This window comes from Balaenoptera musculus, chromosome 17 (genome assembly GCF_009873245.2).
Source record: "Balaenoptera musculus isolate JJ_BM4_2016_0621 chromosome 17, mBalMus1.pri.v3, whole genome shotgun sequence".
Taxonomy (NCBI): domain Eukaryota; kingdom Metazoa; phylum Chordata; class Mammalia; order Artiodactyla; family Balaenopteridae; genus Balaenoptera; species Balaenoptera musculus.
The window spans coordinates 38,861,278-39,005,456 of record NC_045801.1 but is presented as its reverse complement, the minus strand read 5'-3'; the positions used below and the strand labels follow the sequence as shown (position 1 = coordinate 39,005,456).

At 40.2% G+C, this 144,179-nt stretch overlaps 2 protein-coding genes across 5 annotated transcripts; both read left to right on the top strand.

Annotated features, from left to right (window-relative positions):
• Positions 1-61,376: 61,376 nt before the first annotated feature.
• On the top strand, positions 61,377-118,525 carry MTDH (metadherin). Of its 4 annotated transcripts, none has more exons than XM_036829904.1 (13): positions 61,377-62,109; positions 73,990-74,091; positions 87,981-88,065; positions 88,789-88,965; positions 90,364-90,429; positions 91,776-92,012; positions 94,992-95,081; positions 97,269-97,367; positions 103,290-103,414; positions 108,526-108,633; positions 110,832-110,972; positions 113,374-113,530; positions 114,178-118,525. In XM_036829904.1, the coding sequence occupies exons 1-13, from the start codon at positions 61,729-61,731 to the stop codon at positions 114,246-114,248; spliced, it is 1,839 nt and encodes a 612-aa protein (XP_036685799.1). In that variant the 5' UTR covers positions 61,377-61,728; the 3' UTR covers positions 114,249-118,525. The 4 variants fall into 4 exon arrangements, with proteins under 4 accessions (XP_036685799.1, XP_036685802.1, XP_036685800.1 ...); XM_036829908.1 differs by lacking the exon at positions 61,377-62,109 and adding an exon at positions 62,492-62,608 and having other exon boundaries at positions 114,178-117,294; XM_036829905.1 differs by lacking the exon at positions 94,992-95,081 and having other exon boundaries at positions 61,378-62,109; positions 114,178-117,294.
• Positions 118,526-123,333: 4,808 nt separating this feature from the next.
• LOC118883634 (activator of 90 kDa heat shock protein ATPase homolog 1-like) lies at positions 123,334-124,035 on the top strand. Its single transcript, XM_036830654.1, is given in 3 exon segments — positions 123,334-123,533; positions 123,535-123,771; positions 123,807-124,035. Coding segments are annotated over 3 exon segments (609 nt in total). The 5' UTR covers positions 123,334-123,390.
• Positions 124,036-144,179: the final 20,144 nt, after the last annotated feature.

Sequence of the window (144,179 nt, the reverse complement as noted above, 5' to 3'; positions counted from 1 at the left end):
ATAATAGTTCAATTCCCAATGTGCACCTTAGTTTTTTTGTGGTTGTTGTTTTTATTTTTATTTTTCAAGTAAAAATAAGAATCTCTACTGACTTTTCACTTGGCTATTCTGGTTTTAAAGGATGAGCTATATAGGCTATGTGTTTTTCTGTACCAACGTGGTGCTTATTAAATACTTCCGTACCATTAGTAACATTTGAGGTGTTTTACAAAAACAAAACCAGAAAAAGAAAGCAGGGGTGGGCAAGTTCCTGCCTGGTGCCTCAGGGCAGGTGAGGGGTTTGCACAAAGTAATGGAGAGGCCTTGACACCAACAGGAATCGGATGCTCTCCTAATTCAAGAGGTTTGATTAGGGCTTTTTCTGAATTAAGCTTGATTGGGTGATACTTTTAGAAACTTTAGAAACTTTAGGTTTCTCAACCTCAGCACTATTAACTTTCAGGACTGAAAACTTTTTCTTTTTTCTTTTCTTTTTTTTTTTTGGCATCCATTTGGCATCAAAATCTATTTGCTGGCAAAACCTGACCTGACATGGATGAGGCTCTGTACATTTTTTATCGATCCTGCTGAGTATGAATGGGCATATTTTTCTGCACAAATATTAATGTGTTAGGTCAAGGGGTATTTCCCCAGACTGTGCCGAGGGCTTTAAATTATATGTAACATGTGCACTGCTTTACTTTTCTAAAACCCACAGCAGCTGAAGGCCAAAACAGAGACAGAGCCAGGGGTTTTGAATAAGGGACTATGGTCAAGGGGTATTTCCCCAGACTGTGCCGAGGGCTTTAAATTATATATAACATGTGCACTGCTTTACTTTTCTAAAACCCACAGCAGCTGAAGGCCAAAACAGAGACAGAGCCAGGGGTTTTGAATAAGGGACTATGGACCTGGTCTGTGTAAATTAGGGAAAGAGCAACACAGGAGCTACACCCTCACCCCAGAAGGAGCCATTGGTTCTCAGCTGCACCTTGTACCCAGCCAGGCAAACTGTGAGCTTATCATATGAGATCACTGGGAAAAGACAGGTGTGTGAGATTGTATGTAGAGCGTGTAAACTTTGTCCCTGGCTCAGCAGAGGAGCCCCGTCCAAAGACCACCGGTCACTCTTTTCATCCATCACCCTGAGAGACAAGAAGCAAAATCTTTCCTCCAAAGGGCTCCTGGTCACAGATGTGGCCCAGTCTCCTTCTGTAGTCACCAGCTACAGAAGCCACTCAAAACAGTCCCTCCCCCCATCTCGTTATTAATATATTTGTTCATTTCTCAAATATTTGTTGAGTCTCTACTGTGTGCCAGACACTGAGCTTGCCATGGAAACTTTCCCCTTTTCTTTCTTTCCTTCTTTCTTTCTTTCATTTTTTGATATGTCAGTATTCTTTTTTGTTATTTCAGAAAATGGCAGAATAGAAGGAAATTTTAAGGTATGATCTGAACCAATGAATTATTCCGTGATTAACAGATGTGAGTTCTTTTTCCTTTATGTGATATATACGTGTAATTGTTACCAAGTGGTGTATGTCTTTAGACAGTATGTCCCAATTCTGTGGGTTAAGTGGTTTTGTGTTATGGTTAATGTAAAGGGAATTTGTCTTAGAAAAGCACTCATTCACAGTAACTATTTGCTGATGTTTGTCTCTCCTCACTAGACTATCTACTCTTTAAGAACTTCTTTGTGTTTGCTAACTGCAGGTGCTTAATAAATGTTTGAGGAGGGAATGAAAGAATGATCTTCTAACCTTCTGGCTGAGGATTCTCTGCCTTTACAATTGAGCTCGGTGACTGTTTCCTAGTCTATTTATTTGTTTATTTATTTATTTATTTATTTATTTATTTATTTTTGGCTGTGATGGGTCTTTGTTGCTGTGCGCAGGCTTTCTCTAGTTGCGGCGAGCGGGGGCTACTCTTTGTTGTGGTGCACGGACTTCTCATCACAATGGCTTCTCTTTGTTGCAGAGCACGGGCTCTAGGCGTGCGGGCTTCAGTAGTTGTGGCACATGGGCTTCAGTAGTTGTGGCTCACAGACTCTAGGGCGCAGACTCAGTAGTTATGGCACACGGGCTTAGTTGCTCCGCGGCATGTGGGATCTTACCAGACCAGGGTTCGAACCCGTGTCCCCTGCATTGGCAGGCGGATTCTTAACCACTGTGCCACCAGGGAAGTCCTGTTTCCTAGCCTCTTGAGACAGACGACAGAGATGCAGGTAAGTCTTACATATGTGCAGAACTTTACAGTTTTCCAAGTACTCTCGCATACATTGAAAATCATTTTTAGATTAAATTAATCCAGAAAATAAAACTTGACCACAGGAATGGTAGCAAGTTTTCCTTTTACACTGACTGCAGTTAGGAGAAGTTGTTTCCTTCCTTCCAATTGGTCCACTAAATTGGTCTTTAAATGCAGAATTTGAAAGTGTGAATTTCAGGGGCTTGGAGAAGCATCACTACCTTCTTCAACTGAAGAAAAACCAAGTCGAGAATTTAAACAGCATCAAAGGCAATCCAGGTTGAGACTTAGCAAAATTTTGTTGAACATAAAATATCTGAAACAGTGGAATGCTTTCCTAAAAGAGGTACAGAATCACCACAAAAATGGTGGTTCCAAAATTACTCTCGTCATACAGTTTTGTTTTAGTTTTCCTGTGGAAAAACCTGCAGGAAAATATTTGGCCACCAGAGGGTACTCTACCAAAATCCAAAGGCACTCCCTCAGGGAGTTCCCTATAAAACGCTCAGACATTGAAGACCTACCAAGGGCTAGTCTCAAAGCTTTCATGGTTGTTTTCCCAACCAGTTGTCCATAAACTGTACTCCATGGGAAAGCACTGTATCTTCAGCTCTAGCTTTCCGGATCACGACACCATTTCTTAGCGGCAAAGAGTCACATGGGATCAACACTGCCCCAAACTGGAGTTCTATGTCAGCTATAGCCCTTTTGCACTAGTGGGACCTGTCTTGTTGCATCTGCTCATGAATATAGAAATTTACATAAGGTTAATTTATGTTTTCCACTTCTCTTAAGTACACTGATGATGAATAAATCAGAACAATATGAGAACATATGAGGCTGTTGCATTTAATTTGGCAATTAATAATTAAGAGAACTATTTGTCATTTAGAAATACCACGATTAATCCTTTTAATTACCATCTGGATCTCTTTCTTGTAAATTATTCGATTTACTTAATCCTTGTTTACTTTCATTCAAAAGCCCTCAAATTTCACTAATTTGGCACACCAGATATTCAGCTAATCGCCTTAGTAGAAAACAAAACAAAATATAAAGGAACTTAGCACTGGAACCACTCTGTTGGTGGGAAAAGGATGGGTGTGGGAGAGACCTACCTTCCAATCCCCATTAGCCACCTGTGGGATCCTGGGCAAGTCACTTCCTGCCCCTAAACTTCATTCTCTTCCCTCATAAAATGAGAGAGGGCTAGACTGGAGCAGAGGATTTTACTTTTTCTTTTTAAGTGAACCTGTTCTTCTGTAATGGAAGGGGAAAGTCTATCAGTGTCCTGGCTCTAGGGAGATGGCAAATGGGTTCCATTTGGATTCACCCAAGTTCAGGGGGTTTTCCCTTCCACACCGTACCACTTCTCCAGGTCTCCAGAACCACGACCCCCATCAGTCATGGGAATGGGGCTCATGCATGTGGGACAGGTGTTCCCACTGGAGTTGTACACATGAAGTCAGAGTCATGGGGTCCAAATGTGCTCAGTTACCTGTTTCAGAAGCTAAACAGTAGATTAAGTGAGGGATTTATTTCTCTCATGTAACAGGGAAACTGAGTAGCAGGTGCCCAGCTCAAATGTAGCTGCTCAAGGACCAGGCTCCTTCTGCATCTCTCTTCTGCCATCCTCAGCAAGGGGTCACAAAGTGTCTATAGCCTCTCTGGGCATCGTGTCTCCGTGTCTGGCAGGAAAAGGAGGGAAAGGAGAGGGCAAAGAGCCCATGCCAGCTGAGTCTGTCCATTTTTATTAGGAAAGCAATAGCTTTCCTGGAAGCCTCATCCAGTGGAATATGGAAGGCTTCATTCACATCTCATTGGCCACAACTATCTGCATGACACTGAAGGAAGCCTGGGAATTTTTTGATGGGCACATTGCCCCCCGAACCAAATTGGAGATAGAGCAGCAAGGAAAAAGAGGTGCATGGAAATTGAATAGGCTGCTAGCCGCATATGCCACAGGGATGAGGAAGTATTGGGACATAGATGGAGGTCCTCGTGCTAGTCATTGGATGATACGCACATGTTTGTCTAAAAGGGAGTCCTCGCCAGACACCAAGAAATCCATTATCGAAGCTCCTCCTTATGGGGGACACAGTGCTCACTCCAGTGGAGACTTGGTTCCTTTGATACCTAACACAGGTGAGCCATTCATCCATGGCTTATGTGCCAGGGGAGCCTGGCAGTCACTAGATGCTGACTGACTCTGCACCTATCAGAGTCTGGCCCCTCACCCAGGGACCTCCCACTATTCACTACACCCCTCTTCCCCCTCTCCCAGCTCTGAGTCCTTCCTCAGGCAGGAGTCTTTGCCTTTCCTCATTTCCCAAATCTCTGTTCTACACACAGGAATCTGCCCTTTTGGAAGCCCAGGCTTTTGAAATTCACAACCAAAGAATGCTTTCCATTCTTTGTCCCTCCCTTTTCTCTGAATCATCTTCTCCTAAGGCGATGAACACAGAAAGTCAAGCTCACTGAATGGGTCAAGGACCCAGGGATATAAAGAAACACCAGAAACGAAAAACAACTTAGATTTTAAAATATTATCCCTCTGCTCTTCATGTGAAATCTTACCCAGAAATCCAAAATGTAAGAGAAATAAAAACTAACCAGTATGGTTAAGGGGTGGATGAGAGATGGGAGGAACCCAGGACCCTCCCCATGAGGCCTGAGAGAAGTCAGCCATGGAAAGTTTGAAAATTCACCAAATTGGAAAATCTCTATGGTCTCTTCCAGCCTGAAAGTTCTATGACTCAATGTTAAAGAGCAAACTTTTAGTCTGTTTTCCCAAAACTTGAAAATAGTCCCACATAATAAGTGTGACAGATGAAATAAAGGATGATTAATGCAGGCGTGTTCCTAGCCTTTCCTTAATCCTGACCTTACTCTTTGGCCTGTTGTGGGATTTTCAGCTTCCCCACACTCCGAGTAGGGTTTTGTGATAAGGAATCAGCATGGAAAAATGAGAAACAAGAAGAGACACTTGGTCAAAAAGCTAAGCATAGAAATAATATATGACCCAGCAATTGCACTCCTAGGTATAGACCCCAAAAAACAGAAAACAGATACTCAAACAAACCGTGTACATTCATGTTCATAGCAGCACTATTCACGATAGCTGAAGGTTAAAAACAACCTAAAATGTTCATCAACAGATGAATGGATAAATAGATTGCAGTACATACATACAATGGGATGTTATTCAGCTATCAAAAAGGATAAGTGTGGATACATGCTGGATGAACCTGGAAAACATTATGCCAGTAGAAAGAAACCAGACACAAAAGGCCACATATTTTAAGATTCCATTCATATGAAATGTCCAGAAGAGGTGAATCCATAGAGATAGAAAGCAGATTGGTGAGTGCCAGGACCTGGGTGAGGGGAGAGTGGGGCGTGGCCACCTCTTGGGTACCGGGTTTGGGGGAGGACGAAAATGTTTCAGAACCAGATAGAGGTAGTGGTTGCATAATATTGTGAATTTATTAAATACCACTGAATTCGCTTTAAAATGGTTAATTTCATGTTTTGTGAATTTCATCTCAATTTTTTTTTTCTTTAAATCAGTTGAAGAAAAAGAAAAGAAGAAGAGGTAGCTCCAGGAGGCATTTGCAGGGAGAGTGTTTGAAGGCAGCCGCTCAGGAAGGAACAGCTGTGACTATGAGGGTAGTGGGCAGTGGAATGCTGCTGGCGATTTTATGTCCCTTCCCCTGTCCCTGAAGCCCAGGTAAAGGACTCCAGCACTGTCACAGTCAAGAGCATAAGCTCCAGAACCAGACGGCTTGGTTTTAAATCCCAGCCCTGTTACTTATGAACTGTGACCTTGGGCGAATTACTTAGTCTCTCCATACCTCAGTTTCCTCATCTGTAACACAGAGATAATAATAATACCTAGTTCATAGGAGTTGTTAAAAAGGTAAATTAATTAATCTGTATATAGCACTTAGAAGAGTGTGGGCATCACAAGCCTTCAATGAACGTTAGCTCGTGTTCTTTGTCATTTTGGTCTCATGGATCTTCCTCTTTGACCAAACCATTCTAGAAATGAGTGTGTCAGTTGTGCTTTATAAATCTTATATCAATGTTTACCTATTCTATGATTTTTTAATGCAAACTTTGAGGCAATTATAAATAACATCACCTCCAAAAAAAGCTGTTTAGTTTCCTAAGGCTGATGTAACAAGGTACCACAATCTGGGTGGTTTAGGACAACAGAAATGTAGTCTTTCACAGTTCTGAAGGCTAGACGTCAGAAATCAAGGTGTCAGCAGGGTCACGTTCCCTCCAAAGCCTCTGGGAGCAGACACTTTCTGGCTTCTTTCAGCTTCTGGTAGCCCCAGGCATTCCTTGGCTCGTGGCTGCATAGTTCCAACCTCCGCCTCCATCTTCACATGTTGTCTTCCTATGTGCCTTTGTATCATCTTCCCTCTTTGCATGTCTGTGTCCAAATTTTTCTCTTCTTATAAGGACACCAGTCATGTTAGATTAGGGGCCCACGCTACTGCAGTACGACCTCATCTTAATTTAACTAATTACATCTGTAAAGAACCTATTTCCAAATAAGATCATTCTGAGGTCCTGGCGGTTAGAACTTCAGCATATGTCTTGGCGGTACACAAGTCAACCCATAATACTTCTCAATTGCTAGAGCTCTTCTAATATATTCATAAACTCCACTGCCACCCTTCTATGGTCCAGGCCACCTGCTGGAACAACCTTGAGGAAGCAAAAAGCCTTCCTTCTGCAGACACATCTCTCATGTGAGGCAGGCACTTTGTATACATACTGTAACAGTTGGTCACATTTGGTTCCTCAGCTTGTCTATGAGCTCCCTAAGGGTAGGGACTATATCATATTCAACTTTGAAGAGTAGAAAAGTACGAGAAGAGTACCTAGTACATACAATGGAGACTTCAACAGGAAGAAGGTAAAGGAAGAAAGTAAAACTCAGATGTCTACTAGCTCAGTAGCCCCACTTGTGAGTAATACCAGGCCCTCAGCTCTCCTTTTCTGTTTGTTCCACCTCTTATTTTTCTCACATGGGCCCCCATCTTTGCCTCCATCAAGGCTTTGCTCTGGACTGCCAATAGCCACTCTGACCAGGCTGGAGAAGACAGTTCCCTGAAACTCCTAAATGACATGAACTCCTTCTGACCACTACAACCAAATCTGTGATGGCCTTAGGGTCACAGTTCTCTCCTTTATAAGGCCAGGACATAGAGGATACAAGCCCTGATTACCTGCAGCTCAGCCTAGTGCCCATATAAATAATAGTAGCTAAGCTTTATTGAGCACTTACTATATTCTATTCTATTCTATTCTATTGTCCTCAAACAGATCAGCTCATTGACACCTTACAATAACCTAATGTGGTAGAAACTATTGTTATCCCTACTTTACGGATGAGGAAACTGAGACTTAGAAGTTAAATAACTAGGCCAAGGTCACAGCTAGTGGAAATGGGAACTAGGATTTGAATCCAGGCAACCTAACTACTGTGAAGACAAAAATATCCAAAACTGGGGGCTTCCCTGGTGGCGCAGTGGTTGAGAATCTGCCTGCCAATGCAGGGGACATGGGTTCGAGCCCTGGTCTGGGAGGATCCCACATGCCGCGGAGCAACTGGGCCCGTGAGCCACAATTACTGAGCCTGCGCGTCTGGAGCCTGTGCTCCGCAACAAGAGAGGCCGTGATAGTGAGAGGCCCGCGCACCGCAATGAAGAGTGGCCCCCGCTCGCCACAACTAGAGAAAGCCCTCGCACAGAAATGAAGACCCAACACAGACAAAAATAAATAAATAAATAAATAAATAAATAAAATTTAAAAAAAAAAAAAGATTCCTTAAAAAAAAAAAAAAAAAAAAATCCAAAAATGGGAAACAGACAAAGGATGGCTGCCCATCTTTTCAATGTCATGCTGGACCATTACAGAGCCACTCCAGAATTATCCTAGTCTCTAGGGGGTTTACCCTAATGACTCGCTCTTTACTATTGATTAGGATAGTCTACAACTTTGTAAGAGTAGATATTAACTTGTAGAAAGCTGAGGGTGATTCAAATGATTCTTGACCTATAGCAGGGCAAGTGAGTTTCTCTCTAGTGAAAAAGATAACTCCAGAGGTTACAGTTGTATTGTTCTCTAGGAGATTAGCTCGTTTTGCATCTAATATAGCAGTGTCATTCCAGCATTCTTTCTTTCAATGACTGTAAATACTTCTGTCCCAACTGTAATCCTTTGCACCAGGTTTACCATCCTGCTACTTCCCTCATTAATGAGTTAATTAAATGTGTGGCACATGTTCATTCTATATTTGTATGAAAGTTAGATTTTCAATGTTCTGGAAATTTTACTTGGCACACCAAAGCCCACATGCTTAACTACTATACTAGAATGAATGAATTAAATTGAATATATGTTGATTATGTTTAAGAAGGGAGGGAATTCCCTGGTGGCACAGTGGTTAAGAATCCGCCTGCCCTTGGGCTTCCCTGGTGGCGCAGTGGTTGAGAGTCTGCCTGCCAATGCAGGGGACACGGGTTCGAGCCCTGGTCTGGGAAGATCCCACATGCCACGGAGCAACTAGGCCCGTGAGCCACAATTACTGAGCCTGCGCATCTGGAGCTTGTGCTCCGCAACAAGAGAGGCCGCGATAGTGAGAGGCCGGCGCACTGCGATGAAGAGTGGTCCCCACTTGCCATAACTAGAGAAAGCCCTCGCACAGAAACGAAGACCCAACACAGCCATAAATAAATAAATGGATTATCACGTTTAAAAAAAAAAAAAAAAAAAAAAAAAAAGAATCCGCCTGCCCCATCATCAAAAAATCTACAAACAATAAATGCTGGAGAGGGTGTGGAGAAAAGGGAACCCTCTTGCACTGTTGGTGGGAATGTAAATTGATACAGCCACTATGGAGAACAGTATGGAAGTTCCTCAAAAAACTAAAATTAGAACTACCATACGACCCAGCAATCCCACTACTGGGCATATACCCTGAGAAAACCATAATTCAAAAAGTGTCATGTACCACAATGTTCATTGCAGCTCTATTTACAATAGCCAGGACATGGAAGCAACCTAGGTGTCCATTGACGGATGAATGGGTAAAGAAGATGTGGCACATATATACAATGAAATATTACTCTTTTATTACCATAAAAAGAAACAAAATTGAGTTATTTGTAGCAAGATGGATGGACCTAGAGTCTGTCATACAGAGTGAAGTAAGTCAGAAAGAGAAAAACAAATACCGTATGCTGACATATATATATGGAATCTAAAAAAAAAAAAAAAAAAAAAATGGTTCTGAAGAACCTAGGGCCAGGACAGGAATAAAGACACAGACATAGAGAATGGACTTGAGGACAAGGGGAGGGGGAAGGGGAAGCTGGGACGAAGTGAGAGAGTGGCATGGACATATATACACTACCAAATGTAAAATAGATAGCTAGTGGGAAGCAGCTACATAGCACAGGGAGATCAGCTTGGTGCTTTGTTTCCACCTAGAGAGGTGGGATATGGAGCGTGGGAGGGAGATGCAAGAGGGAGGAGATATGGGGATGTATGTATATGTATAGCTGATTCACTTTGTTATACAGCAGAAACTAACACACCATTGTAAAGCAATTACACTCCAATAAAGATGTTAAAAAAAAAGAATCCCCCTGCCAATGCAGGGGACACGGGTTTGATCCCTGGCCCTGGAAGATCCCACAAGCCACGGAGCAGCTAAGCCCTTGCACCACAACTACTGAAGCCCACACGCCTAGAGCCCGTGCTCTGCAACAAGAGAAGCCACCACAATGAGAAGCCTGCGCACCGCAACTAAGAGTAGCCCCCGCTAGCCGCAACTAGAGAAAGCCCGCGCGCAGCAACAGACCCAATGAAGACAAAAATTTTTTAATTTAAAACAAAAGATTCCATTTCTGGGAAAGCTAAAACTGTAATTAAGTCAAGTCTCAGTCTGATGATGTGGGGCTTAGCATAAGCAACTCCATTTTGGGCCTGTTGTCTTGTTTTTAACAGGTGTAACCTCCTGGGGATTCTTAAAAGGGAAAATAATTAACACCTTTACCAAGGGCCTGGCTCAGCAGAAACCAAATACCCCAATGCAAGGCCGCTAATAGAAGTTAATAAATGAAATAACTACAACACAGTGCATGATGTTGTTGCTTGGAATAGAAGATGCTTAATAAATATTGAATGAGTTGAAAAATTGATCCCTGATACAAAATCACTTCTGCAAAAAATAAAGCCAAGTTGAACAAATTCAGTCAAAGACATCTTTCAGAGCTATTAAAATTGTACCCTTTATTTGGGGAAAGATTATGACACACATACTTAGTTCCAACTCACTGCCAATAACTTGCTAATGGTGCTAATAGAGTTCTTAACTATATGGGAAAGACTATGAATGACCTATTCTCCACGTGTTCAGAAACATAGACATATGTTAACAATCCATTGTGCTTCTGTGTTTCTTCTGTGTCTCTTTTCTGGGATGGTTATGGGCATTTGTGGTTTCTATTTGTGGAAGGATACCACTGGCACACCAAGGGACGGGAGATTCCAGGCAGTATTAAGGGATGACCTTATAAAATGTTAGTAGGCTTCCAGAAACATGTCACTAGTTAAGCAACATACTTACCAATTCATTCAAGGCTCTCTTCTAAGTGGTAGGGACACGACAATAAACAAAATACACAAACTGTTTTGTCTTCTAGGAGTTTATATTCTAGTGGGGAGAAACAGACACGAAAAAAAAAAAAAGAAATGCACGTAGTAATAGTTGGTGACAAGTGCTGTGGAGAAAAGGAACACAGGGACAGCGAAGAGGGATTTCCAGGTGAGGGTTGGAGGAGGGGCTTGCAATTTAAGAATAGAATGGTCAAGGATGGCCTCGGTGAGTAAAGACTTTAAGGATGTGAGACAGCAAACAATATGATTCAGTTATACATATACACGTATCTATTCTTTTTCAAATTCTAGGCTCCATATAAAATAAAAAATTTTTAATACATTTACAAAAATAAAACTATTCACATTCCTTGTGAAAAAAAATATGAATTTGGGGAAAGGGAATTCTAGGAAGAGGAAATAGCAAGGGCTAAGTCCTCAGGCAGGAGCATTCCTGGTGTGTTTGAGGGACGGTAAGAAAGTCCCAGGGGGAAGCAGAGTGAGGGAGGGAAAATAGCGAAGAGAGGAGGGAATGGGGGGACAGATGGGGTAGGGTTTGGGGGAGAGGACTCTTACGATCCACTGATGTCTTACCAGGATCACCCTGGCTGCTGGACTGAGAATAGATTGGAGAGGTGTCAGGGCCAGAGCAGGAAGAGGAGTTCAGAGCTGTTGCCCCACTGAATGAATGGAAGCCACCCTTCCCAGCAGCCTTCCCCTGCAAAAGCCTGGCCACTTGAAAATGTGTCCAGCCTGCTCTTGCAATGTCATCTTGCAGTGATCAGATTTAATCCCTGCTCTGTAAGAAAATCCAAAAAAAGAGAAAAGAGAAAACGGGGCTGGACATGAGAGTTATAGTTTCCGAGGAAATAAGAAAAAATAAATAAAATTGCGATTTGCATCTTTGACATTTAGGGAAATTGAGCGGACTCAAGTCTCCTTAGGAAGAAAACAAGCTAATGTTAGTAAACTAAAAATAACAATGCAATACGGAGGGCTGGAATAATTAGCCTGGAAAAGGGGTTGCCCCAGTGATCTCATTACATTTCCTCAGATGACTTTCCCAAGCCGTGACAGGTGAGTAATAGGAAACCACTGGATGGTCAGGCACAATGGTCTAGTTTTAAAAACCTATAATTTAATGTTGAAATAAATGGCAGAGCCCCCAAACATCAAGAATAGATGATAGTTAAAGAAAATGACATGCACTAGTGTCCTATAAATAGCTGTCTTGAGATGTACTGTCACTCTGTCCTTCACTGCAAGTCAAGACCATGAGCTGCTGTATCCTTGGACACCTGCCAAATGCGTGTGGGTGGAGGTTCCTGCACATTTAAATTGTACAGCACCCATTCAGCTTAGATGCAGAAGGTTTGTAGAGTTTTTTCCTACACTGCACTTATGGAAACCAAGACCCACTGCTTGGAAGGTTAATGCTTTGCTGCAGGTCAGTGCTTTTTTCACCCTGCCTGCTGACTTGTGTGAACTGTAACAAAAACCAATTATTCTCCAAAATCAAAATCTTCAGATGCCTCAGGAGCAGTTTTAATTTAGTTTTAGAATTATGGGCTGGTTTTCTCCCTCACCTCTTGGTGTCAGATGTAGCCAAATTAAAAACATGGTCAAGTAATGGAAAGTTACTTAAAATCTTTCTCTCATGACTGTCTTCTCTTTACAACCATTATCATCATGTTCTGGCTGGTCACAGACACATTTCTTCTAAAATGGAATGCCCCTTGGCTCATTTTGAGCTGTATTTCTCACCCCCTTTATTGACCTCTATCCCTTTATCTCATTCCCTTGGAAGCCTGAACCTCAATTCTATAAATACATTAAAAATAAAAACTGATCCCATTTGGAACAAGGTCATATCACTGAATTTATTCTCAGAGCGCATCATGACAAATAATTCTTGTTTGCTCTATAATATGCTTAGAATCCAGGCATGACCAGGCTTCAACCTCTTGGCATCCATAGTGGTCAAAGGGGAGAACTCAAGCTGTACTATTCCTTCCCCATCCCAGCTGATCCCCACTTTGGCCCTGCCTGGGGCCCAGGATTGACTGTCTTGCTATCTCTCAGCAGGTGGGCTGGGTGCTACCCACTTAGCGGCTGCAGGCAGTCACCAAATAGGAGACTGTTCCCTGCCCATAACTCCATCTAACTCAGCATCTCAGAAACTAGCCTTTGCAGAAAGGTGGTCTCCAACCTCGACCAGCACTTCAGTGCATTGCCTAAGACTCCCTCTACATGTGTCTACTCATTAATTCAATTCATTTAATTTCACCGACTATGTGCAAGGCATTGGGCCAAACGTAGGAGAGTCAATGGTCTACAGACAGCCCCATCTTCTGTTCCTCACTCTAGCCTACACTGTTCTCCTGAAGCCCCACCCCAACACCTTCCTCATTCCTCTTAGCAGTGATCTAGCCAATTCTAGAGAAGGACTCCCTCAACTCCCTACACCATCTAGATATCTACACACCTATCAGCACCTTACCTATCTTTCCCTCCTTCCTTCCCACCTCAGTGGAAAATGTATGATCTGGGTTTCATCAGTTTCCATTTCCTTAGGGCACTGACTCCACCAACTTTCCTCTCCTCTACCTTCAATCTCATCCGGCTAGTGGTTCTTTTCCAACAATATTTTTACATGTTCAGGTCTATCTCAAATTAAAAATTCATAAATAAGTGATTTTTCCTCTATGTCCTTCTCTAGCATTCAAGCTATCTCTGTCTCTCCATAACCAAGATTTTAGAGGAATCCATACATTCAATCCCCACTTCATCATCTCGGCAACAACATTAATATGACCGGTTCCCAAATGTGAATCTACGTTCTGGGTTCCTCCATATATGAGCAAAGGTCTACTGGATATAGCACCAGTTAGATGGCCCAAGGCACCTCAAACTGCATATGCCTGGAAGTAAGCCCATCAGCTTCCCTAGACTGCAAGAGTTTGGATCCCACCTCCTCCACTTACTGGCAGAGTGACTTTGGGCAAGTTCTTGAACCATTTGTCTTTCAATTTCCCCCTTCATGAACATCAAGAACTGGGAAGGGTCTGAGATGTTGCCCTACTTGCAAACTAGCAAGTTAGCCTGCCATACTTTCATAGATGCTGGCAGAATACACGAAACTCCTGGGTCAGAAATGAATGACAGTCTATTACTGAAGACAACTGCAGTAGCCAGAGTATCAGCATGTATTACACTGGTTCCTTGAGCCCCGGTTCCCACAGGGAGATGCAAAAACCTGCACATGCAGTGTGATTACAGGAGAGGAACCCTGAGTTCAGGGAAACTGCTCTTTGCTCCAGAGGGAGACAGTATATCTCCCAAGGCTGCCTGCTACATGTTCAGTAAAATGTGGGGAATGTTATAGCAGCTAAATTACCAGGTTGTTGTATTAAATGTGTTTAAAAAAAAAAGAAAAGGGCTTCCCCGGTGGCGCAGTGGTTGAGAATCTGCCTGCTAATGCAGGGGACATGGGTTCGAGTCCTGGTCTGGGAGGATCCCACATGCCGCGGAGCGGCTGGGCCCGTGAGCCACAACTGCTGAGCCTGCGCGTCTGGAGCCTGTGCTCCGCAACGGGAGAGGCCGCGATGGTGAGAGGCCCGCGCACCGCGATGAAGAGTGGCCCCCACTTGCCGCAACTGGAGAAGGCCCTGGCACAGAAACGAAGACCCAACACAGCCATAAATAAATAAATAAATTAAAAAAAAAAAAAGAAAAGCCTTTAAGATAGTGTAGGTACATATAAGCCCTAATATTATTTCATAACCCTAGTCCCTAGGAGCTCACTGGTTGAGGGTGTATGTTATTTATCTCTGTGTAAGCCCGTGTCCAGCACAATGTGTCGTGTGTGTATACAGTAGTTGCATCATGTCTGCTACATAATTGGTTGTCAAATATCTGAAGCTCTTGAAATAGCACATGTACAATTTTACATTCCAGGCTATACCCAATGCTATGTTGGTAGAAACCTTAAATACTGACTCACCTTGGACTTCACAAGTGAATTACAATGTTAATTGTGGGAGCTGTCAAGTTAACATGAGTTGTGTGGAAAAAAAATCACCTAATATCCTGCTTTTTAGAAAAGATTTCATAATGTCTAAGGGTTTGTTTTAAATATATGTTCCATGGAAAGTATTATTATCCCTTTAAATAAGTTATAGATTAATAGGGGCAGTTTCAGACAAAAAATGCCTTTGCCCTTACAGTTCATTTGACCTATAGCACAGTAAGCTTCCGACGAATCCACAGCCAAAAGTCAGTGACTATTGTACTTTACATGAAACTTAAATAAAGATTTATGGAGTACATTCTTTGTGCCAAGTACTGTCCTAGGCAGTAGGGATATCCTAGGCAGTAGGGATATCCCAGGCAGAGGAAAAGGCCAATATCCTTCCTGCCCTGGAGGACTCACATTCAGAAGGGAAGAAATGCATCAAAAACCCAAATACAAAAACAATGGGGGAGTTGATTGGAACACCAACAAATAGCATCCCATTTCCCTGCCAATGTTCTAAAGCAACGAAGAAATTAAAGTATCCACGTGTGGAGACCAAAACATCACTTTTAAAACTGACAGGGACTTACCTGGTGGTCCAGTGGTTAAGACTCTGCGCTGCCTATGCAGGGGGCCCAGGTTCGATCCCTGGTCAGGGAGCTAGATCCCACATGCCACAACTGAAAAAAAAGATCCCGCATGCTGCAGCAAAGATCCCGCGTGCCACAGCTAAGACCCGGCACAGCCAAATAAATAAATTTTTTTTTTAATTTAAAAAAATAAGAAGCCGGAAAAAAAAAAAAAAAAAAAAATAAGAAAACTGATCAAGCTAATACAGAGAATCTGGCTCTAGATGTAGGAGCCCCAGTCCCCCTGGAGACTCATCCAGTCAAGTCACGGAGGACGCTGGATCACCCCAGGGAGTGCTCCCCACACCACTGGGCCTTTAAGGTTTACACGTGGCCGAAAACAAGTGGGAACAAATGTTCTCTGCTGGCAGGCAGATCCGCAAAGGGAAGGCAGCAGAAGGGTCTCTGCTACCCACTGTGTACTTCCTCCTCAAATTCGCTCCTCAGTCAACCCGCTTCCCATTGGTAGTAATTATTACAACCTATCCCCAACAGCACTTCCCTACCTCATTTTTTATCAGAATTCATTGTCACCATATGCTATATAGTGCACTTTTTTTATTTTGGTTATTGTCTATCCCTCCCCTCCTCTCTACTAGAATGTAAGCTCCACCAATGCAGGGGACACGGGTTCGATCCCTGGTCCAGCAAGATCCCACATGCTGCAGAGCAACTAAGCCCGTGCGCCACAACTACTGAGCCCACATGACACAACTACTGAAGCCCGCGCACCTAGAGCCCGTGCTCCGCAAGAAGAGAAGCCACCGCAATGAGAAGCCCGCGCACCACAACGAAGAGTAGCCCCCGCTCCACTCAACTAGAGAAAGCCCGCGTGCAGCAAAGAAGATCCAATGCAGCCAAAAATAAATAAATAAATAATTTTAAAATAAATAAATTAATTAAATGATGTATACAAAAAAAATTTTTTTTAAGTCTCAGATACTGCTAATAAAACTGTGGTTTGTGGCCTGTATTTGTAATTGAAGGAAATACTGAATTTCTGTTAGAGGCTAATGAGGAAAGAGAGGTAATAATGATCTCCCATTACAGACCATCTTGCTCCACCTGTTCCTTTTGCAGATGGGAAGTCTCAGATGGGGGAAATCTGAGAAGTCTAACATGAGCGGTCTAAGAAGTCTCACCTCCAGGGCCCTGACTCCCAGACATAAGGTCAGAGGAAACTCGATGGTCAGAGCAGGACCTTGAAGACTCGAATAAGTCATTTTACTTGTCTAGGAATGAATCAAATAAATGGGAATATAGCTATTTCCATATCCCTTAAGGACCACCTTCCCTGCCTTCAAAAAGCTCTCTGTATATTGATTCTACTATTGAGACCTAATACATATTTTTAATCTCTGTATTCGAGATTAAAATCTGTAAAATGAAACCAGTAACTACTTACCACACTGGGTTGTTATGAGGATCATATGCAAAAAAATACTTAAAGCTCCTACCACAGCACCTGGCATGTTGTTGAAGGTAAGTAAATAATACTTATTTGTAAATTAATAATACCTCATGGTACCTTACCCCTCAATTCTTTGCAATGCCCGCAGGTAATCTGGCAATTCAGCTGTGAGATTTAAATGTCTGGGATTCTGTAAAAAATGACTGATTAAATTTAGAGACCATGTTTTGTGTCTTTCCAGGCCTACTTTAACTTCCAGGCTGCTGTCACCCAGCCTGCATAGCTTCACTCCCTGTGCAAAGAGCGAGCTGCCACAAACTCTTGAAAGCATGCCTTTGGATTCTCTCCCGGCTTTCTTGTGCCTGGTGAGACAAAGAACACCTGAGCAGGTGGGAGTGGCTTCTCTGCCTTCAGCCAGGGTGCACACACTTGGTAGATGTTTTCTAACTTCCCGATTCTTCAGGCCTGAGCATAAGTGTCAGGCAAAGTAGACATAAGCTTATACCTCAAAATATTTAGTGGATTAAGGTGCAAATTCTGCTGAATTCACAGGAAAAAAAAAAAAAGTGACTACTCTTAACGAAGGCTGCCTGACAATAATTTTCTGTGAAGGGGGAGAACAGTAGATACTGGAAAGTATGGCTGATGAGGGGTTATGGGATACACGAAGGAGGCTGAAAGGGACCCCAGGATTCAGGTAATTGGTGGAGCATTTGGTGGGGGACTCTGGGGACGCAACACCTGGGTGGCAGCCACTAGATGGGGGGGTACCATGCCCCTTTCTTTTCACATTCTGCTCTTTCTGCCCTCGATGCCACATCTCTCTTGTCTTCTGTCCCTCCGCCTCCATCCTTTTCTCTACCCAGGACCACCACCCATAATTTGCAGGGCCCAGTACAAAATGAAAATGTGAGGTCCCTTTTTCAAAAATGATTAAAAATTTTCAAGATGGCCAAAGCAGAACTTAAAGTAAACCAAGCAGGGGTCCTTCTGCGTGCAGTAGGGGTTTGTGTCACAGAGCAGGTCACACACGCACACAGCCGGCCCTGCCCCCCCTTTCTCTGCTGGTGCCTCATTCCTCACCCATCTGCCTCTATCTTCAAGATGACACTCGTCCCCCCGAGCCCGCCACAAGCAGACATTAGGATCTTCGACTCCCACACCCTTCAGGCTGCAAAGGACCCCAGAGGCCAGCCCCTTCATTTTACACCCCAGGCAACCAAGGGGTTGGTTAAGGGGCAACCACGGGGACATATTGGTTGAACCTCCAGCCCCAGGCTCTCCCCACCAGCCCCAGGCTCTCCCCACTCAATTACCTGGCTGCCCACTTCTCTCTCATAGCAAGTTTTCTAACTACACTCATCTGGGAGCTCCTTTTGTCTCTCATGCCACCTGACTACTGAAAGCAGTAAGGGAAAAGAAGAGGGAGAGCAGAGCTAAGAATAGCCCGAAATAATCAGCAAATTAAAACATTGAAAATAAGGACTTCCCTGGCCGTCCAGTGGTTAAGACTTCACCTTCCAATGCAGGGGGTGCGGGTTCAATCCCTGGTCCGGGGAGCTAAGATCCCACGTGTCTCGCAGCCAAAAAACTAAAACATAAAACAGAAGCAGTATTGTAACAAATTCAGTAAAGACGTTAAAAATGGTCCACATCAAAAAAAAAATCTTTAAAAAAAAATATTGAAACTATTTCCCCTTAAGGTGGGATCAAGCATTCCATAGCCTGGGAGACTTAACCTCATAAAAATGGGGAGGAAAAAAGGAAAGAAAAAGACATGCTAATTTCAGCTCTTGCAAAACTTGCTTGGTCAACCAGTATTTGTCAAGCACTGTTGCAGGTGTTACTAATACAACAGTAAATAAGGCAAAGTTCCTGATCTTAAGAGCCCCAGGAGGCAGTCAGATCAGTAAGATATAACCCCTCCCCCAAAAATGAAATTAAAAAAAAAAACAGGTTATTAAATTGTGACACTTATAACACTAATTTTGTTTTTTAAAATATTAAAATAAAATTTACCTAAATGGCCCCTAGAAAGTGGTTTTTCTGGCTGATGAAATTACAGGTCATTTTATTTTTTCTTATAATTCAACGTAATTTTCATTCTTTATTATATTTATAATATGTATTACATTTATAAGACAAAAAATTAATGTTTATACCTTCTGACAATGTGTAGAATGTCTATGACTCTATTCCCTAAGGAAGTGATTTTAAATATGAATAAATTTAATCATTACAGTATTATTTATAATAATGAAAAATTGAGGACATTTTGCTCAAGATCGTCCCTGAAGAGTTCTTGAATGATCACACAATGTTGCTACTAACAATTTAGAGATGGTGCCACTAGGTGGCAACAGGCAGTCTGTGACATGTGAGTACAACTTCAAGGTTAGCTCGCAAAGCCTTCAGAACTCAATGCTGGTGGAATGCTCATGGAAATTTTCTCAAAATGAAATCACAGTGTTACCCCCCAAAAAGCATTTAACCTAGAAATCCCAACTTTAGGAATAAATTATTAAAATAATGGAATAAATGAAAAGAGATGTATATATATAATAGCAAAAAATGTGAAACCACCTAAATTGTCCATCAGTGGAGGACTGATACATTATGATGACTTATTAATGATGAAGTTCTGTATTGACAGGAAAGGATGTCCATTATATGTTATTTTTAAGTGAAAAGAAAGCAGATTATCCAATACTGATATGGAAGATAATTTGCTATAAGCATTAAAAGCCTGTAAAGTCAGATGGTCGGTGATCAAGTACCAACTATAAACTGTGTGACTTTGAGCAAGTTTCTTAACCTCTCTGGGCATCATTTACAAAATAGGAATGATATTACTACCTCACCAGGTTGTTGTGAGGATTAAATGCAATATTACAGGGAAAGCCCTGACAACAGCACTTAGCATCTACTAAGCTCTCAACAGGCCTTAGCTACCATTATTACATATAGGGTGATACCATTGTTTTTTTAAATATCCAATATATCTATATGTGGACACATGCATTTTCCGAAAGGATACATATCAAAATGTTACAATGATTATAATATTGGGGTGGTGAGATCACAGGTGATATTTTAATTAAAGCTCTTAGCAATTTGGGGGAAAAAATTCTGATGATGGCTCTGTATGCTCAAATGCATGGAGATCTGTAACTATAATCTTCCATACCACATTTCTAGGAAAAATAATTTTTCAATTTTTTATTTAATAACAAAAAAAATCACTGTTTTAAAATAAAGTCTACAGCGTATCTCTCTAATAATTTTCCTTTTTCCTTTCTTTTTAAATTTGATTCCACCTCTCACCTCACCAGAGCTTGTTTTGAATGTTTTTATTTTTATACCCACCCTTAATTCTAGCTTGTCAGGATCCTCCCCAGCCCAGGCTAGTCCAAGGCTGCAGTCAACACTGCTTTCTGCTCTCGCCTGGTTGTGCTGGTTTCCCACCCCTCCCCACCCCTGCCAGCCCTCCAGGTGGACTAAAAAGGGTTCCTTCCATTCAATCCCTACTTCCTCTTCCACTGGCCCCAAACCACTCCTTGTTAGAGAAAACTGAATTCCGCTGTTAGGTTCCCTCCGGTCACACTGTTTCTGTTTTGTGTGTGTGTGTGTGTGTGTGTGTGTGTGTGTGTGTGTGTGTGTGTGTTTTTAAACACCATTTCCCTTTTTGTTCCTTTTAGATAAAAAGAAGAGCTCCTCTCTTGTTCCGCCCACCCCTCAAACCCCCTTCCTTTTTCTTTGTCTGTTGCTCTGTATCCTTTGTCCCAGTGATGAAACATGCCTCCCCTTAGGTTTTCTCTTTACAACCTTGCCAGCGCCTTCAGAAACCAAGATTAAAGTGTCAAAATCCTGACATGCATGGGATTGTTTTGTTTAGAGAATTAACAGCAAATTACACTGCTTTCATTACCGTAATTCATGGCATTAGCTTTAACTGCACCCCCCTCAATTTCCAACATAAACTTGCTACTGGTTATGGAGTTATCTCAATTAGCTTTTTTATCTATGCCCTCATTCTCGATACTAAGAACAAATAAATGGCCTTCACATAGTAGCCCCTACACTTGCACCTTTGGAACTAGAAGGCAGTGACTTCGCAGCAAAACTGGAGTTGGCTCCCTCTGATGATTCAAAAGGGCCGAAGCACTGCTGACGTTGAGAATATGACGCAACAGATACTGATTCTGGCAGAAGGCAATTTTTGCATTGACTTTTAGTGATTAAAGAGATTAGAAGCAACTGTTACTACAATTTTTTTTTAAGTGAAGCAAGAAGCAGCTACCAAATTTAATTAATATAAATGTATATTGCAGATAAGATAATGGTACAACTTTGTAAGGACAAGATACAGTAAATGAAAATAACTTCTACTCACACAAAGAACTCACAACTTGACCCAACTTTTATAAATATGTTTAATAACAGTTGTTCATGTAAGTTCATTTATAAAAATCTTAGAATGTAAATCATTAATAATGTTAATAGGGCTTCCCTGGTGGCACAGTGGTTAAGAATCCACCTGCCAATGCAGGGGACACGGGTTCGAGCCCTGGTCTGGGAAGATCCCACATGCTGCGGAGCAACTAGGCCTGTGAGCCACAATTACTGAGCCTGCGTGTCTGGAGCCTGTACTCCGCAACAAGAGAGGCCGCGACAGTGAGAGGCCCGTGCACCGTGATGAAGAGTGGCCCCCGCTCGCCACAACTAGAGAAAGCCCTCGCACAGAAACGAAGACCCAACACAGCCAAAAATAAATAAATAAATAAATAAATTTTTTAAAAAATAATAATAATAATGTTAATAATAGTTTCTGATTTTATTCTAAATCAACCTTAGGAATTTAGATTGGTTTTAAAATAGTTTAAATTATTTTTATAGTATTTTATGTTTAACTCAAAGACTTCTCTCTTTAATCAAAAACAAAACTCACTCTGAGGATTTATTCATTCATCAAACATTAGCTCAGAACTGATGACTAGCATAGTGTGGGGAGCAAAGTGCAGGAGAGGTGAACTACAAACGCGGAAGACACAGTTTCCACTTTCAAGGAGTTTGTCATCTACTTAGAAAGCAAAACACACACATAAAGTAACTCATGGAAAATTTTGAAAGCAACATAATAATCAAGTGTAACAATATTTGGAGAGTATTTGTTTTTTAAGACCTTTCAACTTGAGGTGCCAGATAAAGCACAAGACCCCTAGTTAAAATTTTAATTCTGTAAATAACAAAGAATTTTTAGTATAAGCATGTCCCATGCTAAAAGGAAGAGGAAAAAAGTATTTGCTCTTTATCTGAAATTCAAGTTAACTGGGCATCCTGCATTATTATTTTCTAAATCTGACAACTCTAAATTTGAGGCATGTGGGATACAGAAAGGATCTTAATAGAGTGGATTGGGTCAGATAAGCTTCCTGGAGAACGTGAGTTTTAAGCCAACTGCTGATGAAAGCAGTGGATGGAAACGGAAGACATTCCAAATGTGGGACACGAGTGTCCATGGCACCGAAATCGAGATGAGCAAGTAACTCCTGGTTAGGATGGCAACCAAATTAGTTTAGCCAGAGGAAGATTTTCAAGAGGAACAAGAAAGCTGAAAACTGCTGATGTGAGTGATCACTCTTAACTTGATTTCTTTCTATGGAGTTTGCTTAAAGGACAATATTCCTACTTCCCAATCAATTAGACATTTTTAAACAATAATTTTTCTCTCTATAAGCCAAGACCACAGATTTCAGTGGCTTAGACACAGAATTTTTAAGCTGTAGAGATGTTTATCTCTACTGGTTATTTACGTTGGCATTACAATTTGAGTTTTGCTGTTATACATTTTAAAGATCAAAAATGTGTTTGAAATATATAATATATCCAGTTGAAATATATATATGTATTTGTTTGTTTACTTATGGATTTATTTTCCCAGTGGCTTCCAATGGTAGGGTCCTGATACCTGAGTCTTTGCTGGATGGGGGAGTCAGGAGCTTTGGAGTGGGGAGGGAGTGAGCCCTAAAGAGCTCTGCATAATAAAAAGAGCAAGTAGAGAGTGGGGAGCCTGGAGCTTGCAGAGTGCTCCTACTGGGGCAGAGGAAAGTACTGGGGAGAGGAGAAAAACCTCTGTCCTACTGCTTTCAAATCTATAGTTCCTATATCTAGCAGCCCTGTTTCTAGAAGTCTATCATAAGCTCTGGGATATATTAAGTGAAGAATAGTACGCTAGGCTTATAAGGAAACACAGTATAAAAAATATATTTGCTTATATTTTTTAAACATATATGATTATATTTTAAAACAACAAAAGGATAATCATAAAATAAAAATAATAATGCCTCCTTCCTATGAAGGAAGGAGGAAATGAGGTAGAGAAGAAACAAACACAAACTAGACTTCTTTAGATGCACTTTGTTTGGTAGATTTAACTTTGGGATCATGTAAATATTTAAATAATTGACACAAATTGAGAAAAAGCAATCCTTAACAAAAAATGAAAGGAAATAATGAACATAACTGTATATCCAGATGGTGGCATAACCACCAGAGAGGGACTATTCTAAATGACTTAAAAACACAGTAATTTGACTGACATCTCCTGTGGGATACACCCTAGGGATAGAAGGGACTGTTAAGAACAAAAACTAATACGAAAATCTTTAAAGTTTTAGAGTATGAACTGTCAGTGTCTGAGGCTGTTGTGTGTATAACCTGGGATAAAGCAAATAAGAGTAAATATGTGATGTTCAAATTCTCTCATACCCAGCCCTGGTCTGGGAAGATCCCACATTCCATGGAGCAACTAGGCCCGTGAGCCACAACTACTGAGCCTGCGCGTCTGGAGCCTGTGCTCCGCGACAAGAGAGGCCGCGATAGTGAGAGGCCCACGCACCGCGATGAAGGGTGGCCCCCACTTGCCGCAACTAGAGAAAGCCCTCGCACAGAAAGGAAGACCCAACACAGCCATAAATAAATAAATAAATAAATAAATAAATAAATAAATAAATAAAAATTTGAAAAAAAAATTAATTCTCTCATAGCCAGCATCATTGAGAACTGGGGATCTTAGCATGAACAGAAAATAAATAAATTAGATAGAAGAGATTAAGTAAAAATCCTGTAGTCATGAATTTAATATGAAGTATCAGTATGAACAAATTATTCATTTTATCTTTAAAACAAAAACTATATTTCCCAGCTCTGTCTGATGAGAAGTTCTAGAAACAAAGACCAAAAAAAGTAGAAATAAGCACCCTAGTGCCCCAGTTGTGAACTTGAAATACTATTTTCACTGAAAGAAATAAGGGCTCCTTAGAAAGGACTAATTCTAGGGGCAGAGAAATAAAGGATGAGCTTGCAACATCTTGTCAGACAACAGAGAAGTTGTCAAAGACTCTAGAGTCATGTCAGTGGGGCTCAGGCGTCAACTTGACCAAAGATGGAATCATTGAGCATCAATACAAAAAAATAATGGAAAAGGATTTAAATACAACAAATATGTTGACTTCATGAGTTGTAAAGATATTAAAGCAAAATAAAACATATTGGTCACTACTGGAGGATACTAGTGAACTGGCTTATTATTTTGAACATTGATAAAGACAGAGAATCAAGCATTTATCCTGACTTTCCTATGTAAACTGTACCACTGTGTAACCAAATAGTATTCCAGCTAAGAAAGGAAGAATGAATGACAGAATTAGAATACCACCATTCTGCAACTCCAAGTGAATTAATGGATCTAGGCACTAACTATCAATGTCATCCCAAAGAGACAACCAGACATCAGGTACCTCTGGTAAGAGGGACCATGTGATCTACAAAGTGGTCCTGCTGAAAACTCCAACCTGAATCTGACAAAGTCTCAAAATCTAATTACCACTGAGCTTCCCAGGCTGCACAGACAGTCGTGCAGGGACCCAGCTCCACCGTCCAGCAGGCTGGCACCAGCCCAAAGCCCCCTCAGCTCTGCAGATAGCCGTGCAGGGACACAGGCCTGCCCTCCAGCAGGTCAACACTAGCCCCAAGCCCTCCCAGGCCCACAAAGAGAGCTGCTCAGGACCCCACCCTGCCCACCAGCAGGCCAGGAGCAGTCCTGTGCCCCACCCTAGAACTGCGGCTGTGCTGCCAACCATGCAGGAAGACTACCCTGCCCACCGGTGGGCCTGCAGCCACCGCACAAGGCACAACCTCGCAGCCAACCAGGCTGGGGGCCAGCCCCACCGACCAGTGCACCCACAGTAGTTGGTCCCACCACAACAGAAGTGTGCATGCAGCTCACATAGAGGGCACCCCCAGAGCATATAGCTCTGGTGATCACAGGGGAACATGCTTCTGGGCCCCATAGGACTTCTCCTACATAAGGCCACATCTCCATGACTGGGAAACGTAACTTAAAGTAACACATAGAAATAAACACAGTGGGGGGGGCTTCCCTGGTGGCACAGTGGTTAAGAATCCGCCTGCCAATGCAGGGGACACGGGTTCGAGCCCTGATCCGGGAAGATCCCACATGCCACAGAGCAGCTAAGCCCGTGCACCACAACTACTGAGCCTGCGCTCTAGAGCCCACGAGCCACAACTACTGAAGCCTGCACACCTAGAGCCCATGCTCCACAACAAGAGAAGCCACCGCAACGAGAAGCCCGCGCAGCACAACAGAGAGTAACCCCCGCTCACCACAACTAGAGAAAGCCCGTGCACAGCTACGAAGACCCAACGCAGCCATAAATAAATACATAAATTTTATAAATAAATAAATAAGAACAATGAGAAGCCCTTGTGGTTTCCATCACATGAAGCGTTTTAGAAAAAAAAAAAGAGAGAGAAAGGAACACAGGGAATTGGGCAAAATGAGGAGACAGAGGAGTATGTTCCAAACAAAGAAACAAGACAAAGCCCCAGAAAAACTAAGTGAAGTGGAGAAAGAAAAGCAACCTGCCCCAATAAGACTTCAAGGTACTGATTCATAAAGATGTCACTGAACATGGGGGAACGAATGATGACACAGGAATGGATGAACACATGAAGACTTTCAACAAAGAGAAAATAAAAAGAAGAAACAGAGATGAAGAATACAATAACTGAAATTAAAAATAGCCTAGAAGGAATCAAAAGTAGATTATATGATACAGAGGAAAGGAGCAGCCCATCTGGAAGACAGAGTAGTAGAAATCATCCAAACTGAACAGAAAAAAGAAAAAACAATTTTAAAAAATGAGGATAGTTTAAGAGACCTCTGAGACAACATCAAGTGTACTAACATTCACATTACAGGGGACCCAGAAGGAAAAGAGAGAAAGAGGCAGAGAACTTATTTGAAGAAATAATAGTTGAAACTTCCCTAACCTGGGGAAGGAAACAGACATACACACCATGATCAAGTGTGATTTATTCCAAGAATGCAAGGATGGTTCAATACATATAAATCAATCAACAGGATACACCACATTAAGAAAATGAAGAATAAAGTTCATATGACCATCCCAATAGATACAGAAAAAGCTTTTGACAAAATTCAACATCTATTAATGATAAAAACACTCAACAAAGTGGGTAGAAAGGGAACATGACTCAACACAATAAAGACCATATATGAGAAACCTATAGTCAACATCATATTCAATGGTGAAAAGCTGAAAGCATTTCCTCTAAGATCAGGAACAAGACAAGGATGCCCACTCTCAACTATTCAATATAGTATCAGAAGTTCTAGCCACAGACATCAGACAAGAAAAAGAAATAAAAGGAGTTCAAACTGGAAAGGAAGAATTAAAACTGTCACTGTTTGCAGTTGACATGATACTATATATAGAAAATCCTAACAATCCCACCAAAAAACTATTAAAACTAATTAATGAATTCCGTAAAGGTGCAGGTTACAAAATCAATATACAGAAATCTGTTGCATTTCTATACACTAACAATGAACTCTCAGAAAAAGAAGTTAAGAAAACAATCCCATTTACAATTTCATCAAAAAGAATAAAATACCTAGGAATAAATCTAACCAAAAAGAAAAAGACTTGTACTCTGAAAACTATAAGACAGGGGAATTCCTTGGAAGTCCAGTGGTTAGGACTCCGCGCTTCCACCGCAGGGGACCCAGGTTTGATCCCACAAGCTGTGTGCTATAGCCAAAAAATTTAAAAATTAAATTAAATTAAATTAAATTTTTAAAAAACTATAAGACACTGATGAAAGAAATTGAAGATGAGACAAACAAATGGAAAGATCTACCATGATCATAGACTGGAAGAATTAATATTTTTAAAATGAAGAGACTTCCCTGGTGGTCCAGTGGTTAAGACTCCATGCTCCCAATGCAGGAGGCCCGGGTTCGACCCCTGGTCAGGGAACTAGATCCCACATGCCACAACTAAGAGCTTGCATGCCATGACTAAAAAAAAAAAAAAAAAAGATCCCACATGCCACAATGAAGATCCCGCATGCCACAACTAAGACCCGGTGCGGCCAAATAAATAAATAAAATAAATAAATATTTAAAAAATAAAAAAAAATAAAATGACCATACTACCCAAGTCAATCTACAGATTCAATGTAATCCTTATGAAACTACCAGAGGCATTTTTCACAGAAAACATATAATTCTAAAATTTGTACTAAAACATGAAAGACCCCAAATAGCCAAAGCAATCTTGAGAAAGAAGAACAAAGCTGGAGGTATCATGCTCCCCAATTTCAAACTAAACTACAAAGCTACAGTCATCAAAACAGTGTGGTGCTCGCACAAAAACAGACACATTGGTCAATGGATCAGAATAGAGAGCCCAGAAATAAACCCACACTTATCTGGTCAATTAATCTATGACAAAAGAGGCAAGAATATACAACAGGGAAAAGACAGCCCCTTCAATAATTCCTCTTGGAAAAACTCAACAGCTACATGCAAAAGAATCAAACTGGACTACTTTTTCAAACCATCTACAAAAATAGACTCAAAATGGATTAGGGACTTAAATGTAAGACCCAAACCATAAAACTCCTAGAAGACAACATAGGCAGTGCACTCTTCAACATCAGTCTTAGCAATATTTTTTTGGATATGTCTTCCCGGGCAAGGGAAACAACAAAAAATAAAATAAACAAATGACACTACATCAAACTTTTAGCTTTTTCACAGTGAAGGAAACTATCAACAAAACAAAAATGCAGCTGGAGTGACTTCCCTGGTGGCACAGTGGTTAAGAATCCTCCTGCCAATGCAGATGACATGGGTTCAATCCCTGGCCAGGGAAGATCCCACATGCCATGGAGCAACTAAGTCCTTGTGCCACAACTACTGAGCCTGCGCTCTAGAGTCCACGAGCCACAACTACTGAGCCCGCACGCCACAACTACTGAAGCCCACACACCTAGAGCCCATGCTCTGCAACAAGAGAAGCCACCACAATGAGAAGCCTGTGCACTACAACAAAGAGTAGCCCCCTCTCACTGCAACTAGAGAAAGCCTGTGCGCAGCAACGAAGACCCAACACAGCCAAAAATAAATTTTAAAATTAAAAAAAAAAAATGCAGGGACTTCCCTGGTGGTCCAGTGGCTAAGACTCCGTGCTCCTGATGCAGGGGTCCCGGGTTCGATCCCTGGTCAGGGAACTAGATCCCACATGCCGAAACGAAGACCCCACATGCCACAACTAAGATCTGGCACAGCCAAATAAATAAATAAATAAATTTTTTTTTTAATTCAGCTGGAGAAGATATTTGCATATGATATATCCAATAAGGGGTTATTACCCAAAATATACAAAGAACTCATACAACTCAACATCAAAAAAACAAACAACCTGATTTAAAAATAGGCAGAAGACCTGAATAGACATTTTTCCAAAGAGGACATGCAGATGGCCAATGGGCACATGAAAAGATGCTCAGCATCACTCATCATCGGGAAAATGCAAATCAAAACCACAATGAAATATCACCTCACACCTGTCAGAACAGCTATTATCAAAAAGACAACAAATAACAAGTGATGCCGAGGATGTGGAGAAAAGGGAACATTTGTGCACTGTTGTTGGGATTGTAAATTAGTTCAGTTACTATGGAAACCAGTATGGAGTTTCCTCAAAAATTAAAAATAAAACTGCCATGTGATCCAGTAAATTTACTTCTGGGTATTTACTCAAAAAAACCAAAACACATTCAAAAAGATTTATGCACTCAAATGTTTATTGCAATATTGTTTATAATAGCCAAGATATGGAAGCAACCAAAGTATCCATTAATAGATGAACAGATAAAGAAGATGTGGTATATATACACAATGCAATATTATTACTCAGTCATTAAAAAATGAAATCTTGCCCATTTGTGACAACATGGATGGATCTAGTGTGTATTATGCTAAGTGAAATAAGTCAGAGAATGACAAATACCATATGATCTCACTTATATGTGGAATCTAAAAAACAAAGATTTGCAGCAACATGGAAGGACCTAGAGATTATCATACTAAGCAAAATAAGTCAGAAAGAGAAAGACAAATATCATAACACTTATGTAAGAAATCTAAAATATAATATGAATGATCTTATTTACAAGGCAGAAACAGACTCATAGACATAGAAAACTAACTTATGATTACCAAAGGGGAAAGGGGGGAGGGATAAATTAGGAGTTTCAGATTAGCAGATACAAACTACTATATATAAAATAGATAAACAACAAGGTCCCACTGTATAGCACAGGGAACTATATTCGATATCCTGCAATAAACCATAATGGAAAAGAATATGAATATATATATTCATATGTATGTATGTGTGTGTATATATATATATATATATATATATATATATATATATATACATACATATGAAACTGAATCACTTTGCCATACACCAGAAACTAACACAACATTGTAAATCAACTATACTTCAATAAGAATTTTTTTTTAATAAACTGTTATTTTACAAAAAATAAAATAAAATTTAAAAATTTTAAATTAAAAACAAAGAAAATTGGGACTTCCCTGGTGGTCCAGTGGTTAAGAATCCTGCTTCCAATGCAGGGGATGTGGGTTCGATCCCTGGTCAGGGAACTAGGATCCCACATGCTGCAGGGCAACTAAGCCCACACACCATAACTACTGAGCACGCAGGCCACAACTAGAGAGAAGCCTGCCGGCGCAACGAGGAGCCTGAGCACCACAATGGAAGATCCCGCATGCTGCAACTAAGACCTGATGCAGCCAAAAAAATAAAATTAAATAAATAAACAAATATTAAAAAAACAAAGAAAATAGATACAGAGGACAAACAGGTGGTTGCCAGAGGGGAGGAGGTAGGGGTGGGGTGAAATAGGTAAAGGGGATTACAAGGCACAAACTCCCAGTTATACACTAAATAAGCCATGGGGATATAATATACAGCATGAGGAATATGGCCAATATTATTGTAATAACATTGTGTGAGGACAGATGGTTACTAGACGTATCGCGGTGATCATTTCATAATGTATGCCAATGTCAAATCACTATGTAGTGCACCTGGAACTAACACAATAAGGTACATCAACTATATTTCAATTCAAAAAAAAGAAAAAAGAAAAAAAAGGTTTAACAACCAGTTCACAAGAACCATAGGAGACAAAGGAACATGCTACACACTAGGTGTTAGCAATTAGCAAAATTCAGACGACCAGTTTCTTCAACAGTTAAACTGCAAGGGGAAAAGCAAAGAGAGGATAAGAAAACCATGGATTAAAAAGACTTAGGAGCAATATCAACACTAACAATGTGTAGACCTTAATTGGATCCAGATACAAACAAATAAACTGATTTTTTTTTAATTATTATTTTTTATTTATTTATTTATTTATTTATTTATTGGCTGTGTTGGGTCTTCGTTTCTGTGCGAGGGCTTCCTCTAGCTGCAGCAAGCGGGGGCCACTCTCCATCACGGTGCGCGGGCCTCTCACTATCGTGGCCACTCTTGTTGCGGAGCACAGGCTCCAGACGCGCAGGCTCAGTAGTTGTGGCTCACGGGCCTAGTTGTTCTGCGGCACGTGGGATCTTCCCAGACCAGGGCTCAAACCCGTGTCCCCTGCATTAGCGGGCAGATTCTCAACCACTGTGCCACCAGGGAAGCCCTAAACTGATATTTTTTAAATTGAGTTCAAATTAATAACTTGAACCGTGGATTGATAGTTGATGACATTAAATTTATTAATTTTATTAATTTAATGGAATTTATTAAAATTTTATAAATTTAATTAATTTTAACCAATATTAATAATGTTATTATGGTTTTATTTTAAATAGAAAATAGATTTTCTATTTATCAATTTTTCCACTGAAGAGAAAGTGTCAATATTTTGTATGCAATCAGAGGAATAATAGATGTCAAATTGCTAAAGGAAAAGAACTACAGCTGCAGATCAAGCCCATCATCACTTTATGAGGTTACTGATACTATTTAAAGACATGAGGCTTCTCTTTATCTTTTAGAAACATATACTAAAATATTTAGGGGTAAAAAGATGAAACCTGAGATCTGCTTCAAATGAATACTGGGGAAAGGAATGGGAAATAAGATGAAATCAGATTGGCCACGAAATAATCATCACTGAAACTAGGAAATGAGTACATGAGGGTACACTGTACTTTTCTCTCCACTTTTATACGTTTCAATTATTCTTTAATAAAAAATATTTCTAAACTTTATACTGCCCACTACTAAATAGCCACAATTTATTGAACACTTAACGTGAATTTTTTTTTTTTTTTTTTTTTTTTTTTTTTTAATTTTTTTTGGTTGGAGAGAACATGGTTTAATTAAAGGCAAGGCTGATTTCAGCAGCTGCAGGTCTTGCACAGACAGACCAAAACAAAAAACAAAAACAAAAAAATAAACACAAAAGAAAGTTTACTACACAAAACCAGTTTCTGATGAAGATTCTCCTCTCCCTCCTCATTACTCCACACTGAGGATGATAAGGCGAGGAACCCCGCCCCAAGAGTCAGAAAACATTCCAAACACCAAATTCTCATGCAGAAATGGGGCTGTAGATGGGACGCTTAACGTGAATTTTTAAATTTTATGTTGACAACAACTCTGTGAGTACTATTACCATCATCTCTATTTTAGCGATAAGGAAACTGAGGCTTAGAGAGGGTAATTAACATATTGAGGGTCCCACAGCCAGAATACAGATTGAATTCACCCTATTAACCACCATCCTATAGTGGGTTTTCTAAAGACTGTATAATGCTGCTGAGTTGTGTGTCTGGGTTTGCATGAAATGAGAACAGAAGTAGTCCTTGGGGACAGTAAGCATCTGGGTTTCAGTCATTTAAAAAAATTTAAAATCTCCAAAATACATAACAAAAATAATTGGGAAAACAATAGCATGTCCAAGCCATGTCAAGGAAAATGTATCACTACTTCTATTCTCAATAAAAAGCCTATTTAGGCCAACACATTATCCCCCCAAAAGTATTACTGAGCCTTTCAGGGAGTGAAAAAACAGGCATAATAGTTGTAGACAGGCAAAAGGACATATAGTCCTTAAGGGAATATGAATTTGAATAGAAGAATGTGAACAATGGAGAACAGTCTGCTTCTTAGATCCCCTGATGTATAAAGTTTGGTCCATTTCCAATAGCAATCAGAAGATGCTGGCAGTGGCCCAGCTGGCCCGCCTGTGAGACCATCTGGAAGAAAGATAAGTGTCGGCCACACACTGATCAGGCTGACACCAGCGCTGGATTGTTTGTCCATTTTTATAGTACTTGTGGAACTACTAGTAAGGTTAAAGAGGAGTAACATCAACTCCAAATCACCCACGACCTCAAAGGAATTAAAGTGTCTCCTCGAGATATTAAGAAAGGCTTTTCAGAAACAAGAGTAAATCAAGCTTAGAATAACTTATTACCAAGCTTTTAAAAATTGGTCTGGAGCTTATCCCTGGTCTAATTTAGGGCCAATATTATCTTTTCCCCTGAATGTAACTTGGGAAAGCTATCTTTATGATCCTGCTTGTATTTAACGACCCAGACATTAAGTCTCTGACATAAATATATAGGTTTGAGGTTGAAAACTGTTATCGCTCCTAAACATTCTGTTTGGGGAGGAAATAGCTTTTTATACAGTAAGAAACCAGCCTAATTCTTTACTTTTTCTAAGAAACAAAGTTACAGTAATCACAAGGATTCCTCAGACACCAGAGATAAAATATTTGATCATAAAAAGGTGATTATTTATTTATTTATTCATTTTATTGGAGTATAATTGCTTTACAATGGTGTGTTAGTTTCTGCTGTATAACAAAGTGAATCAGCTATACATATACATATATCCCCATATCCCCTCCCTCCTGCATCTCCCTCCCACCCTCCCTATCCCACCCCTCTAGGTGGTCACAAAGTATCGAGCTGATTTCCCTGTGCTGTGCAGCTGCTTCCCACTAGCTATCTATTTTACATTTGGTAGTGTATATATGGCAATGCCACTCTCTCACTTCGTCCCAGCTTCCCCTTCCCCCCAACCCCGTGTCCTCAAGTCTGTTCTCTACATCTACATCTTTATTCCTGCCCTGCCACTAGGTTCATCAGTACCGTTTTTTTTTTTTTTTAGATTCCATATATGTGCATTAGCATACGGTATTTGTTTTTCTCTTTCTGATTTACTTCACTCTGTATGACAGACTCTAGGTCCATCCACCTCGTTACAAATAACTCAGTTTCGTTCCAAAAAGGTGATTTTTAAATCTTGTTAGATTCATGGAGAAAGTGTGTGCGGTATAGATTTTCAATAGCCCTTTCCCCATTGTGAAAGATAAACAACCAGGGTTGTTTTATCATGGTTTTACTGAATTTCAAGTCTGTCACATGGTAATAAAAGGTAAAAAATTAAAAGAGTAAACTCAGAATCAATCACTGTTTAATTCAAACACTCTTTGTAAAAAATAAAAACCTTAGGGAATTCCCTGTCAGTCCAGTGGTTAGGACTCGGTGCTTTCACTGCTGAGGGCACAGGTTCAATCCCTGGTCAGGGAACTAAGGTCCCATAAGCGCCGCATGGCACTTATGGGATCTTAGTTCCAAAAAATAAAAAATAAAAAGTAAATAGTAATAAAATTAAAAACTTAGAGGGAAAACACCCCACACAGATGCTCTAATAGTACGCAAAGGGGTTAAAAATTTTTTTAAATGAAAACTGAGAAAACATACAGTAGCATAAATGTAGGTAAATTAGAACATCTAAAATTGCTGTAGTAGATCTTCTATTTTATCAATGTTTTCCACTAAAGAGAATGTGTCAATATTTTGTACGCAACCAGAGGAATAATAGACATTGAATTGTTAAAAGAACTATAACAGCAAATCAACTCCACCATCACTCTGTGGGATTACTGATCATGTAAGTGCTGTCATCCTTATTTTCAATTTTTAAAAGCACTTATGTATCACTCACATAACTTTCTTCCCTACTATAGGAAATGTAGATTATGTACATTTCCTATAGCAATGTAGATTTATATTATATTGATTCATTCACCTAAAAAATATAGCAGTAAACTTGACAAACCAAAATATTATATGGCAAGCATTGTGCTAGGCACTGGGAATACAACTGTGAATAAGACAGATGACCTCTGCCTACATGAAGCTTTGGGAGAGACAAGTTACTAAACAGACAATCAGACCATAATCTGATATTAGGAACTAATGTAATGACAATTCTGATAACTCCTAAAAAGGAAAGTATAGGGTGCTATGAGAGAATATAAAAGTGGACCCTAAATTTGGGTATTTATTTTACCAGAAAACTCACTGAGATATTTAGTATTGATAGAATATCCATGTTGTCTCCCAAATTTTCCACCCGACCTTGCAATTAGACAGGATCATGTGATTGCTTCTGGCCAATGGGCTGAGAGGAGAAATGTGTCACTTCTAGGAGGAAGCATATAAGAGACAGCGCCGCCTTCCAGCTCTTTCCTCCCCTGCCATGCTGGTCATGGAGGTCATGAGATGCAGTTCCACAAGAGAGGAGCAGCCTGGAGTGGCAGATCACGACAAGGAGGACAGTACCCTGGAAAGTCACCAATTTCATCAAGCTTTCTGTGAGAAAGAGATTAACTTCATTGTGCTAAGCCACTGAGATTTTGAGGTTCATTCATTACTACAACATGCCTATTCTTCCTCGGCCATATCCTCACAGAAATTATGCTTAAAAAACAATCAACAGGACTTCCCTGGTGGCTCAGTGGTTAAGAATCCGCCTGCCAATGCAGGGGACACGGCTTCGAGCCCTGGTCCGGGAAGATCCCACATGCCGTGGAGCAACTAAGCCCATGCGCCACAGCTACTGAGCCTGCACTCTAGAGCCTGCGAGCCACAACTACTGAAGCCCGCGTGCCTAGGGCCCGTGCTCCGCAACAAGAGAAGCCACAGCAGTGAGAAGCCCGCGCACCACAATGAAGAGTAGCCCCTGCTCACCGCAACTAGAGAAAGCCCATGCACAGCAACGATGACCCAACACAGCCAAAAATAAAATAAATAAAATTCAAAAAAAAAATCAACAAAACAATAAATCAGGCCCTGATTTGTAGCACTTGCAGATTTGTGGTCTAACTTTCCATGAGAGCACCACGCCCAATTTCAAGCTACCAGTGTGACATCCTGGTACACAGAGAACAGAGTTGAGTTGGAAAGAGATGTGCAGTAGTAGCACACTGTTAATCTAATTCTTCACCATAGAGACCTAACGGACATAAATAAGCTCAGGAGCATAAATAATAGTATAATGTAGTAAAATAACTAGGGAGCAGGACTTCCCTGGCACTCCAGTGGTTAAAACTTCACCTTCCAATGCAGGGGGTGTGGGTTGGATCCCTGGTCGGGGAACTAAGATCACACATGCCTCTGGGCTAAAAAACCAACCATAAATCAGAAACAATATTGTAATAAATTCAATAAAGACTTAAAAAAATGGTCCACATCCTCTGACAAGTACAGGTTTCTGGTAACTGACTGTACTGCTGAACTGAATGAATAAACATTTTCAGAACTCTAATGGAAAACTGATGAATTCATAAAAGTGCTAACAAAAGATCAAGATAAAAAAAATTAATTACATGGGACTGAGTGAACTGATGAGGATGATTATAATTTTTGTGACTTTCTGTTTGAATAAAAAAAAAAATCCCACAAGTACTCAGAGGCAAAAATATACAAATCAATTTTCACTGCAAAGCAAAGGACCTGTTACAGTGGAGGATTACTGGACTGAATGTCAATATTATGACATAGTATGAGTGTGTTTCATGTTTGGTAATTGCAATCATTGTTGCTTTTGTTGTGGTCATCCATTTACAATGGTTGGTGTCAGTTTATTTATCTCTTGTAAAAATAAAATACAGTGTGTGTGTGGAAAAAAAAAAAAAAAAGGTCCACATCAAAGAAATAAATAAATAAAGGAATGAGGCACTCTGTGCTCTGGGACAAACTTGCAGAACAGGCCTTCAGGTAGCTATATTTTCAATATTTTCAGAAGATTTAAAAAAAAAAAAACCTAGGGAGCAAGGAACTTTGAATATTTATTATCTTTGTTTTAATATAATTTAATTATACATGAGTATAATTAAGTTTTTAATAATAGCTGTGTTTAACAAATATCTCACAAAATTCTGAAATCTATATCTTTTCGTATTCTTTTCCATTATGGCTTATTACAGTTTGCTGAAGTCCCTTTAGCAGCAGAAAAATCCTTTTATTCAGAAGTTGAAGTTAAAAGACTAAAAGTGTGTTTAAACAACACAGTGACAGAAATGGTACACAGTAGGGATAGGCATGCAGTCTATCAATAAACATTAAGAACGACATACGAGATAATTTCCCAGTTGACAACCTGAAGAAAACATGAAGGCTACTGAAAGGGAGAAGAAAGTTACCCTCAAAAAGCTAAAGTTGACCGTCTTCACCAGCTTACTTGGACAAACAGATGTTAATGGGGTACCTTGGTCTCTACTGCTGTTCATGTTAACATCATGGCTTGAGAACACAACAACGTCTGTATAACCTGGGGCTTTTTTAAACATAATCTATCATAACAAAGGAGCCGCAGAAGATCCGTGAAGCACTAAAAAGGTTACTTGCAGTAGTTTTGACAAATTCCCACCTCACTAAAAATTGATGTGCACAGCTTTTTATTACTTTTTCTCACATTACATTACAATTATTTGTGTACGTGTTTGCTTCACAAGAAAAGGGATTCTGTTTTATTTATGTTCCTATATGTGACACATAAGAAATACCAGCACTCAAAAAGAGGATCAAGGAATAAGTGGGGAAATGTACATTGCATACTTCTGTTTGAGATCCTCAGACCCTCACTCCAGCTTGACTCCTTTCTCTCTGTAGCTCCAAGGATCATTCATTCTCCCATTCCCCTGTTCACAGGAATCTATCTCACCTGGCAAACAACTCAGGACAAATGTACAAGAGGCTTCCCTGCCCTCAATTATTCAATGCTTTGATGTCTGCTATTCACCAGTTTCACTGTTTCCCAATCACAGATTTTTTAAAACAGCTATATTGCATCCAGCCATGTGCTGGTAAATGCCTAACAACCAGCTCTTAGGGCAGGGAAGTTGAGGAAAAACCCGATTTGTAGCATTTACCAATTTCTGTGGTATAAATACACTCACCGTGGCTGATTTCAAGCTACCAATGTGACTTCACTGAACACAGATTTGAGAAGAGATGTGCATAATATGCTCTCACTACCAACTTCAGCTCACCACTGATTTACATCTCATCAGTTGGCTGTGGTTAACAGTATGACCTTGGAGTTGGACAGAGCTGAAGTCTAGACCCAGCTCTACCACTGGGTGACTTTGGACACTTATTTAACCTCTCTAAGCTTCCAATTCTTTATCCATAAACTGGAGATAACAGCAGCAGCTACTTTATAGTTCTTGAGTGTTAAAAATGAGATAATGCATATAAAACACTTACCACAGTGACTAGCACTTAGTAGGTGCTTAAGAAATATTAGCTACTATCATCATCTTTATTAATCTCCTACCCTTGAAGGGTCACCATTCAGTGTTTTCACAGATCATCAGGACACCACCTTTGCCATCTGCACAGCCTGCCAGTTGTCACAGGCAAGTCCACCCTATCTGACTTACTGTACAAATATTTGCCTAAGTATCAGTATATCAAAATTCTGCTCTATTTTTGTTATTCAGCTTCAAACTAGTAGGAGATAGGTCTGGAATATTATGAATGGAACTGATTTACTACTGTAACAGAAAGAGAGAGATGGAGCCTGTGCTTTTTGAGTACCTACCTTGGCCCATAAGTCACTGTGCTGGGGATTTTGTTTGTTCCCTCATTTAATCCTCACAAAAACCAGGAGATATTAAATCTCAGTCTCATTTCAATGGATAAGAAGACTTAGACTCAAAGGGATTAGGTAATTTGCCCGAGGTCACATGGCCACTGATACAGAGTCAGGATTCTTCTGGTGGATGCCGAAGCCACTCTTTGCCCTGGACCATGGTATTAACTTCTTCAAGAACACTCAAGTAGTGAGATGACAGGCTAAAGCACCAGCTGCCACAACTAGCAAGTAGCAAATGGATTAGACAAATAAGAGCACATTTAGCCTGCATGTAACAGAAACTCAATTACAGTGTCTTAAAGAAGGACTCTTCTTCTTAAAGAAGTCCAAAAGGACGTAGACCAGGCCTCATGCATTGACTCAAGGAGATCATCAAGGCTTCCATCTCCTTTAGCTTCCTGCTCAGTCTTTAGCATGTGGCTTTCTTCTTCATGGTCATACAAGGGCTACCCCATCCCCAGGTATTACGTCTACCTTTTGGAAAGGAAGAAGTAAAAAGACACAAATTTTCTAGTGTGTTCTTTTTTTATAAGGGAAATACTCACTTTCCCAGAACCCTCACCCATGCACTTCTGCTTACATCTCATTGGCCAGAATTAGGTCATGAGGCCACCCCTAGTTGCAAAGGATCCAGGGAATTTTTTCTTTTTAACTGGACACACTAAGGATCTAACACAAGTGAGTTTCTGTACAAAGGGAAAAGGAGAGACTGAATACCAGGGAAAGAGAAAAGACAGCTTGATCTCTAGTGGTCCTCAGAGCAGCCTGCAGTTTTTCAGGGTTGATAGGAGAAAGAACAGTAAGCACAGAATCTTTGAGATCATTGGTCTAGTCCCATTTCCTTGCCTAATGAAGGAGTTACTTCTACAGCTTCTCTACACACATGGTCATCCAGCTTTCTGCTGAATTCACACAACATAGTGATGTTTGGATGCTTGATATTACCTGCAAGAGAATAGCACTTTAGGTCTAGCAATAAATTGACTACAGGAATTATGGTCAACAGTCCAACTAGACCAGCAAAAGGAGAGTATTACAATCTAGATGAGAGAGTTCAGGGGCCAGTGAGTTCTAATCATGCAGCAAAAAGATTTCCAACTTCCTAAACCAGCTGATGAAAAGTTGAAAAAAATTAAGGAGGGATGAAAACTGAAAGATGCCTAGGGAACACATGATGAAAGACACAGACTTACCCCCATTGACACAGCAGACAAATCTACTGTGACAGGAAGCTCAGCCTGTTAACCTGTGGCTTCGGTAGAATTATCCTGGTACGTAGCACCCAAGTCCTGGCCTGATTATTTAACTCATTATTATCTAACTCAGTGGTTCTCAAAGTGTGGTCCAGGGGTGTCTGAGACACTTTCAGGGGGATTTAAGGTCAAAACTATCTTTATAATAAAACTAATAAGTTCTTGCCTTTGTCTCTCTCATTCTCTTACTAGTATACAGTTAAGTATTCCAGAGGCTACATGACCTGTGATATCACTGCAGAAGCAGATAGGAGAATCCAATTTTCTTTAATTAAGGCAGACATTTAAAATATTTATAAAAATGTAAAACAATGCCACCTTTCTAATTTTTTAAAGAATTTTTTATGCTTTGAAAAAATAGTTTTCCCCATAAAAATGTATTATTTACATTAACATGTAATGGGATTATTACTGTTATTTTTTAGGGAATCAGTAACATTTAAAAATTTTTCTCACGTTTAATTTCTATGATAGTGAATATTGATAGTTATAACCACATAAATAAAATCTCTTTGGGGTTCTCAATAAATTTTAAGAGTATAAAAAGGTCCTGACACCGAAAAGTTTGAGAATCACTGGATCTAATTTATAATCCAGTTGGGGTGTTTTGAGAACCAGTAACCCCAGCCCAAATGAGATGGTAAATATGCTCACTGCGTAAGTGATTTGATAATACTATGAAGGGACTGAAATAAGAAGAATGATGTGAAGTAACCAAACCATTATTAATTCTTTTGTGTTAAGTTTAGGAATAAGTTTTTAAACATCAAGAAAATCTTGGTGTATTTGCCATTTAAGGTGTTTGAAATGTTTAAGAGAATCCGACATATTACAGAAACTGACATATTAGCCCTATGAGTTACTGAAATTTTCCATCTTTCTTTTTTTTTTAAGATTTATTTATTATTTACTTATTTATTTATTTTTGGCTGCATCAGGTCTTAGTTGCAGCATGCGGGATCTTCGTCGTGGTGTGCGGGCTTCTATCTAGCTGTGGCGTGCGGGGTTTTCTCTTCTCTAGTTGTGGCGCCCAGGCTCCAGGGCACGCGGGCTCTAGTTGAGGCATGCAACGAGCTCAGCAGTTGTGGTACGCAGGCTTCGCTGCCCCGGGGCATGTGAGATCTTAGTTCCCTGACCAGGGATCGAACCCGCGTCCTCTCGGCTGTAAGGCGGATTCTTTACCACTGGGCCACCAAAGAAGTCCCTCCATCTGTCTTTTTTTACTTATTTTAGAAAGCATAACAGAATTTGTTTACATTTATAAACAGTATTTAAACACTTACGATATACTACATTTAGAAATCTGTGCTTAGTCTGTTCAAGCTACTATAACAAAAATACCACAGACTGGGTAGCTTATAAACAACAGACATTTATTTCTCACAGTTCTGGAGGTCAGGAAGTCCAAGATCAAGGTGCCAGCAAATTAGGTGTCTGGTGAGAGACTACTTCCTGGTTTGTAAATGGCCAACTTTTTGCTGAGTCCTCACAGATGGAAGGGGTAAGGGGACTCTTGGGCCCCCTTTACAAGGGCACTAATCCCATTCATGAGGGCTCTGCCTTCATGACCTAATCACCTCCTAAAAGCCCACCTCCTAATACCATCACCTTGGTGGTTAGGATTTCAACATATGAATATTGTCGGGGGAAGGGGGCAACAAATTTTCAGGCCATAGCATGTATATTAATTTAATGTATTTACAAGATTTACGAGAGTTGCTTAAATGCTTAGAAAGATTTTGTTTGCTTCAAACCTCACAAGTGAAATGCCCTGCATTTGTACTATTCGAGATATTCAGATATACAATAGTTTATCAATTCCAAGATGCACTTTTTTTCTCATTTTAACAAATATGCAACCTGAGTGTGACTTACAATCAGTGTGATAAGATAGCACTGGCAGTATTTTTCCTTTCATGATACTACATGAAATAATGGTCCATCTCACAATCGATGGTATCATAGATTCGATGGTATTAAACTTGTAATAGTAATTTGAAATGTCTCAGGAAGCTCAATAAACTAGTTTTATTTAGGGGAATTTAATCTGTTGAATTTGTAATTTAGTGGAACATCGATTTAAAAAGCAAGCAAAAGCGATTTTTCCTAACTTTTATAAAAATTCACAAGATTTATTAACAAAATAACAAATTGGATTTAGAAGCTTAAGAAAAATGAATTTTCCCAATTTATAATAAATTGGACATTATTTAAACACAAGCAAATGTGGATAGTACTTTCCATGCACGATAGCACTCAGGTATAAACTGAAAGGATGTCATAGATGGCACACAGAATGAGGGAAAAATTTCCGTTGAGATTTCTTCTCAGCATCCAGACAGTTGAAAAATATATCATTCCATATATATGCCTGAAGCATTGTAAGCAATTTACCTTTCTCAGTGCTGAACTTTTAAGTTAGTCAATAGGTGAAGTGTGGTCAGCTTTACACAAATTCATGAACTTTTCTTCCATAACAAAATTGTTAAGCACAAGAAGCCCATCTGCACTGGATAATTTGTCATGGTGCTTTCAGAGATGGTGCTTTTATCCTAAGAGACCTGTCATTGTAAGCACTGCTGAGACAGAGGAAATTCATCTCATCAGAGGAAATGCTCTGACTATAATGGTATTATTGCAAAAGCAGTAAGTGTGCAAGTGAGAACACATTGCGTTTAAAACCCTCAACTTGCTCATGGTTAATGTTACCTGCCATTCAAGTGATCAAGCTTGATTCCTTCTCTGTTCCCATATCCAATCAATCAGGAAGCAAACTTTGGTTCTTCCTTTGATATAGAATGGAGCCTTTCACATGGTATGAGCCTTTGGTTCTTCTTTTCACATGTTATGACTGTATGATAATGGCAATGAGAATGGGGTGGGGCTCATACTTACCCCCTCCTGCCGCACTCCCTACCCCCCAATGCCAATTCTCACTGCCGCTATTATACAGTCCAGCCTTCCCTCTTTCCCATGAAATATCTTCTAAATATGGAAATATTTAGAAGTTCAAAACTCTATGAGAGGCAGGCATCTCTCTCTTGATTACTGCAGGATTTAATTTAAATAAAAGGTTAGTTTTGCTTTTCAAAGGTAGTGTCTTTTGTCTTCAGCAGATTGCTGAAGAACTACTACAGTACCTGTATATGGAAATTCTAACTTATGAATCCTGCAGTTCTTCTTTAGTGCCTAATCTATGGTCGCCTGCTGGAGTACCAGTCCTTCCAACGTCCATCAGATGCCCCTCCTAAAGCCATCAGAGTAGACCCTGGGGCTGTCCACACAGTTTTTCTTAGAATGACCAACTCAGCCTCTAAGGCCAGCTCCAGAAGCTCCCAAGGGGGCCTTCACAGCCAATCAGCTGTTTCTTCTGGCTGTTTCAATCTGTACACTATTTAAAGGGCTGAAAGTTAAAACCGAGCCAAAGAAATAGCTAGGAGGTGACAGCAGCTAAGCCCACGTGGCTTTAAATAGAGTGAGACACCACATAAGGAGTTTTCTCCCTGGAGTGTTTCCTACACGGTGATCACTCCCTGTGTAGCCCTCATGATTGCACTGGAGTCAAAGGCTTGGTTGAGGTGCAGATAAGAAAAAAGTGGGGCAGTAGTGCTTCCATTTGCCAGGAGACAGATTTCTGTCATTATAGAGTAGGGAAAATACCATTTTGTGATGCCAACATGTTTTACAAAACAAATGAGAAGAATGTATCTATTGGTCAATTATTATTTTATCTTACTCTAGGAATTACTGAACTTCAGATAAATGATTCTTCACTACAGGAAATTTTAGCTCCTAAAGACTCCTCCAACAGCAGGGCCAGGCAGGCCCCTAAATGTGTGAAATAAGAAGGTGGAAAATAAGGGTTGACTGGTAAGTTTGCCCCCACCTAAAGATATTCAAATTTTAAAATATTTAAAAACACTGAACCATCCTTTACAAAGCCAAAATACAGCTGCAGGCGATTCTGGCACGCATATGCCGGCTTGTCATGCTGGCTCTCAGGTTAAGCAAAGAGATTATAAAAGTCATCAAAGGTTTGGAAACGCTTTTTTAACTACGAGGTTAAATTTTAGATAGCATGACTCTCTGCTGTGAAAGATGAGATGATACACTCCTGTGTTTTCTCCTACCTACACTTTCCCTCATTCCATTTTTCAATGCTTATGAAATTTTACTTTGCCAGGTTATTAACCATCACGTTGTGTTCTGTAACAGTGGTACTCCTAGTTATTCAGTCTTTGTTCTTTTTAAAAATGGATCCAGTGCTCATTTCTGGTTCTTTTACCATTTTAAATTCTTTTTTAAAAAATATTTATTTATTTGGCTGCATCGGGTCTTAGTTGCGGCACGCTGGCTCTTACTTGCGGCTCAAGGGCTTTTCTCTAGTTGTGGTGCAGGGGCTCCAGAGCACGCAGGCTCTGTAGTTGTGGCACGCGGGCTCTCTATTTGTGGCGCATGGTCTCTAGAGCACACAGGCTTAGTTGTCCCGCAGCAGGTGGGATCTTAGTTCCCTGACCAGGGATCGAACCCATGTCCCCCTGCATTGGAAGGCGGATTCTTAACCACTGGACCACCAGGGAAGTTCCCCCAATTTTAAATTCTTGATCTTCATTCATTTCTTTGGCTGAATTTCAATGTCAAGTGGTTTTTTTGTTTGTTTGTTTGAGGACTCACAGGTTTTATATCTCTTACACACTAGATTCTAAACACTATTTTCCCTGTGCTTTTTCATATTTGAGAAAACCTACTTGTTGACTTTATATCCAGTTTTTCGGCTGGGTCACACTTTCTTTTCCTCAGAAGTTTATAAATATTGTGCCATTGCATTCTGCCCTTGGATATTGCTGAGACGTCTAAGGCAAGCCTAATTTTCATTATAGGTGACTTTTACTTTGTCTTCCTGAACAGCTAAAAATTTCTTTTCTTATCCTTGAATGTCAATAACTTAACCAAAGTATGTCTTGATGTTTATGATGCTGTACCAATTTCTTCTAGCATACAATGTGCCCTCATATCTAAGGAGTCAGTTTGTTAATTTCAGAGAAAGCTTATTTCTTAAGTATCTAGCTACTTTTCCTATTCCATTTGTTGTCTATATTGGATGGTCTCCGTCCTCCATATTGTCTTTTACATATTTTAATCTTGGTCTTTTTTCTCTGCATTCACTGATTATTGCAAGCATTTCCTCCATGTCACTAATTTTATTTTCACCCACTGTCCATCCTGTTCCTTGCTCTTCCTAAATTATATATTAACTGTATTATGGTGCTCTGTAGGGTCTCAGTTTCCTTAGCACAGAAATTTCCATATTCATTTCATTCTGTTTTTTTATTATCTCATTTGGGGGACTTAGTTTTATAAAATAATAGTATTATAAAGTTATTCTCAGGACTTCCCTGGTGGCTCAGTGGTTAAGAATCCGCCTGCCAATGCAGGGGACATGGGTTTGAGCCCTGGTCCGGCAAGATCCCACATGCCACGGAGCAACTAAGCCTGTGCACCACAACTACTGAGCCTGTGCTCTAGAGCCCGCGAGCCACAACTACTGAGGCTGCGTGCCACAACTACTGAAACCTGCGTGCCTAGAGCCTGTGCTCCACAGCAAGAGAAGCCACTGCAATGAGAAGCCCGCACACCGCAAGGAAGAGTAGCCCCCACTCGCCGCAACTAGAGAAAGCCCGCGGGCAGCAATGAAGACCCAACACAGTCAAAAATAAATAAAATAGTATTATAAAGTTATTCTATACCTTAAAGCACTCCCAAGAAATCTTTTTTTTTTGTTTGGAGAGGGTATAGTTTTCTTATTTAAAAACCCATTCTCCCCCTTAAAATGTCTGTCTTTTTTATACCATGTTCTGTTCTTTTTCTTTTCATTCTTTTCTTCCTTCTGTTTCCTGCTCTAATGAGTTTGCTTACTTGCCATTCCACTTCTTTTCATTTTTCATTAGATGGCTCTGTCCTGATTAGGATCAGTCAGTCTGCCCCATTTGGAGATAATTTAATGTACTGGAGTTGCTCTCAATCCACTTATCTCTAGCCTGAGGTCATGGTGGGTAATATGTGAGGGGAGACCCACACTGGGTCAGGAGGAGCCTCTGATTTCTCCTGTGAAGTCCAGTTAAACATCCTGTACCAGTGCCCACCCCACCCAGCTATGGGTGTATTTCTCTCATTCATCCAGCTCCCCACAGGGACCTGGAAGTTCAGATGCCATGGAGGCCCTTCCTGCCTCTGTCAAGATCCCAAAGGGGTAAGTAGGGTTGGCTACACTTGAGGCATTTTCCTTTACCTTTCCCAGGGTTACCTACTCACTCCCTCAGACTGCTTATGTCCATTTGGAAGGCATTAATAAAAATTATCAGACTTCTCAATACTACTCCTGTGGAGTGGGTGTGAAGAAAAGAGCTACCCCAAAACCTCTCACACTGTCCTTAGCCATCACTTCTTGAAGCTTATGATGTAAAATTATTCTCCTTTGTTTGGATGCCATTCATAAATTGTTGCCTTTTTTTTTTCTTTCACTATTTCTGTTCATTTCATTAGATTTGGAGAAAGGGTGTTTAATCTGGATTTATCTTGCCATTGTATTCAGAAGTCAATTTACCCTATTTTCAAATCTTATAAACTTATAATAATGAACAGAAAATATCTAGAGAGATATTGCTGATGCATAATTTGTTAAAAAGTAAAAATTCTTGGTCAGACTGTTTATTGCTCTTGGGTAATTAAACATTCCTTAAAACTGCTAGTGTATGATAGTTAAGAGGCGTACACTGCAGTCCCCAAGTTCTGGAGTCCCACAGGCCTGTGTTCAAAATCTCGACTCTACCACTCACTAGCTGTAGGACACTGAACAAGTTATGTAAAGCCTGTAAGGTTTCAGTTTCTTTATCCATAAAAAGGGGATGATAATAATACCTACTTCATAAATTGCAAGGATTAAATGAAACAATGCACATTAAGTGCTTATCACAGTGTCTGACACTGAACCATCTACTTTCTAAGTTCTGTGTGGGGCTTCTCCTTCCTATAATGCAGAACATACAATAGGAATCTTTAGAATTGAAAGGAGCCCTAAAGGTTTATCCAAACCTCTAATATTACAAAAAATGAGTTAAGATCACGAGAAACTACATCAGAAATAATATTATACCTATTCCCAAATACCCTGATTAGGCTCTTGGTCAATAGATATGAACGCCTTGAAGGTGTATTTCTCATTGTAAATTATTAACCAGGTAACCAATCCATTAAAAACACAACAAAATCATTTCAGCAACACCTGTGACAACAACCTAGGAACTCTGAATCTAGGTCCAGTGAACTTTCCATTGACTGGCAGCTTTGCTTACATTATTAAAGGAACCATCTCTAATCCCATGAAGGTTTATAAAAGTATTTATACATAAATAAATGTAGGGTTTTTTAACTTGTTTAGTTTGGATAAAGAGACATATCATTGAAGATCTATACTGTTCATAGGTCTCTCATAGAGATACACTAAGCTCATCAAAGGCTTGCTCTTGGCCATACCCACACTATAATATAAAAGTTTTATCCAAATTCATAATTATCACAATATATCTTTTTAAAGATTATGGTATCAAAACTGCAGTGGGGCTTCCCTGGTGGCGCAGTGGTTGAGAATCTGCCTGCTAATGCAGGGGACACGGGTTCGAGCCCTGGTCTGGGAAGATCCCACATGCCACGGAGCAGCTGGGCCCGTGAGCCACAACTACTGAGCATGCGCATCTGGAGCCTGTGCCCCGCAATGGGAGGGGCCGCGATAGTGAAAGGCCCGCGCACCGCGATGAAGAGCGGTCCCCGCACCGCGATGAACAGTGGTCCCCACTTGCCGCAACTAGAGAAAGCCCTCGCACGAACCGAAGACCCAGCACAGCCAAAAATAAATAAATAAATAAATAAAGTAGCTATAAAATTAAAAAAAAAAAAAAAAAAAAAACTGCAGTGACATAACTAGTTAAAAGAAATTATGGATCCTTAGAGGAAAACTATTTAATATATTAAACCACCATGATTCAGGCTACCATAATAATGTACGTTATTTCCAGCCCAGACATTCTAAGCCTAGAAGAAGTCAGAGCAGGAGCAGCCTTGGAGAATATGTTTCACTGGATGAAACTTGTGTGCCATTCCTACTTTTCTTTTCTTTTTTTTTTTTTTAAGGAATTCCTTTATTTTTGTTATTTATTTACTTATTTATTTTTGGCTGTGTTGGGTCTTCATTTCTGTGCGAGGGCTTTCTCTAGTTGCGGCAAGCGGGGGCCACTCTTCATCGCGGTGCGCGGGCCTCTCACTATCGCGGCCTCTCTTGTTGCGGAGCACAGGCTCCAGACGCGCAGGCTCAGTAGTTGTGGCTCACGGGCCTAGTTGCTCCACGGCATGTGGGATCTTCCCAGACCAGGGCTCGAACCCGTGTCCCCTGCATTGGCAGGCAGACTCTCAACCACTGCGCCACCAGGGAAGCCCCATTCCTACTTTTCTGATGCACAGCCACCAGGAACTCACCTTTATACAACGCAGCACCCAGGCCCTGCCCTCCTTAGCTTAATGCCCTCAAAACAGCCAGTGGTCATCAGACTGTATCGTTGCCGACGTACTTAGTCAAACTTCTCTTACTCCCAGTGTGCAACCAGTTAATGAGATAAACAGGTCAGTTATAACTGGTTATGAGCTGAAGACCAGAGGTACAACATCCCACTTCCTTGCCCTCCCAGAAGACATAAGAGACTGTGGCTTTCACAGACAACATCTTCACCTCTACGGCTTAACCTAAAGGAATGCCTTCAGTGGTAGAAAATTCATGCCACGGGAGCCAGAAGGAAGTTATGGCATCTCAAACTTTCAGAGGTCCCCAAGGGCTGTCATAGACTACTAAGTGAAATACGTCCAGGTAAGACTTGGAGGAATCCTCAAAGAAGCCCAAGCATATGGCTACTTAGTCCTGGTCTGGTATCAAACCTCTCAAGCCATCATGACTCTGGTGTTTCAGGAGATGGCCAACACTGGTCATTCCCCCACCACCTGCTGAGCTTCTGATGCTCTCAAATGGAACCAGAGCAGGGAAGCATCATGTGACTCTTCTCCCTACTGAGGTGGGACCCCTGACCTTTCTAATCATCTTTTTCTCTGGTCTACTTGGGAAGTAGCCCCATGCTTTCCTGGCATTTCACTTGCTCTCAGGCTGCTCTCTTCTCCCTCTTCCCGGACAGGCTCACAGAACCACAGCAGAGCACTGGCCAGGAGACCAGAGAACGCCGCTTGCCTCCAGAGCAGCTCTGGTTAAGGTGGACACTGACGACGCCTGACGACAGTCTTCCCTGTGCACAAAGTCAAGGCATTTTCTAAGGTTCAACAGAGAAGCTCCAGCTAGTGAAACCCACCACACTATACTCTTAACTGAAACTTGGCTACTCAAAGCATTTGCCATACTCAGTAACACTGATTCAACCATAATATTTCAGAACAAAGGACAGCCAGAAATTTCCATACACATAGGTTGTTCATTGTTTTCATACAAAGTGTGTTACTCTAAATAAATTCAAAGTCCAAAGCTTTGAAAGTCAAACAATAGACTTGCAAGTTGGAAGGAGCTCTTCCATTGCTGAGACCCACAAGATACATAAAATAGCTAATTAAACTTCATCTTCTAGACTCGGTTTTTGACATATTGTCTACATTTTGCTTATGATATATAATTTTGTTTTTCTTTTTTCCTTCACAGTTGAACCCACAGTCAACCAGCTTAGTCCAATGAGTGCTCATTTGACCGAAGTGTCACAACTTTTGGCGTGCCGTATCCATCTTCTCACGTTCCCTTAAGAAGTAAAACCCTGAGTTTTAGCTTGTAAAACTTGTAGCTAAGTTTGCCATATGACTAAGTTCTGCCAACAGAATATGAGCGAAGTGACATACACGGTTCTGGTTGCGCCCCTTAAATGGAAGATGTGTCTTTTTATCCTACTCCTTCTCCCATCTTAGTGCCTAAAAGTTTAGACGTGTTGACAAGCCATTGAGGACCAAGCAGATAAGCTAATATTTTAGGGCCACTGGTAGAACTGCGGATGGAAGGAGCCAACATATCAATATTATGTGAGAATTAATCAGACTTAAATTCTATATTGTTTCTACTATTGTTTAAACCCCTGTAAGTCTTTGTTAAAGCAGCTCATCCTGTATCCTAATTGAAACACTTTACAATTTCACTTGTATTACATTTAGAACTTATGCTTTTGGTTACTAATTGCTCTTTCATTTTCTCTAGCTGTTGCAGAGCATTTCAATCAAGGAGCAACAAAACATTCAAAGAACTATACACATTTCTGTACAAAGAGGGAGGGTGACTTTGCTAAAATTGGTAGATGTTAACATCATGTGATAGTTCAAAATGGTCATTTTATCAGCCAATTATAAAATCCAAATTCAGGGAACAAACCCTATTCTCAAGGTTATGCACAGTGCTGTCTACTCGCAAAGAACCATTAACATAGTTGGGGAAAGTGCACCTAAATATTGAACTTCGTTCTTGTTGGAACAACTAGGGCACAAACTAGAAGAAAGCATTCCAGTCATTCAAGATAAATGATTTCCTGTTGCTAAATCCTCTTAGGAGATACAAACAAATTACTCTAAATCTATATTTAACAACCTTTTCAGTTTCGGTTTTAAAGTTAGCTAAAAATAGTTTGTTCAGAAGAGATAATGGACATGTTCAAAAAGTTTCTGATATAAACTGAGATTGTTGTAACTACAAGCAATTTCAGAAAGTAGATTGCTATGAGACACAAATTTGCACTCATAAATAATTCAGTTAGAGAACTAAGCGAGAAAGTAAGTTTCGAGAATTATAAAGATAAGGAAGCAGTCAGAAAAAGAGAAATAATTTTGAAATAACGAGCACTAGTGCTAGAAGTTTTATTTCACTGTGATGCCCAATAAGACCATAATTTCTGTTTCTACTATGGCTACCACAAATAAAAGACAGTGAAGATAGAAGTAGTATTATTAGAAGAGGAGAAGAAATGTGTGTTTCTAGTCTTCTAATTCTTTTTTGGGCTACCAAAATTGGGTGAGAGAGGTAAGTCAGAAAATAGAAGCCCTAAATGTTGATGGATGAGAAAGAAATCACAGAGTTCAAAGAAGCCGTAAGGAATATCTGGAAGAAACTACGAGGACTTTCAGTTTTACAAACTATGAATAAGTCTTAAGAGGTATTTCAGTGCAAAATGAGGATTCATGGTAATAAATTAACTTCTCTCAACTTCTCTTTTTCCACTAATGGAACAGTGATCATCATGTCATGCAAAAACAGAATGCCAGTCATCCATGATTCTTCCCTCCCCTTTATCTCACCTTCTTACTGTCACTCACTGTCTCACTTTCACTTCATTTCCACTGGGTTTCGGCACTTGGTCCCTCACACCCCAGACCACTGCAACAACCTCCATTTCACCCTACTCTCCAATCACCACATTTGTTAATTCATCAGTTGATCAAATATTAATAATAATAGGCAGTGCAGTAAGTGTTAAGGATACCACAGTACACAAGTAAGATGCCCTTCCTGCCCTCATGGAGCTTATGTTCTAGCCAGGGATACCAGCAAATCAATTTTATGGTATTCTTGCCCTTAAAGACTCTACCCCAGTGGTCCCCAACCTTTTTGGCACTTGGGACCGGTTTCATAGAAGACAATTTTTCCATGGTCGGGGGGGCGGGAGGGTAGGGATGATGGTTCAGGCGGTAACGTGAGCGATGGGGAGCGGCAGATGAAGCTTCGCTCACTTGCCCGCTGCTCACCTCCTGCTGTGTGGTCCAGTTCCTAACAGGCCGTGGACCGTTATCAGCCCATGGCCCAGGGGTTGGGGACCCCTGCTCTATAGAACAATCCCAGGTCTTATCCTGTGTTACAGACCGAATTGTGTCCCCTCTAAAACTCCTACATTGAAGCCCTAACCCCCAATGTGACTGCATTTGGAGATACTGCCTTTAAGGAGGTAATTGGGGTTAAGTGAGGTCATAAGGGTGGAGCCCTAATCCAATAGGACTAGTGTCCTTATAAGAAGAGGAAGAGACACCAAAGATTTCTCTCTCCCCCTGCACACACACAGATGAAAGGCCATGTGAACACACAGTGAGAAGGAAGCTGTCTACCAGACAAGTAGACAGGAGAAACCAACCCTGAGGGCACCCTGATCTTAGACTTTCAGTCACAAGATCTATGAGAAAATAAATTTCTGTTGTTTAAGCCATCCAGTCTGTGGTCTTCTGTTATATAGCAGCCCAAGCTGACTAAGAAATCCTATTACTCTTATTCTCACCAGACAGGCACTGTTCTCTAATACTAGCCCTCAGCTCCAGGGAAGCAAAATTCTCCAAAGACACACATCTTCTTTTCTGTTTTAAACCTTTAACCATGTTACTCCTCATCATCAATATTCCTGACTGTTTTAATAAAGAACGCCATTATTTCTTAAAGCATAAATATAGGCAAAGTTTGTTGATCTCTCTCTTAGATCCTTGTACCTATGATTGAAGCCTGTTTGGAACAGGAGGCCATAACTAAAGCACTAATGGGGGTTTTCTTACTCTAATTGCAGACAAAGTCCACACACGGAACTAAACACCTCTTAAGAATAGGAATCATAAATATAAACTAACTGCTTGCTTGTTACATTAACATCTGTCCAGCACTTTCACATATATAGATTTCATCTGATGCCCACAGAAGAGTAGGAAGCTGACAATTATCTTGACCAAAAACTAGACACAGCTATGAAATACTATTTTAAAGTAATTAGGTATTCCATATTACAGTTTTTTTGTTTTTATTTTTTCAGGAAAAAATGTGTTCTAACTTATTTATCTGAAAAAGATACATTGTTTATCAAAAATGTCCTTTTTTGGTAAAGGAGGTAGATTTGTACTGAAGCAAGCAAAGCTCTCACATGTATTCACAAAATGGCTCATCAGGAATATGGGTCACAACACAGACAAAAGGAATTTGTCCAAGTAGTAACCATACTTTACATATTGCAGTTCACTTGCACCATATTCTGAGCAAAAACAAAAGCAAACAAACAAAAACACATTGAGTTCAAGTAATTCATCAAATTTAGGATTTCTTAGATGAAGCAAGGCCACATGGGAGTAATAAACTTATTAACTGCCAAGTTTACCTTTTCGATTACAATATCAGTTCTTTGGTCAGCTTTTGAGTATCTGAGGTTACTAATTTACTTAAACACTTTGGTCTTTCCCAGAAAGGACACCTGTGTCTTTCCCTTCTGCTCAGTCACCAGAATAGCTACTCATTTTTACAAACATTAGGTCTCAAATGAGGTTTCAGGTATTATTTTTTTTCTCTTGTCCTGCAGAGGTAACTTACCACCTTCTAAAGAAGTTTTCCTTTTAGTAATAAAGCTTTCACAAGTTCAGAAAAACATCTTAAAATTTAACTGAAACCTTAGAAGCTGTTTCTTTGATTTTTGAGACTGTTTATATGAATGCTGCAGTCACCCTGTAGATAAAGTTTCAACAAAGCAAACAAAAACAAAACAAAACCTTTATCTTATTCTGATTAAAAGGATAGTATATATTCATACAAAATATTCAAACAATTCAGGAGAGTATACAGAAAAAAGTTTAAAAACACCCTGAAATCCTACTTCCCATATGTGGCTACTGTAAACTGCTGTAAAGATTTGGGCGAATATCTTTCCAGATGCCTCTCTATCCATGTATACCCACATACATATCCTAAAATTTTAATTATCTAATACTCAACATGTTATTCTGTAACCTGATGTTTTTCACTTAGCAGTGTGGCTTTCCATGTCAATGAATAATTGATATACATAGATATATGTCATACTCTTTAATGGCTTCATAATATTCCTGTCCTTGTGTATGTCACAATGTATTCAAACAATCACCTCCTTAGGTTGCTTCCAATTTTTTGAGATTGTAAACTACAATGTAATGACTATGCGATTCTACTTCTGTGTATTTGTCCAATTATTTCTTTTGGACAATTCCTTAGCAATTAGTTCTATTGCTGTGTAACAAATTACCACAAACTCAGCAACTTAAAACACATGCATTATCTCAGTTTCTGTGACTCAGGAGTCCAGGCACAGTTTAACTGGATCCTTCAAGGCTGCAGTCAAGGCATAAGCAGGGCTGGGGTCTCACCTGAAGTCTCACTTGCAAATGATAAGGAGTGAAAGTGTGATCCGAGCAAGGAAACCAAGAGGTACCTCCAACTCTCATCTCTCCTCTGGAGTCCACATCCACGTATACCTGCCTATTTGATATCTCATCTGGATAATTTGTACTCTCCAAATCAATGTGTATAAAACCAAGCTACTCATCTTCGCTGGCCAAACTTAGTTCTTTCCCAATATTCCCCATTTCAGTGAATGGCACCACCATCTGACCAACTGGAAGTGAGAAACCTAGGAGTCATTATTGACAATTCCTTCTTCTTCGATCCCTCGCCAAAATCTTAAGACTTTATCACTAGCCACAGAGTAGAGCTATTATCCCGACATACGTTGCTCTCTCATGTCCCAAAGCCTTCACTTTCGCTGGTCCCCATGCTTGGAAATTCCTCTCCACTCTCTTCCTTCTCTTCTTAGCAACATCCTACTCATCCTTCTAGACTGAACCTCAACATACTGTATTTGAAGTGTTCCACTGCCCCTATGCAGAAAAAACCTTTCCCTTGTTGGTTATATCAAACACTTTGTAAATACCTCATCATCCGTGTTATAGACTGCGTTCTCTGTGAAATAGACTTTGAGACAGATCAGCATATAAGGAAGTGCTCTTGAAACTAACGCCAGTGGAAGGAGGAAAAGGAAGTGGGACTGAACAGAAGAACTGGGCTGAGATATAGTACCAACAGTCCTCAGCCAAGCTCAAGGAGTACACTGGGGCCGGGATGGTCTTTCAAAATTGACCCAAGTTGGGGCAAGAAGGCCAGGACTGTGTAGCCCAGGCTGATGAGCCCTTGGATATGGGTTGTCCCTGAAAGGAGACATGACCTTGGTTGAGGAAGTTTTCCTCAGTAATCTTCCCCACAGACTGACACCTAAGAGATGTCTTCTGGTAATACTCCCAGAGCTGGGGAATAAGTTCTTCATTACTGAAGCGGGACCTGGGAGGTACATCATAGCACCCAGTACAATCTTCATGCTCAAATCAACTTACTATGGCAATACTCTCTTGCATTAAAGCTATTTAAGAAAGGGTCCATTGTCCTCACTAGGTTCTGAGATTTTTGAGGACAGATAGGATGCATTTAAACCAAACAGCTGGGATTTAATAAAAGTCCAGTGAAGAAATGATTGAATAAATGACCCAGGGAAACTGATTAACCAAAAACACAGGAGCATAATTGACGAAACAGAGTGCCGATTTCTTCCTCTGCACCAATGTTTCTCACTCATTTTTTCGTTATCACCCCTCTAAGGGCCTATTTTTTCCTATGAAATTTTAATGCCACATATATATTGTATCAATCTGCACATGTAGTATATTATATCTGTACTTTATACACTAAAAAAGGGTTTTTTGCCCCCAAAACCAATACTCTTCACCCCCATGGGAGCAATATTGCTCCACTGAGAATGTATGATTTACACTAATAAATATAACTGTGAAGAGGATCAGATTACTTAAGTCAGTTCTTCCTGTAGTAAAGGAGATGCCTCATTACAAGGTGGGTATGGTGTGCTGAGCATGAAATCAGAGTAAAGGGGGTTAAATGACCTTAGGGGATATCTATTGATATGGTCTAATATACCTTTCCCCACTATAAGATCACAGCAACCCCACAATTGTATAGTCAGGGGAGCCTCCATTATTTTGCCTAGCCTCTGTGCAAACTATTGCTTTTGTCATTTAATTTTTGTCACTTAAATTACAAAGTATCTCAGGCATACAAAAAGTAGAGATAAGGAGCACTCTTTTACCCATAACCTAATTTAAGAGATAAAAACGCTATAGATTCACTTGTAGCCCCGTGTATACTTCATCCCAATCCCATTTCTCTCTCTCTCTCTCCCTACAAATAAGTACTATTCTGACTTGGTGTTCATTATTCCCATGCATGGTTTTACATCTTTATCTATAAATCTATTTTTTAAACTTTACATACATGGTATCGCAATGAGTGTCCTTGGACATGTTCACTGCTGCACAGCATTCCACTGAATGGATACACCACAACTTTCATTTTTGTTACCATATTCACCGTCTTTTCTGCTTCCCCTGGCCCCTGGCTCCTGCCCTCATGCCCCAACCAGTTTTTAGTTCCACACAGGTTCTTAGCAAATTCTCCAATCTTTTAAAGAGGCTTGGAAGTATCCTGGCCCTTTCAGCAACACACTCATAAACTATCTTTCAGCTTAGTTAGGATACATCCTAACTTCCAGAGAACTTTATTATTTACTAATTCTTACAAAATTTATTCTGAGGGTAACCCTTTCCTGACTATATCTCCAAATTCTTGGCACACTCAACTGTATTCCCTGCTTTACTGTAAAATCCTCCTCCTAGGACTTCCCTGGTGGTGCAGTGGTTAAGAATCCACCTGCCAATGCAGGGGACACGGGTTCGAGCCCTGGTCCGGGAAGATCCCACATGCCGCAGAGCAACTAAGCCCATGCGCCACAAGTACTGAACCTGCACGCCACAACTACTGAAGCCCGTGTGCCTAGAGCCCGTGCACTGCAATGAAGAGTAGCCCCGGCTCGCTGCAACTAGAGAAAGCCCGCGTGCAGTAAGAAAGACCCAACGCAGCCAAAAATAAAAGAAATTTTAAAAAATAATCATCCTGGGCTTCCCTGGTGGTGCAGTGGTTGAGAATCTGCCTGCCAATGCAGATGACACGGGTTCGAGCCCTGGTCTGGGAAGATCCCACATGCCGCGGAGCAATTAGGCCCGTGAGCCACAACTACTGAGCTTGCGCGTCTGGAGCCTGTGCTCCACAACAAGAGAGGCCACGATAGTGAGAGGCCCGCACACCGCGATGAAGAGTGGCCCCCGCTTGCCGCAACTAGAGAAAGCCCTTGCACAGAAACGAAGACCCAACACAGCCAAAATAAATAAATAAATAAATAAAAATTTAAAAAAATAATAATAATAATAATCATCCTCCTAGGTATATAATCCTGTGACCCAGGAGTTCATAATGTAAATAGCCTCCATTTTAAAGACCCAAATCAGCATTTTTCTTTCATCAGCCCTGAAAGATAAGCTACTTGAATGGAAGCTTCCTGCATTGTTATGGACTGAAAGTTTGTGTCCCCCCTCCAAATTCATATGTTGCAGCCCTAACCCCAACATGACTGTATTTGCAGATAGGGTCTTTAAGGAAGCAATTAAGGTTAAATGAAGTCATAAGGGTGGGGCCCTGATCTGAGAGGATTAGCGTCTTTATAAGAGACACTAGAGAGCTCACTGGCTCTCTCTCCACCATGTGAGGACACAGCAAGAAAGTGGCCATCTGCAAACCAGGAAGAGAGCCCTTACCACAACCCAACCATGCTGGCACCCGATCTTGGACTTCCAGCCTCTAGAACTGTGACAAAATAAATTTCAGTTGTTTAAGCTACCTAGTCTATGGAATATTGTTATAGCAGTCGGAGAAAACAAACACACACTAATCCCAAGAATTGATCACAGAGTATATGAAGAAGAGGAGCAACCAAGGGGTCAAGAACAGGGAAGACTGGGTTCTACTATGAGCTCAGCCACCCTGACACTGCGGTAGGAGCCCTAACCCTTTGAAGCTTCCTTTTTCTCTTCTATGAAGTGAGAGGCCTTAGATAGAACTTCTTCAGGTCTCTTAAAACTTCCAAACTAAGCGTTAAATCACATACTGTGGGCTATGCCTCAGGCAATGACAGTGCCAGGATTTTACCCTCAAGAACTTATCATGGGGGGCTTCCCTGGTGGCGCAGTGGTTGAGAATCTGCCTGCCAATGCAGGGGACATGGGTTCGAGCCCTGGTCTGGGAAGATCCCACATGCCGCGGAGCAACTAGGCCCGTGAGCCACAACTACTGAACCTGCGCGTCTGGAGCCTGTGCTCCGCAACAACAGAGGCCGCGACAGTGAGAGGCCCGCGCACCGCGATGAAGAGTGGCCCCCGCTTGCCACAACTAGAGAAAGCCCCCGCACAGAAACGAAGACCCAACACAGCCAAAAATAAATATAAAAATAAATTAATTAATTAAAAAAAAAAAAAACCTAAAGAAGAAATACATGGAGAATATCTTTCTAAAAAAAAAAAAGAACTTATCATGGGGACTTCCCTGGCTGTCTGGTGGTTAAGAACCCGGCTTCCAATGCAGGGGACGCAGGTTCCATCCCTGGTTGGGGAACTAAGATCCTCCATGCCGTGGGGCAACTACTGAACCCATGTGCTCTGGAGCCTGAGAGCCACAACTAGAGAGAAGCCCGTGCAGTGCAAGAAAAGATCCCGCATGCTGCAACTAAGACCCGACACAGCCAAATTAATTAATTAATTAATTAATTAATTATTAAAAAAATAAAACTGATTTTAAAAAGTTACTATGGATATTCACAAAGCTATTTAGTTACAAGCATATTCATGACAGAATTGCATTTAATGGCAAAAAAACAAAGAAAACCTTGTAAATAACCTAACTATCCAACAATAAAGTATGTTAAATAAATTACAGTAGAGCCAGATCATAGAATAAGTGAATATTTATTACGCAAACCTGTAAAAAAAAAAAAAACTTTCTTGATAATTAACATCAAGGATATAGTGCTGAGGACTTCCCTGGTGGGGCAGTGGTTAAGAATCCGCCTGCCAATGCAGGGCACACGGGTTCAAGCCCTGGTCCGGGAAGATCCCACATGCCGCAGAGCAACTAAGCCCATGCGCCACAAGTACTGAACCTGCACGCCACAACTACTGAAGCCCGTGTGCCTAGAGCCCATGCTCCGCAACAAGAGAAGCCACCGCAATGAGAAGCCCGCGCACCGCAACAAAGAGTGGCCCCCGCTCACCGCAACTAGAGAAAGCCCGCACGCAGCAACGAAGACCCAATGCAGCCAAAAATAAATAAATAAATGGATATAGTGCTGAGAAACCTTAAAATCATAGATTGGTAAAAACTTTGTTAAAAATCCTATCAGTGGGAATTCCCTGGCAGTCCAGTGGTTAAGACTCCGTACTTTCATTGCCGAGGGCGAGGGCTCGATCCCTGGTTTCAGGGAACTAAGATCCCACAAGTCGCAAGGTGCGACCAAATAATAAATAAATAAATATCATTAAAAAAAAATCCTATTGGCGAGCATGGAGCATGCCACGCCTATACACAGCTGTTCCACATGGGTCATTTTTCAAAAAACTTCTGTGAACTGTTTTATTGAGGTATATTTGACATAAACTACAATATCTAAAGTATACAATTTGGTAAGTTTTGACATACATAAACCCATAAAACCCACAGACCCATAAAACCATAATAATAAAGATAACATAGCCATCACTCCCCAAAGTTTCCTGGTGCCCCTTTTAAACCCCTCCCTCCCACTGCTCCTTGGTCCCACTCCCCTCCCCAAGTCACCACTGATTTGCTGTCACTATAGATTAGTTTGCATTTTCTAGTTTTATACAAATGGAATCATACAGCACATACTCTTTTTTGCCTGGCTTCTTTCACCTTCTTTCACTCAGCGTAATTATGTTGAGATTCACCTATGTTGCTGCATGTATTTATGTCTGAGTGGTATTCCACTGTATGGGTCACTCTGACTCTCAGGATAAGCAGTCTTCATTCCCAACCCAGTTGCCTCCAGGAAAGAGGCTTCAGAAATGACGTTTTATATGTCTCTTAATTTTGCCATGTCTAGGGAATTAGGATTCTGAGTCTACTTAGGCTAGGGCTGATATTAACTCTTTTAGACACAGCTTGCTTTGTCTTTCAAAGCATTCTTTCGTTTAAATTTTACCTAAACTTCATTCTGCTGCAAGTTAATAAACCTAACTTTGTGGGGCTACTGGTATGTTCCTGGTGAGCTTTATCAGGTGGGCTTTATCAAGTGACATGAATGTTCATGACCACATCAAATGCAAAACAGTAAATAGTGTATGACTCCATTTTTGTTCTTAAAATAAAAACTTAAAAAGATGACTACAAAGTTATATATGAAAAATGATTATACCTGTATTACCAAAATACAGTAAACATTTTTTTAAGATCAAAGGAGAGTCACGGAAAAAGAAAGAAGAAAGGTGACAGGATTTTACATAATCAATACTTGCTAGGCTGCCAAAGGAACAGGCAAACCCAGCTACTATTATTGTATAATAGCTTAATTCATGAATCCACAGGTGTTAACCTAGAATGGGCAGTGGAACTTCTTAGGAAAGTCATCATCCTTCATGTCTCTGGAACCAAAACATAAATGTAGAATGATAAATCTACTTTCACAAATATAAGTGGAATTTGCAACCTTTTAGAGATGAAGTAGTTCCAATGACATCTTCTAAGTTTTTGGCCTTGTAATTTACACAACCTTTAATTATAAGTCTGTATAAAGCTTTGCAAGAGTAGCAGTTTATTTTTATTATTTATTATTTACCAAACTCCCTTCCACCCATTAATCACAACATGCATTACAACACAGTTGCAAAGTAGGTCAAAATACTCCTAAATACATTTTTAGATTCGGTACTTATTAATATTACCCCCCTTTCTATTCGTTGAGAAAGCCTGTTTTTAGTTCACTTAAGACACCTGCTTACATGCTAATTATCACTTAATGATAAAACACCCAGTTTTCTTACAGGGAAATGTAACTTGAAAACCCTACGGCAGCCCCGAATATCATCTTTGTAACTGAGATCTGAAAATTCATTTCCTACTAACGCTACCCAGATATGGTCAACACAGCATATAAAAACAGAATTTTTGCAAACTCCTTTTGTGATCTGGCCCAAAAGCTTAAAATAAAACGCAACAAGGAATCTATCTCTACATGTAAAACACAATCCAGTATGCCTCTTATTATTTCTTATTAAAGCTACAAACGAGTAGGAAAAGAATACTGCCCACGGGCTTTCCAACTTTTGAATTCTGGCGACTAATAGCAGCGAGAGCAAGAGCGAAGGCGAGAAACCACGCAAAAGCGCCCTAGCCAGGCAGGCAAATGGTAGACACGCAAGTTGGCCGTGAAGAGACAAACCCAATTTGTGAACTAAACCTATGCGCTGGAAGAAGAGTGACCGGTTTCAGACTCGGCTGAGCCCACCTGGAAGCATCTAGCCGACCGGTAGATGCTTTTTCCCAGAGAGAAAAAGCCGCTTCCACCCCGACACCACTACCAGAAAAAGAATGGAGAAAAGAGACAGCTACTAGGGCAATTTTGACCCAGACCCCGTGACCCGGTTCCTCGCTCTTCGCCCTCTTCCACACCTCCCAACCCCCAGGCTTCGCCGAGAGCCCCTCCCCTGGACTCATTCAAAGCGCCACGTCTCCTAGCTCCGGGCCACCAGCCATCCCGCAAAGACTTCCTCCGGTTAACCCCTCCCAGCCACCCGCCCAGAGTCACCGATCCCCAAGGCTCGGCGCCGCCACCAGGCCCGAAAGGGTCACCGCCAACTGCAGCCGCGGCGCGCTAGCTCCAACGGCTCCAGCCCCGCCCGGCCTCGCCCGCGCCCACGTGACACCCCACGCCCCGCCCACCGGCGCCCACGTGACCCGCTGCCCTGCTCCTAGTCTACGCTCGCTGCGTGGATCGCGGCCGGAGCCGCCATTGTTCCGCCGAGGGAGGACAGCGGGGCCTGGCCCTGGCGCGGAGACGCCGCTTAGCGGCCGCCGCTGGAGACACTCCCTCCCGCCGCCCCCCTCCTCCTGGCGGCGGCGGAGTGAGGCTGACGGGGGGCACTGGGAGCCCCCTGTCCTCCTGGCGGCGGCAGCGGCCGATCCCCGGCTCCGGCGCGAGGGGCGGCCGCAATGCGCTCGGCCTGAGGCTGTCCGGCCCGGCCTTTCCTTGCTTCCCTTGACTGTTCCACGGCGTCTCTGCGCCCCGGCGTCATTCTGCGTGTGCCCCTGACGGGAGGGAAGATGGCTACACGGAGCTTGCTGGACGAGCTGGCCCAGCAGGCCGAGGAGGGCTCAGCCCGGCTGCAGGAAATGCTCTCGGTCGGCCTAGGGTTTCTGCGCACCGAGCTGGGCCTCGACCTGGGGCTGGAGCCGAAACGGTACCCGGGCTGGGTGATCCTGGTGGGCATGGGCACGCTCGGGCTCCTGCTGCTCTTCCTGCTCGGCTACGGCTGGGCCGCGGCTTGCGCCGGCGCCCGCAAGAAGCGGAGGAGCCCGCCCCGCAAGCGGGAGGAGGCGGCGGCCGCGCCGGGCCCGGCCTCTGACGACCTCGGCGTGCTGAAGAATCTCAGGAGCGAGGAGCAGAAGAAGAAGAACCGGAAGAAATTGCCGGAGAAGCCCAAAGTGAGTAGGGGAGGAGCGGCGGGAGAGTAGGGGCGAGGGGCCAGCGTGGAGCCCCTCGAGCTTGCGGGAGGCCAAACGCGAGCCGCCCCAGCCGGGAATGGGAAAGGAAAAGAGTGAGGTTAGTCGAGAGCCGGGACGCAGTCTCCCCAGGCGGTGGAGGTGATCGGTGGACACGTTACTTGGAGAACGGTGGAAACTCAGGAAGTATGGGACCGGTGGGGAAGATGAGTTTAGAGGAAGGAAGTTAGACAGTGCGAGGTATGTTTAAATAGAAGCGCCCGGCGGTCAGGTCGTTCTCGGGAACCTTGACCGCCGGAACGACATGCCAACGTCCCCGAGGCCTGCTGGGTCGGCTGCATGTGTGTGCGGAGGCTGATGGGACCTGACGGTGGGGAAGTTGTGGCAAGACTGCGCCGGGGAGGCAGAGCCTGGCTCGGGTCACACTGAGATGGGGAGATACGGCGGCCTGCAGACTCCGGGGCTGACTCTAGGCTTAAAGGTACCCAGGTCTGGACGCGCTTCCATTTTAGTTGGGACTGTTGAAGGGAGACGGTGGCCCCCTCTCATTCCGGTGCCTGTGGCAAGTGGAGGCCGGACCTGGAGCAAGGCAAGAGGGGGTCTGTTTTCTCGGGTACTCGGGGCTCCGGGGCCCTCCGAGAGAGCGCTCAGGCAAGTTCGGCGGAGCGGTGTGGGCGGTTTTGAAATAGAGTAAAGGGATGACAGAGCAGAAAGGCGCAGGCTGCGCGAGGCGTTCCGGCACCGATTTACCGGGCCACGTGTGGAAATGCAGAGAGCATCACAGCCGTTTTATCATGCCTTCGCGTTTTATTTCTGGGGCCTTTATGGCCATTTCCCCACGGTTCTCCCATTGGAACGTTCATGGTTTTATTCATTTTTTTAAAAAATACCGTGCAGTTGAGCAGGGTATGGAGGGTGTGCAAAATGAGAAACAGCTCCTAACCTATTTTTATAGCCACTGGATTTAGCTCTTCCCCTTTTCAGTACGATAAAGTACAATACTGTGTGAACTGCGCTCTGATTTTTGCTGGACAGTGGGAAGTATACACGTGAGAGTTAAAGTCAGTCATGGAAACTAATACAGGAGACAGATTCAAAAATAATTCTAATACTTTGTAGACTGACAGGTGCTGTAGAGGTGTGAGCAGTATAAATGAGGGTTGGAGAATGGGAGACTATTTCCATTGGAGGGATTTAGGCAAGTTATTGGAGGAAGTGAGATCTGAGTTGAAGCTAAAGCAATGAGAGTATGGTTGGTAACAGTACAAAGGATAAGGCTGTAGTAGAGATGTGACAGGTCACAGTTACTGCATTATTAGGTCTAGATTAGACCTGCTGATTAAGAGGATGCAAGATACATGCAAGACCTGGGAAAGGATACAACTTTGTCAGTATGAATACCACCTTAGGTTAGGAGAAGAGAAAATACAAGTGATTTGGAACATAGGTAATTATATTTAAACTTGTAGAGAGTATCAAGGATTACCAGAAAGTAATGTTATGGTGGAAATAAAGAACCTGGCTCCAAGACAGGAAAGAAGGTGATCTTGAAAAAAACACATACATTAATAAGCCTAGGACCAGTGTGGATGAAGCAGGATGTGAAAATTTCAAAGCCCTGTTTGGGATGTCTGGAATTTCAGATAGACTTGGGTCAAGAGACAGGTGCTCCGAGTGCCCACTCGAAGTGCATCACAACACTTGGACGACCCATCTGAAGAAGGAGCACAGACAGGCTCCTGTGGAACTTGTGCTGTGAAAAATGCTTATCAAACTTAGTACTTATTCCTTCTCCTTTTCATTTGAGTTAAGGAAAGGGGAATGAATAAATAAATCCAGTTTTAGCTTTGGGGAGTGGAGAATGGCGTGAGAAAACATATTTGCCTACCTAATGGTAAAGTTGTGTTGGAGAAGTTCATCAGCATGTACAAAACTGTAGCTTTCAAACATTTTTGCAACCTACATTGAAAACATTTTACATTGCAATACCCACCACACATGTATCAAACTGTTTTTCTTTAATGGTATTTGTGACCCACTAAATTGGTTTCACATTTGATTGTGAGGCGTGACCCACAGTTAGAAAAACACTGCTTTATAGGGTTAAGAAATACAAGCTTCCATTTATTTAGTTAGTACTCATATGGTTTGCACTGTGCTAAATATTTACTTGGGGAAAAGCAGGATACTGCTTGCAAATTGAAGGCAGTAAAAAGGAATATGTCTCACAGTGAAGGGAATACAAAAGTAAAAGCTTAGTTTTTCCCCAGGGAGCTGCTTATTCCAGTTGTGGAAAAAGATATCAGAAAACCCTAGTGTGGGCCCAGGTGGCCGGGAAAAACCTTATCACAGAATTTGACTTTGAAAGTGGGGAGGAGCAGGATAGTGGGAGAGACTGAAGAAACAGCCGTGGCTCAGGGGAGGAAGACTTAACTCTGTCATCCTGGCAGGAATTAGGACCTCTAAATTTGAGTAAGGCATTTAACCATGCTCCGATTAGCTTATCTTGTTTATAAATTGAAGATATTAGTTGAGTTAAAACACCGCAGGATTCCTCAGAGTGTTAACCCTAACTACTTGCAATAGACTTGCTTTGGGGGTTTTTTTGTTTGTTTTTTTTGGTCGTGCCACACGACCTGTGGGATCCTAGTTCCCTGACCAGGGGTCCAACCAGCGTCCCCTGCATTCGAAGCATGGAGGCTTAACCACTGGAGCACCAGGGAAGTCCCTGCAGTAGAGTTACTTTGAATGCTTGTTAAATGGTGTAGATTCCTGAGTCCTACTACAGATCTTGTAAATTCAGAATCTGTGGAACTGGGTTCAGGGAATCTGCATTTTTAACAAGCTCCCTTGTCTATGAGTTTGAAAATCATTCACTGCAATAGGGCCATAAGATCCATGGTATAAGAGAGATTTCTAAATGGAGTCATGTTTAATCTTATGATCCATCTTTTATTACTACATCATTCTGATAAACATTTTAAGATATACTTAATTCTGATTCAAGTGGAATCAATGATGTCAACTACTACAGTTTTTTAAAAGGACATTCCATATTTGTTTAAATATTTTATTTTTGTCCTTTCAGTCCATCCTTTTTAGTTTTCTCTTAAATCATTCCAAATTTTACAACTTGAATTTTCAAAATTTGTTTCTAGTTGCCTTCTTTTAATTGTAGAGTAGATGTCGTTTAGCTTTTTAAAATCTATTCATAAGCTTTTTTTTTTTTTTAATTCTTATATCGGTTTGCTTTTTACCCCCTAATTTCTTGCCATAAGTTTTGGGGGGCATGAATTGCAGTTCGTTCCCCTGTTAAAAGTGGAGGGGGTGATGAAGGGGGCAGCACTTTTCACTGGGCTTAGCTCTTGGCATTTTTGGAAAACATTGTTTTCATACATGTATTTTTCATGACACCTAGTTCATTGTGAGTGTTAAATAGGCACTCAGTAAATATTTTTCGCTTGACTTAATCTGCGCAGCGATATGGATAGATGTAAGATCTCAGATAACTGGTCTTTAACAATTGTTGCTTTGAATTTCAGCTGGAAGCAGGTAACCAAGATCATCGTCAAAGAAAATTCATTTTAGTGGACAAGTTTTTTTCATATTAGTTTAGGAATTTTCATAAAGACTTGCCATAGTGCGATTGTTAATATCTATAAGCTCAGTAAATAAAAGAGTAGTGTTTTGTCTTGTTTGCTACTGTATAACCTTGCACGGTGCTGGCCGTCAATAATTATTGAATGCATAATATAGTAAGATGTCCCACCAAAGTATTTATGCAACATACTCCTATTTTTCATGCCTAGTAAATTCCATGTGAGCCACCTTTTTATTTTTACAGTGGAAAATGGCTGTGTTTGCCTCCTCTGGCTAAAATTTTGTAAGGTCCATCTTTATACAGCCAATAAATCATTCTAATAGTATGCTGTGTCTTTTGTAGTCATTACTTCTTTTCCAGTTTCACTGCCGCTGCCCTACTTGTGGACTGTTACCTTTTGCTTAGGCTGTCCTACAGCATCCTAACTGGTTTTCATGCGTCCAGTCCCTTTGTTGCCAATCCTTTCTACCCACTTATGCCAGCTAAATCTTTTAAAGCCCAACCCTGATCATGTGACTTTCAAGTTCACATCTTTTCAGTAGTTCCGCAACACCTGTTGAATAAGATCCAGTGACATGGCACTCAAGCCTTTTCAAGATCTAACCCCATCTTAGATTTACCTCATACCATTACCCCTAAGACATTACCATTAGCTAGACGTCATTGTCTCTTTATTCATATTATCTTCTTCTATTCATATTATTTTTTCTGAAAGGCATATTTTTTCTGTATCTCTACCGATTTCTACCTGTCCTTCAAGGCCCAGTTACATTGCTGCCTTTACTATAAAGCCTTCTCTAGCTCCCCAGCTAGAGTTGGTCTCTCTTTTTTATGTTTATTTTATATTTTTTATGAGAGCTGAAACAAGAAGGCAGAGCATTGCCTGGGAATGTGCTTGTAGGATGACTCAGATCTTTTCACAGCTCTGTGCATGTCCAAGAATGACAAGTATTGATTTTGAGGTTAGAAATAAATTTTAGTGAGTAAGCAAATTTGCCAATATGGAATCTTCAAATAGTGGTGATCAACTGTTTATTTGCCTGTATCTGTAACTGGACTGTTCCTCTCATCTCCAAAACCTCATGTCTAGATGTACACTGGATTTCTTCAATTAGAAACCTGATGTTTGTCTCAAAAACTTTAACATCGCCGAAACAGGGCTTATAATTCCCTGCCCTTTCCCAGTCTTCCCCATTTCTGTAAATGGTAAATGACTCTGCCATTCCTTCAGTTACTCGAGCCAAAAGTCTAAGAATCGTTCTTGGTTCTTCTAGTTTCCTTACCTCCTCATCTTCACCTCATATCCTAATCCTTCAGCAAGTACCATCAGTTTTATCTCCAAAACGTATATTTCGTCCGGCTATTATCACCTTAACTCACTTGTACAGCAGTAGCTTCTGTTGGCTGCCCCCAGTCCTTCCTCAACACCCTAGTAAGGAGTCTTTTTAAAAACAAGTCACCATCTTGTCTAAAACGAACATTTCAGTAGCTTTTGCATTTAAAATCTAAACTTCTTTCCTCTATGGCCCAGCACCTGCTTTTTTTTCTTAGCAATTTTGAGTTGGTTTCCTCTCATTTGCTACCTTCACCTATAGTAATCTTTTTCAGTTCTTCAAACTCTCACAACCCAGTACCTTCATGTGAGCTGTTATTAACACTTCTGGAACCATCTTGACCACACTGTTCTAATCAGCCTTTAGGTCTCACTTTAAAACTCACCTTCCCAGAAAATGCTTTCCTGATCACCCTATTTGAAATAGGCATCCCCTTCTATTTTCTGTCTTAACCTCTTATATGTGTTTCCTTTATTGTAGTTTGTAAGTTGTCTAGTAACTTATTCATTTACTTTTGCTCGGTGTCTTTTCTCTCCACTAGATTATAAGCCTTGATATGGGATAGCAAGCAGTGACTGGCATATAAGAGCCTTTGATAATTATTTGTTAAACTAAATGCTGAATGAAGTATCTAAAATGACATCTCACTGTTTAGTTGAATAATCTAATCTGTTATTGGGCTAAATAAATTTGTTTTTTAAGATATTCTCAATAGAATTATGTCTTTTATTCATAGGTGGTGGTTTTGCCATGTCATCCCAGGTATTACTAAAGTTTCGTGTCATCTACAGGATTTTCTTTTTCCCTTCAAGTCACTAGTCCTCTTAGTTTTAAGTCTTAGAAGAATACTCATTTGATTTAAAAATCCTGAGTGATAGGTAAAACAAACATTCCTGATTTTACAAAAAGGAATCTTGAGATTCAGAGATTAAGTGACTTATTCAAGGTCATAGAGCAAAGGCATTTCAAAGGCAAAACAATACCCTGATTTCTAGTCTAAGAACTCACTGTTATTTCCATTATACCTCTCTGATTTTTTTTTTTTTTTTGTAACCTCTCATTTTGATAGCATGTTCCAGGATATTATATTGCATTCAGAGAACAAATCTAATTTTCTCAGTGAGTTACAACTTTGTTGCTTTTAAATTTTACTTTTAGAATGAGAAGTTTCTGCTGAAAATTATAATGACCTTTACAGAAGCTCCAGAATTTTGGCTCCATTTGTTTGGTTACATGACAGGACTTTTTCATCCTGTCATTTTCTTCTGCCAGAGGCCTTGCAGAAAAGACCTTAAATAGTTGTGCTCATCTTAAATACCAAGAGCAGCAATAAACCCTCCGAACACTTGTTTTTGTTGCACTTTGGCTTTATTGAGTAATGTACTACTTCTTAAGGTTGTGAAAGCCTTGAAAGCATTTTTCAAACTGTTCCACAGAATGCCAGTGTTCCAGAAGGCATCCATCAGGATCTGAGAAAGAATTGCATGGATATGTGTCTGCTGTACCACCTGTAATCCTTACCTCAGTACCTATCTGACATAAAACCTTGAAAACCAATGCTGTATTTAGTGTTTCAAAAATCATCTTTAGAATAATTTGGCCATGTGATAGGTATTGAATGTCATCTCTCTAACCTATAAAAGTAGCCCTGAGCATCCCTGATGCAATCAACAAAGAGATGTTTTGGAATCCCTGAAGAGGATTTAGTTTTGGCTAGCTGTTGAGAAGGCACAAGGATCTTTACCCTAAAGGAAATATCTCAGGATATATAGCAAGATTTTGCAAATTTGATTTATAGGCCATATTTGTAAGATTATCCTCTTAGTTTTTAAGAGTTTAAAATTGGGGTTGAATTTAAAAATAAGTTGGTAAATTACTGTGACTGAAGCTGTGGTTTATGTGTATGTTTAGTTTATGTAATTGGTATGTGCACAACATTTGGCAGGAAAAAACACACAATTTGTGTTTTCAAATAAATGACAAGAAATTGTTCTGTCTTGAATATGTATCAGCACTCTTCACAACTAAAACGAAGAAACTGACCAAGACTAAGTCTTGTCCATTAAATGAGATAATGCATGTGCTTGGCACATGGCAAATACTTGGAAATTATTAGGTCTGTCAGCTAAAGATGATATCTCTTGAATTTCCATGATGTCTTGCCTTTATTTTTTTTTATCATGGACATAATATGTAGTCTTACGCTTCCTGTATGCTCAGTATAATTTCCAGCTAAGAAAATTGAGACTCCAGTGAAGTAGTAACTTGTCCAGGGTGATAGACATTTGGGGATTCAACCGTGGTCTCAGCTTGCCTTCAAAACTCATACTCTTCTCCTTTAAGAGGCTGGGGAATGGGGACGGGATGGGGGGGGTGGGGGAGGCAGAGTACATCTTTTGTCTGGTATTTTAGTGTGTGCTATTGTGTTCTTCCTTTGCTTTGGTCTAAGCTTCTTGAGGGCAGGAATTGTGCCTCACTTGCCTTTGTTTCAAGGTTTTAAGGGTTCTGCATATTACTCTACAGAGTTCACTTACTGGATGTTGAGTGAATGAACATGAATGAATATTGTGTAATTTTTCTAGAAAACAGTGAAACTATAAGCAGCTTTTTAAAAAAGAAAGATAGTATGACATGTCTCTAGAGCAAGCCTGGACTATTTCTAGCCTCTGAGAGGATACATTTACTCATCATTTGTATTCTGTTAACTTCCCAAAAGAATTTGTGTCTGGAGCATTGGGCCCATTGGATACATGTACAGTTTGTTAGCCCTCGTGACCACCAGGACTTAACATATATTTTGAGCTTGCTAGTATGAAAAATGACTTGAGTGCTGGAATATGGGTTGAGTATATGGGCCATCATAGCTTTGGAGAGGAAAGGATATTGAAGGGAAGAAACTGTTTCTTGAGCAAGTAAAGTATGCTTTCACATGTTTTCTCATTTACTGTCACTTTAACAAGTTACATAAGACAAGTTACATATTTTCTTCGTATTTACAGATGATGAAGTTGAGGGTTAAGTCAAGGAAAATGCTTAAAGTCACGGTGATTAAATATGGAAGTTGGGCCTTAATCCCAGGTTGTCCACTCCAAAGCCCATAGTCTTTTCATATTTCCCCTTTTTTTGGTAGTTAGTAGACTGCCCTTCTAGTTTCTAAACTTAAGAAATGGACTTCCCTGGTGGTGCAGTGGTTAAGAATCCGCCTGCCAATGCAGGGAACACGGGTTCGGGAAGATCCCACATTCCGCAGAGCAACTAAGCTCGTGTGCCACAGCTACTGAGCCTGCACTCTAGAGCTCACGGGCCACAACTGCTGAGCCCACGAGCCACAACTGCTGAAGCCTGGGCGCCTAGAGCCCATGCTCCGCAACAAGAGAAGCCACCGCAATGAGAAGCCCATGCACCGCAACAAAGAGTAGCCCCCGCTTGCCGCAACTAGAGAAAGCCTGTGCGCAGCAACGAAGACCCAACACAGCCAAAACTAAATAAAATAAATTTTTTTAAAAAATTAAGAAAAAATAAATAAATAAACTTAAGAAGTTTCCAAGTAATTTGAAGTCATGGTTTTTACATTTTGTGGCTAAAAATAAAGTTTATATAACTAAGTGAGAATAGGATTCTAAATGCTTTCATTTTAGAAGTGTCAAATGTTAAACCTTGTTTATGCTTACCTTAGCTATAGATTCTTCTGCAATTTAGAATCAGTTTAACAGATATATAAAGGCCACTCAAATGGAGTAGAAGTCTATTATTAAGCATATCTTCTTATTCTGAACCTTAAAGCTCCCAGAGGGCAGATTCTTTTCGTATGTCCTCGTCCCTGAGGTCCCTAGCGAGGTGCCTTGTGCTTAAGTACTTAATAAATGTTTATGGAATTAGTAAATTGGAGATTGACTAACGTGAAGAATTTTATTTCCTTGAGTAGTTATCAAATAAGACCCTGTTCCCCTGCTGTGTGGCCCCCTCCTCCATTTTATTTTCCTGATTGTCAGCTAGGTGTCTTCATTCTGCCTTATCACCCTCCCAACACACACACGTTCTTTTGTGAATGTATTTTTTAAAAGGATCTGGGATGGGAGTGACATGGCATTGTCTACAAGTTTATCCCTGTAAGAAATAATTATATCATTTTTCTGTTACTGGTTGATTTTCACCAAATTTGAAGGACATTTTGGGGTGGTCTAATTTAAAATATAGATTGCATGCTATATATAAAATTAACTTTGGTTGGCCCTGGAGGGGAACACCTCAAAATTTTCCAGAGGATTTTAAACCGGGGTACAGCAAGAGGCCCATGTAATTCTAACCTGTAGAAACAACACCATATATATTATAAAGTCTCTATGATCAGAGAAGATACTTTCATGTAAAACCCAGCATGGAAGTCACATTGGATTTGAAGTGTTAGTTTGCGTGTGAGCAGATCTGCATAATATGCTTCCATTTAGGGATTTGCTAATTTAAATGTGGTTAATGCTTTACCAGGACAAGGCTTCCTTGACCAGCTAGTAGAGATCAGATTAGTGCTGTTGATAGGTAGGAGAGGCACAACCACCATAGTGTATCCTCTTTTCCTGCTACCTAAGAATGCTGTTGACTTTTCCCTTGGGATAGGGGGCTTATTATTTCATGGTGTCAGGCATTTGTGGGGAGCTGTTGATGACTTATGGAACCCCAATAGTTATGAGACCTATATAAAGCCCAAAAGTTAGTGGAAAATTGGGAAATCTGCATAGACCAGAGGGAACAGCTGCAGTTCTAGCCACTACGTAAGTTGTTGCAAAGAAGCAAGTAAAATCGGCACAGGTTGGAACGTGGGACCACCTTTGGCTTGCTGATCATCGCAGAGCCTATGAAATGGAGACTGAGTGTTCCTCTGTTGGTCACTGATTGAGGATTTCAGACTTTGTATTTGTCCAGAAGGAAAGATTGTTTCATCTTTCATTTGGGAGGCTCTATCAGCATTGTTTGCAGTTGTCTCAAAGGAATTGCATTGAACTTCTTAGCGGTTTTTAAGATAGTTTTTAACCACTTAATTTCACCTTTTTACAGCTAGTATATAAATTAAAATGACTCAATTTAGTCATTTACATGAGTAAAATGGAGGTATCATATAAGTGACTATGATAGTTTGCTGAAGGGATTAATTAGTTAAATGAAGTTTCACAGATGTGAGGCTTGTGAGCTGCCACAAGTGAAGAGAGGGAAACTGTGTGGACTTAGAGCTGTAAGATCGGTCAGTTGGAGTAAAGGTTACATGGAAAGGTGAGGACGACCCCAGAAAATCAGAAAAAGTAAGTTTGACTAGTCTGAAATAAGAAATGGCATATGAGAATTGACAAGTAAGATGGTGATACTGGAAAGTAGGATTAAATAAAGTTTTATATTCCTGATGTGGATATGGCTCTAAGCCCAAATTCCTTTCTGGGGTTTCTGACCTTTCTCAATGCATTGTCTCCTCCACCCCTCCCCGCCCCCCCAATATACATAAACACAGAGAAATGAGAAGAGACAGCATTAAAGTGGCAAAACAGCCCAGAGGAAAGAAAACCAAACCGAGAGTGAGGACACCTAGTTTCAACATTAGCTGTCTGACTTTAACAAGTTGCTTAAGACTCAGCATATTAAATTTGAGTTAATTAGGAATTTAATCAGCTAAAAGACAGCTTTTGTTTGGATTTTTCCACCATAAATCTTTGGGAAAACTGCAGATTGGGTTTTGGGATATTAATGGTTTCTCTTTCCAACTGCATATCCCTGATAATTTTGCACAAATGCAGGTAATGTCACCTTAGAAAAACTTTGAACATTCATATTGTTTTCATGGCTATAGGTCTGCTGTAATAAGTAATCTGGTGGAAATCTGTTCTGCAAGAACTAGAAATAAAGCAATTTAAACTAGTATATTGATTTGCTAACTTACTGTGTTGAATATGAGAAGAATGGGCAAGTGAAAAGAAGTAGTAAGATCCAGAAAGAAGAGGTTAGAAATACAGATACCTGGGAGATACCTGGGCCCTTTTCTTCAGAGTTCTGAATCTAAGTATATTTCTGGTGATGGGGCTCAGAAATGCTTCATTTAAAAAAAAAAAAACCCAAACTAGTGATTCTGATTAAAAGCCAGAATTGGTGTTCACAGACCTAATTCTACTCATGAATACCTCTAAGTGCTATCTTTTTATTTTGGGGATGTTAGGAAAACTGAGGTAGCCTTTTTAAACTGTGGCAGCGGGTTAGTAAAGCTTCTTAATCCTAGAATAGTAGAGCTATTAGATTGTAGGATTACAGGGGACATTGGCGATGATCTAATACAGAGACCAACAAACTGTGGTCCATGGACCAAATCTGGCCCTCCACCTGTGTTTGTAAAGTTTTTTGGAACACAGACATACTCATTCCTTTATGTATCGTCTGTGGCTGCTTTTGTGCTACAGTAGCAGAGTTTTGTAGTTGGGACAGAGACTCCATAGCTCACAAAGCCTAAAATATTTTCTATCTGGCCCTTTACCAAAAAAGTTTGTGGACTTTTGAATAGATCAGACCTATCATTTTTATACATGTAGAAATAAGGCTCAAAGATAACGAGTGAAATACTCTGAGATTACACAGCCAATTGATGGTCAGAATGCAAATACAATTTAGTTCTTTTTCCTGCTTCCATTCCACTATTTTTTGTTGGAGGTACTGATGCCTGGGTGAAATCAGAAAATAAACTTGTGGTGCAGTTTTGCTTATAAGTTCATTCTTTATTATATTACAAGATGTAGTTCCTAGGGACAATAGTCTTAGATAACACAGCTGTACAAAAGTCTTTAATTTGGGTCGGGGGTAGAATTTGATTGTTGTATATTCTGTGTCCTGAGTACAAATCTTTGATTTGCTCTGCCAAGCAGTTTGATAACAGAATCCGTTATTGTTGCTGTGCAGCCAAACGGACGGACCATCGAAGTGGCTGAGGAAGAGGTTGTCCGAACTCCTCGGAGTGCAGCAGCTAAGCAGCCATTAGAGACACACAAGAAAAATGAAAAGGTCAGTTGGGAGCATGTGAAATTATATGCAAGGCTCTTAATAAAGAGAGTGACATATAAAGTGTTACATGTACACCCCCATTTAAGGAAAACTAAAAATCTGAATTTATCATAGCGGATGGATGGGTGGTGGAGGTTTAAGTAAGTTGGTTTTGTTTGTTTGTTTTTTAAGGAGGGATGTATCACCAAGTATTTTAAACATTGCCGTGACATTATTAAGTTTTCATTTTGCCAGAAACAATTTATTCATGACTTGAACATCTTTTATATGAGTAAGGTTCCAGATATGTAACATACCTCTTATTGGAAAACAAAATTGTGATACCTTTGTTAATAGTGCACTTTTGGCATGAAAAGCTTGGCAAAATTGTTCTATGGTATTAAGTGTTAATATAGATTTCTATTGTGACAGCGACATAATCATCTACTTATTAGATACAATTTGAATTTTTTTAACAAAGGAAAATATTCTGTACTCAGGTCATTATTAAAAGGTTTGGATGTGCACTCTTAAGTTTTCAAATAAGACAATCTCTTATACCCCGTTAATGGTACATTCCTGGGATTTTATTCATTTTCCAGTTGCCAGTGTTAGAACCGACCCGTTGACTTACTTTAGTTTGTAAGTAGGCAAAATGTACAAGACTCTGTTAACAGTGGTACCTCCTGCTGTGGGCGAGAGACTTTTTATTTAATTCTTTTTGGTACATTAAAAACTGCAACCTCTCCCCCCGCCCCTTTTTTTTTTAACCCTTGCATGCATGGCTCCTTTTCAGGGAAAACGAACAAAAAAACAACCACAGGTAGGTAAGTGGTTTCTAGGAACCAAGGTGCCACAACTCCAGCCCCGTAGCGTAGTGGTGTGAAGTGCTTGGTACAGTTTCTTAATGCTCATAATTTCAAAATACCACTGAAGAACTGGTGAGATCAATTCTGCCCTGTAACCCGGTGAAATTGGTCTAGGGCCAAGACAGCTGCAGGTAGGATGGCTTAAAATGAAGGATGGGGGCTTCCCTGGTGGCGCAGTGGTTGAGAATCTGCCTGCTAATGCAGGGGACACGGGTTCGAGCCCTGGTCTGGGAAGATCCCACATGCCACGGAGCAACTGGGCCCGTGAGCCACAACTACTGAGCCTGCGCGTCTGGAGCCTGTGCCCCGCAACGGGAGGGGCCACGATAGTGAAAGGCCCGCGCACCGCGATGAAGAGCGGTCCCCGCACCGCGACGAAGAGTGGCCCCCACTTGCCGCAACTAGAGAAAGCCCTCGCACGAACCGAAGACCCAGCACAGCCAAAAATAATAAATAAATAAATAAATAAATAAAAAAAAAAAAAAAAATGAAGGATGGTTGTGGGAAAGAATTAAATATATGTCCGACTTTGCCTTTGGCAGAAAAATAAATAGTAAATTACTTTTGTTAACAAATAAGCATACAATTTAGGGACTGTGAATTTACACTGTGAATAGTTTATATGCTTAATGTAGATGTATACTTCTCCCATCTAGTGTTTCCTTGTTCCTGGGCTTTCTCTTTACTAGTGAGCATTTTATACTTAACTCCTGCTTCCACTCCCTGAATTATCCTGAAAAATCTGTAGTTGGAATAATTAATCAACTACCATTCATCTCTGATTGATTAATTATATATAGATTGTATGTATCGGGATGTAAAACCATAGTTTAAAGTTTTAAATCATTCTGAAATCTCTTATGTTAGAAAGTAATTATAATGGTTGACATTTGTTAAGTATCTATAACATGGCAGGCACTGTGCAAGGTGAGGTATGTGTATATATCGTACATATTTACTTCGCACATAATTACTTATTTAATTATAAGTAAATATATTTACTTATAATATAGTAGGGACAACTTATTGAGCACTTACTGGGTGTACTTTTAAGACTTTATAGAATATTTATACATGTTACTTTAATTATCCTCGCAAGAATGCTGAGGAGGTGGTATCATACCTATCTTACAAATAAGAAACCTGAGGCTTAAGTTACCTAAGCTTTTAAAAGTACAGTCAGTTCTAACCTAGACCCATCACTCCAAAGTCTGTACTTTTCACTGCTCTGTATTATTTCTAATCCTTTCAAAAACTCTTCCAGGCAAATAGTATTAGTCCCATTTACAAATAAGGGCTCTGAAGCATAGAGGGATTGTGTGATTTCTCTAATTTCATACGTAGTTTCTGAACTGGGATTTGAACCCAGCTCATTCTGATGCCAAAGCCCATGTGCTGTTTAATCACTTGACAGAACCACCTCCTTTCAGTTGCTTTTTTAGTGCAAGGCTTCTACCTTTGGTTTGTCGCCTATTTGATTTGACTTTTTGCATAATAATAAATGCTACCACTCATGCTTAATGTTTCTTTTCGCAATCCTACATCTTGAATTTATGCTTTATAACTTGGTTCAGTCCAGGTGACTCTCATTTCAGTTAACTTTTTATGCTATTGTGCTGTGTGCTGTTGTGTGTTTTAAATATGTGGGGTTTTTTTTAAGACTTCTTACTGTCTTTTTTCGTAAATAAACATCTTAGGTCTACTTATGTACCTTAATATGTATTATTATGTATTTGTTTTCCTCTCAGAGCCACGTTAGGCACTTTAAGAAATACAGTTTGGCCGTAAAGCAGTTGCACTCTATGCAGTGATATTGAATACCTTGTCCTGTCACTTGAGTAAGCCTTATAGATAAAACTGTCTAAAAACCGTATATGACAAGAGCTATAGATATTGGGTCTATAAAGCAAGTTAAGCTACCAGGTCCATTTGGATACGAAGGTTAATGCTTCATTGATGCTAGTCTCTAGTAGAGTATACACTGGATCATTAGCCAGGCTGAATGCATTGTGCTATTTGATGATGAAGAGAATAAGGAGAAATGTAAGACGTACTTACCCTCAGAGAGATTACAGTCTAGTTAAGGAAAGGCAAGCATAAGAGAAGATACCAGGTAACATACGGCCTTGAGTGCCAGGTATTCAGAGAAGTAAGATTATCCTATTTGGGTAGCCAGAAAAGATCGACTTAATTGGACTCTTGAGGATGGGGATGGTATTTCAGTGAGTAGAAGTGGGGAGGCCAGTTTTGGCAGGGGAGAGAAACAAATGAACACAGTCAGTCATTGTTCAGCTGAAAGAAAACAACATATTCAGACTCAAGGGAAAGCCCTAGACAGGTTTGACTGGTCAGAGTGGGGTGGGGTATGATGAAAACTTAGATATGCTCAGCTGGCAGCAACATTTATGATTAACAAATCAGCATTGCATCTGTGATTGTAAAGGTCTGAATTAAGATAGAAGTGTAAAGATGGTTAGTAAGAAAAATAGCAAAAGCAAAAATGTATAAAATTTGGTCACAATCAGGTTGTTGCGGACAAAGTCAGTGGTGTCCTACTGAAGTATTCATTATAAATATTAACAAGTTCTTACATTTTGGTGATGCTACACAGAGTACAAAATATTTTCACATCTCTTAATCCTAATGCACAGGGAGGAGGGTATTATCATTTTTTTATACAGCTTATTGAAAAGAGTTTAATGAATTGCCCAGGATCACATAGCTAGTAAGTAATGCTCTCTCAATTTCTTTGAGGTAGCAGTTCTCAAAGTGTGGTCCGTGGACCCCTGTGAAGGGATTCCAGGGACCTTTTTGTTGGGTCCCAGAAGACAAAAGTGTTTTCAGAATAATTAAGACATTGTTGTCTTTTCCACTGTGTTAATATTTGCATTAAGGGTGCAAAAGCAGTAGTGAGTAAAACTACTGACTCCTTAGTACAAATAAAGGCAGTGACACCAAGCTACTTGTAGTTGAATTCTTTACTGCAATCCACTTACAGTTGGAAAAATAAAAAGGAAAAAATAAAATAAAAAAGCTAATTCCACTTAAGAGTATCCTTGACGAATCTGAAAAAATGATCGTTATTCATTTGATTAAATATTGACTTCTGAATACATGCCGTTTAATATTCTGTATGATGAAATGGGAAGTATGCATAAAGTATGCTCTGTACTGAAAAACAGTGGTTGGCTTGAGGAAAAACACCTGTGCAGTTGAGTTGCAAGCTGGACTAGCCACTTATTTCTTGTTACTCCATTTTTACTTGAGAGAACAACTGAGAGGCCATGGTTATTTAGAGTTGGGTATTTGTAGACATTTTCTCAAAAGTCATCAAGACAGTTCAAGGAAAACAACTGATAGTACTGTTACAAATGATAAAATGATTTGTTGCCAAGTGAAAATTAGAAATTTGGAAAATTTGTGTCTACCACCATGAGCTTGACAACATCCCAGTACTTAATGAATTGCTGATGAGATCAGCAGTGATGTTAACAAATGTGTTGGTTTTTTTTAATATTGTATATAATGGATTGGGGTTTTTGTTTGTTTGTTTGTTTTTATCTATTTGGTTGCGCCAGGTCTTAGTTGCAGCAGGTGGGCTCCTTAGTTGCAGCTCACGGACTCCTTAGTGGCGGCTCGCTGGCTCCTTAGTTGTGGCATGTGAAATCTTAGGTGGGGCATGCATGTGGGATCTAGTTGCCTGACCAGGGATCGAACCCGGGCCCCCTGCATTGGGAGCGTGGAGTCTTAACCACTGCGCCACCAGAGAAGTCCCCAGAATGTTTTTTGGTTTTTTGTTTTTTATAAATTTTATTTATTTATGTATATATGTATGTATGTATGTATGTATTGGCCGCGTCGGGTCTTCCTTGCTGCGCGCAGGCTTTCTCTAGTTGTGGCGAGCAGGAGCTACTCTTCGTTGTGGTGCACAGGCTTCTCATTGAGGTGACTTCTTTTGTTGCAGAGCATGCGCTCTAGGCGCGCAGGCTTCAGTAGTTGTGGCGCACGGGCTCAGTAGTTGTGGCTCATGGGCTCTAGAGCGCAGGCTCAGTAGTTGTGGCACACGGGCTTAGTTGCTCCGCGGCATGTGGGATCTTCCTGGACCAGGGCTCGAACCCGTGTCTCCTGCATTGGCAGACAGATTCTTAACCGCTGCGCCATCAGGGAAGCCCCCCAGAATGTTTTTTAACCTTTTGGAAGATGTATGTAACTCAGTGAATCAATATTTTCCAAACGCTCAATGCTTGCGTGTTACAAAAGTAGACAAGTATAAAAGATTCATTTAAGGTGCAAGGTAGACCAATGGATTTTAATGTAGTAAAGTATAGAAAGCTCATTGATGTAGTTTCAGATTCCACATTGCAACAATTTTTAAGAAACTACCACTTGACAAGTTTTGATGTAATATTTTTTCCTTCCTCTACCTAAAATCCTTCATGATTTCCCGTTGTTATTACTTGACAATCTTGAACATAATCCAATGGCACTGTGGCTCAAGTCTCTTTTCTTACCTCTTACCTTCTCTAAGCTCCAGACACTTTGGTTTTCTTTCTTTTCCTTTCTATTTTTTTAATTTAATTTATTTATTTTATTATTTTTGGCTGCGTTGGGTCTTTTCCCGCGGGCTTTCTCTAGTTGCGGCGAGTGGGGGCTACTCTCCGTTGCAGTGCACGGGCTTCTCATTGCGGTGGCTTCTCTTGTTGCGGAGCACAGGCTCTAGGCACACAGGCTTCAGTAGTTGTGGCACATGGGCTCACTAGTTGTGGCTCGCAGGCTGAGTAGTTGTGGTGCACAGGCTTAGTTGTTCCACGGCATGTGGGATCTTCCCGGACCAGGGCTCAAACCTGTGTCCCCTGCATTGGCAGGTGGATTCTTAACTGGTGTGCCACTAGGGAAGTCCCTTGGTTTTCTTTCTTTTTTGTTAAACAGCTTTATTTTGAGATATACCATAGAACTTACTTCTTTCAAGTGTACAGTTTTGGTGTGTTCACAGAGTTGTACAACTATTACCACAGTCTAATTTTTAAACATGTTCCTCTTCCCAAGAAGAAATCTTGTGCCTGTTAGCAGTTGCTCCCCGTTTTCCCCTCTCCTCCCCTTGGCAACTGCTAATCTTTCATGTACTATCAAGAATATCACAATTATCTGAAAAAAACTATTGAAAAAGTCCTCCCTTTTCCAATTACATATCCACATGTATGTGTAGCCATATTTACTTCATATGCTTCAATCAAATAATATATCACAGCAAATTATTGCAAAAGCAGATATGCAAGTCCAGGTTTTTTTAATGGAGCCAGACATAAAAGATATCTGCACAATGTAAAACATGACATGCTTCTCACTAAAATGTTTGTTTTGGAAAATATAGTTCTTTATATAGGTATAATTATATAATTAGCTTATTATTACTTTGAGATAAATTAATACATAGCTAAATAATTTCTCAGTTTAAGTTTACAGTATGGTAGATACCAACAGATAGAACCCACACAAAGGCTCTTTGATTTCCTCAATACTTTTTTTAAAAAAAATATTTATTTATTTATGGCTGCGTCAGGTCTTAGTTGCAACACTCAGGATCTTTCGTTACGGCGTGTGGGCTCTTTCATTGCGGCGCACAGGCGTCTCTCTAGCTGTGGCATGCAGGCTCTCTAGTTGTGGCATGCGGGCTCCAGAGCACATGGGCTCTGTAGTTTGTGGCACGTGGGCTCTCCAGTTGTGGCTCCCGGGCTCAGTAGTTGTGGTGCGCGGGCTTAGCTCTTCCGCAGCATGTGGGATCTTATTTCCCCGACCAGGGATCGAACCTGCGTCCCCTGCATTGGAAGGCGGATTCTTAACCGCTGGACCACCAGGGAAGTCCCCTCAATACCTTTTAAGAGTAGAAAAGAGTATCCTATGACCAAGAAGTTTGAGTGATTAGTGTTTCGAAGACCAAAGACAAAATTATTCTGAAGCAGCGTAGATTTTTATACAGGCATAAACTCTAGCAGTTAGCAAACTAGAGAAAAACCTGCATGCTCAGGGAGCTTACATACATTTGTTTTATGTTCCATAATACATTTTAGAAACTGTAGTTTCAAACTAGGGATTGGCAAGCCATGACCTGCTGGCCGTATCAGGTTCTCTGCCTATTGTTGAAAGTTTTATTGGAACACAGACACGCTTATTCATTTGTTTATTGACTGTGGCTGCTTTTGCAATACAACAACAAAGTTGAGAGGCCTTATAGTTTACAAAGCCTAAAATATTTAGTATCTGGTCCCTTTTTTTGCTGAACCCCTGTTTTAAACTCCTGATACAGTCTTTTGGGTTCATTAAAATGTTTCAGTATCTGGAGTGCTTTAATATCATCTGATTCTCTAGGTCTTGGACTCTTGACTCTCCAGGCTCCCTTGTGCCGCAGTCTATAGCTTTGTGATTTCTTGGGTTTCACCCAAGGAGTTAGTTTTCAAGAACTTCTTTAAGGTAAACCAAGTGGTTTTTTTAATAAAAGTGGTAATATCTTACCAGAGAAGCCTCATTTCTGCCCGTAGACTTTTCTGTCTAAACGCCTAATGAATAGTGGAACTGAGACCAGAACTAGGACATCTGCCTTAACCCATCGTTTTTCCACGATACTATGGTTGTATCAGGCAGGAAGTGGCAAGAGGGGGTCAAAAGTGAAATGGTGAATTTGTATTTTATAATGCTATGATTGAAGTGAGAATGAAAGTGGAATCTCCAAGTGGAATTAGTTTAGGCTATTGGAAATGTGAGAAACAAATCTGGGAAAGAGTTCAGGGCTAGATAAAAGAAGTTCTTAAGAAATGTTTCTTGTAAATTTTTTAAGATTATGAGTTGATAACCATGCTGCTTATGCAGTGTTCCATAACTTACGAGCTCACACCAAACATATTTAAATAATTTAATGGCTTGGATGGTGACTCAAGTATACAAATGTAATAGCTCAAAGATTTTATTTGGGGGGACAATGAGAGTTGGGAAGACAGGGCTATATGTAATGCAGTCTAATTTTAGGCTGTTTCATTGATTAACGAAATATTAATGGAATACCTTCTATGTGCAGGATATACTATTCTAAACACAAGGAATATAATGGTTGATAAAACAGGATAAAATGGTTGATAAAAGAGTCACTATTCTCATGAAGTTTAGTGGGGAAAACAACTAAAAACAAGCAAGTATAGTCTCTAAGGTCAGGTGGTGTTAAATGCTGTGAAAGAAAATAACTAACCAGGGTGAGGAGAAAGAGGTAAAGTGCTAATTGTGGGCACTTCCTTGCACCTGCATCTCTACTCCTTCCTTCTGTTCAAAAAAAATGTATCAGAATAGTGGTGAGTGGAGAGATGCTGAGTCTAGTTTAAATCATACCTCCTCCCCAAAATGGGGGAAATCAATTGCAAACCTGTCTACTTTTAAAAAGGTTTGTGATACTTTTCATAATTAATCTCATCCTGATATTGTGTCACCAAGTTACTAAGATTAAGAACTGCTAGTTCAGACAGAGTAGAGAAATGGAATTCGTATGCCTCTTGGGCCATTCATCCTTTGCCATTTAACCATGCCCAACTCATCTGTATGTTTGAGACAAGTGAGAAAAATAAATAGTGCCAAAATGTGGAGCAGTATAAAATTAGGGACTTGCCACATTTAGGCAGGAGGTGGATGAAATTGATCCTAAAGCAATGGTTTTCAGACTTTTCAAGTGGCAATTGCTAAAACTTTTCAAAATAAATTTCACTAACAACTTTTAATTTTGTGAAGTACACTTTTATTTTTGTTTATTTTTTTGGCTGCGCCTCCTGGCATGTGGGATCTTAGTTCCCTGACCAGGGATCGAACCCGCACCCCCTGCAGTGGAAGCGCGGAGTCTTAACCACTGTACTGCCAGGGAAATCCCATCAAGTACATTTTTTTTTAATTTGTTAATTTTTTTTGCTGATTTTTTTAAAATTAATTTTTATTGGAGTATAGTGCTTTGCAATGTTGTGTTAGTTTCTGCTGTAAAACAAAGTGAATCCGTTATACGTACATGTATATGTATGTGTATACGTGTATGTGTACGTATACGTGTACGCATCCATTCTTTTTTAGGTTTCCTTCCCTTTTAGGTCACCACAGATCACTGAGTAGGGTTCCCTGTGCTGAACAGTAGCTTCTCATTAGTTATCTATTTTATACAATAGTAGTGTGTATATGTGAATCCCAGTCTCCCAGTTTGTCCCACCCCCACTCCCCCTTGGTAACTGTAAGTTTGTTCTCTACATCTGTGACTATTTCTGCTTTACCAATAAGTTCATCTGTACCATTTTTCTAGATTCCACATATAAGCGATATTATACAAGTACATTTTTAAAACCACTGTCACCATTGCAAAAAAAGAAAGGAATTTTGACACAATGGAAGAAGAACAAAAATCTCGGGAAAAAGTTTTTGCCATGAGTTAATGAAAAACCTTATACACCAGCCACTAGTCAGCAGACCAGAGCACTCCAGTATCCATTTCTAACCTTTAGAAAATACTCAGCATTCCTCTTTTTCATGCTCTGTTTACTTTATCACTCCTGACATTACCAGCAGAGACTTTAGATGATTACAGAGCTGTAAGTATTAGAGAGGTCAGTTCCCCCAAATTTTAAGGACTAGTACTTTCCAGATTAGAGAATTAATAAATTGAATAAGGATTACATTCAGAACCTGGCAACTTACCTTGTGTGTAAATGGCTAATTGCAAAATAAAGTATCATTTAACTAAAAATTTGTACAGTATTCCTCTTCTGATAGTTTTGTTGCAATGCAAATATTAGATTATACTCCCTAAGTTAATCTTTTAAGCATTAATTGGACACTGTTCTGCTTTTCTTTAGACTTTGCAGTTCTTTAAAATAGCAGTATCTGTTAAGAGAGCAGTTAGCCATTTGAATAGATCTGCTTTTGCTGTCAAGGTATACCTTTTGCCACTCTAATAAATGATAGCACTTATTTGGGTATTGTCTAATATTAGGGAGTGTTCATTTATGTTAAGATTAAAAGATGAGCTTAATTATGGAAGTTATTTTTGTGTGTTTTCTTTGATAACCAGTTCATATTTTTTTTTATATTTAAGTTCTGTGAATTTGAGAGCAAATTATTCATAGTCTTAGAACTACTTTAGCATGTGCTTTAAAGACTGTACTCTCCAAATTGGAATACATAAGAAGATCCATTGGGATGAAGGAAGAAAATATTAGACTTTCTATTTATACTGTTTTTTAATCAAAATATTAAGCTTTACTCATGTTTTATATATAGTCATTGGCATCCTTATTTAGGATGTTAAAAGGTATTAATTAATTAATTGGGGAGAGGAAAATGACAGAGATAAAGCAAATGGGGTGGAACTTGAGCTGGGTTAAGAAAAAATAATGCACATCATTTTAGGCATTGGACATCAGTAGAGGGAGGGGGTACATGGTAAAGGGTACAAAGAAAGTCACCCTAAGCACCCAGGCTACTGTACTTTATTTTGAAAGAAAATTCATGGTCAGTAAAGTTTGGGCAAAGACAAGAATATTTAGAGATGACAGTCGTGTTGGAACCAAATGATTATATATGTGAATAAAAGAATATACGGTTGGGGGCTTCCCTGGTGGCTCAGTGGTTGGGAGTCCGCCTGCCAATGCAGGGGACACGGGTTCGTGCCCCGGTCCGGGAAGATCCCACATGCCGCGGAGCGGCTAGGCCCGTGAGCCACAACTACTGAGCCTGCGCGTCTGGAGCCTCTGCTCCGCAACAAGAGAGGCCACGATAGTGAGAGGCCCACGCACCGCGATGAAGAGTGGCCCCCGCTTGCCGCAACTGGAGAGAGCCCTCGCACAGAAACGAAGACCCAGCACAGCCAAAAATAAATAAATTAATTAATTAATTTAAAAAAAAAAAAAAAGAATATACGGTTGGGATTAATTTGTGGAAGACCTGTATCATATGAGGAAGTTATATTAGACTTTATATATGGTAGAAAATGGTAGGGATTTTTTAAATGGGAATGTAAATTAATTGGACTGGTATAGATATGTTGGGAGATGAACAATGGGAGGGAAGCCCTTGAAGTTAAGAATTTCTCCTAATGTCTCATTTACATGTCTGTTTCTCCTGTTAGATTAGTATAGAACACTTTCCATAAGTAGAAAGTTTTATTTAGTTCTATATACTGAGCTCCTAAAACAATGTCTGACACATAGTAGGTATTTAATAAATCTTGATTGTATGAAGACCATTCAAGAGAGGCTAGTTTAATAGTCCACCCAGCTCCATGGTGAAGCCTGACAACAATGGGGGGGGGGAAGAACTATGGGTAACAGGAAGGTAGAACTTACGTTCTCAGTTTTCCTTCAACTGTTAGCTGTAATGGAGCTGATCAGAAGTAAGACATTCACCTCAGTAGGATGGCTGGGTCAATTAGTAGTGTGTATACATATTTACTTTAAAGCTTTTTATAGTATATTATGTTACTAAGTCTCATCTGAGTGAGAGGTTACTTTTAAAGTGAGGTTACTTTTAAAGGTAATAGTATAAAATCAAACAAGATGGAAGCCTAAATCAAGATAATTTCCCTTACTTTTCTGCAGAGTTTATTTTAATGACAAATCATAGTATATTTCAGTGTGAATGTAATTCCTGTCCTTTTTCCATAGCTTCCCTCTTTTAAAAATAAGCTGATTTATGCATGCGGCTTTGTAGTCAGCAGTCTGCTTTCACATCTTATTTAATCCTTAAAAGAACCTAACGTGAAGTTAGTAGGAGTTTTTGTCCCATATGACAGTTGGGGAAAAGGGTTGAGAGTGATTCAACCCTAAATCACATAGCTAATACATGATTGAATTTATATTTGGCATTATATGTAGAGAGTCAGAAAGGAAAGTATTTGTGAGGCAAGGCTCTGGAGTCAGAACTGGCTTTTAGTCTCGGTTTCAACACTTAACACTGTATCTTAGGCAATTTATATAATCTCTTTATGGCCTCAGGTTTCCTTATCTGTAAGGCGGGGGTGCTTACTTTAGTTAGTTTCTGTAGGTGTGCACTGTCCAATATAGTAGCTGTTTGCCGCATGTGGCTATTTAACATTCTTTTTTGTACTGTCTTATTAATAGTTTTTAATATTGATTACATTTTGAAATGATAGTATTTTGGATGTGTTGGGTGAAATATAAAAATTAATGTTACATATTTTAACTTTTTAATATCTGCTAGAAAAATTTTAATTACATACGTGGCTTGCATTATATTTCTGTTGGACAGTACTACTCTAGACCAGGGGTTGGCAAACTCTGACCCCCAAATTCAGCCAGATTCCTATTTTTAGAAATGCAGTTTTACTGGAACACAGTCACACCCATTTAATTATATATGGTATATGGCTACTTTCATGCTACAGCAGCAGAATTATTTGGTTGCTACATATAGAACCATACGGCCTGCAAAGCCTAAAATATTTACTGTTTTATCCTTTATAGAAAAAGTTTGCTGGGAATTCCCTGGCGGTTCAGTGGTTAGGACTCTGCGCTTTCACTGCCGAGGACGTGGGTTCAATCCCTGTTTGGGGAACTAAGATCCCACAGGCCACACGGTCAAAAAAAAAAAAGAAAGAAAGAAAAAGGTTGCTGACCCTTGCTCTAGATTGTAACTGATAGATGCTCAGTGTGTTACATCTTTACTTAAGAGTGGATATGAGAGACAGAAAGTAGATTAGTGGTGGGTGCTGGTGGGGAAAAGTTAGTAGGGAGTGACTGCTAATGGGTCCCAGGTTTCTTTTTAGGGATGATGAAAATGTTTTGGAATTAGATACCAGTGATAGTTGTGCAACTTTGAAGATACTGAAAACCGCTGAACTACACTGAAAAAGATATCTCAATTTTTTTTAAGTGGATATGAGCCTGGTTTGGTAGAGGTAATAAACCAGTACCTTAAACATGATACATGTTAATGATAATGAGAACATGCAAAGAAACAGATGCAAATCAACTATGGGGAACGTAAGAAAACATTTTAATAGTTTTTATGTATTCCCATGCCACTTGAGAATATTTGCAAGTAGTTTCTTGATAAGAAGCAATTAGCTGTCATTTATTGCTTACTCAAACTGTCAGTTACTGCTTACCCTATTTCTTTTTAGTTGTAAACTTAACTTTAAGATAGTGCACAATAATACATACATAGCCAATCTTGGTAAATAGTTAAATGAGTGAATACAAAATATAAATAAAATCTATATTTTTAAATATTAGTTCTCTTCTGGAAACATCTAAATATAGAAATCATGGCTTTATGAAGTTTTTAGCAAACTTTTGAGAGGAGAAAATGTTAGCAGAAGGGAATTGGAAAGCCATTCCAAAAATGTCCATATCTTGTACATGTGTAGGTGTTTTTTCTTTAATGAATTACTATACATCTACCATATACAAATCTTAGGTATTTTCACACTGCTTGGAAACTGACAAAATATTGTCTATTTTGTACAGTTGACTCATTAATTTGTTATGCGAAGAGTATGCCAACAATCTGCTTTACGAAATCAAAAAACCAATAATCAGTACATCATTTTCCTTCTGACCACTAGCAATAGGTTTTTATTTTATTGCTCTAAAAACATCATGTTATAGTGCCTTATTTATGATGTAAGTTAGGATAGCATGATGTCTAAGGGCACAGACTTTGGAGCCAGTTAGACCTATTTCCTAATTTATTAACTTAATGCAACCCAGACAGCCTATTTAATATTTAACATCTCTAAGTCTTTGTTTCCTAATCTCTAAAATGGGAATAATACCTTTCTAGTGAGCTTGTTTTAAGGAATAAAGAATTGAATGTAACGTACTTATATAGTAACCACTGAATAAATGGTAACCTCATACTATTATTGCCATTTAATATGTTAAGTTTTTTAATCAAACATTAAATTTTTTTGGTTGTCAGCATCATACATTTCATTATGTATTTTACTGACTCCTACCTTTTCAAAAACATAATGAAATATTAAGTAACATTCTATTTTACTTTCAGTCAAAGAAAAATAAGAAGAAATCAAAGTCAGATGCTAAAGCAGTGCAAAACAGTTCACGCCATGATGGAAAGGAAGTTGATGAAGGTACTTGAGCAAGTGAAAGGACTGTAGAAAAATTTTTAATCCTTTTTTACCAAGGTGCATTATATAAAAGCTGCATTTGTTTCGCTTAATCTTTTATCTAGCTCTTCTTTTTAATAACTATAGATTTTAATGTACACATCTGTGACATTGTTAGGAGACACTTTTTTCCCCTAAATTATTTAAGGATCTAACAATGCTTTCCTTGAAGAGAACTGCCTTGAAATGTAAGGTCTAGCTCAGTATCTTGAGCAGTTTAAAAGCCATTCATTTTATCTTTGTTTCCTAGAAACATGGTTTGGTTTTTTTCCCATTGTTCTTAAATATACCATCCCTAGAAGGCTGGGTACGAAATTCTTAAGTAAGCCATTTATTGTCCTCACCTAATAAACCCATTTATTAGTAAGTATATATTAACACTCCCCTACTAGTACTATCCAGCAAGATAAAAAAATATGCAAGATAACTTACATCAATTTTTTCTAAACCAGTAGATGACAGATCTGATAAAAATTACCAGAATAAATAATGGCAGTTAGCTGTCTAAAACAGCGAGATTAGAATAAATTCATAGGATAAATTAGTATAATCAGCACTCTTGGTTTTTAGTTTAATATCTAAATTTATTATGATACATCAGATGCCCCACCATGTTTCCCCCCCAAAACTACAACTTTTTTGTCTTCCCCTTACTGAATAACGTTTTTTTTTCTGGGGCTATGTCAGGAGCCTGGGAAACTAAAATTAGTCACAGAGAGAAACGACAGCAGCGTAAACGTGATAAGGTGCAGTCTGATTCTGGTTCATTGGATTCAACTATCCCTGGGATAGAAAATACCATCACAGTTACCACCGAGCAAGTTACAACTGCATCATTTCCTGTTGGTTCCAAGAAGAATAAAGGTATATTAGTGGAACATAAGAGTGATACATCAAATCCAACTCCTTTTAATCAGATGTACAAAATATCATTACGTCAAAATCTGGCTATTTTGAACTGCTTACATCATTGTGCTGATATACCCTTCTTCGTGAGAGCACTGTGGACCACGTATTGGTTTACCCGATACCAGCAGTGTTACTTGTTACATACTGCCTAATGAATGGCCTATTAAATTAAATTGCCTTTCTGCTTTGTCACATGAGAAAATGATTGCTGCTTTTTTCTCATGTGTATTGCTTTGCCGCAACTCCCTAACATCTCCATTTCTTATAGTGGACATTCATTAAATGAAATGACTTGTCACCATTCTTTTCATTCCAAGATGAAACAAGCATGTTCTGGATAATGCAGGTTCTATCTGCATTTCTTATCACCCCAACTTTTTGAGAATGCTATAGGTGTTTGATAAAGCTAGACTGGAACTGCAAACATTATTGAGCTAATGTTCTTCCGAAGTATTTCAAATGTTCAAACTATCCAATACTGATGGCTTCTTGGTAGTTCTTACATTGCCATCATTTTTACCCTGGAGACATCAGTCTACAGAGTGATGCTGTTCATCTTGCTTCAGGCATTGACTTTTCTTCCTTCACCTTTTCATTAATTGCTAGCACCTCCCACTTGTCTCCAAACCTCTGTCTTAGCCTTGGTGTCTTTTACTTTTTTGCTTGATGATGTGGTGGAATTTATTGCTGTGGTACAGCAGTGACTTCTGCTTATCCATTTTCACTGTCACATATTAGCCATGCTGTAGTGTTTCTGTTGGTGACTCTTTTTCACTGTCTTGTGCATGCCTTCCTTGCTAGCAGAATGCTATGTCATGCTGGGTTTTTGATACATTGTGATCATTATGCTTTTCAGTGTCAGAGAAATAGTATCTTTGTTATAACATATAGTCTTACCGCTTGCCATATTTCCTAAGTCCTGCTCCAAATATTGGCAAAATTCTTCTAAGTTGATGTGTTTGCTTCCAGGAGTGTTGAAAAGGCACCTAGCTGGTATTGCTGAGAGGTGGCAAAGTTGAATCCAATTACAGAGCCCAGTTCTCCAATTCCTACTTTAAAGAATCTTGATAACCATTGTAGAACAGGAGACTCTATATATACTTGGGCAGTTTTCCAGGTCCTTTTTTGGCATTGTAGTTGACTAAGAATATGATAACTAGAGAACTCTGTTCCTTAAGAACATGTGAAATATGTTGTGAGTAAAAAGTGACTCTTTTCTAGTGTAAGACCTTAGTACTTAAAGGAACAATTTATTATAAATAATTAGTAAAAATTAATTTATATGTTACTCCTAACTTAATGTGCATAGTGGCCTATTTAGTATTAAATAAATTTTATTTCTATTTCAACCAGGTGATTCTCATCTAAATGTTCAAGTTAGCAACTTTAAGTCTGGAAAAGGAGATTCTACACTTCAGGGTGAGAGAAATTACATGTAACTTAAATTGAAGGCCCATCAAGAAAGAAACTTATATGTATGTCTCTTTCCTCACATGAATGACACAGAAAGAAAAAAAAGGCTTAGAAATGATTTTAATTACTAAAGTAACATAATCACAGTTCAGAGATTTTGGAAAATAGATAAACAGAAAAATCACTCCCACTTCTAACAGTCTTTGGTATATTCTGGTTGTTTCTCCCTCTCCCCTATATGTAAAAACATTCTTTTAGTTAATAGTTTATATGCAGTTTTGATTCTTGCTTGCATTGTTTAAGCTAATAGAGAAAAAGATTTTTTTTTTCTGGACTTGGGTTTGATATAGGCATATATGGGATAAAAGACTTTACCCCTGAAATTAAATAAGAAGGCTTAATACCTATAATCTTCTAAACTGCTTCCTGAACAGTATCAAATATTTCATAATAAATGGACTATAGTATAGAGTTATACAGTACTTCACAAACAGAAAATATATTTTATTTACTAGTTTATGATAAAGATTGAATTAAGTAGAGAATGATATACCTTACCTAAAAACTAAAGTGTAGTAAAACGTAAATTCACAAATGAAGAAGCACCTTCTCGTTTCAGGCTTGTTCTTAACACTGTCAGCTTCCTTCATTCTCATGGTTCTCAATCCTGGCTGCACATTACAGCCATCCAGGAAGCTTAGAAAACCACACACGTATATAAAAAGGAACATGTACTTACTTACACACACCTATGTGTATTTATGTATGTGTGTATATATATACACAACACAGATACATACATACACATGTGTACATATACCTGCGTATAAATGTATACACGCAAACATACTGATGCCTGGACTCTGTCCCTAGAGATTCTGATTTTGATTGGTTTGGGCTGAGGCGCCAGTGTCTACTTTTAAGAAATTTTTCATTTGATTTTAATGTGCAGCCAGGTTTTAGAATCACTGCCTTATACATTTTATATATATATATATATATATATATATATATTTAAGGAAAGAGCATGTAACTAAGGAGAAGTCTTTATGTTCTTAGTGGGTGAGTATACCAGAATATGTGTTTTCTTCTTTGTACTTTTGAGCAAGTCAGTCTGCTTTTGAAAACATTATTAGTATATATATTAAGTTCAAACCTACTCGTAGTTTTTAAATTAACAGTCATCCATGGTGGTCATGTCACTTTTTAAATTCTTCATTTTATCTTTAAAGCTTGAGCTATTTAGAGGATAAATAAAAATATAAATCAAGCAATTATAGAAACTTGAAAATATCCCAGTTTTAACAAGGAGTCGTGTATCCATTTTTAATCTTTATTTTCTTTTCTTTAAGTTTCTTCAGGATTGAATGAAAACCTCACTGTAAATGGAGGAGGCTGGAATGAAAAGTCTGTAAAACTCTCCTCACAGATCAGTGCAGGTGAGGAGAAGTGGAACTCTGTTTCACCTGCTTCTGCAGGCAAGAGGAAAACTGAACCATCTGCTTGGGGTCAAGACAGTGGAGATGCTAATGCAAATGGAAAAGACTGGGGAAGGAGTTGGAGTGACCGATCAATATTTTCTGGCATTGGTAAGAACTGTTAGAAAATTTTAAGTTTGTTTAAAATGCCTATCTGGTACATTTAAAATTCTCCAAGAATGAAAAACAGATCCATTAGTAGAAAAATTAGTCATGCTATACAGAAAGAATATAGATTAGCTCATCTCAGATCCTTCACATGGAGCAAAATGGGAACTAAATAAGTGAATAATAGCATTTATTATTTATTCTTTATTTAATTCTTTCACTTGCTTTTATCACATTTGATTATCAGTTTAGCTAACTGATATAATTGTGTATTTTTAGTGATGTAATAAGAGTAATGTGTGAGCAGACTTTTTGATTAATTTCAACAGTTCTACTATTGAGTTTAAATAAAAATAGTAAATGGAGGTACAGTTTATAGCATCAATGTGGTGTCTGTACTATTTTACAGTCTACAAAATGCCTGTTTGTAATTAATTTTTCCCCTGGATTCTAAAGATAAAGACTAGTAGTGAGAAGCTTATTTCTGTTGAGAGCCATCGAGTTAAAAGCAACTTAATTTCAGGTGTGTTTGTGTGTGCATGTGTTATAGAAAAGAAATCCATATTTAATATGGAAAACTGCAAAAAGAGAAGGAAAAACCCACTGTTATCACATTACCCAGTGACAACCACTGTTTTTTACATTTCCTTATGGTCCTTTTTTTTTTTCCAGTGTACAATTCTGTGGGTTTCATTTTGGTTTTTTTACACAATCCAAATCATACATGCATTTTTGTGTTCCTCCTCCCTCACTTAATATTGTGCCTCAAACATTTTCGTTACTTTCTGTAAGTATTTTATTTAATGACCATGTGATACATTGTGTAAGCATAGCATAAACTATTTCACTATTCCCGTATTATCAGAGAAGTAACTTCTTTTTTTAAAGAAATGTAAATGACGTTGCATTGAATATATTTGTTTGGGGGTTATTTCTTTAGGATAGATTCTTGGAAGTGATATTATTGGATTAAAGGAAATATGAATGTTTACAGTGCTCTACGACATGTTGTCAAAGTATTTTCTAGGAGAGTTCTAATTTATCCTGTCAGCATCAGTATGAGTGCCATTTATCATATGCTTACCAAGGTTGAGTATTCTTATTTTTTTAATCTTTTCTAATTTTTTTTTTTTTTAAATATAATTGCTGTTGAGTTTAAATCAGTATTTATTGAACTCCTAACAACTCAATATATACAAATACTTCAGAAAGTTTATATAGATAATCTTTTTAATAATTCTTTTTTTATAAATTTATTTATTTATTTTTGGCTGTGTTGGGTCTTCGTTTCTGTGCGAGGGCTTTCTCTAGTTGCGGCGAGCGGGGGCCACTCTTCATTGCGGTGCGCGGGCCTCTCACTATCGCGGCCTCTCTTGTTGCGGAGCACAGGCTCCAGACGTGCAGGCTCAGTAGCTGTGGCTCACGGGCCCAGTTGCTCCGCGGCATGTGGGATCTTCCCAGACCAGGGCTCGAACCCGTGTCCCCTGCATTGGCAGGCAGATTCTCAACCACTGCGCCACCAGGGAAGCCCCTAATCTTTTCTAATTTGATAAGGAAAACATACATAAATTGTTTTGGTTAACTTTTTAAAATCACTGATGAGGTTGAGTGTTTTTCACAACTTTCTTGATCATTTCTGTTTCTTTTGTAAATTGTCTATTCATGTTCTTTGCCCATTTGTGTAATGGCCTCTGTTTTTTTGTGCTTTAAGTTGTAATTCCTTGTGCATTAAACAGATAATCTTTTCTGTTGTGCTTGTTGCAGATATGTTTTGCTTGGTTTATTTTAGTTTAGGGGAGCAATAGACATTACAGAGTTTTTAGTGTTTAAGTAGAAATAACTGTTTCTTCGCATGTTACTTGCTTTTCCCATCACTTTTAAGCTTAGAAAAACTTATGTTGACTAACATCCCTAAGAAGCAGACTCTATATCATTTGCTAATATTGTTCTTCAGCTTGTTCTCCCGTCTTCCCCTGCAATGTCCAAAAATTGTGTAGAAATATCAAAATTTGTTTGGAAGAAGAGACAATCCCTAAATTCCTAGCCTCGTTTTCAGCAGTAATAAAAGCATAAATTTCTATGCTATAAAGCATCCTTTCACACTTAATAAAAGAAATGGTCAAATTTTATCAAGTAATCTTAAGAACCATGACCTTTTGAGATATTTGCAATTTACTTATAAAACCTATGTAGCATTTTCATAATTAGTACATAAATTAGTTGGTAGTACTTGCTTAATGTTGCTGTAGACAAACTTAAAGCAGCAGATTAGAGTTCCTGCCTAGATGGATTAGGACCTTTATTGAAATTGAAAGGGAACTATATTAAATGAGGTTTGCAGTGACTTACTGAGAAGAGACAGATGTGACTTGTCTCATGGATGTATATATGTTCCTTAAAATACTCATACGTAAGTAGGCAATTGCTTTAAAATGTTGAGAAGACATCATGGTGTAGTGGAATGAGCTTGTTCCTACTTCAGACAGACCTATTTGGTATGAATCCCTATTTTTCCACATATAAACTTTTAGGATATTAGGCTAGTTATTTAACCTATGTGAATCCCATATTCAAGTACTTGTAAGGATTGGCTATAATGAGTGTGAAGTACCAAGTTTCAGTGCCTGATCCAAACTGGTAGCTTAATTGTGGTAGATGATCCGGTAGCTTGCTATAGTAGAGAAAGAACGTGGACTTGGAAAGTAGGTTTAAGTTCCAGTCATGGCTCGGGTGTTTTCTGTCAGCAGGTCACTTAACTGCTCTGACACTTTGCCTAGCAGGGCTGCCCTAAGGATTAGAAGTAGTTGGTGTAAAGAGCCCAGTACATAATAGACGTTCAATAAATGGTAGCTATTGCCATATTAGGTGGTTCTGATTTCTAAGGGTATCTTTAAATATTATTATCATAGTTATAAATCTGTACGTATCTTTCAAGTTTCATTGCAAATTGAAGGTTCCAAGTGACGTTCTTTATTTTAACAGCTGCTTGGTCTAGTGTGGATAGGGGAATGAATACCTCTGAACAGAATTCTGCTTCTTTTGCATCTCTCACACTTAACTCTGCTGTTTCTGGTATGTGAAAACAGTCTTTCATTTAGTTAACAAAAAAAATTTGTTTAATTTTAGCACTTGCTATTTGAAAAAATAATCAGAGTCAAGTACTGCTATCCACATAAATTATAGATATACAGTATAAAGTAGCAGAGGTGTTAATAAAGAAAGACCTAAATTCTTACCTGCAGGTGGCTTAGTTCCTTTCTGTGGTGGAGATCGGAAGATTCTGTGGCCTAACTTAACTGAAAGTTTGTTGGCACACAGACGAATGCAAATAGGAGGCCTTCCCTTCAAGGTCATGACACTCTTCTGTTACTAGTTTACCCCTACCATAATTCTACTTGCAGTTTGGCATTTTATTTCTATCTGCCCTTATTCATCATGAGTTTATAGCTTTCGGGTTATGTGGACCCTCTGAGTATCTGTTGAGTTAGAAAATTCATTATTACTACTAAACTACTATAATTCAGCATTACTTACATGGATATGCCTTTTATTAATAATATAGACGCTATATATACTTAACAAATACTACGTAAACATGGGACACATTTAGTTTTGTAATGTTTGGTTCACGTTGGAATTCATGGGCCCAGTACTAATCTTGTAGTTCCACAGTGTCTGGAGTCACCTAGTCTAGAATAGAGGTCAGCAAACTTTTTCTGTAAAGGGCCCAATAGCAAATATTTTAGGCTTTGTGGGCCATACTGTCTTCTGTTGCAACTACTTAATTCTACCATTGTAGCAGGAAAGCAGCTAGAGGCAATACATAAACCAAATGAGTGTGTCTGGTTCTGAAATATTGTTCTTTTGATTTTTTTTTTTCAACCGTTTAAAAATATAAAAACTGTTCTCGGTTCATGGGCCGTATAAAAAAGGGATGGTTAGATTTGGCCTATGAGTTGTAGTTTGCCAACTGTTGGTCTCATAGGCTACATTTTAGTTCCAGAGGTACAAGTTAATTTCTTCCTTCATTTGGTGACTTTGGACAACACAGATGCTATTCTGTTCATATATTCAGAGAAAGCTGCTAAAGAAATAGCATCAGTGTTACTGTAGTCTTTCTAAGCAGCTAATGTGCTATTTATATATGAATTTTATAGGGTTACTCCATTTGTCAAAATTTATATTTAAAATATATAACTGTTTTGAGTATATTTCAAGCATATTAGTGGAAGGCTAGTAAGATCATCTATAACTAAGTGAAAATTTATAAGTGAGTAAGGACTTTTGTGAGGGGAAGTGTCTTTTATCCTAACAGGTATTCTTCTTAACCCTTTCTTTATCAGTGGCTCTGAATGCAAAGTGAATATCACAGTCACCTAAGAAGGACTCCAAAACATGTGCAAATTCTGATTCAGAAGGTCTGGGGTATATAAATACCTGATGGAAAACCACTGCTTTACATTTCTATTCTAAAACGAATTTATGGCTATAGAGCCAAGGATTTTTGACCTGGCATCCTTTAATTTATATGCCCCAAAAACTGTATGCAAAATTTTGTGTAAGTCCTGGACAGTAGTCCAACCACAGCTTTCATCATATTGCTAAAGGACTGTGTGACCCCACTCAGCCCATCTATTCCCCACCTCCCAAAAAAGTAAAAACAGAAAAAATTTAGAAGATAATATTCTCTTGTTTTTAAGTGCACTTGAACTTACCTTGGTCTCTAAACCACCAGCACAACTGCGTTATTCTCTTTGGCTTCTTTCTGCCTCACCTCTCTAGATAGTCATCTATTTCTTTTATTTTTTCTTAGGCAGAAGGTTCTAGCAAGCTCAGACATTTTCTAGTTGTGTCCTTCAGGGTTCTAAGGATATAGGCATACCCTGAAATTTCCAGTATTTCTTTTATGCTTTATTATTTTTCATGAAGAAGAAAAATAAAACAACTTTCTTTGACTTCTTGAAATTTGTAGATACCCAGTTTGAAGTATATATTATAAAAGACAAAATCTAATGGATTGGTACTAGGGAAAAAATATATTTCTGATCAGTGAATTCAATCCAGTGATTATCGTGCTTAAACTAAAATTACCCTCAATTCTGCTTTTCTTTATCTTAACTCTTTTTCTAATGTCTGCAGTTTTCCTTTTAGGAGAAATAAAAAATAATTAAGTCTTCGTGTGCAAAGTATAGAACTATTGTTATGAAACATCAGTAGAAAATTCCATTTTTAATTTTATTGCATTCGTTTTCATTTAAGGGTCTACTGCTGAGCCAGTTTCTCAGTCTACCACTTCTGATTATCAGTGGGATGTTAGCCGTAATCAACCCTGTATCGATGATGAATGGTCTGGGTTAAGTATGTCCTTTTAAAAATTATCAGTTTGTTTTTGTTTTTGTTTTCAGAATTTTCTTTCTAGCACCCTAATTCATGCTTTATGTTTTCATTTTAATCCTAATTTTTCACCTTTTAGGTCATAGTAATATAGTTTAATACCAAATGTGTACTACTTGTAAACTGACTATTGAATACCTGTAGAATTAAAACTAAATTCACTTTTCATGATTGAGGCAATATTTAAACATGAAGTTTTCTTATAATTGCTCTGTAGTTTGTCTAGCTTTTAAATTGTTTTAAATGAATGTTCTATTTCTTTTCCTAGTTTTAATATAATAGAGTAAATAGAATATACAGGAATGGCTTTGAATTCATGAGGTATGCACGTTTTTATATTGGTAGAAAACCATTTTCTTAGTCTAATTTCCAGTAGAAGCATAGGAAAGTTAAAGGCAAGAGTCACAAAAAAAGAGGAAGGGAAAAAGAAGAATATGGTTTTTATGTTCAAAAAGTTCATACCATCTTCATTTAAAAAAAAAAAAGACAGATTTTTTTTTTTCCCCACAACCTTAAATCTTAGAATGTAAAACCCTCTGGAAACAGGAACTCTCATTGACTTTCCTTATCCTCAGTACCTAGTGCAGTGTTTTATACACAGGTGTTCAATAGTCCTAATGATGATAAAAGCAAACACCTGACTGTGCCAGGCACTGATCTAGATGGTTTAAGTCTTATGCATATTATTAGCTTGTTTAGTACAATTCTGTGAGGTAGGTATTATTTTTTTCCCACACTTTCCAGTTGAAGAAACTGAGGTAAAGAAAAATTATCTAATCTTCCCCAGCCACACAGTTAAGTGGAGGAGCTGGTATCAAACTTTGGTAGTCTGGCCCCCGGAGTTCATGTTCTTAACCACTGCATGGTGCAGCCTCGATGATGATTGTAATCATGAAGGTGTGCTTGCAACACAATCCAAAGATTAGTCTTAGACTAGTCTCTGTTAGATTAGTTGAAGCACAGTTGAGGGAGGTGAGGTTGGAAAGGTATATTAGGAAGGACCACATTGTGAAGAGCCTTGAATTGCCAGCTAAATATTAGGGAGCCAAGGGTCAGAGTACTGGTTCAGAAGGTAGATCCCAGTTCTAGTCCTGACTTTAAAACGTAGTGCCTCATGTGTCTTGGACTTTGTCACTTATCTTGGAATCTAGATTAATTGACCTGTAAAACAGCAAATAATCTTTCCTATCTACTTCCATAGAGTGTTGTGAGGTTTTAATGAGGGAATGAACATGAAAGCTCTTGGAAAATTATAAAGTATCAGATAAATACAAAGTATTACAAGGATGTGAAAGCACTGTTTTGTGGGGGGCAGGGGAGGAAACAGTCTGTACTTCGGGAAGAATGATCTGCTACGTGCAAAATAGAATTGAGGAGTGATTGTAAGAAAATAGCACTGAGGTGTCTTGGGCAGCTGTGGGTTGAAGCTGAGGAAAATGGAGCAAACAGGGCTCTAGGCTTCCCTGCTTGGAAAGAATAGCTCTACTTTTATCTTTTTATTCTTGTGATAATGAAAAACACAGTTGGCTGATAAATAAGAGACTGAAATAAACATATCCATGGGACTCTGTACTTAAGTAATAAGTATCAGAACACCCTTTTTGTTTGTTATGCTGTATTGGCAGTCTTTTCAGTCCAAAGTTACTCTTTAACCTCATTTTCTCTGTGAATTTTATTTTTTGTGTTATCTTCTTTAATGTCGCTAATTTTGGTACTCAGTGAATTTAGTTATTCCTTCTAAATTTATAGAATGCATGAAGTATTTGAGATTACTAATCCACAAAGTATATATATACTATCTTTACATTTAACGATGTGATACGATTAATATATTGACCCTCTGGTTTGAGGCATAAACATCATTATCTAGCAGAAAGGCATTGAATTTACCCAAGCACTTGAATATAAAGTTAAGATGCTGGAACTTCCCTGGCAGTCCAGTGGGTAGGACTCTGCGCTCCCACTGGAGGGGGCACAGGTTTGATCCCTGGTTGGGGAACTAAGATCCCGAATGCCGCGCATTGAGACCAAAAACAATTTTTAAATAAAGTTAAAGACGCTAAAGTACAGAAGGTAATGTTTTTTAAAGACAGATGTTAATCATTCAATTATCTTGACCATAAAGGAACAATATCATCACAACCCCTGTAAAAAGTCAGATTTTGAATAGAATTTTGTTTTTGTTGGCACACCAGAGTGAAAGAATTAACGGCAGCATAGTGAATGGGTTGAGAGCATGGGCTTTGAGGACAGACTACCTGGGTTCGAATCTTAGCTTCATTGTTTTCCAGTGCTTCAGTTTCATCATCTGTAAATATAATATTTCTTCCCCCACAGACTTGTTGAGAGGATTAAGTGACATAATACTTATAAAGCCCTTAAAACACTGCCTGATAACATGGTAAATATTCAGTAAGTGCTGTGATGCTATTGATGATATTCTTCTAGGGGCATAATTAGTCTACTCAGTGGGGTTAATTTGTAAATTATCTGTTTAAACACTGGAGAAATTCTTTCTATCATATTTGTTTTATTTTATTAAAGTTAATGCTGAATTAAGTTCTGACCAGAAACAGCTGACAACCATTTTCTTACTGAGATAAAAAGGAAAATAGCTATGGGATGCTTAAACCTAAAACATTATTTCACAAGCAAATTCGATGGAGAGACAAATGCCTTACCATTTTGAAAAGACAGCTAATATAAAGCTCTTTGGAAAGACTTTGGCAAACTAATGGGAGAATTTTAAGAAATGAGAAATTACTCTATAAATGAAGGGAACTATGCTATGAATGAAACTGTACTACATAGTTTCCAGGAAACTAAGAAGATTATTAGCACCAAGTATATGTATACTTGGTGCTAATGAACTAAGGTTCATTAGGCCCATGAACCTTAAGAATTATGCGTTGTCTCCTGGTGACAATTTTTAGGCTTAGTTGATTGATCTGTTGATTTAAAGTAATTTTATTTGGGGAATTCCCTGGTTAGGACTCTGCACTTTCACTGCCAAGGGCCCCGGTTAGATCCCTGGTCGGAGAACTAAAATCCCACAGGTCGGGGGTGAGGGGCAGCAGGGGGGAGTAGTTTTATTTGATCCCAGTTAATTTAAAAATTATATAAAAACCAACCTGAAATCAATAAACGTGGAAAAATCACCATAAAGCTTTATAAAGCCTGTAGAGATTTATGCTTCTATTAATGTTCTGATAGAAGTTGAAACATAGGCTACAGTTACTCCTCAAACTTTATGGCTGTCTAAGCCTTTTACAAAAAAAGATAATTTTACTGAGTACTTTACTAGATTTTTATCCCTCACCCCCCCCACCACCATATTTATTAAGAAAAGAGTTTATATGTTAAATAGTGCCCATTCACTTCCTTAAACTTTTTTTTTTTTTTTGACAAAGGTTTTTTTCCGACAGGAAGCCCTAAGAGACCTGGCTTATGGACAGCAATTTTCCAAATCTGGGTGTCTTATTTGTGAGGTTTAAGCAAAACAATTGACAGCTTTGGCATTCAAATCTCCTAATAATATTGTTAATAAATGCTTGGTGTAAGATGAGCAGTTGGTTCCAGACATCTACTAGATACTTTTTTTTTTTTTTTTTTTTTGGCTGTGCTGGGTCTTAGTTGCGGCACTCGGGATCTTCCTTGCGGCATGTGGGATCTTTAGTTGCAGCATATGGACTTCTTAGTTGTGGCATGTGAACTCTTAGTTGCGACATGCATGCAGGATCTAGTTCCCTGACCAAGGATCAAACCCGGGCTCCCTGCATTGGGAGCACAGAGTCTTACCCACCGGACCACCAGGGAAGTCCCATACTTCTAGTACCGGAGGTCTCATGCTACATACATATTTACTTATAAAAATGACTTCTACATTAAAACATAACCAAGTGTATCTTATGGAGAGACTTATCAGGATTGTGAGAAATAAATTCTTAATTGTGTATGCCTGATAGCCTAGAAACTGTCTTTCTATTGTTAATGTCATCAGTGATATATTAAAAGCAGTAGGTACCATTTATTGAGCACTTACTGCATTGCTCTGAACTGCTTTACATGTATCTAATATAATCCTTTCAACAATCCTATGAAGTTGGTACATAGCCAATTAAGATTAAGACATTTGACCAAAATCACCTAGTTATTAAGTGGTAGAGCAATATTCAGATATAGGTCTGTTTGACTCTGAGGTCCATGCTCTTAACCTCTATGCTGTTACTATGTAATACTGGCTCTGGATAGCTGCTCATGGTAGTAAATTTAGAAATATAGGAAGGGACTTCCTTTTTTGTAACACATTTCACACTTGTACTCAGTTGTTCCATGTTTTTCCTCTACTCCCTTTTCGCACTTCCCATGACAGAATCTGTCACTCTGTACTTAATTGTTGTACTTATCTTCATCCCTGAGTAGACAGTGAGCTCCATGTGGGGAGGGATTATTTCATACTCATTTTTGTACCTCTGTTACCTGTCTAGCTCAAGTTCTAGTATTTAATAAGTACTTAATAAGATGAAATTCCTGTAACTCCATTGTTAAGATGTATCTATTATTAATGTATTCTTTTCTTTTATCTCTTCCTCTTATAAATTTGGGATCATGTTGCACAGGCAATTTTGTCTATGATTTTTATTCTGTGAGCATTTTCCCAGATCATAATATATTTATCCAAAACATAGATTTTTTTAAAAGTCTTCATGAGGTCGTATAATAATACCTCCCCTCTAAACAAAAATAATAGAATTCATGTGGAAAAATAAGAATAGTGAAGAAAATAGGAGTAATGCAGGCAGATTTGTTGTTCTAGATAATAAAATGTATTACAAGTTATATTTTGTATGACAGGAATAGATGAATGGAACAGAAATTCCAGAAACAGACTGAAGTATATATTTAAGAATTTAATATTTGGTAAAAGTAGCATTTGGCATTAATTGGGGAAAGGTTGGATTTTTTTTCAATAAAGAGCAATGTTAGAATGACTTGTTAACCATTTAGAAATAAAGCCGAACTTCTGTTATGTTAACATTAAGTAGTTATTATAGATGTATATATGGATGTGTATGATGTCCAGGGAGAGGAGGGAAGAATTAATTTTGAGAGCTACTTACCTAACCAGGGTAAAGCCAAAGATTGTTTTTCTCTTTTAGAATAAGCCAGTGATAGCTTCCCAAAGGAGATAAAAATTCAGTGCTTCCTAGAGTGAAAGAATTTGGAAGTCTAGATTAGAAATTTATTCTTAAAAAAAAAAAAAAAAAATTATTCTTGAGAAGAGGGTGATAGAAGCCCTGAAAGTGACTCACATATTTTGGAAAGATAAAAGTACCATTGAATAATCTGAAAAAATATAAGAAGGTAAAGTGTTTTTTAAAAAAGAGGAGAAAAAGAAGAGGTTGACTATTTTGCATGACTTGGTGAATTTGAAGAAGAACCTAATCTTAAACAGTTCATAAGGAGGGGAGGAGCATGATTTTGGCACTACTCTTAGAGACTGACTCATTTTATACCCTGAGGGGAAGAATCAGAAAAAATGACCAAGTCCTAGACGAAGTTAGACATAAACAGTGAAAAGAAAGCAAATTCAGGGGATAAACTTCCTTTGATAATAAAGGAAGTAGCGAGAGTGGAATAAATGGTTCATAAGTTTTCTGGAGTTTCTTAGACATTCCATCTAGTCATATGATGTGCCCAGCAGAAGTTGGGTAAAGGTTTTTACCGTCATGTTATTGGGTATTTTTCCTAGCTCTTAAAATGTACTTGGGAGGAAGAAGAGCAGTAGTTTAAAATTACAGCTTAGTTCAACATAAGGAATTTTGGGTTTTGCATTTAGTTTTTGGCAGAAATGACAGATGCCTAATTCACACTGTTAAATTTTAGATGGTATGTCTTCTGCTGATCCCAGCTCTGATTGGAATGCGCCAGCAGAAGAGTGGGGAAATTGGGTAGGTGAAGAAAGAGCTTCACTTCAGAAGTCCCAGGAACCAATTCCTGATGATCAAAAAGTGAGTAAAGGGATTGGTGGGTACGTTTATTTCTCTGTGCAATCAACTGTACTGGAATTATTAAGGGTTACATTCCGTATTACAAATATATCCAGGGGTAGAGTTGCTTCAGAGAGACATTCTAATCATATTTGCTTCAGTCATCTTGTGTCCGCATGCCTTCTCTCTATTACTGTTTCTTCTTTCCACAAATTATTGAGGATTCTACTATGTGGAAAGCACTATTATATACTGATAAGAAAAAAAAACGCACAATTCCTGTCCTCATCAGAATTATTATAACAGCCTACCAACTCTTTAGTGTGTTTAGAGAAGAGTAGATTGGTTCTCAATGAAAAATTAAGGAAAGCTTCATAGCAAGATAAGACTGAGAACCTTATGAAAAAGGGACCAAGGCAGGAAAGTAACATGTTTGGTGGAGAGGTATAATACACGTGTGGAATCAGTTGGTGGTAGGATCAATTGTTTTTGTATGTCAGTCTTCCCCTTCTAGGCTTCATTCCTTAAAGAAAGGGACCGTGAAGTTTTTATTTTTGTAGCTCTATAAACTAGAGCTACAAAACATGCTTCACATTCAGTAAATGAATAAATAGATGAAATGAGTGATATATATACCTTGCCACATTTTAATGGAATTCTAGAAGTAATGAGAACCTACTGACAGCTTTTAAACTAGGGATAACCTAATCATTGCTAGGGTTAGAAAAATTAGGCTGGGAGCTTCCCTGGTGGTCCAGTGGGTACGACTCCAAGCTCCCAATGCAGGAGGCCCGGGTTTGATCCCTGGTCGGGGAACTAGAATCCTGCATGCTTGCTGCAACTAAGAGCCCTCATGCTGCAACTAAAAGATCCCGCATGCCGCGACTTCCCTGGTGGTCCAGTGGCTAAGACTCTGCACTCCCAGTGCAAGGGACCCAGGTTCGATCCCTGGTCAGGGAACTAGATCCCACATGCCGCAACTAAGAGTTCAAATGCCACAACTAAGAGTTCAAATTCCACAGCTAAAGGTCCCGCATGCCACAACTAAAAAAAGATCCCATGTGCCACAACGAAGATCCCGCACACGACAACAAAGATCCCGCGTGCCACAACTAAGACCCAACACAGCCAAATAAATAAATAAATAAATAAATAAATAAATATATATATATATATATATATATATATATATATATATAAAAAGAATAAAAAGATCACTCATGCCGCAACTAAAAAAGATCCTGCATGCTGCAACGAAGATCCTGTGTGCCACAACTAAGACCCGGCACAGCCTAAATAAATAAATAAATAAATAAATTTTTTGAAAAAGAAAAATTAGGCTGGATATAACAAAAATGAGAAGACTGGTTTGGGAGGCTATTTTGTACTATTTTGATTGCATGAATCAGGAGGAGATAATGAACTAAGTTGATAACTTTGAAAAGTAAATGGAAGTGGTTATTTACAAGAGACATTAAGCTACTGATTGAACTTTTCTACTGGTTGGTTATAGAAAGAAGGGTGAAAAGTCAGAGAGGCTCTGAAGATACTAGGGCCATTATTATTCAACAGACATTAATTGCATCTGCCATGGGTCAGGTATTGTGCTAATAGAGAAACAAGACACAATTACTGCCTTCGAGGAGCCTACAGTCTCGTTAGGGAGGAGAGGAGGGAGACAGGCACACTGGAAGATAAAAGTAATGTTATAATGTGTTAGGTATTATGGAAGCACTTCGGCATTTTAGCAAAGGCATCCCAGAGGTAAAAGCAGAATCTGTAGCAAAGAGTGGTCAGAAATGAGATTGGAGGGCTTCCCTGGTGGCGCAGTGGTTGAGAGTCTGCCTGCCAATGCAGGGGACACGGGTTCGAGCCCTGGTCTGGGAAGATCCCACATGCCACGGAGCAACTGGGCCCGTGAGCCACAATTACTGAGCCTGCGCGTCTGGAGCCTGTGCTCCACAACAAGAGAGGCCGCGATGGTGAGAGGCCCGCGCACCGCGATGAAGAGTGGTCCCCACTTGCCGCAACTAGAGAAAGCCCTCGCACAGAAACGAAGACTCAACACAGTCATAAATAAATAAATAAATATAAGCAGCCATTTACATTAAAAAGAAATGAGATTGGAAAGGGAAGCAGAAACCAGGTTCTACAAGCCCTTGAATGTCATGTTTAAAACCTTGGATTTCCCGCCTGCCAATGCAGGGGACACGGGTTCGAGCCCTGGTCCGGGAAGATCCCACATGCCACAGAGCAGCTAAGCCCGTGTGCCACAACTACTGAGCCTGCGCTCTAGAGCCCATGAACCACAACTGCTGAGCCCGCGTGCTGCAACCACTGAAGCCCGCGCGCCTAGAGCCCATGCTCCGCAACAAGAGAAGCCGCCGCAAAGAGAAGACCGCACACCACAATGAAGAGTAGCCCCCACTCACCACAACTAGAGAAAGCCCGTGCACAGCAACGAAGACCCAATGCAGCCATAAATTAATTAATTAATTAATTTTTTAAAAAAGACTTGGATTTTGTCCTATAAATAATGGAAGAATTTTAATCTAAAGTGGTGTGCTTTTTGGTTTTTGGTGTTTTTGTTTGGTTGGTTTTGGTTTGATTTGGGGTTTTTTTGTTTTTGTGGGTTCTTTGGGTTTTGTTTTTGTTTTGGCTACTCTGGCAATTAATGTAGAAAAAGGAGTGGAGGCATAATGAGAATAAAGGCAGGAATACCAGTTTAGAGGTTGTTCTAGTAGTCCGGTACAGTAGTGGTAAGAATGGTATACAGAGTAGAGGACAGATTTGAAAAATAAATTGAAGCAAAATCAACAGAACATATGGTTAGAATTGATTGGAGAAAGAATCATCAAAAATGACTTCCAGAATTGTAGCTTAGGTAACTGGGATGGTGAAAGTGGTGCTCCCAACAGAGAAAGCAAAAGCTAGTTAATTGGGGGAAAGATCGTTGGTTCAGTTTGGGATGTGTTAGATGCAAGGTGTTTTGTAGATAGGCCTAAGAAAAGTTGGTTGCAACGGGTTAAAGCTTTGGGAAAAGATTTGTATTTGGAAGTTGTTAAAACTTTGGTTGTTAAAACTTTGAGGGTGAGTGAAATGTGTAGAAAATTTTATAGAGTTGAAAAGAGCAATGTAATGAGCATAGAAATCTGGGGAACTCCCAACTTTTAAGCCCGTGAAAGAAACTGAGGGAGGAGAGTTCTGGGACACAGAGGCTGAGACATTTGCTCTCTGGTAATTTAGAGCAGTTTCATTAGAAACCTTGGACTCTAGTAGCCAGTCGGAGTAAGTTGAGTAAAATGATGCTTAAAAAATAATAAGGTATTTTTTTCTTGGGACTTCCCTGGTGGTCCAGTGGGTAAGACTCCACGCTCCCTATGCAGGGGGCCCAGGTTCAATCCCTGCTTAGGGAACTAGATCCCTCATGCTGCAGCTAAGACCTGGCACAGCCAAATAAATAAATAAATAATTTTTTAAAAAAGATTTTTTTTCTTAAGCAAGTTTGGGTATGGATGGAGAAGTAGTGGATAACAGCAAACTGTAGTATGACGAAGGGTTTTGTTGGGGTCGTTTGTATTTTAACGATAGGAGAGATTTTAGTGCAGGGGTCAGCAAACTTTTATTTAAAAGGCCATGCACTAGTGCAAAAGCAGCCATAGACAGTATGGATGGATTATAAATTGGCTGAGAAGCAGACTGACCAGAGTCCTTGTGACCTGAATATCCTTCAGAGGATACATCTTTTCATACGACATTTTAATCATTGTGAGCCTATGGTAAAAACTTCTGTGGAAGTTTCTCCACAACTAGCAACCAACTTGGACAGAAAGTCTCTTAGCTAAGTTTAGCAGGATTTGTGCAGGATTTGGTTTGGTTTTGTTTTTCCATCTGCTAGTAATTTCTGTAAACTCTTTGATGGTTCATGAGACCTCCAAAATCATCCTAATGGCTATGGTGCTGAGCAGAGAAATAGCAAGTTAGCTATATCATCTCTCCCTTTAAGTAGAGTCTAAGAATCTTGGCTGTCATCTGTACAGGATAAGCTAAAAGCACTTTTCCATAGAAAACTCAGCTATATGGTATGTGTGAAGAAATATCATTCATACTAATTTAACAATTCTAATTTGCTATTCTTGTCATGCAGAATATTACTTTCAATGACATTCCTTCTCAAATTCAATTTTTTTAATTCTTTTCTTTTGAGGTAATTATAGAGTCACATGTACTTTTTAAATATTTATTTATTTATTTATTTATTTAGGCTGTGCTGGGTCTTCAGTGCAGCATGCAGGATCTTTTAGTTGCAGCATGCAGGCTCAGAGTTGCCGCATGTGGGCTTCTTGGTTGCGGCATGCTACCTCTTAGTTGTGGCCTGCATGTGGGATCTAGGTCCCCGACCAGGGATCGAACTCAGGGCCCCTGCATTGGGAGCACGGAGTCTTACCCACTGGACCACCAGGGAAGTCCCAGAGTCACATGTACTTGTAAGAAATAATACAGAAAAATCCCTTGTACCCTTTACCCAGTGTCTCCCAATGGTAACATCTTGCAAAAGCATAGTACAGTGTCAAAACCAGGCCATTGACATTGATACAGTCAAGATACAGAACATTTCTAATGTCTTTTGTGAAATGTCTGTTCGTATCTTTTGCAAACTTTCTAATTGGATTGTTTATTTGTTTACTGTTGAATTTTGAGTGTTCTTTATATAATCTAGATACAAGTCCTTTGTTGGATATGTGGTTTACAAATATTTTCTCCTACTCTGTAGCTTGTCATTCTCTTAACAGGGTCAAGTTCAATTTTAATGCAAATAGTTCTGTGTTTAAATAAAATAAATTACCTAAGAAACGAGTTTTTAAAAACCAAGGTTTGCACAGCTGTCTAATTGATCATGTAGTGAGTGATGAAAGATGTACGAAAAGGGGTTTATCATAATAGAAGAGTGAAGTTCCATGCACTTTTGTTATTTTTTGAGTATGTGATTTCAGATCAGTTTTATTGTTACTAATTCTTATTCAGAATTTGGGAGAAAAAGACTGCACCTAATGAATTATTTCATAATAATTTTCTGAATAATGAAAACTTAACCAGTTGGTTCACTTCAGTATTTTTGCTTTTAACATCAGGTTTCAGATGATGATAAAGAAAAGGGAGAGGGAGCTCTTCCAACAGGGAAATCTAAAAAGAAAAAAAAGAAAAAGAAGAAGCAAGGTGAAGATAACTCTCCTGCACAGGTAGAGTATAAAACAACAGACATCATTCATTAAGCACCTACTGCCGACTTGTGAAAAGATGATTTGCAGATGCTAAGAAAATGTAGAGATATAACGACACCATGTGAGACATCAAATTTACTTGAGAAGCATTTGAAAAGTCATAGAATGTTTTAAAGACTTTATATGTCATGCTGTAATAAAAATGTTATTGCTCTAAAGAAAATATCAAAGGTATAAACCAAAAGCAAGTAACTAAAATTCTAAATTAGAGATGCATTTTAGTTTATATTATGATGAAATGGAACAGGGGGTACAGTATTTCACACATACAGAAATTCTTTGAGTAATGGAATTTAGCAAATTAGAATTTTAGCACATTTAGGAGAACCATGCGCATAACAAGTGGAGTCTTTCCCTTGACTCTGAGTTTGCTGACTGTTCCACTTGGTATCCTTTCCTGATTTTTTGGCTTCTAACAGAAACTTTCTATTTATATCACTCCTACATTTTCCTTTTCTTTTCTTTGGTCTTTCCTATCTGGGAAAGTATTTTTAGATCATTATATAGATGAAAACAAAGATATTTTAATTTCAAATGTACTAGATTACTAGAAATACGCATGGATTTGTTTTTGAAAGCATTATCACTATTACATTACAACTTATGAAAATCTTATTTCTTACTTATAACCATGTGGCTAATTGTCTTCATTCCTTTAAATGTAGGCGATGACCAAAATTTCTAGAGGATAGGCTACATAGTAATTTTCCTACTTATTCTATTTGGAACAAATTTCTGCATGACTTTTTTAAAGAAGTATGTGTTCAGTTCTTTTTTGTTGTGGGAAGCACAACCCTTCATAAATGATACCAATCCATTATCAATATTAGTTTTTTCTCAGTAATAATAGGTGGGCATTAAGGTTAACATAACTAAGATCAATGGACATAAAAGCAAAAACTATATAGTAGGTGTGCTTTTCTTGTTAGCTGAACTAGCTGATGAGAAATGTTATTGATAGCCATACTTTGTTAGTAATACTATCTGAAATCCATTTAGCCAAACTTTTTCTGGATTTCTGTGATTCATACTATGGCCTTTACTAATACTGCTTTTCTGGCTTGTAGATTAGGTGAGTTCCTTTTCAAGGAAATTTCGTGGGGTAGAAGTATTCCTTAAATTTCAACTTAATTGGCAAAGGTCATTAAATTGTGAAAGTTCCTTTGGTATTCTGATATTCCTTTTTAAAAAATGTTTGATCTGTTTTTTAAATATAGTGAATAAGTATACAGGTTTTAGAGTCAGATCTGTATTCACATTTTAGTTCTGCCATTTACTGCGTTGTTTTTTGTTTGTTTGTTGTATTTTGCACAAGTTCCTTAACTGCATAGGTTGCTTTGAGAATTAAATGAGATATCCATGAAGTTCTGTGTAAAGTATATAGCACAGAGTAGCCTATGCATAAATGATTACGTTTTGGAATTTTTTTTTTTTCCTTACCATTCACAATGATAGTCCTATTTAATATATTCTAATTCATACTTATTTCACATACCTAAGCATGTAATGTCTTTTTAAAAGTTTGAAGACCTAAGAATGGAAATGTTTAAACTTGGAAAAGACCATAAAAATTATCTACACAAATTTTATTTTACAGTTGAGGAAACTGCAGTTTGGGGAAATCAAAGATTTGTCCTTGACGTAAGCATTTGTCCTTGACTTAGCTAGGTTGTGGCATGGCCAAAATTGAAATTCCTATCTGTGTCCTTTCTACTGTGTAAGCTTAATTTATCTAGAAAATGGACTTATGTATAAATATTTCATTCCTTGAAGAAGTCATTAAGTGAAATGCTATTTCTAAAGTCTTAAAGTAGCACCTAATTCCCCGTGTACTTTTTCTAAAAGGAAAAAAATACTTGTTTGGTTTAGTAAATTAAATGGTTCCCATTTGGGGATGTGAGTGTGTTGTTTTTTAATTCACAGTTGATTTAAATCCCTGAGGAAAGCAGGGATGATGAACGTATATTCCAAACGTACCTATGGTTAAAATTCTTTGAATAATTATTTTTTTATGCTCTTTTAAGCCATTTGGGCAGTTTCTGAAATAAAATTATCTTCTTGGAATACCTTCTGGACAGTAGTACTATAAACCAAATAGATTTTAATTAGTAAAAATGAGTGATTTGTATCATCTAATGCACTACTTTTCTCTGTAGGACACAGAAGAATTAGAAAAAGAGATTAGAGAAGAGCTCCCAGTGAATACCTCTAAGGTCCGTGCAAAACAGGAAAAAGCTTTTTCTTCGAAGACCATAAGCACTAGTGACCCAGCTGAAGCACTCATCAGAAACAGCCAGGTAACTTTCTGATACGTAAGGAATACAATTTTGATGACTTGAGAATTGTATTAATAGTAATATTTTATGGAGGCCCATGCTAAACATTTTAAATACACCAAATTGCCCTCACAACAACCCCACAAGAAAGGTGCAAACCATTATATAAATGAGTTTAGAGAAGTTGAAAAAGTTGGCCCAAGTCCCATAACTATCAGAGGCCAAACTAGAGAGAGCCCCACTAGACTGTATTTTTTTCTTAAATATCTAGGCATACAAGGGATAGATGCCTTACAGAAAATGTGACTGGTTCCACTCCCCCAAAAGCATGCACATAATATAACGTGACTATGGTCTGACCTCTCAGAATGTAACATTTGTTTAAAATTTGCTGACAGTGTCTTGAACTGTGTGCCATCTGTGGAAAATTTTGATATGTCAGAAGGGACCATTTTACAAAAGGTCTAGACCAGTGACACAAAGACCATAGCTCTTTAAAGTCTGATTTCTAATTTGGTAAGTTATATCATATAGAAATATAAGAAATATGAATGACCATGAAATTCTGCATGGTTCATTTATATACTCATTCAAAAAATGTATTGAGAACCTAACACAATGCCACACACTATTTAAGATTCTGGGGACACATCAAAGAACAAAGCAGACAAAAAAAATCTCTGCCTCTGTGGAGCTTACATATTTAATGAGACAGCTTTACACAAGAACCTGAATTACTGTTAAGAGAAAAAATTTGTAACAGTCTGGTACTAAAAATCTTAACCATACTTCCTATTTGGACTTGATGCTTTTAATTCCCTGAGAGTATTTTGACATAAAAGAATGCAGTCTCAATACATACATAGGACTTCCCTGGTGGCGCAGTGGTTAAGAATCCGCCTGCCAATGCAGGGGACACGGGTTCGAGCCCTGGTCCGGGAAGATCCCACATGCCGCAGAGCAACTAAGCCCGTGCGCCACAACTACTGAGCCTGCACTCTAGAGCCCGCGTACCTAGAGCCCGTGCTCCACAACAAGAGAAGCCACCGCAATGAGAAGCCTGTACACTGCAATGAAGAGTAGCCCCCGCTCGCCGCAACTAGAGAAAGCCTGCGTGCAGCAACGAAGACCCAGCGCAGCCAAAAATATATAAATAAATTAATTTTTTTTAAAAATACATACATAAATTTAATAGACTGCAAAGGGTCATATGACATTTTGATGTTTTACTTAATAAGTCATTTTCAGAAGCCATCTTGTAAAGGATATTTGAGTCCTTCTGTGATTTAATATAGGTAAGTGAGAGAATGGGGGGGGAAAGAGATTTAAAATGAGTACTAAAACTTTTGGGTATGAAATAAATACAGGAAACATTATTAAAATTGAACCAAGCAACATAACTGCAGCTTCAGATACCTGAAATAGGAAGAAGGAATCCTAGTAGTTACCTGGGTACACACATCTTCCTCTTGTTTCCTTTCCCATTGTGCTTTCTTGAACCCATGGAGCCTGGAAGAACAAGGGGCAAGAGAAGCATGACTTACCCTTGTTTCTATATTCAAAATAATCATCACAGGTAGAGCTAAAGGGTGAGATGATCTCTTACTCATCTATTACAGCCTCAAGGCACTGTAAGTGTTGGGGTTTCTGTTGTTACCTGTCCTGAACATTCATTAACAGGCCAAAAAAAAAAAAAAAAACAACAGGCCTCATTCAGGCAAATCAGTTAGTTTACGTCTCTGCTGTGAGGTTGCAGAGGAGAAGGAAGATTCAAGAGTTCAGGCCCTACGCATTATGATTTCACTACCAGACTCAATAAAACTCTGACGATTTGGACCCGAGTTTTACTTGTTGCTTTAATAGATAAGACTAGTAGCCATAGCCTGCTGTATCTGAGGCCATCTTTTTCCTTGGAGAGGAAACTGAACCTGTTGCTGCTGCTCTTTGAGATATCCCTAACTCTTGAGAAGGACAAAAGGGAGTATCACCTACTGGTAGTTCAGAAATTTGCTATTTTCTTTTTGCCTTCACATGAAAAGGTTTTGAGGAGGTGAGAGTTAGTGGGAAGTGGACAGAACCATTGAATACCAAAACATAAAAAAATCCTGTTACTTGTAATGAAAAAGAAAAATGTAAAAGTTAATGAAAATGGAATTATTCACTCTTATGTGAAATTCAGTAAACATCTTGTGATTTTACACATTTATCCATTTTTATCCCAACCTGTATTTGTGGATATTGTAAATAAAGACTTATTTGGTTATATGTCACTAGAGGGCAGGCATGAGTTGTAGCGCTTCTGCTGATAAATTATTTGGCAACCATGTTCATATTACTGCTATACAGCCTCTTGTATTACTATGATACTTATTTTTATTTGAAATTTTTTATGAAAATCTAAGATAATTTCATTTCAAAATAGCCTATCAAGACTCTTCCACCTGCTATTTCTACCGAGCCATCTGTTATTTTATCAAAAAGTGATTCTGACAAGAGCTCTTCCCAAGTGCCACCGATGCTACAAGAAACAGATAAATCCAAGTCGAATACTAAGCAAAATAGTGTGCCTCCTTCACAGAGTAAGTAATTCTCATTTTTGGTTCTTTTGGTGTTCTCTGTACTGTCTATAAGTGTTACTGTCTTAGAAGTCTAATGGATTACTTACTACAGCATCCCTTTCCTCCTTTGCAAAGCCTAGATTCCTTGGACCCTTGTGGACCTCAGTTGGGAGGGCCAGGGAGCTGAAGTCACTTCAGGCAAGAGTAGGTGGCCAAGGACATACACAGAGGAGGGCTATGCCTGCCCTTACTCGCCCAGTCCCTCCCTTTTTCTGTGCACATGTTCTTGAGACTGCAAATTGTCCTGTGCCCTTTTTTTTCATCTCTTTTTCTCCCTTTAGCTACCTTTAGTGTCCATTTTACCCACTTTCACTTTTATTACTTAGATTGAGTCTTTTAAACAATGGTTTTTCTAGGTCAAAACTGATGAAATATCATCCATATCGTTAAACCAAATAATACAGAGGAAAGGAAAAGAGGAAGGCGGCCAGAGAATAACCTAAGAACATGTCACTAGAACTTGAAAATGTAGGCATAGAATTTGAGGCATCATTAGTGGATTTCAAAGCATGTTTTTATTGATACGTTCATGTTTTTGAAACAGAACAGTATTTACTGTCCTAACTTCTCTCTCTCTTTTTTTTTTTTTTTTTTTTTTTGCCTTTTAGCCAAGTCTGAAACTAGTTGGGAATCTCCCAAACAAATAAAAAAGAAGAAAAAAGCCAGACGGGAAACGTGAATATTTTTTTTCCTGAATTGGACATGTGTTTGCAAACACTGTCTTGAAGATTATGCTGTTTATGCAATAATTTGTGAACATGTACAGAGTTTTATATAAATTTAAACCGATTTTTAAAACAAAACTGTGAACACAACCACCGTAAAAATGGAATCAAAGGAAAGTTAATTTATGAAATTAAGAGGTCAGCAGAATTGGAAGACACTTGGGGAAAGTCTTTTCAATCTAACAACGATCTTAATTTAAGAATATTATCCTGGTTTTACAACAGTGCCCTGTTTACAACAGATTGTGCCCTGTCTCATCTGCAGCTGAGGAATAAAGGATTCTGATTAGAGAGAGGGTTGCCTACATATTAGTAAGCAGCTTCTTGGATCTTATGCACGGAACTTAAACCATTTGAATCTGTTTTATGCTTAAATCAAAGTGCTTTGATCAAATGCATAATCTGCCATATCTTTACATATTTGTTGGTAGCAATTTGTATTAAAGAAATCACAAGTGCAAATAAAAAGTCATTTATTATTTGTTTAACTAAACTGTCATGGTTTAGTTTACAATTTTTAAAAAGTTCTTAAAACATTCAAAATGCAGTTGACACTTGTATGGCTTATGAAGTTATTTTTGATAGTCTTACTTTACTTGAATTGTTCAAAGTACAGTATATTTTAAGTTAAGAAAGGTAAACTATATGTATTTGTTTTATACTTTTAAGGTTCAGACTCACAAATAATGCTCTTGTTGATGATTTGAAAACTTTCAGGCAAAATCCACCTTACATTTTTTCCTCTCCCTAGCAATTACTTTTTTTCCAGCATCAACTCTTCTTCATTACTAATACTTTTTTGACTTTAAAAATGAAATCTTTCACAAACTAGTTATACAGACAGAACTTTGATTACATGATGGAGAATGAAAAACTAAAGTCAGACAGCTTTAATTGACATTGTCAAGACCTCCAGTTATCAGGAATACATTTTTTTACTGCCTTAACCTGTAGTGCGTAGAATATGCATCAATTTCTTGAAGGGGATTCGTGTTTTTATAAGAATTTTCATGTAATTATTGCAATCGTGATCAAATAAGGAACGTTTCCTGCTTGAAACTGTACTGATTTAAATGATGTGTGAGATGTTTCACCATTTTCAGGCACTGTGTAATTCTATTGTAATAAACTGGCAGGTATCTTTGTAACTATAAATAGTGCATGCTCAGCCATGTACACTGTAAATAGCCTTTACCAAACGTGTTTGACAAGGACCATAATTAACATCACTTAGTGAATTGTGATAAAGAAAAAAAGCCATGATTTATTCGATGTGATTGGCTTAATTGTTTTCCTGTGGCGCCAAGAATGAAACTGTTTAACAGCTGTAACCAATGGTACTGATCTGTCCATCCAATCTTGTCTTTATTATATTTGACTGTGGTTTGATAGTATTGCATTGTCACACTAGGAAAGCTAAAGAAACAAAATGCTTTTAGTTTTGCTGAAGACTGGCCTTATTAATGGACGGCTTTCCTAACAAGTGATTATTAACTTTTATCAGGTGTTAACATCTGTTTCAGGAACATGGCAGTATGTTTACATGTCAGAAGTTTTGTTTAATTCTATATTTCTAAATTGATTTGTTTAAATAAATTCAGCAAATGGATAGCATTGTTTTTATTTGCTTCAATATCGGGGTAAATAAGCTAAAGTGCCAGGAGTGGATTTCTTCAAATGACTGTGCTCTGTTCGCTTTATATAGATGCTTCCTAAAGAGATCCAAGGATTCCTACATTGCAGCACTTTGTAAAGGTATCACAAAGGAGAATTGAATTAGGGAGTCTGTGTAATTTTAGAATGTGCCAAAAGATCTATGCTCAAAAAATTTAATTGAACTCTCTCAACTCTACCTCACCATTTCTTTATCTTAGAACTGTGTTGGCTATGTCGAATGTCGGACTTTATTTCTCCAGCTTAGTATCTCTCATTCAACCACCAACACCAGGTGTTAGAAACACCATCTTTTGAGGGGAGATTCGGTGTGGAGATGGAGAAGTGCACTGCTAAATTGGGGTGGATCCAGGATGGAGATACCTGTCCCTTCTCTCTGGCTCAAGAACTAGGGCATGGATTTTTATGTTTTAAGAGGTGGCAGCTATGAGTGATAAAATTAATAAGTTCATTCTCTTATACATGCATGAGATGCAATGCAAACTCTTACACAAAGTATCATTGTTCATCGCTCTTGTTCCATAAAGTTGTTTATGTGACATGAAAGCAGTTTCTGGCGTCTGAACAGAGGAACTGTTTCCAGCATAAACTCAGAAGGCAATAAAATCAAGGTAGTGATTCAGGGGAGAGAGGAGAGAGGGGAGCCTGTTGTCCTTTGGAGGCTTGGATTAGATGCTCCCCAAACCACTAGTAGGGAGATAAGTGATCCCTTCAGGCTTTGTCAGGCCTGGAGGGGACCCTTGTTCTGATTAGCAAACAAAGCCTCCTAGAGAAACTACTGAAAACTCTCCCTCATCCTGACCTGTCTCCCCGTACTTAACTGAATGAAAATCCTTCCCTGTTCTGGAGCAAGGAGTAGTGGGTTAGGACTTCCCCAGACTGGAATCCTACCTCTCTGTATCCTGAATTGAGCAAAACAGTAGTTGAGAGAGTCCAAAAAACAAGTATTGAAATAAAATGTCATTAATGTAATTGACCGTGTTTACTTTGTGCATGCATTTTATTAGGCGGGCAGTGGGAATGACTCATCTGAATCTAATGGTATTATTTCATAGGCTAATCCAGTTTGTACTTGGGTTAAAGATATTGAAGGGCAATATTTAACTACAGAGTTTAGTTTTTCTTAATTACAAACAGTCCTCTATTAATAGAGTGTGAAATATCTTTCAAAATTTAGAATTTAAGATGTCTAACAGATGTCTTAAGACTTTCCTATAAACTCATTGCACAAACTGGAATTACTTTCCGAAAGACTTAGGGAATGCAAATATGTTATTTGTAAAATGCATTGAGTATTGTAAATAAAACAAACCATTTTTGATTTAAGTTGCTCCTTACGGTTCTCTTATGGGAGGGCACTTCGCATCCTAAGCTAGTCTAAAGGCAGTGACTTTTTGATGTTCTTGATGTTTCTAAACTATAGGTTCTAAATGTTTCAAATGTTCTTGATGCTCTGAAACCGTAGTTGTACTTGCAGGCTTTACCACCGGCAAGTCAAGTATTTGGAGTGAAGCATCTCTTGAAATGTCCCTGTTCGTGACACAGTGTTCTCTATGGGAAACAGCTTCCATCTTACAGCAGTAGATGTAACTGCCACCAGGTGTAGTGTATCACTTGTATCAACCTTTTAAATTAAGGAAATTAAACTCAAATTTGGCATTAGGTATTAGTATGGCTGTGTCCTAAACAACAGTGACTTAATATAGAAGTTTATTTCTCTTGCATGTAAAAAAAAAAAAAAAGAGAGAGAAAGCAGGCCTGAGAAAGCAGGCCAGGGCTACTCTGACACTCTGCAGGGCCAGGCATCCAAGGTCCTTCTGTGTTGCCCTTCCACATTCTCAACATGTGGCTTTCATGTCACGGTTGCAGACAGCTGCACCAGCTAGAAACCTCCTCTGAGCATTTCTGCTCCCTTCCTTTAAGAACACTTCTTACAAGTTATTCACACCACACAGGCTTATCCACCCAAACTCAATCACTTGATCCTACTAGCTACAGAGGGGGATGGGAAGTAATAGTGTTTATCCTGGGCTGTCATTGGCCAAATTAACATTTCAGGATTCATTACTGAGGAAGCAGCAGAGAAGTGGATATCAGGAACAGCTAGCAGTCTTCTGTCACAGGGTTGACTACGTTGTGTATATCCTGCAGCCAAGTGTCACTTTTAAGGTCAGGTTTTAGCTTTTCCAATCGAGCAGAAATTTTAAAATCTCTTGGATGCTGCTCAGAGTAGCAGCTGATAAGTGTTTCAACTTACATGTAATAGATGGTGGAAGAAATTTCTGCCATTCAGTGACTGCTTGAAATTCTAGAGACCTAGAGGCTTAAAAAAACTTAGCAGCCTGCTTTCACACCTACACTGCAAGTATAGATTATAACAATTTTCAGTAGAAGTTACCCTGGTGTGTAATGTAATCTTTAAAAAATTAAAAGGCACTGTTACTATTCTAAATACTTTAACACAATGATTTCTAATCCTACCATCAAGAAAGGTATATGAGTTTAAAAAAAAAAAAAGAAAAAGGTATATGAGGTACATTATAAGATGTTTGCTACCTACTTAATTAACAATACTGAGGTTCATGAATAGGCTAATCTGAAGAAAATTTTAAGCAGATTCAAGGTCATCCCCGTGATAATGGCATTCTTTTTTGTATGTGTGCTTTCCTTTTTTATTTATTGTATCAAAGCATTCAAAATGAATATATGTAACATGTACATAAATTATAAAGCATAATAAAATGAACACCTCTGAAACCACCATTCTGCTTAAGAAATAGAACATTACCAGTAGGGGGATCTTGGGGGTGAGCTTGCTGTTTGTTGTTGTCAGGTAACAGGACCAAGGCGGGGTGTAGGGGCGGGCTGAGGAGGCATGGATGAAACTAGCTGCTCTCAGGTGCCCAGCAGGGGCACAGCTCCTTTTCGGGGCCACAACTGAGTAGGGGTCCCAGGTAACACATAGCCTGGTCTTGGAAGGGTGTCATGACAGCCTCGCTGCTACTGCTTCCTCGAGTCACTCCACTGACATCTGTTGGGAAATTGTTGTAATAAATATGCATACGCACAGTGAATCTGAACATGAATAGTGCCCTCGGAGTTGCGTAGTGCACGCTTTACGTGGCAGCCTTTCCCCAGGGAAAGAGGGTAGCGAGGCTCTTTTCTAGACAGGAGCTTCCCCCAGGGTTCAGAAGAGTAGCGTGTGTCCTTAGGGCAAGGGTTCCTTGCAAAGTTGGCTGAGGGGGCTGCAGACATTCTGAAAAACACCACAAGGGTGTTTACTGGCAGGACAACCAGAGCTGTTAGCTACTTAAGACCCTAGAATTATGAATGATTTCTTTCTCTTCTAAACTGTCTTCAATAATTTAAAAAATATATTGCCGGGAAAATTTGGAGCTATTTCCCATTTCTTATCAAAACTGAAATGACCACAGTAATGAACAATGGAAGAAAACCTTCCTTAGCACTGGAACTAGGAAAGGCGCATCCAAATGCCAGAAACCGGGGGGCATTTCTGTTATTAGCAATCAAAATCCAGAAATTTATCGAAAGAATAAAACAGGTATAATATCAAGAAATCTAACATTTCATTTAATCGCAAGATTAAAGCAGAAAAAGTACATGATCATGACACTAAGCTGAAGTATTATAATCCCACAGCTATTCCAATTTAGATTTTAAAAACTTGAAGTAGGTGAAATACTAAAGTCATATCCATTAAAGTCAGAGCAAGGCAGGGTTACTTGCTAGTCAACATTGTCTTAGGTATGAACAGTTAAAAAAATGCTTAAATTGGGACTTTCCTGGTGGTCCAGTGGTCAAGACGCCGTGCTCCCAATGCAGGAGGCACGGGTTCAATCCCTGGTCAGGGAACTAGATCCTGCAGGCCGCAACAAAAGATCCCGCGTGCCTCAACCAAGACCCGGCGCAGCCAAATAAATAAATAAATATTTTTAAAAAAAACATAGAAACCATCTGTATTTTTAAAAAATGTTTAAATTGGTACAACATCAAAGAAGAAATCATTTTTTCCTGTTTTCATACCTAGAAAACCCAAGAGATTCTAATAAAAAGCTTATGAGCACTAGGAAGAGAATACACTGAAGTGGCAGATATATGAAACCAATAGAATTTTATGTACTACAATAAGCACCTAGAAAAGGAAATGGAAAAAAAAATCCAATTACATCACAACTAAAACTATGATTTTTTTTTTTTGCCCGTGCCTCACGGCTTGTGGGATCTTAGTTCCCTGACCAGGGATCAAACCCAGGGCACCGGCAATGAAAGTGCCGAGCCCTAACCACTGGACCACCAGGGAATTTCCATAACTACCATATCTAGAAATAAATGTTTCAAGAAAGATACAAGACCAAATGAAAGCTGTAGTCTTTTTGAAGGACAGAATAACGATCTAACAAATGAAAAACTATCCTTCTTTATTTGGAAAACAAAAATATCAATATTTCCCAAATATATAATTTCAGCTCAATTCCAGTTAGACTGAAACAGATTTTTCAAGTACCTCAAAGACTATGGAAACAAATAATTTGAAAAAAATGAAGTAAGAAAAAGTAGGGAGCAGCTGCAAGAGAGGGCAAGGGGGCCCACCTCATGAATACCAGTTATGAGAATAAAATTTAAAATGACTTGTATCCATCAGGGTTCTTAGTGGTAAAACCCAGAATCCCCTCTGGCTAGTTTATGCTGAAAAGGAATCTGGAAGCACAAGAGATCCAGATTCCCTTAACCTACCAGGAGTAACACCTGGCCTCATAGTCTGCAGGAGCAGAAACAACCCCACCCACCAGCTCCCATGAGGATGCCCAGACCTGAACTCCTTCCTGACTCAGCTGCTGCTGCAGGCCATGCCTCCACAACTGGGTTCTGCCCAGGCCTCCTGTTTCCTCCCTCTTTTCTTAGTGTTGGGCAGGGGCAAGGTCATATCCATGTGTGTCAAGCAGCAAGGGATACCAGACAATGAATTTTGGCTGTGTGAGCAACTCCAAGCATAAAGGATATTCAAAATTTATTGAGCATTACACCAATGCAGTTTAATAAGTTGTCAACAAAAAGATAGTCAAATAAGTTGGAAGAACAGGATGGGGAATCCAGAGGTACATTCCTATATTCATGGGAATTCTGTATACAGTTTAGGTGGTGTTTTAGTTTTGTGGTAAAAGGTTGATTTCTTTAATAGATGGTACTGGCACAACTTATCTGACTGGAAGAAAATAAAGCTGGGCCCCATCATACCTTATATGAAAATAAATCCCAGTTGGATTAAAGACTGAAAAAAAAATTTTTTTAATCTTAAAAGACAATAGAGGAAACTACATGTACAACCCAGGAGTGGAGGAGATATTCTTTTTTTCTTTGTTTTTATAAAGGAAAATTTTTTTTCACTTTCATTGAGAAATAATTGACATATATCACTTTTTATGGGAAGATGTTCTTAACCAAGAATGGGAAACCTAGAAGCTGTAAAAGAGAAGGTAGACATATTTAACTGTATACAATTTTTAAAACTTTCAAAATGCTTTATTTTGTGACCGCCCTTGTGGCACAGTGGTTAAGAATCTGCCTGCCAATGCAGGGGACACGGGTTCTAGTCCTGGTCCGGGAAGATCCCACGTGCCATGGAGCAACTAAGCCCGTGCGCCACAACTACTGAGCCTGCGCTCTAGAGCCCGCCAGCCACAACTACTGAGCCCGCGTGCCACAACTACTGAAGCCTGCACACCTAGAGCCCGTGCTCCGCAACAAGAGAAGCCACTGCAATGAGAAGCCCGCACACTGCAACGAAGAGTAGCCCCCGCTCACCACAACTAGAGAAAGCCCACGCGCAGCAACAAAGACCCAACGCGGCCAAAAATAAAATAAATTTAAAAAAATAAAAAAGAAAGACAAAAAAAAAAAAAAAGACAAGTGACGAATTCACTGCTGATCAAAGATATGGAAAACGGAAGTATTTATGGTAACTTCCTCTGGAGCAGGATCTTTCTGATATGATGCTAGCTGATCACCAATGGAATTAGAGTAGCCAGCTTCCCCTAGGGTAGCTTAAACTAACACACATTTTTATATCACACTCTCCATGCTGAAGCATTCTAAAGTAAATTACAGATAGCAGCTCATGAGCAAAGCTATAAACTCAAGGTATTAATATTTAGAAGTGTGATTTTTAAGGTATGAAGTATAAAAAGTTGTTCTGAGAATTGCAGAATGGGACCAAGACAAAAGTATCTAGCCTTGTTATAAAAGGGCATTTTATGTGTCCTTTGAGGCAGGAGACAAAGGGAAATAAAACTGTAGGAGAGAATGGCTGAAGATGCACTCCCGCAGAGACTCTAAGCTCAAATATGGGACAACCCTACTCCCTTCACTGGGCTTTAATGCAAACTCAGAGCAATGGGAAGTCTCTTTAAGACCGGCATGCACATATATCCACTACCAAATGTAAAACAGATAGCTAGTGGGAAGCAGCCGCATAGCACAGGGAGATCAGCTCCGTGCTTTGTGACCACCTAGAGGGGTGGGATAGGGAGGATGGTAGGGAGACGCAAGAGGGAGGAGATATGGGGATGTATGTATATGTATAGCTGATTCACTTTGTTATACAGCAGAAGCTAACACGCCATTGTAAAGCAATTATACTCCAATAAATATGTTAAAAAAAAAAAAAAAAGACCCTAGGTGACAGTCGAGACCTTACAGTCAGAGTAAAAGCTGGAGAAGATAATGGTGCTGAAGAGGTACTAAGGGCATCTTTGACTCCAAGCAAATAATTTGGCTGGTAAGTGCTGAGACTGGCCCCTGCCCTCCGGCCTGGTGTGCCTACCATTGCCTATTACCACAGGGCAGGTTTAAAACCTGAAGGAGGAATCTGAAACCAATACAGACGGTAATTAGAATACAGGGCATGCTCTCAGCCCCTGCTATACAGCCCTACATCAAGGACACCCTATATCAATGACACAGGACACTTCTGCGGTTATCCGGCGGGTCAGTCAACAAGACTACAACTCCCATGAGGCTCAGCATGGCTGATTAAGGGTTCAGGGAAACAATGAGAAGTGTCCTTTGTGTCTCCACAGGACAGAGAGAGAGGCTTCAAACTGGTCCACAGATAAGCTGAAAACACTGTTCCTAGCAGTGCGTGTGCAAGATGAGGAAGGCAAGTGCGAGGTGACCGAAGTGAATAAGCTTGATGGAGAGGCATCTATTTACAATCGCAAAGGCAAACTTTTCTTCTTTTATGAGTGGAGCGTCAAACTAAACCGGACAGTTACCTCTAAGTCTGGGGTGCAGTACAAGGGCCATGTGGAGATCCCCAATTTGTCTGATGAAAATACTGTGGATGAAGTGGAGATTAGTGTGAGCCCTGCCAAGGGTGAGCCTGACACAAATCTCGTGGCCTTAATGAAGGAAGAAGGGGTGAAACCGCTAAGAGGAGCAATGGGAATTTACATCAGCACCCTGAAAACAGAGTTCACGCAGGGTATGATCTTGCCTACAATGAACGGAGAGGCAGTAGACCCAGTCGGGCAGCCAGCACTGAAAACAGGGGCGCAAGGCTAAGTCTGCTCCTTCAAAAACCCAGGCCAGACCTGTTGGTGTCAAAATCCCCACTGGTAAGAACACCCTTAGAGAAACCTTCCTGACATCACCAGAGGAGCTCCATAGAGTTTTTACCACCCAGGAGCTTGTTCGGGCCTTTACCCATGCTCCTGCAATGTTAGAAGCAGACAAAGGGGGCAAGTTTCACCTGGTAGATGGCAATGTCTCTGGAGAACTCACTGATCTGCTCTGTAGATAAAATTTAAGGTTGTAATCTCTTTGATCCCTGAGAGACATATTGTGATGGAGTGGAGGTTTAAATCTTGGCCAGAAGGGCACTTTGCCACCATCACCTTGACCTTCATTGACAAGAATGGAGAGACTGAGCTGTGCATGGAAGGCCGAGGCATCCCTGCCCCTGAGGAGGAGAGGACACGGCAGGGCTGGCAGCGGTACTACTTTGAGGGCCTCAAACACACCTTTGGCTATGGCGCACGCTTATTTTAGGGCCAGCTGCAGGGGGTACAGCCCGCGGAACACTTCAGTCCGGGCCTCTCCTGACTGGGGCTTGTGACTTACAGGATTGCACCATCCCACCCAACCACTAACTTGGGGCTGGGACCCCTTCCCTTCGTGTATACCTTGGGTTTGTGCATGTTTTCTGTTGAGTGGGAACAGAGGGTGATTTCTCTTTTATGTGTACATAACGCTAAAGAAACCTAATTCAAAAATCAAAAAAAAAAAAAGGACGCAGGACAGAAATTCCAGAATTAACCGAACCCCCATAGCAACGGTTGCCATGGGCGCTCCTAATCTAACCGGACAGCCCCCCACCCCCACCCCCGACTCCATATTAGGCAAAATAATCACCATGTAGTAACCTTGTAGCATCCTGACCAATCACCTAATGCCATCCTGCCAGCTGGAATTTTCTTTGTCTTGAGGCTATAAAAGTTGGCTACTAGCCCACAAAGGGGGTCGGCTCTCCCTGGTCTACCAAGAAGTCGGCCCGCTATACTTGCCGCGCCCTCACTAACTCTGCTCTGTTCTTTGTTCTCCATAAACTCACTCTTTTCTAAAATACTTCGTGTCTGGAAATTCTTCTTCCAACCCGCGCCCGGACCACAATACCCATCCCATCCCCCGACTGCCATTTTTCAAACAAGAAAGAACTAGAAAAGTGGGTTCTAGGCTGGGCTCCTGGAGGCCACCACTGGAAGCCCTGAGTTCAGGAGGACACTGCCTAAAACACAAAACGCCTTAGACATTAGGCACTGCTTGTAAGTGGAAGACTGGGAAGAACACAGAGAGCCATCAGGAGGTGCTGGCTGAATAACTTACGTGACACGCAGTGATGGCATTCTGTGTGGCTGCAGAAAGGAATAAGGCAAATCTCCATCTCCTGATATCTCATGATCACCAGGATATATTGTTAAACAAGAAAAGTAAGTGCTGATCTTCATACCCCTAGACCTTCTGTTCCTTCGGACGCTCCACAATCTGATTCCAAGCTACCTTTACCTTCACCTCCCACTGCTCCCCTGCACACACCCCTCCCTGACTGTTCTTTGCCTGCTTCACCTAGAATACCCTTCCCGGGCTACACATAGTCAATTCCAGGCATGCGCAGCCCTATGGAACTTTCTCAGTGGAAGAAATGTCCTGTATCTGTGCTGCCAAATATGGAAGCCACTAGCCACATGAGCCTATTGAGTCCCTAAAATGTGGCGAGTGCAACCGAGGGACCAAACTGATAACATAATTCAGTTTATTGTATTTCCTTCTCAAGAGCCATATGGGCAGTCACTTCCAGATCAGTTTAAATCTCCTGGAATCCTTTCCTGATCTCCTCAGTCCTCATCCCTAACTCTTTTATACACACACACACAGACTGTCCTGTCCCCCTCTGCAGGGCCCTGGCCTGCATCTATACCTGTCCTGTACCTGGATCCATTGCCCACGGTATCACTGCTGCCCTGTCTTCCTCAGCCGACTCCTTTGCATTCTTTGAGACCTTCTCTGTCCATTATCTTCCTGTGCCTCCACCGTGCCATCCTCCCAGTGAAAATGGGAGAGCCATTCGCTGGATAGACACTTTTCAAGTGTGACCAGAATAACTGTTAATGTCTAAACACAGAAATTTGCTCATGTGCAAATCTGCAGTTTGAACCTGCATCAGTAGAGAGCCCAATTCTGAGCTCAAAGAATAACAAAGGTGATTAAAATCTCATTTTTAGAATTTATTGAGAATTTATCTAGGTTACTGTCATTTTATGCTGCTCTTATCCTCTCATTGACTTCCAGAGGATACTGACACCAAATTGCTTTCTCAATAACACAAGTGATTTATAACTTTCCTGAGGCCTACAGTTCTATTTTGCAATGTGTGCCGTTCCTCAGTAGAAACCGATGAGAACTTTCTTTGCTCTGTAATAGTCTTTCGAATGAAAGAATTGCTTGCTCGGCAATATATTATTCAACTTTATAAGCAAAGCCTTTTATTTAATTAAACGTTTTTTATTTTGAGATAATTGTAGATTCATATGCAATTGTAAGAAATAATACAGACCCCTTCACCAGTTTCCCTCAAAGGCAGTATCTTGCAAAACTCCAGCACAACGTGGCAAGCAGGAAATTGACATTGGTATGACTCAACATCTGATTCAGATTTCCTCAGTTTTAGATGCCCTTCTGTGTGTGTATTTAACACTATGCAATCTAATCACACGTAGATTTGTGTAATCAGCACCAGTTAAGCTACACAACAGCCCCATCTCACAATGTTCCCCTTCTACAATCACACACACTTTCCCAGCCCCACCCCTGTCCATAACCCATGGCAACACACACTCTGTTCTTTATCTGTATAATTTTTTCATCTCAAGAATGTTATATAAATGAAATCATACAGTGTGTATCTTTGGGGATTGGCTTTTTCACTAAGCATAATTCCCTTCAGATCCATCCAAACTATTGTACTAATAGTTTATTCCTGTTGTTGTTGTTGTTTTTGCTGTGTGGCACCCCATGGCATATTTGTATACAGCTTATTTAACCATCCATCCATTGAGGACGTTTGGATTATTTCCAGATTTGCACTATTATGAAGAAAGCTGCAGTGAACATTCGTGTACATATTTTTAGTTTTCATTAATCTGTGATAAATGCTCAGGAGTGAAATGACTGCATTGTATGGTGATTGCTTGTTACATTTTGTAAGAAACTGCTAAACTATTTTCCAGAGTGGCTATATACCATTCCCCAAAAGCAAAGCTTTTATTTATTTATTTATTTAATTTATGTATTTACTTATTTATTTTTGGCTGCGTTGGGTCTTCACTGCCGCGCGTGGGCTTCCTCTAGTTGCGGCCAGCGGGGCTACTCTTTGTTGCGGTGTGCAGGCTTCTCATTGCGGTAGCTTCTCTTGTTGTGGAGCACGGGCTCTAGGCGCGCGGGCTTCAGTAGTTGTGGCTCGCGGGCTCTAGAGCGCAGGCTCAGTAGTGGCGCACGGGCTTAGTTGCTCTGTGGCATGTGGGATCTTCCTGAACCAGGGATCGAACCCATGTCCCCTGCATTGGCAGGCAGATTCTTAATCACTGCCCCACCAGGGAAGTCCCAAAGCTTTTAAAATAAGGGCCAATTTGGAAATAAGTTCAAATTCTGTTGAAAACCAGGTGTTTTATTAAAATAAATTTGCTTTAACCCAGGGAAGCTCTGGTCTCCCTATTAGATCCTGCTGCTGCATACTAGACCAGAAAATGCACTTGGGGACGGTTGATTTGGTTTGTTATCACCTAGAGCTTGATCCTGTTAGAAATAACTGAAGTGAACGTAAAGTTCTGAATAGTCATCTCCTCTGCACCCTATGGGTAGCTGATAAAAAATGTGGTGAGGCTGGTGAGTTCTGGGTTGAGAGTGATCATTAGGGATATTAGTAAAAGTAACAAAGATACTTTTTCCTGGTGAAATGTTAAGCACAGTTGAATCAAAAAAAAAAAATTTATAAACTTGTCACAGAAGGACAAATACTGCATGATTCCATTCACATGAGAAATCTAAACTAGTCAAACTCAGAGAAACAGAGAGCAGAATGGTGGGTGCCAGGGGCTGAGAGAGGGGGAGATGGGGAGTTGCTGTTCAATGGGTATAAAGTTTCAGTTATGCAAGACGAGTAAGTTCCAGAGACGTGCTGTACAACACTGTGCCTATGGTCAGCAAAACTGTATAGTGCACTTAAAATTTTGTTAACAGGGTAAATGTCAGGACTTCCCTGGTGGTGCAGTGGTTAAGAATCCGCCTGCCAATGCAGGGGACATGGGTTCGAACCTTGGCCGGGGAAGATCCCGCATGCTGCGGAGCACCTAAGCCCGTGCGCCACAACTACTGCCCTCTAGAGCCCGTGCGCCACAACTACTGAAACCGGTGCTCCTAGAGCCCTTGCTCCGCAACAAAAGAAGCCACCGCAATGAGAAGCCCGTGCACCGCAATGAATAGCCCCTGCTCGCTGCAACTAGAGAAAGCCTGCGTGCAGCAACGAAGACCCAACGCAGCCAAAAAACAAATAATAAATTAATCAATTTAAAACAAAACAAAAGTAGAGGGTAGATTTCATGTTGTGTTATTTTTTGGTGGGGGTGCCACACCACATGGCATGTGGGATCTTAGTTCCCCCATCAGGGTATTGTTTGTTTGTTCTAGGAAATTGAACCTGCCCCCTGCAGTGGAAGCACGGAGTCTTAACCACTGGACGGCCAGGGAAGTCCTCATGTTGTGTTCTTATCACAGAAATTAATAAGTAAATAAATAATAAAGCTCTTTCTTTGACAGAGCCTTGAAAATCAAGAACACAAGGACTTCCCTGGCGGTCCAGTTGTTAAGACTCCGAGCTTCCTCTGCAGGGGGCATGGGTTCGATCCCTGATCCGGGAAGTTCCGCATGCCGCACGGTGCGGGGATGGGTGACCTATAAAAAATCAAGAAAACATACTTCTAACAGCAACATCCTTGAGAGACTGAGAATCTCTGAGGCCTGATGTTAGGTGTGCAAAGAGGAAGCACCGACACCCTACCCTTCTATTATTCACATAAGGACAAAGGGCTGGAGAATATTACAAGTCAGAGAGCTTGAAGTCATCAACAATATAAACAGTGGTCAGTTCCAGGTAAAAGACCTTCTTGGAAAGTGTATACACACTCTCTCTATTATCATCATAAATTTAAGTAGTTTATTTGCCAGAAGCTCTCTGAGAATTTGAACTCTGATGAATAAGTATTGCATAGCTTTCAACATCAATGCTGTGTAAGGCAGTAAACAACTGGCCATAATGTAGGGATGGAGCCCAAAATATTTCATCACGTAAATCACATAAAATCTAAGGTGTTTTTGCAAAATAATGAAAAACACTATTTTTTTCAGCCAATCTATACTGTCTCATAAGGCATAAACGTAAAGATAAAGGGACTTTATCACATCTGGCCAAACCCTGGTCTGAGTAGGTGTTGAATGATCATCACAAGGCAGTTCCTTTTCAACCTCCCCCAGAAGAAGGAAACAATTCCCCTTCACTATTCCCCTCTTGCCAAATGAGAATGGGGCCTGGGCAGAGGAGGGAAGCAATCTAACTAGATTTCAGTCCCTGTTATCTCAGGGCTTGTCAGGTCTGGGCTTTCCTTGTTTGTTTGTTCTAGGAAATTGTGTTTACTCATTGCATGTTTGTACTAGGAAATTGAGTTTTCTACTATTTAACTCACTCTCTGTGCCTTCACCAATCTCTCTTTTTTAAAATTTATTTATTTATTTAGTTAGTTATTTTTGGCTGTGTTGTGTCTTCTTTGCTGCACGCGGGCCCTCTCCAGCTGCGGAGAGTTGGGGGGGCCACTCTTCACCCCGGTGCGCGGACCTCTCACTGCGGTGGCCTCTCTCCTAGCAAAGCACGGGCTCCAGGTACACGGGCTTCAGCAGTTGTGGCATGCGGGCTCAGTAGCTGTGGCTTGAGGGTTCTAGGAGCAAGCACAGGCTCAGTAGTTGTGGCACACGAGCTCAGCTGCTTCATGGCACGCAGGACCCTCCCGGACCAGGGCCCGAACCCACGTCCCCTGCATTGGCAGGCGAACTCTTAACCACTGCGCCAACAGGGAAGTCCTGCCTTCACCAATCTCTTTAAAGTTGACTTGGCCAGTAGAAAAGCTATTCAGATCTTCTTGGAGTTAGGAAAATTGCACCAGATTTCATCCACGTACCAATTTTGAAACATGGAAAGATAAAGAGTGATTATAATTTTATTATTTATTTATTTATTTGGGTGTGCCGGGTCTTAGTTGCAGCATGTGGGCTCCTTAGTTGCGGCTCACTGGCTCCTTAGTTGTGGCATGTGAACTCTTAGTTGCGGCATGCATGTGGGATCTAGTTCCCTGACCAGGGATTGAACCCTGGCCCCCTGCCTTGGGAGTATGGAGTCTTAACCACTGGACCACCAGGGAAGTCCCAGTAAAGAATGATTATAGCAGAAAGGTTTTTAAAACACAGTTTAGAATTTGGACTTAATAGCACATCACACATTTGATTGTTCTTACAACAAAAGCACCATCAGTAAAATATACTTGCTGATGGTAGGATGGAGTATGAGTTGATTCCAAGTCCACAAATCTCAGATCTTATTCTTAGTCATAGCTATCACGTATGCAACATCTATTTCATAGCAGGGGCTTTATGTTTGCTATCTCAGGTGCTCACAGAAGCTAACTTAAGGAACTTTAAGTAATAGTCTCAAATCCCAGAGAGTCTGTGCAGCTGTGAGGGCTCAAGGAATTGAACCGGCATCTCAGGCATCTTGCTAACTCAGTATTTTTCAAGCCAGTGTTGTGTGACCACTGTATGGGAGTTACTAGTTGAATCTCAAAATTGTGTTCCAGAGTCAAAGTTTAGGAATTCCAGAATACTGTATCCTCCCTTTGTAGTCTGCCATTCATATCAGCATATTAGAGTTTCAGAGAAACGTTGTATTTAAAAAAAGTGTTTAAAACTCTGTTTCACTTAGTTGTCCCCAAATATGTTTGGACTTGGAACTCTTTTTTTTTTTTTTTTTTTTTTCAAGGAATTACTGGTCACATCCTGGAAACTTACTGTAATTGCTGTTGAGTTGACTTCTACTGAGGAATCGACTACTGAGGCCTCCAGCTGAGGACCAAAGGACATTAAGTACCACGCGTTCTAAAGGGAATGGCCATCACCAGGGCACTGTTCTGGTCCCTGCCCTCCCATCAAGTCAATCCCCGAAGCCCACCCAAGAAGACTGGGGAGGGGAGTTGGGAAGAGTCACAAGAGAAGAAAGCTGTTGGCTCAGAGCAGGCTTTCCCTGCCCTCTTTGTGAGGTGGATGGTGGAGGTCCTTCACCACCACCCCAGCCAAACGAAGAGGAGCTCCCAGAGAAACACTTCTGAAGATTTGGGTCCCTGTACTGCACCAGAAGGCCATTGACACAAACAAGTCAGTGATGGCAGAGAAAGCAGAGAAAACCCCTTGTCAGGGTTCTCTAGAGAAACAGAACCAGCAGAGTGTGTGTGTGTGTAACTGTGTGGGAGGATCTCATCCAATCGGTTGACGGCCTTAAGGGAAAAAATATATATATGCGCCTTCTAAAATAATTTTTTAAATTAAGACTTCATGTTTTAGGGACTTCCCTGGTGGTCCAGTGGGTAAGACTCCGAGCTCCCAATGCAGGGGTCCCCGGTTCGATCCCTGGTTGGGCAACTAGATCCCCCATGCATGCTGCAACTAAGAGAGTCCATGTGCTGCAACTAAGACCTGGCCCAGCCAAAATAAATAATACATAAATAAATAAATATTTTTTTAAAAAGACTTCATTTTTTAGAGACATTTTAAGTTTATGGCAAAATTGAGCAGAAAGTATAGAGATTTCCCATATACTCCCTGTCCCCCATATACTCCCTGCCCCCCTATTATCAACATATTATATATTTCCCATATACTTCCTGCCCCCCTATTATCAACATCTCCCACCAGAGTGGCACATTTACTCGGGGAGGACAAGGGATACTTAATTATCACCCAAAGTCCACAGTTTCTCTTTAGGTTCACTCTGGTGTTATACATTATACGGGTTTGGAGACACATATGACATTTCTCCACCATTACAGCATCATACAGAGAATTCTCACTGCCCTAAAAATCCTCTGTGCTCTGCCTGGTCATCCCCCACCCCCAAACCCTGGCAACTACTGATCTTTTTACTGTCCCCATAGTTTTGCCTTTTCCAGATATCATAGAGTTAGAATCATACAGTAGGTAGCCTTTTCTGATTGGTTTCTTTCAATTAGGAATATACATTTAAGCTCCTCCGTATCTCTTCATGGCTTGATAGCTCATTTCTGAGAGAGAGAGAAATTTATTTTAAGGAATTGGCTCATGCAGTTGTGGGAGGTGGCAAGTCTGAAATTGGCAGTGCACGCCGGCAGGTTGGAAATCCTGCAGAAGAAGTCAATTTGCAGTCTTGAGTCCAAAGGCAGTCGGGAAGCAGAATCCTTCCTCTTGAGGGGACCTCAGTCTTTGCTCTTAAGACCTTCAAATGATTGGATGAAGCCCATCCACATTATGGAGGGTAATCTGCTTTACTCAAAGTGCACTGATTTAGGGCTTCCCTGGTGGAGCAGTGGTTGAGAATCTGCCTGCCAATGCAGGGGACACGGGTTCGAGCCCTGGTCTGGGAAGATCCCACATGCCGCGGAGCAACTGGGCCCGTGAGCCACAACTACTGAGCCTGCGCGTCTGGAGCCTGTGCTCCGCAGCCGCGATAGTGAGAGGCCCGCGCACCGCGATGAAGAGTGGCCCCCGCTTGCCGCAACTAGAGAAAGCCCTCGCACAGAAATGAAGACCCAACACAGCCATAAATAAATAAATTAATTAATTAAAAAAAAAAAAAAAAGTGCACTGATTTAAATGTTAATCACAACTAAAAGCTGCCTTCACAGCAACATCTAGACTTGTGTTTGACCAAATAACTGGCACCATAGCCTAGCCGAGGTGACACATAAAATTAACCATCACAACCCCCAGGAGAGGATCAGCAATCAGAAAAAGACTCAGAACCTGTCTCTCTCGCAGCTGGCTACCCTCACACATTGTGGAAATTGGAGTAGGGAAGGGCGGGGAATCCCCAAGGTAGATCGCAAGCCCCCTCCTCCACTCCAGGTGGGAGAGGAAAGAAGTGAAAGCACAGAGCAAGCTCCATCTACCTCCCCACCCGCAAGCCATAAGCCTGGTGAGTGCTTGGGGGTGGGGAGAGGAAGTGGAGGGAACAAGGGATAAAGTCTATCATCATCATCATCATCATCTTCATCATTGTTATTGCCATGCCTCGCGGCATGCGGGATCTTAGTTCCCTGACCAGGGATTGAACCCAGGCCCTCCTCAGTGAAAGGGTGGAGTCCTAACCACTGGACCGCCAGGGAATTCCCAAGTAAAGTTTAAACAGGAGCTATAAATGAGACCGGACTTTTATTTCTGAAAGTGACTGTGAAATGATGGAACCTTCCAGGGATGTCTCTAAAGGACAGGAAAGGAAGATTCAACAGAAAATGGATGAAGGAAGTCATGGATGGAGCAAAAGAAACCATTCTGTGTTTAGATCCCACTGCTCTGACACTAATGCATAAAAATGGCGGTATCTTATTTGAGAGACTCAATTTCATGTTTTTTGTTTGTTTCTTTCTTGGTCACACAGTGCAGCACATGGGAAACTTAGTTTCCCAACCAGGGATCGAACCCGTGACCCCTTCGGTGGAAGCTCTGAGCCCTAACCACTGGACCGCCAGGGAAGTCCTTCAATTTCATGTTTATACTCCATTTGCACTGACACCATTAAACTGGTAATATATTGTCTGAGAGACCCCCAAGTTAGGACACACTGCTTTAATTCACTTCTGTCACCATTACCATAAGAAAGGCAGATGAGCAGAGAAAAACATTTTTGAAAAATGTATATAAATGATTAAAAATAGAAAAATATTACTTTTATTCCAATAAGTAGTTGGAGGTGTACTTATTTTCTCAGATATCAGGCTTAGGAAAAATGTCTTTAAAGAATCTGTACAGAGAGGTGATGGTGGCTGGGGGTTTTCATGCCATGCCAGACCTTAAACCTGACGCTGTGGGACCAGGAGAGAAAATACTGTGTGATGCTGCATGGCTCAACTCACTCTAAAAACCTCTTCTGCATAAATTTCTACAATATCCAAAGTTCAAAGGAAAACAGTACAGAGTGTTACAAAGATACATTCCAGGAAAGAGAATTAGAATTTATATGCAGCTCGGGACTTCCCTGGTGGCACAGTGGTTAAGAATCCACCTGCCAATGCAGGAGACAAGAGTTCAAGCCCTGGTCCAGGAAGGTCGCACATGCCACGGAGCAGCGAAGACCAAGCTCCACAACTACTGAGCCTGCACTCTAGAGCCCGAGAGCCACAACTACTGAAGCCGGTGCGCCTAGAGCCCATGCTCTGCAACAAAGAGAAGCCTCCGCAATGAGACGCCCACACACCACAACAAAGAGTAGCCCCCGCTCGCCGCAACTAGAGAAAGCCTGCGCGCAGCAACGAAGACCCAACGCAGCCAAAAATTAATTAATTAATTAATTTTTAAAAAAGAATTTATATCCAGCCCTTATTATCCAATTGTTCATTTCTTTAGGGCTGTAAAACTTAAAAGGGAAGAATGACCAAGTAACGTTTTAAAGAGGAAACTGGGATGATAATGAGGACATTTAAAATCTCCCACTTTATCCTTCTTGTTTCAACCAGCGGCTCGATTGAGATCTATTGAATACTTACTGTAAAAGGCATAGAATTAAACTCTGAAGGAAAGAGGAAGGTGAGCCCAGCAAGGCTCAGATCTGCTGCCAGGAATTTATTCTAAACATAGTACTGAATAAACAGCCACGTCTGTTTAGCTCAGTGCTGTATCTTTGGCACCTAGAACTAGTAATTAGCCTGATTCAGGTGCTCAAAAAATTTTTTTCAGTGACTACATATATAAAGGGATCCATGTCACATGTGTTACCCATGTTATAAAGAAGGTATGCTTAAGCTAACAATGCAGACCTGTGTCGCCTCTGTTCCTAACTTAACAGTCAACAGCTCCACTTTCCTTCTGCAGTGCTGAGCACCTCCAATGTTCAAGGCGCTGTGTTAGGTGCAGGGATACAGCAGTCAGCAAGGTACCATCACAAATCAATCCCTCATCTTACCAACTTGCCCTTAAAGAGACATCACAGAAGTAAGCAGGTAACGGTGGGACAAGAAGATAAATGTGAGCTCAGGCCAGGAGAGCACACGTCACCATGACAGAGCCTGATTTATTTGGGACAGCACTGCGCCCTCCCAGCCTCCTCTGGAGCTAGTTGTGGGGAGCAGACTAGTTAGTACCCTGCAGTGGTATGTAGGCCAGGGAAGGCTGCTTGAAGGGATCTGACTTACTTTGTGATTTGTGTCTGGGTCTTAGTTTATAAAGGATACTGAGCAATGACGTGGAGAGGCTAATACCATTGGAAGAAGAACTTACTACTCACAACTCCCAAGAGGCGGGGGCACAACATGCCACCAGGGCCATGTGGAGAAGTACCAGGTTCAGTCAGGATGCAGAAGCAGGAGCAAGGGGAAAGCACAGGCCACAGCCTTTATTGTGTTTTCCGAGGGAAAGGCAAGCTTAATGTTGGCTCCTTGAATAATTCCAGTGGGCTTTGGGGCATAAGGGCTGTCCTTAGTTGTCTGGCACCTGGCCCCGGGTTGATTAGGGCAGGGGAAATGTTGGCTTGGTGTGTGAGAGTGAGATAAAGGAAATGGTTCAGAGTGGATCACAGGGGAGATGCAAACAACCTCGGCCGTTAGTTTTGTCTTATGATTAATGGATGCCAGTTAGACAAATACAAAATCTAAAATGCTTCACCTGCAACGTGGACACGATGGCTGGAACAGTCAGCCTGGACCATGACGTGATCCATGCTAGCACAGGGGGTACAGAAAGGAACCTGGGTCCCCAGTGACTGCAAAGCTGCCAAACTGCCCTGGACCGTCTATCTCCACATTCATGTCACACGAGAGAGAAATCGAACTTCTACCCTGTTAAGCCACAGTAGTCAGGCCTCTGTAATGAGCAGCCAAAAATCATCCTAAGGATAAAGGCGCCTAAGTCAAATAGGGTAAATCAGAGAAGACTTGCCTGAGGAGGTAACATCAAAGGCAAGACGCTGGCAGACAAATCAAAGAGGTGGGGAAGAGTGTTGCTTAGGGGGACCAGCGAGAGTGAAGAAGGCCCGGGGAGGGAAGGTGTGCCTCATGCAGGGGCGAAGGAAGCGTGTGTGGCTGAGTGGACAGTGCAGCTCACTGGAGCCCGGAGGGCAGGGCAGGGGTGCGAGCAGCGATGAGCGAGGAAGCCGGGGAGACAGCTGGGCAGAATCATAAGGAAGACCTCGGATGCCGGGTTAAAGGGCTTAGCTTTAATGATGGTAGGAGGTCATCAAAGGCTTTCCAGCACGGGAGTGACATGACCAGATTTGCTGATCTTTCTGGCTGTTCTGTGGAAAACAGATCAGAGAGGGGAGCTAGCTGAATGCAAGGAGAGGTAGGTAGGAGGCTGCTCAGGGGAACCCACTCATCCTGGTTTGCCAAGGACTCTCCCAATTTTAGCACTGGGAGTTCTGCATTCCAGGAAACTCTCTCTCCACCCGCTATCCCGGGCCAGCAGGGACAGCTGGTCACCCTAAGGCTGCTGCATGAGCCCAGGTGAGAACTATGGCGGTAGGGACGAGGATGCAGGGAAGGTTCCAGGTTACTGCACAGTGAAACGAACGCCACCTATCTGCTCTTGCTCAGACAGAGCTCCCGCACTCAAAAATCGCATCGTATTGCAGACATAAAAAAGCACGAAATAATGCCATTTGCAGCAACCTGGATGGATTTAGAGATGATCATACTAAGTGAAGTAAGTAGCACAGAGAAAGACAAATACCATAGGATATCACTTATACGTGGAATCTAAAAAATGATACAAATGAACTTATTTACAAAACAGAAACAGACTCACAGACATAGAAAACAAACTTATGGTTACTAAAGGAGAAGGGGGGAGATAAATTAGTTTGGGATTAACAGACACATACAAGTGTATATAAAATGGATAAACAACAAGGTCCTACTGTATAGCCAGGGAACTATAGTCAATATCTTGTAATAACCTATAATGGAAAAGAATCTGAAAAAGAATAGATGTATGCATAAATGAATCACCTTGCTGTGTACCTGAAACTAATACAACATGGTAAACCCACTATACTTCAATTAAAAAAAAAAGAAAGAAATCACACTAGGGAACACTTTGTGAGCAGAAGTCTGGGTAGACCAGAACTACAAGGCCACCAAACTCCAGGAGGAGGACAAATCATGATGGTCAAGGTCTAAAGCAATTCCTTTTGATTGACAAAAAAAGACCAAAAAATAACATTTTGCTCTGGATGCAAACAATCCTATTCTACGTCTCTTAATCTTGCCTTCTCGTTACAATTATCTTCATTTGATGGTTGACATCATTCGACCTGTTCACGGCCAGGACACTGAGAGCTGCATGAAGCACAGAGGAATTCTGACTTTCTGTCCTAACACCACAATGATGGACCATCATTTAAATAAGATCGATGTGGATACATAGCCTTCCAAACACTTAGGAATTCTGTCTGACTTCAGCTGCTGTCTGTCCAGCTCTCATCTCATATTTATTTTATAACCTTTCCCTTGAAATGTCCGGACTTCTTGAAGAAAGCTGTATCAAGATGAACAGTGTTTATTATTTTTATTACAAGCTTTATACACTCCCTGAAATCCAAAAGAAAAGTAACTGCAATAACTGATCTGAGAATTACAGCATCAGGGAAAAAAATGGCATAAGGTCACAGAATCTAGAAGGTTTTGCTATGCAGCAAAATGTTTTATGGGGATAACAATGCTTTGCTGTCCAGTAACCAAGTATATTACTCGTAACACGGAAGAAATGTTTGAAATAAGATTGGACTAAGACTTCAATATAAACTGTTTTAGAATAGTGTTTATAAAAATGGAATAAATAATGGAAGGAGTAGTTGACTTAATAGGAGACAGATGATATTTAGGTATTTGTTGGGAAAATTAATAAAGTAGTCTTGTTCAAGCTTCAGAGGCAGAAGCATGCCTCTGCCCGACCTGTGACCCTGCCTGGACCGCGTGCCTGCTTGCACACTTAACAATTGCCGCTAGCAACTCAAACGGTGCTTATGGTAAAAAGGGGGATGGGTCTTGGAATTTCTTGAGCCCTGGGGACCTGGCCAGTCCCCCGGGGTCTAGAAAATCTTGTGACTCACATGGTAAGAGCAACAGCATTGTTAAAGTGAATCCAGAGCTGCATTTTTGCACGCAAACTGATGATATCAGTTTGCGGCCTGGAATTATAAACGAAAGCCCCCAGAACTGTAAACTGAAGTCTCACCCGTGGGGTGGACGCACTGCCCGGGACCCTTCCCAGCTGGAGCTCCAGATTGCTGTCACTCGGGACTACCCAGCTGCTGTTTGGATCTGGAAGTAAGTGTCAGCCCAATTCGGTGATGTATACCCTGTTATGTTTCCCTAATAATCTTATTCTTTTCCTTCTAATGATTGTATATTAGAATTCAGTTAAATCACCTTTCATTAAAGAATTCATTAAAGCTGCTTCTTCGTGTGAGACAAGTGCTTATTTTGCCAGCGAATCCAACGAACCTTAAAACCAAAAGCAGGGGCTTCCCTGGTGGCGCAGTGGTTGAGAGTCTGCCTGCCAATGCAGGGAACACGGGTTCAAGCCCTGGTCTGGGAAGATCCCACGTGCCGCGGAGCAGCTGGGCCCGTGAGCCACAATTACTGAGCCTGCGCGTCTGGAGCCTGTGCTCCGCAGCAAGAGAGGCCGCGACAGTGAGAGGACCGCCCACCGCGATGAAGAGTGGCCCCCGCTTGCCACAACTAGAGAAAGCCCTCGCGCAGAAACGAGGACCCAGCACAGCCATAAATAAATAAATAAACAAATACTAAAAAAAAAAAAAAAACAAAAAACCCAAAAGCAGGATTTCAGCAAAACGGTATTTTATTTCAATCATCACTCAGCCAAACAAACTCTAAAAATGTGTTTGGAGGGAATTCAGTATAAAAAGTGCTAATTCAGTTTTAATTGTCTCAGCAACACCTAACCAACAGATCTCTTCCAAGTGCTAGCGCTGGAAATCACAGAGTTAAGTGCATGAACCACCAAGTATTTGTCTAAAATCTGCTATTTATGTGTAAAACAGATCGCTAGTGGGAACGTGCTGTATAGAACAGGGAGCTCAGCTGGGTGCTCTGGGACGACCTAGATGGGTGGGATCGGGGTGGGGGGTGTGGGGTGGGAGGGAGGTCCAAGAGGGAGGGGATATATGTAAACATATCGCTGATTCACTTCATTGTACGGCAGAAACTAACACAACGTTGTAAAGCAATTTTACTCCAATTAAAAAAAAAAAATCTAGAGCTTCCCTGGTGGCGCAGTGGTTGAGAATCTGCCTGCCAATGCAGAGGACACGGGTTCGAGCCCTGGTCTGGGAAGATCCCACATGCCGCGGAGCAACTAGGCCCGTGAGCCGCAATTACTGAGCCTGCGCGTCTGGAGCCTGTGCTCTGCAACAAGAGAGGCCGCGACAGTGACAGGCCCGCGCACCGCGATGAAGAGTGGCCTCCACTTGCCGCAACTAGAGAAAGCCCTCGCACAGAAACGAAGACCCAACACAGCCATAAATAAATAAATAAATAAATAAAATTTGAAATCTTTAAAAAAAAAAAACAACAATCCCACGGTATGTAAAATAAAATTTGTTCACCCTCTCACAGAGAGATGGCCCTAACACAAAGCTAACAACTGTAGAAACCGTATCAGGTATTCACAAATACTGTTAAAAAAAAAAAATCTAATATGCTCCACTAGCAGGAATTTCAGGTTCAGAGAAGAGAGAACGTGGAGGCTTATATGAGGGCTGTTTAAGGGCGGGGCCTGAAAGAAGCATACGTCACTCCCACCCATATTTCATGGCCGAAACTCAAGCATAAGGCCTCACTCAACTGCAAGGAAACCTGGGAAATACGGTCTACACATGTGTGCAGAGGGGAGGGACTGGGTTTGGTGAATTCGTATTCATCTACGTCCAGTAGAGCACCTGGCACGTGCTACACACTCAATAACTGTTGATTGTGTGTTTGGTCTGAGGTTTCAGAAGCAAGGGCTACAGCTGGAATTGCAGTTTCCTCCCCGCGGGCCATGCTGTCGGCTTTCCCATCAACCTGCACATATACCGCTCAAGTGTTTAAACAATTAGAGGAAGGAGCTCAATGGCAAACTTTTACATCAGCAAAACCAATTAGACAACACTACAGGCTATATAGTTAGTGCTAATCCTGTAATGAAGGCAAGATGCAGAAGGTAGAGCAGGCTGTAATCTGAGCCCTACAGGGGGTCTGTGTAAGGAGGAGAGGGGAACGTAAGGTGGGAGGGAGACAAAGGGCCAAGTGAGCAAAGCTGGAGGATGAGAGAAACACAGTCAACTGAGGCCTTCTCTGTCTTGAAAGAAATAAAGTTTAGTTTTGGATTCCCATTTGCATTTTTAAACTAGAGTTGATTTAAACTGGGATCCACATTTGTCAATCTGGAGGATAGAAAACAAGTTTTGTGAGCTGTTTCTGGAGGAAAGCAGACCTTATGTGTTAGTATCGTGGGTAGGGGGGCAAACTCTGGAGTCAAGACAGTTGGGGGTTGATTCCTACCTACGTGAGCTGGAGCAAGTAACCCGATCTCTGTGCCTTGGTTTCCCCAATGTGAAATTGAACTAATAATTGTAACTACCTTAGAAGGTTGTTGTGAGGATTAACTGAGCTTCTATATAAAGCAGTTAGCACAGTGCCTGGAATACAGTAAGCTGTGGACATGTTGGCCATTACTATTACTTTTTTATTGTTATTATTAACCAGAAGAATCTAGTGTTACAGGGCCAGAAGGCAGGGGCGTTCTCCTCCCTTCTTTATGGTACTCCACACTATTTCTCCTCTGTCTTCTCGTAAAAAGCCCCCCATTCTTTGAGGTCCATGCCATCCCACTATGCCTCTGACCCTGCCTCATCGTGGTCATCTACCCAGGGCTGCACTAGGGTGCCTTCCCTCCGGCTAAACACAGCCCCATGCCAGGGCGCCTGGCCCTTCCAGTGGAGTGTGGGCTGCGTTTCAGCCCCGGGTTGCCCAGGTGGGCAGAGCACACCCACCCAGGTACAGGGCATCCTGCATCTACCAAGTTCCAGGTCTCTCCCCACATGGAATTGAAGGGTCCAGCCCCTGGCTCAGTTTCCCCCTTTAGCCCGTTTGCCATCATCGTAGATGACCGCCCATCCATGTGGACAACTCATCCGAGTCTCTGCCTCTCAGTCCCTTGGCTCCCCTTGGGACCTTCTGCCCCATGCCTCTGTGCCCGCATTCAACGCTGCTTCTACGCGAGCAGTCTCTCATCCATCTCCCCTCCTGCAGCTGCCCGCAGACCCTCGGACCTTCCATCTTCCCTCAGTCTCTCCGTCATCCTCCTGGAAGATGCTTCTTTCAGGCTGATGACTGAAGCACTCCCTTGAGCTTCTGTTCTTCCACAGCCTCTCTGGCCCAGTGCCACCCTCTCTGTATCAAGTCCACCATCCACGTGGGCTACTGAGCAGACTGGCCACCCACAGAGACCCGACAGGCCATCTCAGGGGGCCCCTCAGTCCCACCTGAGAGAAGACGCCACACCTACACACCGATGCTTGTGCTTCTGGAGATCTCTGGGTTTTTCGTGGAGCAGTTGTCTCTAGAGGATGAGGGAGTTGTTCTTCTGAGATACTAGTGATCCACTAGCCAAGGAAGCTCTCCTGCTGGGGCCCAAGACCACAGGGCAGCCCAGTTAAGAGGGAACAGCCCCTCCAGCTCTGGGCAGAGTCCAGTCTTGCTCTGTTCCCTCCAGACAAATGGGGTCTGGAAGCAACGGCAGCACCGCCCTGGGACTAGATGTAAGTGAGGCTCCTCTGAGCTGCTTTGTAACCAGTGAGCGTCATGGGAGCAAGAGGAAGGGTGTGGGAACGGGAGGGATGCGAGAAGCCTGCGAGGGATGTGGGAACGGGAGGGATGCGAGAAGCCTGAAGCTGACTGGCTAGTTGTCGGCACGGAGAGGCTCCTCCTTCCTTCAGGTTGATGGGCGGGGACTTGAAAGAGGGAGGAGGTCCCCATAGAAGCGAGGGCAGAAGCTTGGGACTAGTGCTACCGATGTGACTCAGGGCCTGGTGACTTTGGGTCTCGCGGTGAGAGCAGCCTTGGATATGACTTTCCCTGACTGGTTCCCACACTCAGGGAAGGGGGAGCACCTGTGTCTTAATCAGCTTGGGTCCCAGGGATGCGGTGCAAAGTAGTTACCAATAAATGCTGTGGAAATGGACTGAAAGACCTCCATCGGCTGATCCAAGGGGGCCCCTCGCCATTCACACGAGGAAGTCCTACCGGCCCAATCTCAGCCCAACCCAAGCACCATACTGGAGTTTTTAATGCTAGAGTTGAGGGTTTTTTTCCCATGTTTCAGTGAGGCTGTCTCCTGATCTCTGGCAGAGTACTAGGGAGCTCTCCTCCTGCTCTGCTCGCCACTGTCTCTGAACCTGAAAGAAACACGAAATGCTCTCAGCTGCTTATCCAAACAGCAACGTGACTGCTACTGGCTGCTTAAAAGTGGACGTGTTTTTCTTCTCAAACACTACAAAACAAATATTTACTGAATTCTCAATTTCTGAAATAGTTCATGATAACCTCCAATCTTGCACATGAAGTGTCAAATCTTGAGAGGTCACAATGAAGAATGTATTGATGTTACATTTTTTTAAAAAGAGGGGAGTGGCAAGGGAACTGTTACCAAAAAACAATTCCTAGAAAACTGTAAAGGTGAGTGAACTGTAAAATAAAAGCTGTCACACAATGAGCATTTTTATTAGAATAATAAAGGCTTTAAAAAAATATTTATTTATGTGGTTGCACCAGGTCTAAGTTGCGGCAGGTGGGCTCCTTAGTTGCGGCTCACCGGTTCCTTAGTTGTGGCATGTGTGTGGGATCTAGTTCCCTGAGCAGGGATCGAACCCAGGCCCCCTGTATTGGGAGCTCAGAGTCTTAACCACTGCACCACCAGGGAAGTCCCCACTGGAATAATAAAGGCTTAATGAAAAGGCAGCAAAGAGCTGAGTTAAATGAGAAAGATATTTGAAGTTGAAAATGGCATATTTCTTTGTTTTAAGTCCTTTAGCCAATAAAATAATATTTATATAAATTTACCAGGGATTTAAAGGGGGCATTTGCAGCATGATAAGCAAAAGACACTTTGAGGAGTATCATGGATTCATTTAATTTATTAAAATGTATATTTATCATACTTTCATCCACTCACAAAACATCCTTTTCTCTCTGTAAAGACGATGATGCTAAATTACTTGGCATAGGTGATGCTAAAGTAAATTGAGTTCTTCAAATGTTTTGTTTTAATGATTACCTGAGTATTTTTTAAAATTTCTCTGATACTGTTTTAAAATAATTCCCTCTCTCACTACAGCAGAGTTCACTTTTTTATTTCTGTTTTTAATGAACTTTATTTTTTAGAACAGTTTAGATGTACAGAAGGATTATGAATATAATACAGAGGGCTCCTACATACCCCACACTCAGTGTCCCCTATTAGTAACACCTTACAGTAGTCTGGTACGTTTGTCACGATTAGAGAACCAATACTGGTACACTATTGTTAACTAAAGTACACACTTTATTCAGATATTCTTAGGTTTTCCCTAATGTCCTTTTGCTGTTCCAAGATCCCATCCAGGTACCACATCATATTTACTTTAATCTCCTTAGGCTCCTCTTAGCTGTGACAGTTTCTCATTTTCCTTGTTTTTGATGACCTTGACAGTTGTGAGGAGCACTGGTTAGATATTTCGTAGAATGAATCTCATTTGGGATTTGTTGATGCTTTTCTCATAATGAGACTAGGGTCATGGGTTTGGGGGGATGACAAGACAGAGGTCAAGTGCCCTTCTCATTACATCATTCAAGGGTAGGTACAGGCCATCAATAAGACTTATCACTGTTGGGGGCTTCCCTGGTGGCGCAGTGGTTGAGAGTCTGCCTGCCAATGCAGGGGACACGGGTTCGAGCCCTGGTCTGGGAAGATCCCACATGACGCGGAGCAACTGGGCCCGTGTGCCACAACTGCTGAGCCTGCGCGTCTGGAGCCTGTGCTCCACAACGGGAGAGGCCGCGAGAGTGAGAGGCCCGCGCACCGCGATGAAGAGTGGTCCCCACTTGCCGCAACTAGAGAAAGCCCTCGCACAGAAACGAAGACCCAACACAGCCATAAATAAATAAATAAATAAATAAATAAATAAATAAATAAAAATTTAAAAAAAAAAAAAAGAGTGGCGAGAGTGGACATCCTTGTCTTAAAAAAAAAAAAAGAACACTGTTGATGTTGACCTTGACCACCTGGCCGGGGTAGTGTTTGTCAGGTTTCTCCAGGTC

Coding starts and splice junctions, on each gene's coding strand:
- MTDH (XM_036829904.1), top strand. CDS start 61,729: ATGGCTACACGGAGCTTGCTGGACGAGCTGGCCCAGCAGGCCGAGGAG. Junction 74,092..87,980: donor CACACAAGAAAAATGAAAAG/GTCAGTTGGGAG, acceptor TTTTACTTTCAG/TCAAAGAAAAATAAGAAGAA. Junction 92,013..94,991: donor ATCAATATTTTCTGGCATTG/GTAAGAACTGTT, acceptor TTATTTTAACAG/CTGCTTGGTCTAGTGTGGAT.